At 41.9% G+C, this 144,179-nt stretch overlaps 2 protein-coding genes across 4 annotated transcripts; one reads left to right on the forward strand and one right to left on the reverse strand.

Annotated features, from left to right (window-relative positions):
* Positions 1–26,155: 26,155 nt before the first annotated feature.
* pi4kab (phosphatidylinositol 4-kinase, catalytic, alpha b) lies at positions 26,156–96,870 on the forward strand. Of its 2 annotated transcripts, XM_034170733.1 has the most exons (55): positions 26,156–26,355; positions 32,225–32,341; positions 32,676–32,769; positions 33,095–33,183; positions 33,302–33,374; positions 33,755–34,017; positions 34,176–34,242; positions 36,214–36,362; positions 36,453–36,518; positions 36,642–36,738; positions 36,864–37,055; positions 37,170–37,270; positions 40,666–40,795; positions 42,451–42,580; positions 42,676–42,771; positions 44,189–44,372; positions 47,456–47,559; positions 48,250–48,418; positions 48,505–48,555; positions 56,678–56,786; positions 60,541–60,677; positions 60,882–61,015; positions 61,156–61,238; positions 61,346–61,416; positions 61,641–61,765; positions 61,858–61,939; positions 62,594–62,677; positions 62,971–63,060; positions 70,582–70,701; positions 73,262–73,276; positions 73,427–73,519; positions 73,797–73,953; positions 74,068–74,195; positions 76,546–76,704; positions 78,551–78,702; positions 78,816–78,923; positions 79,042–79,169; positions 80,541–80,699; positions 82,377–82,456; positions 82,965–83,164; positions 84,123–84,213; positions 84,974–85,141; positions 88,036–88,089; positions 88,201–88,321; positions 88,415–88,544; positions 91,022–91,165; positions 92,601–92,671; positions 92,805–92,911; positions 93,030–93,134; positions 93,752–93,877; positions 93,999–94,119; positions 95,203–95,362; positions 95,442–95,531; positions 95,617–95,700; positions 95,810–96,870. In XM_034170733.1, the coding sequence occupies exons 1-55, from the start codon at positions 26,242–26,244 to the stop codon at positions 95,859–95,861; spliced, it is 6,324 nt and encodes a 2,107-aa protein (XP_034026624.1). In that variant the 5' UTR covers positions 26,156–26,241; the 3' UTR covers positions 95,862–96,870. The 2 variants fall into 2 exon arrangements, with proteins under 2 accessions (XP_034026624.1, XP_034026625.1); XM_034170734.1 differs by lacking the exon at positions 73,262–73,276 and having other exon boundaries at positions 26,157–26,355.
* On the reverse strand, positions 49,224–56,383 carry serpind1 (serpin peptidase inhibitor, clade D (heparin cofactor), member 1). 2 transcript variants are annotated; one of them, XM_034170736.1, is made up of 7 exons: positions 56,301–56,383; positions 55,817–56,080; positions 54,859–55,502; positions 54,596–54,744; positions 54,308–54,432; positions 49,660–49,804; positions 49,224–49,502 (listed from the first exon to the last, which is right to left on the reverse strand). In XM_034170736.1, the coding sequence occupies exons 2-7, from the start codon at positions 56,077–56,079 to the stop codon at positions 49,311–49,313; spliced, it is 1,518 nt and encodes a 505-aa protein (XP_034026627.1). In that variant the 5' UTR covers position 56,080; positions 56,301–56,383; the 3' UTR covers positions 49,224–49,310. The 2 variants fall into 2 exon arrangements, with proteins under 2 accessions (XP_034026627.1, XP_034026626.1); XM_034170735.1 differs by lacking the exon at positions 56,301–56,383 and having other exon boundaries at positions 55,817–56,181.
* Positions 96,871–144,179: the final 47,309 nt, after the last annotated feature.

The following is a 144,179-nucleotide window of genomic DNA, read 5'->3' on the forward strand; positions in this document are numbered from 1 at the left end:
TGCCCTGTCTTTTCCACTCATCAGATGCCAGAAACTCACTTTACCTGCAGGGTACCTGGTGTCCATTCATATTCCTCTGTTCCTTCGACTCCTAGCCTGGACTAACTGTTTTTTTCTTGTTGTTCCTCAGATCACCTGCCGACTGTCAGCTTTGTCGTGGCCGTCGGTTCCTGTCCATAGCAAAACAATTGTTCAATTGTTCATGGGTTCTATGCTACAAACTCTCTGGCGCTCTTTACGTCCTGGACTGCAATCCAGCTCTGAGCTTCAGTTGTGCCTCTGCTCTCCAGTGCCTGCTTCAGCGACTACCACCATTTCACTATAATTATTTACAAAAAATTATTCCTTTTATTTCAGTCTGTCTCACTCTGGGTTTTCAATCATAACACATTTCGTGTCATCCACACTATCTGCACAATGTGCAAATTGAAAAATGTCCATATGGGGCCAATTATCCTCCTGATGTGTTTTTAAATCTCTCTCTCTCTATGGGAAGTGAATGTCATGGGCCTGAGGTCATTCGGGAAGAGTAGGGTCAGATTTCTTTTTCTCAGAAAATTGAAGCATGCACATTTACAAACAAATGGTGTTGGGTAGGGTTGTGGAGTTCAGCAACTTAGGTTTTTGTTACTTTAGAAGATGAGTGAGATGTCAACCTGTCATGTCTAGCTTGGTGATTATCCTGGATCAAGACAGAAGCAGGCCATCAATGACTTCCTGGACCCATTCATAAAAATGTATCTTTTTATTTTGTGAAAATGTCAAACTTGTTGAAAGACTCACTGATCTTAACAGTAATGTCCATGTCCATGAAGAGTATATGAACACACAAGTAGAGCATGGCTGATGTGGATTTTTGGGGGCCAATACCAATAATAGGGAATAAAAAAAAATTATAATACCCCAAATTCTTTTTTTTTTTGTTGCAAAAATCTAAAAAACAACAACAACTAAGAAATCAAATGTAGTATTCATAGCTTTTGACATGAAGCTCAAAATCAAGCTCAGGTGCATTCTGTTTCCACTGATCATCCTTGAGATGTTTCTACCAGCTTAACTGGAGTCCACTTGGGGTAAATCAGTTGATTGGACATGATTTGGAACGATACCTGTCTACATATAAGGTCCAACAGTTGACAGTGCATTTCAGAGCACAGACCAAACATGAAGTCAAAGGAATTGTCTGTAGACCTCTGAGACAGTGAGCACAGTGGCCTCCATCATCTGTAAACTGAAGAAGTTCGGATTCACTAGGACTCTTCCTAAAGCTGGCCACCCATCTAAATTGGGTGATCGAGGGAGAAGGGCCTTAGTCAGGGAGGTGACCAAGAACCCGATGGTCACTCTGTCAGAGCTCCAGCATTCCTCTGTGGAGAGAGGAGAACCTTCCAGAAGGACAACCATTTCTGCAGCAATCCACCAATCAGGCCTGTATAGTAGCGTGGCCAGACGGAATCCACTCCTTAGTAAAAGGCACATGGCAGCCCACCTGGAGTTTGCCAAAAGGCACTTGAAGGAATGTCGGACCATGAGAAGCAAAATTCTCTCATCTGATGAGGCAAAGACTGAACCCTTTGACGTGAATGCCAGATGTTATGTTTGGAGGAAAACCAGGCACCATCATGCCACCAGTGAAGCATGATGGTGGCAGCATCATGCTGTGGGGATGTTCTTCAGCGACAGGAACTGGGAGAGTCAGGATTGAGGGAAAGATGAATGCAGCGATGTACAGAGACATCCTGGATGAAAACCTGCTCCAGAGCGCTCTTGACCTCAGACTGGGGTGACAACTCAGTGAATGTCTTGAGAGGCCCAGCCAGAGCCCAGACCTGATCCGACTGAACATCTCTGGAGAGATCTGAAATTGTCTGTGGCACCGACACTCCCTATCCAACCTGATGGAGCTTGAGAGGTGCTGCAAAGAGAAATGGGCAACAGTGTCCAAAGATAGATGCACCAAGCTTGTGACATCATATTCAAGAAGACTTGAGGCTGTAATTGCTCCCAAAGGTGCATCAACAAAACACTGAGCGAAGGTTGTGAATATTTACGTACATGTGATTTCTTAGTTTGGTACTTTTACGTCCACTAAGAACATAATAAAATCACTGGCGTTAATTTATTTGTCTGTCTGTTTGACTGTTAGCAAGATTACATCAAAACTACTGCACAGATTCTCACCAAATCTGCACCACAGATAGATATTAGGCCAAGGCGCCATTACATTTTGGAGGTGATCCAGTTCCAAATTCTGGATTAAGTTTCACTTTATATAGGCTTTGAAGGATTAAGTCAAAACTACTGCACAGATTCTCACCAAATTTGCACCATAAATAGATATTAGGGCATGGAAGACGCCAATGAATTTTGGAAGTGATCTGGATCCGGATTGGCGGACGTCAGAAATTTCTGATTGCTTTTGTTTTTTCTATTTCTGCTGCATGTTGTTTTTATTCTGTCACATGAAAACAGTTTGAACGAATAACTGAAAGTCTGTGTTGCCATGATGACAGTCATGTTCATGATGACTGTATGCAAACTTCTGATCATATGAGCTACACAACTGCTTATGGTCCCTTGATGGAACGTTTGTTACAGTGGGGCAAAAGCCAGAGGTGCCCAAGTTCGGTCCTCGAGATCTACCTTCCTGACCCTCTTGGTTGTCTCCCTGCTCCATCACACTTGAATCCAATGAAAGACTTGTTAGCAGGTTTTATATGAGCCTTTCATTGGATTGAGGTGTGTTGGAGCAGGGAGACAACCAAGAGGGTCAGGAAGGTAGATCTCGAGGACCGAACTTGGGCACCCCTAAATTTTAGTCAGTACCTGATTGTGCAAGTTCACCTACTTAGAAAGTTGAGAGAAGTCTGTAATTTTCATCATAGGTACACTTCAACAGGGAGAGACAAAATGAGAAAAAAAAAAATCCAGGAAATCACATTGTAGGATTTTTTAAGAATTTGTAAATTATGGTGGAAAATAAGTATTTGGTCAAAAACAAAAATTCAACTCAATACTTTGTAACATAATCTTTGTTGGCAATGACAGAGGTCAAACGTTTCCTGTAAATCTTCACCAGGTTTCCACACACTGTAGCTGGTATTTTGGCCCATTCCTCCATGTGGATCTCCTCTAGAGCAGTGATGTTTTGGGGCTGTCGCTGGGCAGCATGGACTTTCAACTCCCTCAACAAATTTTCTATGGGGTTGGATGTCTGGAGACTGGCTTGGCCACTCCAGGACCTTGAAATGCTTTTTACAGAGCCACTCCTTCATTGCCCGAGCGGTGTGTTTGGGATCATTGCCATGCTGGAAGACCCAGCCACATTGCATCTTCAATGCTCTCACTGATGGAAGGAGGTTTTGGTTTAAAATTTCACGATACACGGCCACATTCTTTCTTCCCTTAACATGGATCAGTCGTCCTGTCCCCTTTGCAGAAAAACAGCCCCAAAGCATGATGTTTCCACCCCCATGCTTCACAGTAGGTATGGTGTTCTTAGGATGCAACTCAGCATTCTTCTTCCTCCAAACATGACGAGCTGAGTTTTTACCAAAATGTTCTATTTTGGTTTCATCTGACCACATGATATTCTCTCAGTCCTCTTCTGGATCATCCATATGCTCTCTGGCAAACTTCAGATGGGCCTGGACATGTACGGGCTTAAGCAGGGGGACACGCCTGGCACTGCAGTATTTGAGTCCCTCTCTGTATAGTGTGTAGCCTTTGTTACTTTGGTCCCAGCTCTCTGCAGGTCATTCATCAGGTCCCTCCGTGTAGTTCTGGGATTTCTGTTCACTGTTCTCATGATCATTTTGACCCCATGGGATGACATCTTGTGTGGCGCCCCAGATCGAGGGAGATTATCAATGGTCTTGTATGTCTTCCATTTTCTTACAGTTGCTACCACAGCTGATTTATTCACACCAACCTGCTTGCCTATTGTAGATTCACTCTTACCAGCATGGTGCAGGTCTACAATTTTCTTCCTGGTGTCCTTCAACAGCTCTTTGGGCTTGGCCATGATTGAGCTGGGAATCTGACTGTTTGAGGCTGTGAAAAGGTAACAGGTGGAGGACAGAAGAGCTTCTTAAAGAAGAAGTTACAGGTCTGTGAGAGACAGAAATCTTGCTTGTTTGTGGGTGACTAAATACTTATTTTCCACCATAATTTATAAATAAATTCTTTAAAAATCCTACAATGTGATTTTCTGGATTTTTTTTTTTCCTCATTTTGTCTCTTATAGATGAAGTGTACCTATGTTGAAAATTACAGGCCTCTCTTATCTTTCTAAGTAGGAGAACTTGCACAATCAGGGGCTGACTAAATACTTTTTGGCCCCACTGTACATGTGTAATATATGATGTTAGGGAGAAAACTGGCACATGTTCTGCCGTAGCTCATAGTTTAAGCTTAGTGTGTGATGAACAGTAACGCGTTACTCTAATCTGACCACTTTTTTTAGTAACGAGTAATCTAACGCGTTAATCTTTCCAAATCAGTAATCAGATTAAAATTACTTCTCCATGTCACTGTGCGTTACTATTATTTTCCGTTGTGGGTCGATAGCAGCATTAAACTTGGTCTGTGGGCAGGGGGTCGGGGTTCGACTGAACTGCCCACTTTCAGTGAGCTGTGAGCTTTTCAATCCACGGGTTTTTTTTTTGCAGCTGCTCGACTCGTCCTCAACTCTTAAAGCGCGGTGATCAGCACACCTGCACTGAGCTTTACAAAGACATTTTTATATTTTTTTCCCTCCTTTATTTAGAATTCTGAGCTGAGCCGCTCCGTATCGTCTCGTTAAAAACAGCTGATCCTCCGCGACGCGTCAACAACTAACACTATTTTCCACTCAAATGCACCTAAACTCTCTTTCTGAGGACCACATGATGTGAAAACGCAATAAAACTTTCTTACCTGTAAATCTGGTCATGTTTTCTGCATAAATAAATGTTATCCATTATTTGTGCTCAAACGCCAAAGCAGGGGCGAATCCAGATGGAATGGGGGCGTGGGGCAAGGATGTGCCCCCCACAACACCCCTAGATTAAAGGTCCAGTTTTGAAGCCGTTTTTTACTACAACTACAAATATTGCTTAAAATAATAATTTCGACAAGTAAAATGTTTAGAGAGAATTTAAATGTTAGAAAAATGTTAGAATTTAATAGTTACATTTATAAACAATGTAGGTTTGAAATTGCAAGTTTTACTGTTACAGTGCTGTCAACAGTTAAATATGAGGTCAAGAAAGAGGTCTTTATTTTACTTTTTATAAAACAAGTATTTATTTTCATTGAAATCAAGAAAGGGTGACTATAAAGTGAGTTTTGGCAAAACAGGTATCATTGTCATGTTGACGTGGGTTGTTGTTGGCAGCTGGGGAAAGTAACTAAAAAAGTAACTAGTAATCTAACTTAGTTACTTTTACAACTGAGTAATCAGTAAAGTAACTAAGTTACTTTTTCAAGGAGTAATCAGTAATCAGTAATTGGATTACTTTTTCAAAGTAACTGTGGCAACACTGGTGACAAAACCTTAAAGACATTTTCTGCTTTGCACTTTGCTTGCAATTCTTCAACAGTCATTCATAATAGTATCATTTCCTCCTTTGCAGCTACAGGCCTTCACCATCTGCTGGAGAAGGCATCAGTAGTTTGAGCTTTTTAACCTCTTGACACCAATGACCTTGACTTTGTCATTTGACACACAAAAAAATCTCCCCACTTGTTACATTTTGTTGGGAAGGTGTCGTAGCACGGACCCACAACAGGGGGCACAAATGAACGGACAATGAGTAAGCCAAAAAGTAACAATTTAATGTTGTGATAATACACAACTAAATTTACAGAAATTTGCACAGTCAATAAACACCAGGTGACGTGTGGGCAGGCTCGAAGATAGAAGACCCCCGACGAGAAAGAAGCCGCGTCCCACACGGCTTCCACCACCAACGGTCTGAAGAACACCGGAGCCGCCAAGTCCCGAGTCCCCAGGTGGCCTCTGTCTTCGGCTGTCGACCCTGGTACTGCTGGCAGAAAGCAGAGATAAGATGTATGAGTGTGAGTCCGCACACTCAGTAATCCACAGTCCATACACAGTTAGGAGGGAGCACCTCCACCTCCAATCACACACACTCGTGCAGCTCCTGGTCAACCACTTATCTGGGTTGGGGTGTGAGGCGAAGCCGTCGCTGTCACACCAAACGCCAATCCTCCAGACAAGGCAACACTCCAGGAAAACGGCTGCAATAGAAGTTCAGGTTATTACACACAAAGTGTTAGTCAGCAGAGAAATTACCTTTTCAATGGTAGTCGATTTCTCGGCGAGGAGGTGGAGTTGCAGTCCGGCCTTTATGGTGATGATGATGAGTGACAGCTGGTGCGATGAGTGACAGCTGTCACTTCTTCTGGGTCTGGCGCCCTCTCGCACTCCAAGCAGGGCGCCCTCTGGTGGTGGTGGGCCAGCAGTACCTCCTCTTCAGCGGCCCACATAACACATTTGCTGACTTTGATCAGGTGGAAAGCACATTTCCCAGTGGGAACTGTTTGGTATTTTATATTTTATTATTTTTTATTATTTTATTATTTTATTAAGAAAAGAAACTGGAATGTGGCATCATAGTCTGTCAGGAGAACAACATGCAGATGAGGAAAAATCTAAAGAACTGAATGAACATTTACTGTTTAAAAATACAAGCAGCAGCTATAAATCCAGCAGAAAAGATGCCAATGCTGCTGTAGATAAATCCACGGACCAGTCGAGCTTGTTCCTTCTGGAAGCTCTCCTCCTTCTCCTTAACTTTCTGCTTATGAAGTTCTTTTTGAGCTTCCAGCTCTTCTTTGGCCTGATCAGCTTGGGCCACCAGCAGCTTCTTGGTCATCTGTTTTTGGGCTTCCAGCATTTTCTGATAATCCTCCTCCTGGGCTGCCAGCATTCTGGTGTAATGCTCCTCCTGAGCATCCATATTCTTCCTGCACTTTTCCTCAAATTGTGCCATACTCCTCTGGTAAGCCGCCTTGATTTCATCCACCTCTTCCCTCATCCTCTGCATCCCAGCTTCCATGTCTGCGAGCTGCATTTGGTCTGTTTGAGGATTCAGACCACATGACTCAAAGGAAGATGTCTGAAAGAGATAAATAACAGAAAATTACATGGTTAATTGTTTACCTTCAAATTTACCTGCAGGTTTTGTTAAAAAAAAAAGATATTTCAACAACATATTTTCAACACAGTCAGAACTGTAACATTTATTAATCCATGGATTGAAAGACTCAGAGATTCTGCTTCCACACAGCACTCACAGGACCTTTACATTTTGGTCAATGCTTGACAGAAAATACAGTCCAGGATAAACATAATGGAGAACAAAATGAGCAAAAACTTACCATTCTGTCCTTAGATGTTTTAAATATGCAGTGATGCTCTTTCAGTATTTGTTGTAGGTGGAAAATTAATTTTGTTGTTGTCTGCTCGCTGCTGTGGTCACAGTGATGCTGTCAACTGTACAAACACTTGTAAAGTGCATTTATGTCCTTTGTGATGGGTTAAAGGTCACAGGACTTTATGACATATGACCCTTTGTTCTCATGGGCTTTGTGACATCATCAGGTGATGTCATCTAATCTGTATCACTAATGATGATGGTGAAGATCTTAAAAAACCCCAAATAAATCAATGTTTTAAAAGTTTGAGATGTTTCCCTCATTAAATGATTGATCTTTATTGAAATGGTTATTTTTATGTTCAACAATTTTGCTTTAGATGTGAAATCTGTTGTAGATTGGTGTAATAAAAATGATTAAGTACTGGATAAATGTGGACTGTTGTCAGCACAAAAATGTGATAGTGGGGTGGAATAGTGAACCTTTTGTTCATTTTGTCATAAAAGCACCAAATTTGTCACAAACATTCAAATTGACAGTGTGCGCAGCAGGTGTAGTTCACTTTGTCTCCACTGGGGTTAAAAAGTTTGACTTTTCTCTTCCAGAAACGGTTCCTGTTTTAGAATTTAAATCCTCACAAGTTTTTCGCAGCAGTCTGTGTCTGTAGTTTAATGCAGCGTCTTTTAAACAGTCATGGAAGCTTTATTCCTAGTTAGTTAAACTTACTGACATGGAGTTTGTATTTTCCTTTACGGGTTTTATTGTCAAAGCTGTCAGGGACTCGATCTCTCACAAACTGTGGCCTGAATCCGGACTGAAAACGAACCCACTTCAGGTCCAGACAGACAACCCGGGTCAACAATGGACAACGACGTCTTGAGGTCCAGAACAGGTCGGTGTGACTTTAAGTAAGACTGGAGAAAGCTGGAAACAGCAACAGTTTTATGAATCTATCCAACCGTACAGCGCAGTGCCAAACTCCTTTAAGGAAATATGTTAAATTTAAGTTTCTCACATAAATTACTTAAAGTGTAGAAACAGTTTGATCTCTATCAATAAACGCGAGTCAGCCTATTATTCTGCTTTGCCCTTTACACTGTAATCATGAGAATGTGAAAATTATTAGCATGAAAACAAACTATTTGATGAAGCCTTTAGCGGTGACGTCACGTGTTGTTTGTTTTGGGTCGATTTAAAAAAACAAATGTGTCAAATAGAGTTCTCAATCATATACAGAGCAATCCAGTTATTGACTGTGCAAAGATCACAGCATCGTCGTTCAGTCTTTCCTCACCAACAAAACACCTAAAGTGCTGGTTTCCAGAACCCGACCACCCTGAGGAACACCAGAATTCAATGTGAAAGACTCAGAGATTCTGCTTCCATACAGCACTCACAGGACCTTTACATTTTACAGAAAATACAGTCCAGGATAAACATAATGGAGAACAAAATGAGCAAAAACTTACCATTCTGTCCTTAGATGTTTTAAATATGCAGTGATGCTCTTTCAGCATTTGTTGTAGGTGGAAAATTAATTTTGTTGTTGTCTGCTCGCTGCTGTGGTCACAGTGATGCTGTCAACTGTACAAACACTTGTAAAGTGAATTTATGTCCTTTGTGATGGATTAAAGGTCACATGACTTTATGACATATGATCCTTTGTTCTCATGGGCTTTGTGACATCATCAGGTGACATCATCTAGTATCACTAATGATGATGGTGAAGATCTTAAAAACCCCAAATAAATGAAAGTGTTAAAAGTTTGAGATGTTTCCCTCATTAAATGATTGCTCTTTATTAAAATGGTAATTTTTATGTTAAACAATTTTCCTTTAGATGTGAAATTTGTTGTAGATTGGTGTAATAAAAGTGATTAAGTACTGGATAAATTTGAACTGTTGTCAGCACTAAAATGTGATAGTGGGGTGGAATAGAGAATCTTTTGTTCATTTTTTAGCACTGTTGTCGTGTGTTACCTGTGCTGCTCCACAGCCTGTTCAGTGGATTTTTTTTTTTTTTTTAGCACTGTTGTCATGTGTTACCTGTGCTGCTCCACAGCCTGTTCAGTGGATTTTTATTTTATTTTTTAGCACTGTTGTTGTGTGTTACCTGTGCTGCTCCACAGCCTGTTCAGTGGATTTTTATTTTATTTTTTAGCACTGTTGTCGTGTGTTACCTGTGCTGCTCCACAGCCTGTTCAGTGGATTTTTATTTTATTTTAGCGCTGTTGTCGTGCATTGCCTGTGCTGCTCCACAGCCTGTTCAGTGGATTTTTATTTTATTTTTAGCACTGTTGTCGTGCGTTACCTGTGCTGCTCCACAGCCTGTTCAGTGGATTTTTATTTTATTTTTAGCACTGTTGTCGTGCGTTACCTGTGCTGTTCCACAGCCTGTCCAGTGGATTTTTATTTTATTTTTTACCACTGTTGTCGTGTGTTACCTGTGCTGCTCCACAGCCTGTCCAGTGGATTTTTATTTTATTTTTTGGCACTGTTGTCGTGTGTTACCTGTGCTGCTCCACAGCCTGTTCAGTGGATTTTTGTTTTGTTTTTTGGCACTGTTGTCGTGCGTTACCTGTGCTGCTCCACAGCCTGTTCAGTGGATTTTTGTTTTGTTTTTAGCACTGTTGTCGTGCGTTACCTGTGCTGCTCCACAGCCTGTTCAGTGGATTTTTATTTTATTTTTTAGCACTGTTGTCGTGCGTTACCTGTGCTGTTCCACAGCCTGTCCAGTGGATTTTTATTTTATTTTTTACCACTGTTGTCGTGTGTTACCTGTGCTGCTCCACAGCCTGTCCAGTGGATTTTTATTTTATTTTTTGGCACTGTTGTCGTGTGTTACCTGTGCTGCTCCACAGCCTGTTCAGTGGATTTTTGTTTTGTTTTTTGGCACTGTTGTCGTGCGTTACCTGTGCTGCTCCACAGCCTGTCCAGTGGATTTTTAGTTATTTTTTGGCACTGTTGTCGTGCGTTACCTGTGCTGCTCCACAGCCTGTCCAGTGGATTTTGATTTTGATTTTATTTTTTTTAGCACTGTTGTCGTGTGTTACCTGTGCTGCTCCACAGCTTGTCTAGTGGATTTTTATTTTATTTTTTACCACTGTTGTCGTGTGTTACCTGTGCTGCTCCGCAGCCTGTCCAGTGGATTTTTATTTTATTATTATTATTATTATTATTTTTTTTTAGCACTGTTGTCGTGCGTTACCTGTGCTGCTCCACAGCCTGTCCAGTGGATTTTTATTTTATTTTTTACCACTGTTGTCGTGCGTTACCTGTGCTGCTCCACAGCCTGTCCAGTGGATTTTTATTTTATTTTTTACCACTGTTGTCGTGCGTTACCTGTGCTGCTCCACAGCCTGTCCAGTGGATTTTGATTTTGATTTTATTTTTTTTTGGCGCTGTTGTCGTGCGTTACCTGTGCTGCTCCACAGCCTGTCCAGTGGATTTTTATTTAGCGCTGTTGTCGTGCGTTACCTGTGCTGCGCCACAGCCTGTCTAGTGGATTTTTATTTTGTTTTAGCACTGTTGTCGTGCGTTGCCTGTGCTGCTCCACAGCCTGTCCAGTGGATTTTTATTTTTATTTTATTTTATTTTTTAGCACTGTTGTTGTGCGTTACCTGTGCTGCTCCACAGCCTGTCTAGTGGATTTTTATTTTGTTTTAGCACTGTTGTCGTGCGTTACCTGTGCTGCTCCACAGCCTGTCCAGTGGATTTTGATTTAGCACTGTTGTCGTGCGTTACCTGTGCTGCTCCACAGCCTGTCCAGTGGATTTTTATTTTGTTTTAGCACTGTTGTCGTGCGTTGCCTGTGCTGCTCCACAGCCTGTCCAGTGGATTTTTATTTTTATTTTATTTTTTAGCACTGTTGTCGTGCGTTACCTGTGCTGCTCCACAGCCTGTCTAGTGGATTTTTATTTTATTTTTTAGCACTGTTGTCGTGCGTTACCTGTGCTGCTCCACAGCCTGTCTAGTGGATTTTTATTTTATTTTAGCACTGTTGTCGTGCGTTGCCTGTGCTGCTCCACAGCCTGTCTAGTGTCGGATTCCCTGTTTGGGAATCCGCTAGCTTAGCGTAGCTACTAGCTCTTAGCCGTTTTAGCATGGCGGCTTCTCCTGTCTCTCCCGTACTTTTCTGCTCTGGGTGTGAAATGTTTAGTTATTCCTCGGCCTCTTTTAGCAGTAACGGTACTTGTAATAAGTGCAGCTTATTCGTAGCTTTGGAGGCCAGGCTGGGCGAATTGGAGGCTCGGCTCCGCACCGTGGAAAATTCTACAGCTAGCCAGGCCCCTGTAGTCGGTGCGGACCAAGGTAGCTTAGCCGCTGTTAGTTCCCCCCTGGCAGACCCCGTGCAGTCGGGAAGGCAGGCTGACTGGGTGACTGTGAGGAGGAAGCGTAGCCCTAAACAGAAGCCCCGTGTACACCGTCAACCCGTTCACATCTCTAACCGTTTTTCCCCACTCGACGATACACTCGCCGAGGATCAAACTCTGGTTATTGGCGACTCTGTTTTGAGAAATGTGAAGTTAGCGACACCAGCAACCATTGTCAATTGTCTTCCGGGGGCCAGAGCAGGCGACATCGAAGGACATTTGAAATTGCTGGCTAAGGCTAAGCGTAAATTTGGTAAGATTGTAATTCACGTCGGCAGTAATGACACTCGGTTACGCCAATCGGAGGTCACTAAAATTAACATTGAATCGGTGTGTAACTTTGCAAAAACAATGTCGGACTCTGTTGTTTTCTCTGGGCCCCTCCCCAATCAGACCGGGAGTGACATGTTTAGCCGCATGTTCTCCTTGAATTGCTGGCTGTCTGAGTGGTGTCCAAAAAATGAGGTGGGCTTCATTGATAATTGGCAAAGCTTCTGGGGAAAACCTGGTCTTGTTAGGAGAGACGGCATCCATCCCACTTTAGAGGGAGCAGCTCTCATTTCTAGAAATCTGGCCAATTTTTTGGGATCCTCCAAACTGTGACTGTCTAGCGTTGGGACCAGGAGGCAGAGCTGTGGTCTTATACACCTCTCTGCAGCTTCTCTCCCCCTGCCATCCCCCTATTACCCCATCCCCGTAGAGACGGTGCCTGCTCCCAGACCACCAATAACTAGCAAAAATCTATTTAAGCATAAAAATTCAAAAAGAAAAAATAATATAGCACCTTCAATTGCACCACAGACTAAAACAGTTAAATGTGGTCTATTAAACATTAGGTCTCTTTCTTCTAAGTCCCTGTTGGTAAATGATATAATAATTGATCAACGTATTGATTTATTCTGCCTAACAGAAACTTGGTTACAGCAGGATGAATATGTTAGTTTAAATGAGTCAACACCCCCGAGTCACACTAACTGTCAGAATGCTCGTAGCACGGGCCGGGGCGGAGGATTAGCAGCAATCTTCCATTCCAGCTTATTAATTAATCAAAAACCTAGACAGAGCTTTAATTCATTTGAAAGCTTGTCTCTTAGTCTTGTCCATCCAAATTGGAAGTCCCAAAAACCAGTTTTATTTGTTATTATCTATCGTCCACCTGGTCGTTACTGTGAGTTTCTCTGTGAATTTTCAGACCTTTTGTCTGACTTAGTGCTTAGCTCAGATAAGATAATTATAGTGGGCGATTTTAACATCCACACAGATGCTGAGAATGACAGCCTCAACACTGCATTTAATCTATTATTAGACTCTATCGGCTTTGCTCAAAAAGTAAATGAGTCCACCCACCACTTTAATCATATTTTAGATCTTGTTCTGACTTATGGTATGGAAATAGAAGACTTAACAGTATTCCCTGAAAACTCCCTTTTGTCTGATCATTTTTTAATAACATTTACATTTACCCTGATGGACTACCCTGCAGTGGGGAATAAGTTTCATTACACTAGAAGTCTTTCAGAAAGCGCTGTAACTAGGTTTAAGGATATGATTCCTTCTTTATGTTCTCTAATGTCATATACCAACACAGAGCAGAGTAGCTACCTAAACTCTGTAAGGGAGTTAGAGTATCTTGTCAATAGTTTTACATCCTCATTGAAGACAACTTTGGATGCTGTAGCTCCTCTGAAAAAGAGAGCTTTAAATCAGAAGTGTCTGACTCCGTGGTATAACTCACAAACTCGTAGCTTAAAGCAGATAACCCGTAAGTTGGAGAGGAAATGGCGTCTCACTAATTTAGAAGATCTTCACTTAGCCTGGAAAAAGAGTTTGTTGCTCTATAAGAAAGCCCTTCGTGAAGCTAGGACATCTTTCTACTCATCACTAATTGAAGAAAATAAGAACAACCCCAGGTTTCTTTTCAGCACTGTAGCCAGGCTGACAAAGAGTCAGAGCTCTATTGAGCTGAGTATTCCATTAACTTTAACTAGTAATGACTTCATGACTTTCTTTGCTAACAAAATTTTGACTATTAGAGAAAAAATTACTCATAACCATCCCAAAGATGTATCGTTATCTTTGGCTGCTTTCAGTGATGCCGGTATTTGGTTAGACTCTTTCTCTCCGATTGTTCTGTCTGAGTTATTTTCATTAGTTACTTCATCCAAACCATCAACATGCTTATTAGACCCCATTCCTGCCAGGCTGCTCAAGGAAGTCCTACCATTATTTAATGCTTCAATCTTAAATATGATCAATCTATCTTTGTTAGTTGGTTATGTACCACAGGCCTTTAAGGTGGCAGTAATTAAACCATTACTTAAAAAGCCATCACTTGACCCAGCTATCTTAGCTAATTATAGGCCAATCTCCAACCTTCCTTTTCTCTCAAAGATTCTTGAGAGGGTAGTTGTAAAACAGCTAACTGATCACCTGCAGAGGAATGGTCTATTTGAAGAGTTTCAGTCAGGTTTTAGAATTCATCATAGTACAGAAACAGCGTTAGTGAAGGTTACAAATGATCTTCTTATGGCTTCGGACAGTGGACTTATCTCTGTGCTTGTTCTGTTGGACCTCAGTGCTGCTTTTGATACTGTTGACCATAAAATTTTATTACAGAGATTAGAGCATGTCATAGGTATTAAAGGCATTGTGCTGCGGTGGTTTGAATCATATTTGTCTAATAGATTACAGTTTGTTCATGTAAATGGGGAATCTTCTTCACAGACTAAAGTTAATTATGGAGTTCCACAAGGTTCTGTGCTAGGACCAATTTTATTCACTTTATACATGCTTCCCTTGGGCAGTATTATTAGACGGTATTGCTTAAATTTTCATTGTTACGCAGATGATACCCAGCTTTATCTATCCATGAAGCCAGAGGATACGCACCAATTAGCTAAACTGCAGGATTGTCTTACAGACATAAAGACATGGATGACCTCTAATTTCCTGCTTTTAAACTCAGATAAAACTGAAGTTATTGTACTTGGCCCCACAAATCTTAGAAGCATGGTGTCTAACCAGATCGTTACTCTGGATGGCATTTCCCTGATCTCTAGTAATACTGTGAGAAATCTTGGAGTTATTTTTGATCAGGATATGTCATTCAAAGCGCATATTAAACAAATATGTAGGACTGCCTTTTTGCATTTACGCAATATCTCTAAAATCAGAAAGGTCTTGTCTCAGAGTGATGCTGAAAAACTAATTCATGCATTTATTTCCTCTAGGCTGGACTATTGTAATTCATTATTATCAGGTTGTCCTAAAAGTTCCCTAAAAAGCCTTCAGTTGGTTCAGAATGCTGCAGCTAGAGTACTGACGGGGACTAGCAGGAGAGAGCATATCTCACCTGTGTTGGCCTCCCTTCATTGGCTTCCTGTTAATGCTAGAATAGAATTTAAAATTCTTCTTCTTACTTATAAGGTTTTGAATAATCAGGTCCCATCTTATCTTAGGGACCTCGTAGTACCATATTACCCCATTAGAGCGCTTCGCTCTCAGACTGCGGGCTTACTTGTAGTTCCTAGGGTTTGTAAGAGTAGAATGGGAGGCAGAGCCTTCAGCTTTCAGGCTCCTCTCCTGTGGAACCAGCTCCCAATTCAGATCAGGGAGACAGATACCCTCTCTACTTTTAAGATTAGGCTTAAAACTTTCCTTTTCGCTAAGGCTTATAGTTAGGGCTGGATCGGGTGACCCTGGACCATCCCTTGGTTATGTTGCTTTAGACGTAGACTGTGGGGGGGTTCCCATGATGCACTGTTTCTTTCTCTTTTTGCTTCGTATGCATCACTCTGCATTTAATCATTAGTGATCGATCTCTTTTTCCTGGTTCTTTCCCTCAGCCCCAACCAGTCTCAGCAGAAGACTGCCCCTCCCTGAGCCTGGTTCTGCTGGAGGTTTCTTCCTGTTAAAAGGGAGTTTTTCCTTCCCACTGTGGCCAAGTGCTTGCTCATAGGGGGTCGTTTTGACCGTTGGGGTTTTTCATAATTATTGTATGGCCTTGCCTTGCAATGTGGAGCGCCTTGGGGCAACTGTTTGTTGTGATTTGGCGCTATATAAGAAACAAGTTGATTGATTGATTGATTGCAGTGTAGAAGTTCACCATTGATTTTGGCAGGTTGAACTCCCTCAGCTGCCGCAGAAAGTACATCCTCTGTTGTGCTCTCTTGATGACAGAGCTGACAATCAGCTCCCACTTGCGTCTCTGCGTATGTCTGTGTTTGTCTGCTTGCAACTGTGTGTCTCTGGGTCTGCATGTGTCTGTTTGTCTGCGTGTGTATGTGTGTGACTGCTTGCAACTGTGTATGTCTCTGTCTGTCTGTGTGTCTGTCAGGGTCTGTGTGTCTGTGTGTGTCTCTGTGTCTGCTTCCAACTGTGTGTGTCTATATGTGTCTGTGTGTGTCTCTGTGTCTGCTTCCAACTGTGTGTGTCTATATGTGTCTGTGTGTGTCTCTGTGTCTGCTTCCAACTGTGTGTGTCTGTGTGTGTCTGTTAGGGTCTGTGTGTGTCTCTGTGCGTCTGTGTGTTTGTGTGTCTGTCAGGGTCTCTGTGTCTATGTGTGTCTGTGTGTGTCAGGGTTTGTGTGTCTATGTGTGTCTGTGTGTCTGCGCGTGTGTCAGGGTCTGTGTGTCTACGTGTGTGTATGCAAGTGTCCGTATGTCTGTGTGTCTCTGTGTCTGTGTGTGTCTGCATGTGTTTGCGTGTGTCTGTGTGTCTGTGTTTGTCTGCTTGCAACTGTGTGTCTGTGTGTCTCTGTGTCTGCGTGTCTGTGTGTGTCTGCGTGTGTCTGCTTGCAACTGTGTGTGTCTGTCAGGGTTTGTGTGTCTGTGTGTATGCAAGTGTCCGTATGTCTGTGTGTCTCTGTGTCTGTGTGTGTCTGCATGTGTTTGCGTGTGTCTGTGTGTCTGTGTTTGTCTGCTTGCAACTGTGTGTCTGTGTGTCTGTGTTTGTCTGCGTGTGTCTGTGTGTCTGTGTTTGTCTGCGTGTGTCTGTGTGTCTGTGTTTGTCTGCTTGCAACTGTGTGTCTGTGTGTCTCTGTGTCTGCATGTCTGTGTGTGTCTGCGTGTGTCTGCTTGCAACTGTGTGTGTCTGTGTGTCTGTCAGGGTTTGTGTGTCTATGTGTGTCTGCGTGTCTGCGCATGTGTCAGGGTCTGTGTGTCTATGTGTGTGTATGCAAGTGTCCGTATGTCTGTGTGTCTGTGTGTGTCTGCATGTGTTTGTGTGTGTCTGTGTGTCTGTGTTTGTCTGCTTGCAACTGTGTGTCTGTGTGTCTCTGTGTCTGCGTGCCTATGTGTGTCTGTGTGTGTCTCGGTGTCTGTTGGGGTCTGTGTGTGTCTGCTTGCAACTGTGTGTGTCTATGTGTCCTTGTGTGTCTGTGTGTCTCTCAGGGTCTGTGTGTCTATGTGTGTCTGTCAGGATCAGTGTGTTTAATGTGTGCGTATGCATGTGTCCATATGTCTGTGTGTCTGCATGTGTCTGTGTGTCTGCTTGCAACTGTGTGTGTCTAGGTCTGTCTGCGTGTCTGTCAGTGTCTGTACGTCTATGTGTGTCTGTGTGCATTTGTGTCTGTCAGGGTCTGTATGTCTATGTGTGTCTGTGTGTATTTGTGTCTGTCAGGGTCTGTGTGTCTCTGTGTGTCTCTGTGTCTGCTTGCAACTGTGTGTGACTGTATGTCTGTGTGTCTGTCAGGGTCTGTGTGTGTCTGCATGTGTTTGTGTGTGTCTGTGTGTGTCTGCGTGTCTTTCAGGGTCTGTGTGTCTGCGTGTGTCTGTGTTTGTCTGCTTGCAACTATGTGTGTCTCTGTGTCTGTGTGTCTCTGTGTCTGCGTGTCTGTCAGGGTCTGTGTGTCTGCATGTGTCTGCGTGTGTATGTGTGTGTCTGCATGTGTCTGCGTGTGTATGTGTGTGTCTGCTTGCAACTGTGTGTGTCTGTCTGTCTGCGTGTCTGTCAGGATCTGTGTGTCTGCGTGTGTATATGTGTGTCTGCTTGCAACTGTGTGTGTCTGTCTGTGTGCGTGTCTGTCAGGATCTGTGTGTCTGTGTGTGTCTCTGTGTCTGCTTGCAACTGTGTGTGTCTGCATGTCTGTCAAGGTCTGTGTGTTTCTGTGTTTGTCTGCTTGCAACTGTGTGTGTCTGCGTGTGTCTGTATGTGTTTGTGTGTGTCAGTGTGTGTCTGCGTGTGTCTGTATGTGTTTGTGTGTGTCAGTGTGTGTCTCCGTGTGGCTGTATGTGTTTGTGTGTGTCAGTGTGTGTCTGCGTGTGTCTGTATGTGTTTGTGTGTGTCAGTGTGTGTCTCCGTGTGGCTGTATGTGTTTGTGTGTGTCAGTGTGTGTCTCCGTGTGGCTGTATGTGTTTGTGTGTGTCTGCGTGTGTCGACATGTGCCAGCGTGTACCTGCATGTGCCTGTACGTGTCTGTGTGTGTCTGCATGTCTGTCACGGTCTGTATGTCTATGTGTGTCTGCGTGACTGTCAGGGTCTGTGCATCTGCGTGTGTCTGCATGTGTTTGTGTGTGTCTGTGTGTCTGCATCTCTCTGTGTGCGTGTCTGCTTGCAACTGTGTGTCTGCATGTCTTCAGGGTCTGTGTGTGTCTGCGTATCTGTCGGGGTCTGTGTGTCTATGTGTGTCTCTGTGTCTGCATGTCTGTCAGTGTCTGTGTTTCTGCGTGTGTATGTGTGTATCTGCTTGCAACTGTGTGTGTCTCTGTGTCTGTGTGTGTCTGCGTTTGTCGGTGTGTGTCTGCATGTGTTTGTGTGTCTGTGTTTGTCGGTGTGTGTCTGCATGTGTCTGTGTGTCTTTGTGTGTCTGCATGTGTCTGTGTGTGTCTTTGTGTGTCTGTGTGTCTGCATGTGTCTGTGTGTGTCTTTGTGTGTCTGTGTGTCTGTCAGAGTCTGTGTGTCTGCATGTGTCTGTGTGTGTCTCTGTGTCTGCTTGCAACTGTGTGTCTGTGTGTCTGTCAGGGTCTGTGTGTATTTGCGTGTCAGGGTCTGTGTGTCTGTGTGTTTCTGTGTTTGTCTGCTTGCAACTGTGTGTGTCAGTGTATTTGTCAGGGTCTGTGTATTTGTCAGGGTCTGTGTGTATTTGTGTGTCTGTCAGGGTCTGTGTGTGTCTGCATGTGTTTGTGTGTGTCTGCCTGTGCCTGTGTGTGTCTGCATGTGTTTGTGTGTGTCTGCCTGTGCCTGTGTGTGTCTGCATGTGTTTGTGTGTGTCTGCCTGTGCCTGTGTGTGTCTGCATGTGTTTGTCTGCATGTGTTTGTGTGTGTCTGCCTGTGCCTGTGTGTGTCTGCATGTGTGTGTCTGCATGTGTTTGTGTGTGTCTGCCTGTGCCTGTTTGTCTGCATGTGTTTGTGTGTGTCTGCCTGTGCCTGTGTGTGTCTGCATGTGTTTGTGTGTGTCTGCCTGTGCCTGTGTGTGTCTGCATGTGTTTGTGTGTGTCTGCCTGTGCCTGTGTGTGTCTGCGTGTATCTGTGTGTGTCTGCATGTGTTTGTGTGTGTCTGCCTGTGCCTGTGTGTGTCTGCGTGTATCTGTGTGTGTCGGCATGTGTTTGTGTGTGTCTGCTTGCAACTATGTGTGTCTCTGTGTCTGTGTGTCTGCATGTGTCTGTGTCTGCGTGTCTGTCAGGGTCTGTGTGTCTGCATGTGTATGTGTGTCTATGTCTGTCTGCGTGTCTGTTATGGTCTGTGTGTCTGTGTGTGTCTCTGTGTCTGCTTGCAACTGTCTGTGTCTGTGTGTCTATGTCTGTCTGCGTGTCTGTTATGGTCTGTGTGTGTCTCTGTGTCTGCTTGCAACTGTCTGTGTCTGTGTGTCTATGTCTGTCTGCGTGTCTGTTATGGTCTGTGTGTGTCTCTGTGTCTGCTTGCAACTGTCTGTGTCTGTGTGTCTATGTCTGTCTGCGTGTCTGTTATGGTGTGTGTGTCTCTGTGTCTGCTTGCAACTGTCTGTGTGTCTATGTCTGTCTGCGTGTCTGTTATGGTCTGTGTGTGTCTCTGTGTCTGCTTGCAACTGTCTGTGTCTGTGTGTCTATGTCTGTCTGCGTGTCTGTTATGGTCTGTGTGTGTCTCTGTGTCTGCTTGCAACTGTCTGTGTCTGTGTGTCTATGTCTGTCTGCGTGTCTGTTATGGTCTGTGTGTGTCTCTGTGTCTGTGTGTCTATGTCTGTCTGCGTGTCTGTCAGGGTCTGTGTGTTTGTGTGTGTCTGTGTTTGTCTGCTTGCAACTGTGTGTGTCTGTGTATTTGTCAGGGTCTGTGTGTATTTGTGTGTCTGTCAGGGTCTGTATGTCTATGTGTGTCTGCGTGTCTGTATCTGTCAGTGTCTGTGTGTGTCTTTGTGTCTGTCAGGGTCTGTGTGTCTATGCAAGTGTCCGCATGTCTGTGTGTGTCTCTGTGTCTGCGTGTCTGTCAGTCTGTGTGTCTGCATGTGTCTGTGTGTGTCTGCTTGCAAATGTGTGTGTCTGTATGTCTGCATGTGTGAGTATGCATGTGTCCCTATGTCTGTGTGTGTCTCTGTGTCTGTCAGGGTTTGTGTGTCTCCTTGCAACTGTGTGTGGCTGTGTGTGTTTGTGTGTCTGTCAGGGTCTGTGTGTCTGTCAGGGTTTGTGTGTCTGTGTGTCTGTGTGTGTGTCAGGGTCTGTGTGTCTATGTATTTTCTGCGTGTGTCTGCATGTGTCTGTGTGTCTGCTTGTAACTGTGTGTGTCTGCATGTGTGAGTATGCATGTGTCCCTGTGTCTGTGTGTGTCTCTCTGTGTCTGTCAGAGTTTGTGTGTCTACTTGCAACTTTGTGTGTCTGTGCATCTTTGTGTGTTTGTGTGTCTGCGTGTGTCTATGTGTGTCTGTCAGGGTCTGTGTGTCTGCATGTGTCTCTGTGTCTGCTTGCAAGTGTGTGTGTCTGTGTGTCTTTGTGTTTCTGCATGTGTCTGTGTTTGTCTGCTTGCAACTGTGTGTGTCTGTCAGGGTCTGTGTGCATTTGTGTGTCTGTCAGGGTCTGTATGTCTATGTGTGTCTGCGTGTCTGTGTATCTGTCAGGGTCTGTGTGCATTTGTGTGTCTGTCAGGGTCTGTGTGCATTTGTGTGTCTGTCAGGGTCTGTATGTCTATGTGTGTCTGCGTGTCTGTGTATCTGTCAGGGTCTGTGTGTGTCTGTGTGTCTTTGTGTCTGTCAGGGTCTGTGTTTGTCTGCTTGTGCCTGTGTTTGTGTGTGTCTGCGTGTATCTGTATGTGTCGACATGTGTTTGTGTGTGTCTGTGTGTGTCTTCTTGTGCCCATGTGTATCTGCATGTCTGCGTATGTCTGTGTTTGTCTGCTTGCAACTATGTGTGTCTCTGTGTCTGCGTGTCTGTCAGGGTCTGTGTGTGTCTCTGTTTCTGCTTGCAACTGTGTGTGTCTGTGTGTCTATGTGTGCTTGTGTGTCTGTCAGGGTCTGTGTGTTTATGTGTGTCTGTCAGGGTCTGTGTGTTTAATGTGTGTGTATGTATGTGTCCATATGTCTGTGGGTCTGTGTGTTTAATGTGTGTGTATGTATGTGTCCATATGTCTGTGGGTCTGTGTGTTTAATGTGTGTGTATGTATGTGTCCATATGTCTGTGGGTCTGTGTGTTTAATGTGTGTGTATGCATGTGTCCATATGTCTGTGGGTCTGTGTGTCTGCATGTCTCTCAGGGTCTGTGTGTATTTGTGTGTCTGTCATGGTCTGTATGTCTATTTGTGTCTGCGCGTCTGTGTATCTGTCAGGGTCTGTGTGTCTATGTGTGTGTATGCAAGTGTCCGCATATCTATGTGTGTCTGTGTGTCTGTCAGGGTTTGTGTGTCTGTGTGTGTCTGCATGTGTTTGTGTGTGTCTGTGTGTGTCTGCTTGCAACTGTGTGTGTCTGTATGTCTGCATGTGTGAGTATGCATGTGTCCTTGTGTCTGTGTGTGTCTATGTGTGTCTGTCAGGATATGTGTGTCTATGTGTGTCTGTCAGGGTTTGTGTGTCTGTGTGTGTATACAAGTGTCCGTATGTCTGTGTGTGTCTCTGTGTCTGCGTGTCTGTCAGGGTCTGTGTGTGTCTGCTTGCAACTGTGTATGTTTGTTTGTTTGTCAGAGTCTGTGTATCTATGTGTGAGTATCCATGTGTGCCTATGTCTGTGTGTCTGTGTGTGTCTGCATGTGTTTGTGTGTGTCTGTGTATGTCTGCATGTGTCAGGGTCTGTGTGTTTAATGTGTGTGTATGCATGTGTCCATATGTCTGTGTGTGTCTCTGTGTCTGCGTGTGTCGGCAAGTGTTTGTTTTTGTCGGTGTGTGTCTGCATGTGTCTGGGTGTGTCATTGTCTTTCTGTGTGTGTCGGTCTGTGTGTGTATGTGTGTTTCTCTTTGTGTATGTTTGTGTGTTTCTGTGTATGTCTATGTGAGTCTGTGTGTGCTTGTGTGTCTGTGTATGTCTGTGTGTCTACATGTCTCTACATGTGACTATGTCTGTGTATGTCTGTGTGTCTACATGTCTCTACATGTGACTATGTCTATGTATGTGTCCGTGTGCCTATGTGTCTGTGTATGTCTGCGTGTGTATTTTTCTTTGTGTCTGTGTTTCTTGTGTGTCTACGTGTTTTTGTGTGTCTGTCTGTGGCTCTGTGTCTGTGTGACTGCGTATGTCTGTCAGTGTCTGTGCGTATCTGTGTGTCTCTGTGTGTCTGTGTTTCTGTCTGTGTGTGTCTGTGGGTCTACGTGATTTTGTGTGTCTGTATGTGTCTCTGTGTCTGTGTCTCTACGTGTGTCTATGTGTTTCTGTCTGTGTGTGTCTGTGGGTCTGTGCCTCTATGTGTTTCTGTGTGTGTCTGTGTGTCTATATGTCTGTGTGCGTGCATCTGATTGTCTGTGTCTTTGTGTGTCTGTTTGACTATCCATGTGTCTGTGTGTGCATCTGATTATGTCTGTGTCTTTGTGTGTCTGTTTGACTATCCATGTGTCTGTGTGTGCATCTGATTATGTCTGTGTCTTTGTGTGTCTGTTTGACTATCCATGTGTCTATGTGTCTGTGTGTGTGCATCTGATTATGTCTGTGTGTCTGTTTGACTATCCATGTGTCTATGTGTCTGTGTGTGTGCATCTGATTATGTCTGTGTGTCTGTTTGACTATCCATGTGTCTATGTGTCTGTGTGTGTTTAACTGTGACTGTGTGTCTCTGTGTGTCTGTTTGACTATCCATGTGTCTATGTGTCTGTGTGTGTTTAACTGTGACTGTGTGTCTCTGTGTGTCTGTTTGACTATCCATGTGTCTATGTGTCTGTGTGTGTTTAACTGTGACTGTGTGTCTCTGTGTGTGTCTGCCTGCGTCTGTGTGTCTCTGTGTCTGCGTCTCTGTCACAGTCTGTGTGTGCATGTGTCTATGTGTGTGTGTTTGTCTGTGTGTCTCTGCATGTGTTTGTGTGTCTGTGTGTATGTGTGCAAGATGGCGGCACACACGGGTGCAGCGGCTTTTAGCTCTCCAATTTGGTGCTTGTTTTTCTTACTTTTGCGCGTATATTCTTTGAGTTTTGTAAAGCGACCCACAGCTACAGAGCCAGAACCTTATCGACCTCCTTTTTATTCAAAGATTTTTTCCAGTCATAACAAGGTATTTTATGTTTGTGTTCAGTGTCTAACGTGGGTAAATGTGTGTAATGTTCTGCAACAACTGTGTTGAAGAACTGCAAGCAAAGCAGTTTTTGCCAACTGCTTCCACCCAAAAAGCGAATGCTTAGACTAAAACTTCAAATCAAAAACTTCTTGTAACTATTGTTCTCGGCATGTCTTTTTCCTGGTTCTTTCCCTCAGCCCCAACCAGTCTCAGCAGAAGACTGCCCCTCCCTGAGCCTGGTTCTGCTGGAGGTTTCTTCCTGTTAAAAGGGAGTTTTTCCTTCCCACTGTGGCCAAGTGCTTGCTCATAGGGGGTCGTTTTGACCGTTGGGGTTTTTCATAATTATTGTATGGCCTTGCCTTACAATATGGAGCGCCTTGGGGCAACTGTTTGTTGTGATTTGGCGCTATATAAGAAAAAAGTTGATTGATTGATTTAAAACACAATGTGACTGATGAATGTGTGTTATTCATGAGAGGTATCAGACATTTTTTGTCCTCTGTCACCGGTCACTTAAAGTAAATAGACATAATGGGCTTCATAGAGAAAGTTGCTATGCAGTGTGTCTCACTGTCTCTGTGCCACCTCCATGCTAGTGGGGCAGCATAGCAAAACAATTGTTCATTTTGTGATAAAAGTATGGAATTTGGCACACATATGCTAAATTCACTAATGTTTATTTTCAGATATGGAGCCATCCTGGAGCTGACCTCTAATGAGCTACAGGGGTCAATAAAGAATTACACAAGGATCAAAATTTAAAAATGCCCCAATCATGTTGAAGACTACACCACATTATTTCTCTGATCATAATGATTCCAAAAGGTATAGTTTGGACAGACTATGACTGAATGTTCTGGAGTTATGGGCTAAAAACAGCAAAAATTGTGACAAAGATCAGTTTCCTTGTGGATTGGCATATATTGGCCAAACAAAACGTCAACTTAAATTACGGTTAGCTGAACATAAAACATCAATCCGTACCCAGAATCGAACTTATGCCATGGCGAGGCATTATACACAGGCCAGTCATGGCTCTCCAGCATCTTTAAAATTCTGGGGGATTGAGAAAATTACAGTTCCACCCAGAGGAGGTGACATAATTAAAAAACTTTTATGTAGAGAAGCATTTTGGATTTATACTTTGGGCACTTTGGAACCATTTGGTTTAAATGAAGAATTGAAATTTACTTGTTTTCTTTAATATTAATATTTGTTTTTATTCTGGGTTTTGTCATGTTGTTTGTTTTTTGGGACAGTGTGTCTTTAATTATGAACTGATTACAAATTGAGTGAGTGCCTTGAATGACAGATGGTCATGCCCCCTTTAAGCATTATGACACCTGGCTCCTGTTAGTATTTAGGCTGTACCGTCCACGTCTTTTCAGGACTCTGATGAATATGTGATTTCCACATCGAAACGTTAGCCTTTTTTGTGTGTGTGTTTTCAGCACCTTAATAAATTTTTCAGCACCTACTTCTGTGTTGCACCAGCTGCTTTTCTCTAAGATCAGTTTCAGTTTGTACAGGGGTCAAAAGTTAAAGTTGTTCCAATTTTGGTAAAAAGTGATGCAAATCATTGGTTGAAATAAAAGGATTAATAAATGTAATAGTTTTGACTGTGCTAAATGTTTGGTCTCCAAAGTAAAGGTCAAACAAGGTCGATGTCCATTGGATTCTATGACGTATATGACATATGTTACCCCCTAACATGATAACTAAGCATGACAGATGGTGCAAACTATTCCTTTTTTTTATAATGCTATTAACTCAACCAATAATTTTGCATCATTTTTTTTTTTTTTTTACAAAATTGGAGCAACTTTAACTTTTGACCCCTATACAAACTGATACTGACCTTTGTCACCATGTTTGCTGTTTATATCCCATAACTCCAGAACATTCAGTCATAGATCGTCCAAGCTATACCTTTTGGAATCATTATGATCAGAGAAATAATGTGGTATAGTTTTAACCATGATTGGAGCATTTTTAAATTTTGACCCCTTTGTATTTCTTTATTGACCCCTATAGCTCATTAGACGTCAGCTCCAGGATGGCTCCATATCTGAAAATAAACATTAGTTCATTTAGAATATATGTGCCAAATTCCATGCTTTTATCACAAAATGAACAATTTTTATGGAAAGGTTAGCTCAGCTGCTAGCTCTCAAATAGAAAAAACACAGGCACAGTGTGTAAAATGGCAACTTTTATTTAAAGTAGAGGTGGGCAGATCGATCCTAATATCGATAATATCGATACCAGCGCTGGTATTGATTTTGAACGATCCTCATGTAAAAAGATCAATACTCAAGCTTTTTCTCTCCCGCACGCACTGACTACTGCGAACGCAGATTCATCAAAGTCTACTCTCCGTCTGTAAGAGCAGCGCTGCGTTGTGTCACACAACACGGAGCAGCGCATCCTTGTATTGTGGTTTGTCAGCCCTCTACCTTAGGAGATTGAGTGCTATTTTTTTAAACAAAAATGTTGATTGTGATAATAAAGTATTCTGTTGTCGTATGTTTGGCGAAATTATAGCTTACATATGAAAAAGTATCGGTATTGATATCGGTGATACTGGGCCTGTATTTACTTGGTATCGGATTAAAGCCGTTCAGTCTGAGCAGTTAAAAAAAGTTGTTACAAACAACTCGCCAGAGACTTAGCGCACGCGCTGATAGTCTTCACGGCAGTCTGTGGTTTTCTCACAGTAGGTGTCACAGCAGCGGACTGTTTAGATGTTTTTTTTTTATTTTATTGTATTGTTGCATTTAATCAAATATTGAGCTAAAAAAATGTTATAAAAAGTTGGTTGTTATTATGTGGTTAAATTTGTCCTAGCTTTGTTGCCGTATTTGGTCGTGGTTACCGCAAGTCGTCAGTTTGATGTCGGAGGGGAACATGTCTGTAACTGGAGGTGGTAAAAGAGGATTTTATTTCAACACAGTTCTGTCGCTGGCCCGCTCGTTAGCCGTCCATTGTCCTGCACCACTCGAAAAGGTGAGGAAATAGAAAGAGCGGTGAGCTGTAAGACGTTATTTCTGAAGGTTAGCTAACGTACTGAGCAACAGGATGTAGCTTCGCTTCCGCACTGGAGGTATTTTTATTCTCTTTAGGGACGTGACGGCAGAAGTTAACGTAGCTGCTTTCTTCTCGTATGTGTGGTACAGAAATACAGTAATTCTATGCAGAAGTGGCGTCGTTGTCTGCGAGCCGCTGGCTGCACCATGTCTTACTGCAGTCAGAGCTACAGTCAGGTCCATAAGTATTTAGACACTGACACTTTTAGCTATAATTTGCCTGGCTCTGTACGCCACCACAATGGAGCTGAAATGACGCAGTCAAGATGTGACTTTAATTTAAAGGCTTCAAAAAACAAAACATTACCTTAAGCAATTTTTATGCACAGCCCCTTCATTTTCGGATCCCAGTACTTAATAAATGAATGTAAGAATTATAATGAATAAAATTAATCACGTTTACAGCCAACAGGCTTTACACAAGAAAAGGGATGGATACAGGACCATTTCAGAGTCACTGAATATGTCTGACTTCTTAATTGTTTAAAAAAATAAATACAAACATTACTATATGGTAAATCTGTGTCTGGAGTAGTGCTCACCCAAGGAGACTAATGAGGGAAGACACCGCTGACAACCCTAAAATAGTTATTACTCACTCACTCATCTTCAACCGCTTGTTTGGGATCAGGTCATGGGGGCAACAGCTCCAGCAGGGGACCCCAGTCTTTCCTGGGCCACATTGACCACATCCAACTGGGGGATCCCATGGCATTCCCAGGCCACCGTGGAGATATAATCTTTCCACCTAGTCCTGGGTCTTCCCCGTGGTCTCCTCCCAGATGAATGTGCCAGGAACACCTCCCTAGGGAGTCGCCCAGGGGGCATCCTGACCAGATGCACGAACCACCTCAGCTGGCTCCTTTCAACTCGAAGGCGCAGCGGCTTTAGTCCGAGCGCCCCACCGATGACCAGGCTTCTCACCTTATCTCTAAGGGAGACACCAGTCACCCTCCTAAGGAAGCCCATTTTGGTCGCTTGGCTTGTACCCACGTTATTATTAGTTTAGTAATTTAGGTGTGTGAATTAATGTGAAATTTGAATCAGTGTAAAATGTGTGGGGTCCCTGCTGTAAAGGGCGTGATAATGAAATTACAATGACAGCAAAATCTGGTCTGATTGTATCTTTGTTACTGTAGAATTGCTCTAAATTGACTCTGTGTCCAGGGATGAGATTTTTCCACAGATCCGCGGATTTGACAGTCCCGGGGGTCGATTTTGTGAAACGTCCAAAGTCATTGAGAAAATTTTAGGAGGGGGGGGGGTAAGAATGCAAAAAAAAAAAAGAATGCCAGGAGTACCTTTGTTTAATAAAATTGTCGTCTATTCAGAACACTGAGTGGTCTTTATTTGTTATCGCCGACGCAGCAAGTTCAATCAGTCCGTCAGTCAGCCGAACGCGGAAGTAACGCTGTGCTGATCAGTGACCAGTATGAAGTAGGTGCACAATGAGCATGTAGTGTAAGGGAGGTAACTGTGTAGTCTTTCAACTTCCAATATTCAGTAGTTTTCCCTCCAACAAATCATAAAAACCGAGACGGTATCGAAGCGCAGTCGAAGCTATTACTTGCGCACATTTTCATTGGTTATTACAAAGCTTATGACCAATCAGCGCAAAGGTTATATATGCGTTTCTCCCGCCCTTACATGTATGTTTGTTGAGAAGTGTGCCATGCTGAAAGTGGAGAATGCTGAAAATCAAGTAAGTCTAGTTATGAAAAAATATTTTGGTCACAAAAATACACATGTACAGTAGATGGTCTTAGTAAGGGTTTACAGTTTGAATTATAGATATGAACACCTGGCATTTATAGTAGTTTTTAATATCATTTTAGTGCAATTTACATGTTTTAAAACAGCAAAAATGCTTTGGCTCCGCCCTGGACCCTACCTTATTTTCATCTGAAAATCGAATTTGCCAATCTCATCCCTGTGTGTCTATTTCTTGTGTATTTATACTGTGATTATTAAGGTTGCAACAATAAACAACCACAGTATTTTTCATGTGCCAATCTATGGGCAGTATACCTTTTAAAAAAAAAAAAAAAAAAAAAAAAGTCAGCTTCGACTGTGAATTATGTTGTCATGTTCAGAAGTTGCTTTTTGATGTGAATACACAAAATGCAAAGTCAAAACTTCAGGCTGTGTTTTCAACATGTTGAAACTGTAGATCCTTAAGCCAACTGATGAACATTTCAAGTGTGTCCATATTTTTAAGTCTTTTAGTCTGGAGCTGTATGAGGTGCTGGAACTTTAAAACCGTGACGCATCATATTCTCCTGTGAGCTGCTCAGTGGATGAGCTTCTCAGTGTAGACTTACTGTTACATAAAAGAAAATAATGAAACACAACAGATTATCACATTTTAGAAAATCCAACTAAAATATCTCATGTTATTCTGAATAATGGCTTAAAGGGAAGGTCCCAGATCCAAATTTAAGGCAAGAGTGCTGTCCCACTATTGCACTAGAGTGGAGCGGTTTGGAAACTGTTGATATGCTGAAGTAGATTTAAATCATTGTTGCAAAATGGTCTTAATGGTTTTAATTGTTTTACTCTTGTGTGAAATTGTGTTTGATTGTTGTCTTGTCTCATCGCTGTAACAATGTTTTGGCTGCTGTCTTGGCCAGGTCACTCTTGGAAAAGAGATATCAATCTCAATGAGTTATTTACCTGGGTAAATAAAGGAAATGAAAATGTGCGAACATAAGGGGACTATTAAAATTGGCTAGATATTTTCATCAATTGCTAGTTAATTTACACTAGCACTGTTTGTAAACAAGGCTATAATAGAAGTGGCATAATTGTATAGTTATGATCACTGGACAACTACACACAAAGCTGGTCCCCCCCCCCCCCCCCCCAACACCAGTGATGCCGGTAACGCGTTACTTAGTACTTAGAGTAATCTAACGCGTTAATCTTTCCAAAACAGTAATCAGATTAAAGTTACTTCTCCATGTCACTGTGCGTTACTATTATTTTTCATTGTGGGTCGATAGCAGCATTAAACTTGGTCTGTGGGCAGGAGGTCGGGGTTCGACTGAACTGCCCACTTTAAGCAGAGCTGTGAGCTTTTCATCCACGGTTTTTTGCAGCTGCTCGACTCGTCCTCACATCTTAAAGCGCGGTGATCAGCACACCTGCACTGAGCTTTACAAAGACATTTTTATACTTTTTTCCATCCTTTATTTAGAATTCTGAGCTGAGCTGCTCTGTATCGTCTCATTAAAAACAGGTGATCCTCCGCGACGCGTCAACAACTAACACTATTTTCCACTCAAATGCACCTAAACTCTCTTTCTGAGGACCACATGATGTGAAAACGCAATAAAACTTTCTTACCTGTAAATCTGGTCCTGTTTTCTGCATAAATAAATGTTATCCATTCTTTGTGCTCAAACGCCAAAGCAGGGGCGAATCCAGATGGAATGGGGGCGTGGGGCAAGGATGTGCCCCCTCACAACACCCCTAGATTAAAGGTCCAGTTTTGAAGCCGTTTTTTACTACAACTACTAATATTGCTTAAAATAATAATTTCGACAAGTAAAATGTTTAGAGAGAATTTAAATGTTAGAAAAATGTTAGAATTTAATAGTTACGAGGGCTGTCCATAAAGTATAGGTCCTTTTTTTCAAAAACTATATGGATTTCATATGTTTTTACATCAGACATGCTTGAACCCTCGTGCGCATGCGTGAGTTTTTCCACACCTGTCGGTGACGTCATTCACCTGTGAGCACTCCTTGTGGGAGGAGTCGTCCAGCCCCTCGTCGGAATTCCTTTGTCTGAGAAGTTGCTGAGAGACTGGCGCTTTGTTTGATCAAAATTTTTTCTAAACCTGTGAGACACATCGAAGTGGACATGGTTCGAAAAATTAAGCTGGTTTTCAGTGAAAATTTTAACGGCTGATGAGAGATTTTGAGGTGACACTGTCGCTTAAGGACTTCCCACGGTGCGAGACGTCGCGCTGCGCTCTCAGGCGGCGTCATCAGCCTGTTTCAAGCTGAAAACCTCCACATTTCAGGCTCTATTGATCCAGGACGTCGTGAGAGAACAGAGAAGTTTCAGAAGAAGTCGGTTTCAGCATTTTATCCGGATATTCCATTGTTAAAGGAGATTTTTTTAATGAAAGACGTGCGGACGGGTCCGCGCGTCGGGACGCAGCCAGCGCGGAGCGGCGGCACAGGAAAAACACCTCCGTGTTGATAACCATTTGTAAAATCCAGGCGGCTTTTGATGGCTTTCAGTGGAGTGAGTATATGAGAAATTGTTTAACAGCTGGACATGTTCCAACTTGTCCTTAAGGCTTCCAACAGAGGTGTTTTTCCTGTGGTGGAGCGTTGCGGCGGCTGCGAGCCGACGCGCGGACCCGTCCGCACGTCTTTCATTAAAAAAAATCTCCTTTAACAGTGGAATATCCGGATAAAATGCTGAAACCGACTTCTTCTGAAACTTCTCTGTTCTCCCACGACGTCCTGGATCAATAGAGCCTGAAATGTGGAGGTTTTCAGCTTGAAACAGGCTGATGACGCCGCCTGAGAGCGCTGCGCGACGTCTCGCACTGTGGGAAGTCCTTAAAGCGACAGTGTCACCTCAAAATCTCTCATCAGACGTTAAAATTTTCACTGAAAACCAGCTTAATTTTTCGAACCATGTCCACTTCGATGTGTCTCACAGGTTTAGAAAAAATTTTGATCAAACAAAGCGCCAGTCTCTCAGCAACTTCTCAGACAAAGGAATTCCGACGAGGGGCTGGACGACTCCTCCCACAAGGAGTGCTCACAGGCGAATGACATCACCGACAGGCATGGAAAAACTCACGCATGCGCACGAGGGTTCAAGCATGTCTGACGTAAAAACATATGAATGAAATCCATATAGTTTTTGAAAAAAATAAAAAGGACCTATACTTTATGGACAGACCTCGTACATTTATAAAAAATGTAGGTTTGAAATTGCAAGTTTTACTGTTACAGTGCTGTCAACAGTTAAATATGAGGTCAAGAAAGAGGTCTTTATTTTACTTTTTATAAAACAAGTATTTATTTTCATTGAAGTCAAGAAAGGGTGACTATAAAGTGAGTTTTGGCAAAACAGGTATCATTGTCATGTTGACGTGGGTTGTTGTCGGCAGCTGGGGAAAGTAACTAAAAAAGTAACTAGTAATCTAACTTAGTTACTTTTACAATTGAGTAATCAGTAAAGTAACTAAGTTACTTTTTCAAGGAGTAATCAGTAATCAGTAATTGGATTACTTTTTCAAAGTAACTGTGGCAACACTGCCCAACACACACACACACACACACACACAAACAATTATTGTGATAAACGCTTGAATTGTTTCTGAGATACACTCAGCCTGTAAAAATAAAAACATACTTATCAAAAGAGTTAAATATTTTACTAGTGAACAGTCTGCACCATTGTGATTATAGGTAAAAGCTTATTATCAAAATGAACATGATAGCTGTGTGAGCTTTTCTGTGTCACTTGATAACAGTCAGCATATTACTAACATGATATGAAAGGGCAAGTTAATGTCAGTACAACAGAAAACTCAAGATTGAATGTTGCCATCATTTTCAAATATATATATATACTGTATTTCAGTATAACACTCAACAGCATTTTAAATCCAAGGGTTTAAATATAGTAAAAAAAAAAAAAAAAAGTAACTGTGAGAGATGATTATTGTTCAGTGATTGCTAATTATTTGGTCTGTAACAGTCTCTGTGTCCAACCATTTGGTCCACATCTTTCTTAAGAGTATCTTTGTGCTCTTTCAGGTCCAAAAGCTACAATGTATGTGTCCAGTGGAGGTGCGGGGTGTGTTCAGTTTAGATGTGCGTCGCAGAGATGCTGTTATTGCACTGGCTGTGTTTCTAGTGGAGTCTGGCTTACAGGTGGGTGGTAGTAGGTTTTTAGAGGTACACCAGTGAGATATTCAGTTTTGAGTGTTATGTATTGAAACTGCGGCTAATAGGGGTTTATGTTATTCGCTTATTATATTTCACCATTGTATGATTTGTATGTATCATTTGATAATTCAGTTAATGTCATGCTCAGAATTGAATCCATAAGTCCTGGACCTTATCATGTTGCTTTGTTTGTATAGCATCCCTGTCTATATTCAGCTTTTCCTATATTCCTTGATATGTTTCCCTCAAAAGCTTTTTGATTTAGCCTTTGGATATATAAAGTATTTGTGTGTGCTGCACTCTGTGTTTATTCGGGCAGCACAAAGACATGCTTGTTTCCTATTTGCTGAGCCTTTTGCGAGGGTTACCACGAGTACAATGGATCGAGGAAAGCTTGGGAAAGAAAGGAAAGGGTAAGGACAATCCTTTTATTGTGACAATTTTTGTTTTATAATGCTCTGTAATAATTGGTCTTTTGTTGCTGTAACAGATTTGTATATGAACAAAATATTCGTATACAAAATGTTTTCTCAAATGTATTGCAGCTCTGATTATTTTGACCAGATAAGATGCTTTCTGTCTTTGTGAACCATTAGTCAGCTGCATTTGTTAGTCCTCTGTTGCACGTGCTTCTTGATTAGATTTATTATTGATGGATCTACTTCTATATTTCTTGTTTGTATTCTTATTGAATGAAACTCTGTTTATTTCATTTTTAATCATATTTCTGTTTATCAGAATTTCTCCCAGTTGCAGAAAACTTCAGCTTCTGTTTAGTGACTCTTTTAGCAGATGTGGCCCAACAAGACCAGGACTCCCGGCTAGAGGTCAGTTTAAGAAGAGGATTCCCTATTTTAGTCTTGTATTGATGAACAAAGTTTCTTGGTTCATTTGTATTTCATTTTATGCCAAGTTATTGTCTTCCTCTGTTTTTTTTCTTTTCAGATCTTGAGCACTATATTGGATGTTATGCAGAGTCTGCATGACATGTGCCAAACCCCTGATAACCATGACAAAGGTAGACACTATGGCCTCAACTAATGGTTATTTTTATTCTCAATTAATCCATTAGTTGTTTGGTCCATAAAATGGTGAAACATGTTTACCAGTGTTTGCCAAAGCCCATGATGACATCCTCAAATGTCTTGTTTTGTCCTCAACCCTAAGATAGTCAGTTTATTAACAGACAAGTGTAAAGAAACCAAAAAGTATTTACATTTAAGAAGCTAAAATCAGATCATTTGGACATTTAAACAAAAGAATAAAAATGGTTATTCGATTATCACAGTAGTTGGTGATTCATTTAATTATTGCATCTCTCATAGACACACAAACAGCGTGTTCCTTAATGTCATTTTGTCAAATGGGAAGCCTTATTGGATGCTTTCTCGCTTCCAGTTTACCTGTGCAGGTATGTTGTACCCAGCCTGCTTGGCATGACTCGAGCTTTTGGTCGCTATAGCAACACAGAGGAGGCGCTCTTGTCTAAGTTGTTTCCCAGAGATTTGCCTCAGGCCCTGTGTGTCACAGAGGAATCAGAAGGTGTTCGACGCAGATCGTTCAACGATTTCCGTTCCATTCTGCCATCGTCACTGATCACAGTGTGCCAGGGTGACACCCTGCGCAGACGCCCGGGCACCAACCTAGATTCATCTGCACAGGTTTGTATGTTTATACTGAGATAGTGGTGTTAGGAAGCAGCATTTGTCTTTTCAGAATTATTCCATTTGACTCATTATTTCTGATCATGCTATATTTAACTGAATTATAAAACTGGTATTTGTTTTAGTGGTTAAGTAATAAAGTTACTGGTTCACAGGTTTGTACAGAGTCAGGAGGCCACTCACCATGCTCTCCCACAATCCCGGGGCCACATTACTTTGAAGGTAAATATCAAGAACATGCTGAAACAGTCATTTTTATATGCCAACTGCCAGCCTTGTCTGTCAACTTGTTATATCTTATAATTATATGTAATCAGCATTTTGCCAACTATGTACATGGATATAGTTTATGTGCTTGTCTTTGTGATGAAAGACATGTGAGTATGAAGCATTGTGCTGTGTTTCAAGAGACCTTTAGAGTACTGTAAAACTCGCCTAAACCGTCATTGTATAAACAGGATACTTACCTGACAAATCAAAAGTCCCAGTGCTTTTGTATGGATTTCCATGTAATAAACACCATATATAACAGATTTTGTAATAATGGATTTTCGCTCATATCGGACAAAACGTCCTGTCCGATCACAATGCATTACCATTAAAAACCCCTCACAAAACAGTCTGGACACGCCCAGCCACACCAGAGGTAGGAAGTTCAGTACTCAAACTCACCGATTCAACAAAAGTGGGTACTGTATTTCCTTGATTAAAAGCCTGGCCGTTAATTTTTTTTTTTTTCCAAACTGAGCTCAGACTGGCAACTAAATGAGGCAGGACTTAATTCAAGGCCAGTGATTATTAACAAAATGCTGCTTGCTGTCTGCATTGTAATATGGTGTTAAGTTTCACACATAGCCCTAGGTGTGATGAAACAAACCGCTTTAGATCAGACAGAGGTGGGACGAAGTCACTGTCAAGTCATTCTCAAGTCATCAATCTGCAAGTCCCAAGTCAGGTCTCAAGTCAGCTTGCAAACAGTTGGTGGTCATTATGACTTGAGATTTGACTTGGGACTTGCTGATTCATGACTTGAGAATGACTTAATGGTGACTTCGTCCCACCTCTGAGATCAGAGCCCTCTGCGTTGCTGCAAACCCTCCCTGCATCCTGACGTGCCCCTGTTTTTTTTTTCGGATCCCGGTTGAGAAGAAAAGGTGAGGAGGTGGGAGACATTGTGTAGGTAAGTGTGCCTACACAGCTAACCAGAGTAGCTCCCTTCTCTCGCCTGCAAAACTGCCTCGACACATTTGTGCTTCGGATCATAAATAAACCACAACACATGTCCACTTTCCCACTGCATCGTCACTTTTTCTTTGCATTTTCACTTTGTTTGCGTGTAATTTGCCCAAAAAGCCATTGAAAATGTCATGGTTTGTACCCCGGAAGTAGAGAAATTAAGCCATATGTCATATTTTACCGCTTTAGCGCATGCCCCCAAACAAGACTGCGCTGCCCTATTATGCAAACAGTGTACATTTGTTTACCAAGTAAGCATACTCCTGGTGGTTAACATGCAGTGAGTTGCAGCATTGTTTGCAGTGTGCTTGACGTGATCATTCAAATTTAATTCCCAAATAATCATTACAGAAATATCTATAGCTAAAGCTTATGATTATCCATATTGGGATTACTGCCTCCCAATCACAACAGTTCCTGTAAACCATTAGTACTATAATTCCATTGTTGAACTGGCTGCTATGCTCTGTCTGATGCCAGCAATGTTGATCGTTATGGTCCATGCATAGCCAATCCATCTTTTTACTTGCTGTTTATCTAGGCTAGTGTTGTTTCAAAAGGCTTATAGCAGAGCAGCCAGATATAGAACACACACAAATCATGTGACGTGATGAAAGTCACAATACGCCAAATATAACAGAACCTTTTCCAGCACACCTTCAATTTGTGAGACAAACAGTGTGTAAGGATTTCTAAAACAGTAAGTACCAGTGAAGTGTGTGTGTGTGTGTGTGTGAGAGAGAGAGATACAGTCTCAGAATAAAAAAACAAGTTTTTTTTTTTTTCTTGACAGCTAAACCAAGTTCACTCTCGAAGAGACAAATGTTAATTTCATTTTCTTTGACTGCACTAGTATGTGGTATTCTAGAATAGGGCAGCAGTCAGGTCAGACCTGCTTAATGTTATCAGTTGCAAATTATCTGACTCTCTTTTGTCCTCTTGTCCTTTCCATTTCAGGTGCCTACTTTCCTGACAGCAGTGCAGTAGACCCAGATTACTATTTCTCAACAGTCAGCTCCAGTTTCTCTCTGTCTCCTCTCTTCATTGGGGCAGGAGAAAGTGAGGTTGAAGTGCCTGTTGATCTGCTCAGGCAGCTCCATGGCTTGGTAGAGTAACCATTTCTGCAAACACACAATGTCTGATGTCTGCCAGTTTTTAGATCTTCACCTGTGGTTCTATGTGTTGTCCACATGCAGGTGCAGAAGTTTGTTTCAGACTCCTTCTTGAAAACCCTGGATGCTACATTGACTGAAGTTGCAGAGGTAAAAATATATGTATAATAAATGTCTGAACACTAAATATGTAGTTATTTTCGAAGTAAAATTGATTGCATTATCTGTTGACAAATTGTTTAATATCTTATCATTGTCCCTGTTTGTATCAAGTCCAATCCTGGAGTCAACCTCTACTACAAAACTGTCAGTGATCCTCTCTATGTGTGTGTGTTCAAAATGCTGAGGGACACACTGTACTACATGAAAGGTGAAACATAATTGAAAGTTTATTCATTCTATATTTAAGTCACACAGTCTTGTCATTGGTCTACTTTGGGGACTATTAAATGGATTAGTTCAATAAATCTGCAACACTCTCTTTCCATTTCTCAGCCTTACAGCCATCATTTGTGCGTGAAGTGCATGACTTTGTGCTGGAACAGTTTAGCAGCAGTCAGTCAGAACTGCAGAGGGTACTTCATGACACAGGTGGTTTGCCAGGGGAACAGAGTCCCCTCAAGCTTCGTTGCCAAGCCAATGCTGCCTGTGTGGATCTAATGGTGTGGGCAGTGAAAGATGAGCAAGGTAATAATTGTAGCATTGACTGAGTAAAGCTACATTTCCATAATTTGAAAAATACTGTATGTGTTTATTTGCATGTTGTATGATGATTTCTTCCTGTTGCCTTTTCTCTTTAAGGAGCAGAAAATTTGTGCACCAAACTGTCAGAGAAGCTACAGTCGAAAACCTCTAGTAAAATCATCATCGCTCACATGCCACTGCTCATCTGCTGTCTGCAGGTAAAGTGCTATAAGGAGAATGAGTATTCTGACATTCTGCTCAGTTTATCTGTCTGAAACTACTTACACATATGAATTAAATTGGTTTGCCTTGTGAAGAAATGTTCTTTGAATAACTCATTGTCATGCAGTTGTAGAATAGTGGTCATTATAGCTGTGGTTTCACTTAATCCTCAAATTCCTGGTCAGACAAGGTATATGAACTGTCACAGGAGTATGAAGAAGACTCTTGTGTTATTCTTTTGGGTCTTTTTTCCAATGGTAAAGAAAACAGTGTTTGTATTGTAGGTTACAGTATGTGACAATCAAGAAAATGGTTGCATAAGAAACTAGCCCCAAGGTGTTTAACAGGAGTAAAATCTAAATTTGGCATGCTAAATGTCACTCAGATATTTAGTGCTTTTTTGAATCCCGACAGTCTGTTGTACAAGCTTCAAGGATTCATTTTTGTTTACAGTCAGTACTAAATGGTGTACTAATTTTGCTCCTTAATTGCACTATTATTTTATTTTATTTTATTTTTGTTTCACCTGCCAAGGTGATTACATCCACTCCTCTCCTATTTAGAATCTATATATTAATAACCAAGTGGCCTCTGTGTATGGGTGTGTGTATATTCACAGTTGTGAATCTTGCACCATCTCGCGGTCCGTGACTAACGCGAGAGGTCGGTTTCAGCAGAGTTCCCAGTTAGGGCACAGTGTAAACACTCGTGAAGTATGGACAACAAGACAACATCAGAGCACAGCAGATGTTCATCACAGGTGCTACATCTCCTCTAGATAACCCTCTCAACTTGGGAGAATGTGTCATCATCATTATCGCTTGTGAACTCGCTGAATCAATGCCATCCACATCCTTGCTACCCACTGTTTACATGGCTTTGAAATGGCGGAACTCTGCTGGCACCGCGGTGCATTCTGGGAAGTGTAGGGGGATTATGGGAAATGTTAAAATATAGAATACATGCCTGCATGCGTGTGTATGGCTTTGATCACGGAGGAACTGGGGACAACTGATATTTGCTGTTTGGTATACTTATGTATTTTGGGTCAAGGATGAATGCCACGAAAACAGAAAGTTGATAGAAGTAATATTTTTTGGAGAAATTGGGGTTATTAGCTAACAACAGTGAACAACGGACACTGATAATTTAATTCTGGATTTGTGCCATTCCAGCAGGGGGCAGTAAATCATCTTTTTTTTTTTTTTTTTTTTTTTTTTTTTTTTTTTTTTGCCAGCTTGCACTCGACCGAGACGGACGCACTTTTCTCTTCTCCCTCCCTCCTTATCTTTCCTGCTTTTGTGGCGTGTTGTCTGTGAGGCTGCAGCGTTGCTCTTCTGGAAACGACAAAAATGGATCTGTTAAAGTGGTCTCTGAACGCAATTGACACTATTTTTTCTACAAGATCTTCGGGAGCGGAGGACCCGACCTGTCCTGCTGGGACGCATGTGATGGGTTCCGTGATGGACTCGTGGAGGAGATGGCAGGTCATGTGCCTTTACATGCTTTCTGTGGAGGACGTTGAAGATGTGTACATATTCGGCTTGGTGGTGACCGGCTTTCTGATGTGTGGAGCGGGGCACTTGCTGGTTTACCGGAAAATCAAGAAAGTGGAAGCAGCTTTGATTGGTCATTCCAAGCTGCCCTATATGATTGATTCGATTGGGAAGGCAGTGGCTGCGCAGTCGGCGGGGGTTAACCGCGCATTGGATGACATCTCTGGAAGATTGCAGCCCTGGAAACCCGCTTTGACCGTCTGTGAAGACCACATTCTACATTTCTACATTTCAACATTTCAGATGCATTGGGAGCCACTCTGTTCTCAGAACTGTGGAATCTTTCAGGCGTCTGTTAATCTGGCTATTCATTTGGCTTCCCCAATACAGCTGCACTTCAAGGTCGCTGTGATAAGATACCTCCTCAGAAGAACAACACTCTAATGCCTCGCTCCCTGGTCTTCCCCCCTCCCCTCAGCTTCTCCAGCCCTGACGTGAACTGTGGACTGTCCAGGACTTTCTCAGCCTGCGCAGGGCTGTTCCCCTTCCTCCCCCCCCCAGACTGTCGAACAAGGCCGTCGACGGCGCCGAAACTGGCTGCCTTCCAGAGTGTTCTGATAAACTGGTCCTTTCAAATCTCGGTTGTCGTCCTGTGTCCTTGTTTTGTCTCTGTGATTATTGTTTTTTTGTGCTGATGGGATTTTTTTTTTTTCCTCATTGCCGCTGTGTAATGCAGCAGCTATGAGGGTTTTTTTTTCTTCTCCTTTTCCCTCGTGTTTTGCTTCATATATATGTTTTATGTACCGGGCCGGCCTATGTGTTGTGTGTTATGTGTGTTGTTTGTTATGGGTCGGTGTTGGTTTGCTCAGCCCTGCTGTTGACCAAGGCAGGGATGTACATCTGGAGCTGGTCCCCGGGCGCCTAATGGCGACCTCTGCTCCTACTGGCAAATAGGATGGGTTAAATGCAGTAGCCACATTTCATTGTGCAGGAAAGTTCTTCTGTTCTGTGCATATGACAATAACATTTCCTTGATCCTCCTTGATCCTTGATCTATAAATAGTCAAGTGGCCTCTGTGCATGTATGCATGGACGAGTGCTTGTGTATGACTTCTGTCACGGAGAAACTGGGGAGAGCTGACATTTGCAGTTTGGTATGCTTTATGCATTTTGGGTCACGGATGAACGTCGCCAAAACAGAACATTGATAGGACTAATATTTTTGGATAAACTATAGATATTAGCTAACAACACTGAACAATGGACATTGATAATTACTGACACACCATTCCAGCAGGGGGTGGTAAATCATCTATTTATTGAAAGCGAAGTGGCATCTGTGTACGTGTGTGATTTTATTTATTAAGTTCAATGTAAGTGCATAATATAATTGTAAATACACGGGTTACATAAGAAAATGTAAACACTTATTTCCATTGTGGTCCAATTTATTAAAAAAAAAAAAAAGACTAAATGGAAGTAAAAATAATAATAGTAGTGTGTATATGATAACAAGAACCTAAACAAATTATAAATACATTCAGACATTAAATTAACATTAAAAAATTATGTAATTAACAGAAAATAAAAGGGCTGAGTTCTTCTTCTAAAAGCTGTTGAGGTCTAATTTTCTAAAAACATTCTGGACTCGCATGCCATTCCGGCTCATTATAGAAACTTTGCATAATTTATTACCACCCTTGAAAAATGTCAGCTGTCCATTTTATAAACACTATCCAATCTAGAGCCCATGGATCCCCACTGGCAACCTGCTAGTAGGTATTATAATTGTGCATTTTAGGGAGTTTATAATTCAAAATGTGGTTTGTCATGAATTGTAGTGAATGTAGATTTTCACATGAGAAAGTGTCAAGATCTTTAAATGTCTGTTGCAGGGTCTGGGCCGTCTGTGTGAGAGGTTTCCAGTAGTGGCTCACTCTACCACAGCCTCTCTCAGGGATTTCCTGGTGGTTCCTTCCCCTGTTCTTATAAAACTCTACAAATATCACAGCCAGTATAGCACAGGTACAAGTACTCCTAATTATTTCTCATCTTAAAAAATACAGCATCTCTTTGGCTCATCACATGGATGTTGTTCATCATCGTGGTTTATGCTAATAAATGTAGTTTAGTTAAAAGTTAAATTACAATAAGTTAATTTGATGACCCATTTCCCAAAGCAAGAATTATGTCAGCTGCTATATAGCATGGCTGAAATACTGCTGTCTGTGAACAAGATACAATTTGTTTGCACAGTTTGATTAATTACATCCCACATTTAATTAATTTGTGTGCTATAGCAAGTTAAGCATGCACAGAGCATGCTAAATTGAGTGACACTGAATGACAGACATTACTGTCGTGTTTATGTAGATAAGGGAGAATATGGAAATACATTTGTTGAACGCAAAATACAGTTTCTGTGCTCAGAGAATGCATGAAAATTCAGTAAGGTATATCTTATATATTATATTCCAATTCTAAGGTGGAACTATGCCTGTATACAAAGGTATATCTAAAAAGGAAGAGTAAAATAGGAGAGTAGAAAAGAGTAGAGTAGAGCCACTTAGAGGTGCCTGGTCTTGAGAACCAGGGATGGTAGGTATGTGCAGGTGTAGGAATGAATGTCCATATGCACTGCAAAATACATTAATTTCTTGTGCGCATGAATTAATCAACTGTATTAATAACTTAAATATCATGTGCACACAAAACATTCTGAGCGGTATGCAGTTGTGTGCATACACCCCCCCCCCCCCCCCCATCTCTCTCTGTATTTTTTTACTCTCTGTGGCCACTCTGGGACTCTGGGTGTGGATGCCTTCATGTTCGTACCTTGGATGTTGAGTCCTTCTAAGAAGGACTCGACAGTGAAAAGTGCAAATTTGCATGTCCACCTCACAGTTTTTTAAATGAAACTCTGGTGGGTTTTGGCAAGGCTGACTGTGTCATTATATGTGTATCACATGTAGTGTGTACATGCCTGTATAGCCCAAGTGCCTTCCTGCCTGTAATTACATGGATGTGACACCATGCAATACAGCAGCTTTCACGTCGCTGAAGGTTTGAACATGCTTGACTGCTACCTTGCAATCTCATCTCAACAACACATGTGATCCCATTACAGTTACTCCATATACAAACAATACAGTGTTTCTGTATGATCTTTGTATCAGGCAGACTTGTATTGTGGAGAGTGTATGGCTGTTGTTGATGGCATAACCAGGGAAATGGGCTATTTTCTTCTCCCATCCATAATTAAATATTTTTCTCATCTAATATTTATTTTGGAGATAATTTGGGTGTAACGGTAAAGAACAGAGCCTAAATTGAATGTGGCGTAAGGTGTGTGTGTGTGTGTGTGTGTGTGTTGGCTCATGAAGACATATAAACTCTGCATCAGCAACAGTGTTGCATTTGCCTCTCATCTACTGTTGATTTGCAAAATTGGAAATTGAATGTGGGTTGTTGATTTTTCTGTTACCTCCACAGTCTGTTCCTCTCATAGATTTAAAACAAGCTAGAAAATAATAGTGCATACCCACTTGATGAAATCTGTGCACTGCACATGGCAGTATTGAGCTCTGTACATTATTCCATTTTGCCCAGTGTTGTATATGGTTTTGAAAACAATGACATTGAATTCTCTTGGATCTTCCTACTGACATTGCTCTTTATAGGCACAGGGGACATCAGGATCAATGTCACCAATGAGCATTCGCAATCCACTTTTAATGTCCTGCCAAATAGGAAAGACCAGCCGTCCATGTACGAGCAGCTCAGAGACATTTCTATTGACAACATCTGCAGGTCAGACATGAACTCCCACCACAGCTACAGTTAACGAGTAGTGTTTTATGGATTTTTAAATCTATATTTCATTTTTGTATGCGCTTCTCTCTCAGATGTTTAAAAGCTGGTCTAAACATGGACCCTGTGATAGTGGATGCCTTTCTGGCTAGCCTGTCTAATCGACTGTACATTTCACAGGAGAATGAAAAGTAAGAAAAATATTTAGTTGATAAATGCTGCATTATGCCTTGTAGCATATCATGAACATACGAGGGCTGTCAGTATAAAATATAGGTCCTTTTTTTCAAAAACTATATGGATTTCATTCATATGTTTTTACGTCAGACATGCTTGAACCCTCGTGCGCATGCGTGAGTTTTTCCACGCCTGTCGGTGACGTCATTCGCCTGTGAGCACTCCTTGTGGGAGGAGTCATCCAGCCCCTCGTCGGAATTCCTTTGTCTGAGAAGTTGCTGAGAGACTGGCGCTTTGTTTGATCAAAATTTTTTCTAAACCTGTGAGACACATTGAAGTGGACACGGTTCGAAAAATTAAGCTGGTTTTCAGTGAAAATTTTAACGGCTGATGAGAGATTTTGAGGTGATACTGTTGCTTTAAGGACTTCCCACGGAGCGGGACGTTGCGCAGCGCCGTCGTCAGCCTGTTTCAAGCTGAAAACCTCCACATTTCAGACTCTATTGATCCAGGACGTCGTGAGAGAACAGAGAAGTTTCAGAAGAAGTCGGTTTCAGCATTTTATCCGGATATTCCACTGTTAAAGGAGATTTTTTTAATGAAAGACGTGCGGACGGATTGCAGCGTTGGCTCGCAGCCGCCGCGACGCTCTGCCACAGGAAAACACCTCCGTGTTATAACCATTTGTAAAATCCAGGCGGCTTTTGATGGCTTTCAGTGGAGTGAGTATCTGAGAAATTGTTTAACAGCTAGGCATGTTCCAACTTGTCCTTAAGGCTTCCAACAGAGGTGTTTTTCCTGTGGTGGAGCATCGCGGTGGCTGCGAGCCGACGCTGCAATCCGTCCGCACATCTTTCATTAAAAAAATGTCCTTTAACAGTGGAATATCCGGATAAGATGCTGAAACCGACTTCTTCTGAAACTTCACTGTTATCTCACGACGTCCTGGATCAATAGAGCCTGAAATGTGGAGGTTTTCAGCTTGAAACAGGCTGACGACGGCGCCTGGAAGCGCTGTGTGACGTCCCGCTCCGTGGGAAGTCCTTAAAGCGACAGTATCACCTCAAAATCTCTCATCAGCCGTTAAAATTTTCACCGAAAACCAGCTTAATTTTTCGAACCGTGTCCACTTCGATGTGCCTCACAGGTTTAGAAAAAATTTTGATCAAACAAAGCACCAGTCTCTCAGCAACTTCTCAGACAATGGAATTCCGACGAGGGGCTGGACGACTCCTCCCACAAGGAGTACTCACAGGCGAATGACGTCACCGACAGGCGTTCAAGCATGTCTGACGTAAAAACATATGAATGAAATCCATATAGTTTTTGAAAAAAATAAAAAGGACCTATACTTTATGGACAGACCTCGTATAGTTCTGATACTTCTGAAGTGGTGTTCTCAGTGTTTAAAGAATTGTCTTTTTTCCCCAGGGATGCCCATCTTATCCCAGATCACACCATTCGAGCACTGGGGCACATTGCAGTGGCTCTGAGAGATACCCCAAAAGTGATGGAACACATCCTACAAATCCTTCAACAAAAATTCTGTCAGCCCCCTTCGCAGCTTGATGTACTCATCATAGATCAGCTTGGTTGCATGGTCATTACAGGAAATGTGAGTTCAAACATTTTTGAAGAAGCTCTTGCCTCCATTATTTGATGCATTTTTGGTTGAAAATGAATGCTTGATGGAACATAATGAACAGGATAGTATTCCAAAGTGTGAATCAGTGGGACGTTAATTTTAGAGGAAGTGCGGATTAAAGTAATCATTGTGATAGTTCAGAAAACAGTGCAATATACAACAGAAGTGCATATGGCCCAGTGCAGGGTCACTTTAAAAGTGATTGAAAATTACATCAATTCTCAGAATGGCTGCATTATGTCTACTGATGTAAACATAATTACTAGATACTGCCAAACCTTTCTTTATTAAAGAGGTAATGTTTTCAGTGCAGTTTGTCTGTATGCCTTTGAGTTTGAGTAACTTCTAGGAAGTAGTGTTAATTTTGTCTTAGTCTTGTATCAAATGTCCTTATTAGTTTTAGTCGTTCACATACCATTTTTATTTAATCGTGTTTTAGTTGACTAAAGGTCTGTTAATTTTAGTCTAGTTTTAGTCAAAAGAGAACTGAATGTATTTTAGTCTCATTTCAGTTGAGACATTTGAGTCTTTTTGATAAAAAACACGGTAGATTATTTCTGATTACCAGTTCAGTCAACTACTGAATGTTATCATTACCTGACAAAATTTACTTGAGTTATTGAAGGTTTATGGTGTTTTTCCCTGATATTTTAAATCTGCAGGGCTTCCAGTCAGATATAATTGGACATTTGGGTTTCTTGTAAACCCATGGCACTGTAGGGGTGCAGGTCTTTCAGGTCAAACATTTGTGGGATCTAGTTATTCTGTTTGCACATTTGGAATTGGCTGGAAATTTGTTAGAGCAAAGCAGAATAAAATAAAATAAATAATTCAGGATTTATAATGTTTTTACCCAAGGCCAACATATGGCCATTGGCTATTGCAAAGACCTGGCGTCCATCCGTCCGTCCACCGTCCGTCTGTCTGTGTATAGCATAAGTCCAGTTCTATTACTGTCACAGTCTTCAAATTCACAGGGAACATTCTTGGGACATAGACCTGGTACAAGTTCGAAGATGGCTATCCTTGACCTAGTTTAAGAGGTATTTTAAGATATTAAAATGTCACATTCTGTACCTAATTTTATGGCATGATCTTGCGGACATTAGTGAGCGAGCGTGGTGACGTCGCTTCCTGCTATCGCTAGGTGCTAACTTTGCTTCATTTTTTGGCTAGAATTAACACCTTTCTCATATACGAGGGTAGGCTGAAAAGTTCTAAGGCTCCCCATGAAGGAGTAATGCATTAACTGCATTATAGTGAGCCTTAGAACTTTTCAGCCTACCCTCGTATTATGTGAAAGCTAGTGAGAAATAAACACTTCTAAAACTGAAAATGTTGTGTTTGTAACCTGATAACACCTCTGGAAGGATTTACAAACATTTAGCGGCTGTTAGTGTGGTGACGTCACAGGTTGGTAGCAAAACTGTGTGTAAATATGTCCTCTTTGTCATATGTTATGTAAAAGCAAGTGAGAAATAAACACTTCTAAAACTGAAAATGCTGTTTTTAGAACCTAATAATACCGCTGAAGTAATTTAAAAGACATTTCGCAGACATCAGCATTGTTTTGTTTTTGAGTGGCGGGGGTGACAGCCCATCAGAGTAGGGCTGCACCATGACATCACAGTCTGGTTGCTAGCCTCAAACTCAGTTTTTGGGACCTAATAATTACTTAAACAACTGCAAATTATACAGACCACAAGGCTCATACGGCAGAGGGTATTTTAGCATTGCATTATTTTTATCTATTAAGAGCCAGATCTTGAGCCAATTTAATTTAAATGTGATACACACTTCATATTCCATTATTGGTTTTATGTTTTCATGTCATTTGTTATATGTTAGTCATAAATAATGTTGCAAACAAAATGTTGGATGGATATAACGTTTGCTGCTGTGTTAAATAATCTTTAACATACTTTAACACCGTGAGACAGAGTGTAAATATAAACTATTTATTCATTAAATGTTTGTCATTGGCATCCATGGATTTTTTTGACTAGTCACTTGATGTAATAATTAATTATCCCAAAAAGTGTAATAAATGTCATTGTCTTTTTAAGCGCACAGTCATTAAACACAAACCTTTTTGGCTTCATGTTCCTCGTTTGTACGAAAAATGTAAGTTAACTGTCTGCAGGTTGATGTCCACTCTAGTGGCGTTTACAGATCTATGCTCAAACACACATCAGGATGAGGCCCCCCCCCCCATCACTGACAGCAACGAGGAGCATTAAACAAAACAGAGGCAATGTTATTTTACCCATCCCGCACATTCTCAAATTAAATACATTTTATATATTGCGTCCAGCCTTGATGATTTTGGATCAGGGCGGTGTCAGTACAATCTCTGCTGAATGTGACACATTTTGAAAACGGAAGAGCTTGTAGATGAAAATGGGGAGGCCTTTTATTTAGGGTTTTATTTCATGCAAAACATTGTAGTCTCATCTTTTTTCGTCAACAGTAATACATGAAATTTTGTATTGGTGAAAAACAAGGGAGCTGACAAAGGGACTTACATTTACTGTTTGCATCACCATGCAACAGGATGGAACTAGTCAAGTATATAAATACGTTTTGGGGATGTGATGGTCTAGTGGTTAAGGCGTTGGGCTTGAGACCAGAAGATCCTCGGTTCAAATTCCTGCCTTACTGGAAAATCACTAAGAGCCTTTGGGCAAGGTCTTTAATCCTTGTATGCGCCTTGTATGGCAGCACCCAGACATTGGGGTGAATGTGAGGCATTATTTGTAAAGAGCTTTGAGCGTCTGATGCAGATGGAAAAGCGCTATATAAATGCTGTCCAGTTACCATTTTTTGGGCAAGTGGTGCTCCCTGAGTGAATTGGATTTCAATTTTCTCTCTCTGTCTCTCACAAACATGTATGTATATGTGTGTGTGTGTGTGTGTGTATAATTGATACAAATGTTTCATTTTTTAGTTTTGTAATGTCTTTAGTCATGGGATTCCACTATGAGAGGTGGATAACAATGTGGAATAACACTTTGGAGTTAGTCATGTTTTCTTTTTGTGTGCTCATCTTGTAGCAATATATCTATCAGGAGGTGTGGAATCTGTTCCAGCAGATTAGTGTGAAGGCCAGCTCTGTGGTGTACTCGGCAACCAAAGACTACAGAGATCATGGCTACAGGTTAGTGTCTGATGCTAAAGGTGCTGTCACACTATGGATAAGTTACATATTTAACTCTTTTGTCTGGTGGCAAAATTGTGTAACCCATTGGTCTCCTGTGGATGTGAGGCTCTGATGGATAAATGAGAGCCACATTCAACAGAATGATTTTCCTCGTTTCAACACGTATTTGCACTCTGGACGGAGCCGGATATGATTGGGATGGGCAGAGGTCTGAACGCAAATGTGGATAGAATCCAACTCACTCTGAGATCATAACTTTATATTTCCTAACTGTGTTCGTGCACTGACAGTGTCTTCTCACTGTGTCGGCATTCAGTGCGGCTGCATTGGTGAGGACATCAAACAACTCTGTGGTGCTTTCTCACCAAGACACTCTACTGGATACTCTGATGTCCATATAAAAATGAATAAAAAGCAGCTGCGCTGTTTTGCTCTTCAGTTAAGTCTGCTGTGCTGCATGTTGCAGTGTCAGGTCCTCTTTGTGCTTGTGCAGCATTCACACCCTGCGCAAGAACTTTGGCCAATCAGAAGCCCATGGCCATTTCTCAGGTTTTGTATAAATCTGAAGGAAGACATTGTTATGAGATCAGTAACATTAGAAAAAACTAAAGCAGTTATGGTTTTGTTTTGTGATTATGTATGTCAATATTGAGTATTGTTTCTGTGCTCTCCATCTTTCCATCCAAGGCATTGCTCTTTGGCAGTGATCAATGCTTTGGCCAACATTGCAGCCAACCTGCAGGGGGAGCAGCTTGTAGATGAACTGATGGTGAACCTTTTAGAATTGTTTGTCCAACTGGGCCTGGAAGGAAAGAGAGCCAGTGAGAGGGCCTCAGACAAGGGACCAGCGCTTAAGGTTCCTGGTTGGCTTTGTAAACATCTAAACAATATAGGAATTTGATAATATTTGTATATTTTTAATTGCTCCTTATTTTCTGTCAGGCATCAAGTAGTGCTGGAAATCTTGGCGTCCTCATTCCAGTGATTGCTGTTGTGAGTATCAGGAGTCTGTACACACTGTTGTTACATTTTTTTTAACAATTCACTTTCAAAATTTGAGATCAAATGCCAATATGGAGCGCACTTAAATATACTACACAAGTATTTTATTTCTTTGGGGTGAATCTGAGCTGTTAGTTAGTTAGTATTTAACTCTCATAACAAATATTTACCCTGTTGACTGCAGTACAGACATCAGTATCATCAAATTGCTGCTCAGTATTTAACTTTTTTCCTGAAAGGCTGTTTTAATCAAATATTCTGTTGTCTTTGGTAGTTAATATTGAAATATTGATCACTTAATTGATCTGGTAATTTATTAGTAATCAGTTGAGAAATAATTTTCATAAAATGTTTCCCCTTTTTTTCCTCCAGTTTTTTTTTTTTTTTTTTTTTTTTTTTTAATTGCAATTTTTTGTGAAATCGCAGAACAGAATTAAAGCTGGGATTTCTGTGTTAAGTCATTTTAAGCATACTGCTCCACTATCCTCACAAGATGAAACATTAACCGGCAGCCAGTCATAAACAGTGAATTATTTACTGCTGCTGACAGACTGACAGCAGTTTGAGGATCAGTGTTCAACAACAGCCCACAGGACAAGTAAAAGCTCATTACTAGGAATTCAGCGTTAGTATGATGTTTTAGCAAATCAAACTAGTAAGACATGGAACTTGTTGGATTGTTGTTTGAATTTATTTATTTATTTTTGTAAAGTTAATTCGCACATATTTTTAGTCCTTACTTAAGTTTAGTTCTGTGAAGGATTGATCACCCGACCCATGAACACAAGGCAGTCTGTACGGTGCTCGTAGATGAGGAAGAGGAAGGGATGATCCACAGTGAAACGGATCTGAGAGGAGAGGGGCATGAAGCCCACCTGAGTCAGAGCTGCTGCCTCTGTCCCCTCTTCATTCACAGTGATGGTTCCTTGGTGCTTTAGCTAGTAAGGAAGAACATTGTGAAAGGATATTTGTTCAGATTGATTACATCAGAGGTACATGTTAGGATATTGACGTGACTCTTGACTTTATTTTAATTAGTTTTTTCCATTTAGGATTTGTTTGGCAGTCTTTTTTTAAATGGTGACGGTTACTCACCCAGTTAACGACAATCTTTTCAGTGGTCATTCCACTGAAATCTCCATTATCCTGAAACAAGTGTGTGAGGCCCATCTCCTTCAAATTGTTAATCAAGTCGTAGTTCTGCTCCAGTTTAAATCGAGGTAACACCACCTCACGCGTCCTGTGGGAATGAAGAAAAGCAGTTCCAAAATTGATGTTTTCTGTACCATGGTGATTTCCCCAATCTTTCTGAGTTCTGTGCTCTCAAAACATGCCACTTGCCAAGCTGAGCTGAAGTACATTCTATCACACAAGCATCCATGATTTCCACGTCAGATACAGTTATGATAAAACAGGAGCTGCATAGTTATGTATGTCTACTGTGTGTCATCAAAACAAGTTGCGAATGTAACTAAGGTTCTGTGAATTTTAGTTGGTACAGTGCATCTGGAAAGCAGTGGTGGGCACAGATAACCAAAAAATTAACTTCGATAACAGATAATCAGATAACTGAAAAGTTATATTCGATAAAGATAAAACAATAAACCACCCAAAAATGTATCAGAAGTTACAGATAACCGATAATAGATAATTTCCAATATTGTCTCTGGTACATTTACAACTACTAATACAACCAATTTAAGTTTTAATGCCACAATAGCTTCTACTAATATTAAAAGTAACACAACAGACCCAGACAATGAGACCACACTTTTTTCTTTGAACATTCTGCCCCTGCTGGAAGCTCTTGTTTACTACAGAGCTCCCAGCACAGAGGCACTCTGAGAGCAGCCATAAAGCCAGCTTTCTATCAGTCTCAATGCTCCGGTCAGGCGGAGGTCTTGAAAAATAAAGTCATACTGACTTATGGTTTTGATTTGTAAATAACATTAATACCGATAGAATAACTCCATTAATGACAATTCTGTCATTTGTACAAAGTTAAAATATAGCATATATTTTTTAATGTTGAATAATGCACTAATTCTGAGGTTTTGTAACAAATACAGGCAAAGGATTCTGGTTAAAAGTGCCTCTGCTAAACACTGATTGGTTCAGTCATTCATTATGTAAACCAACATGTTAATGTGACGTCTGTCGTGTGTTGTTGTTTACAGATAAATGTTCTTTTGTAAAATATTCCATTTTTTTATTTGTAAAAACAGGCATTTTTACGGAGCCCTGGAAGTGTCATCGCAAAATGTTTTGCATGTGGAGAGAATGTGCACACGTTTTATGATGTTGTAAACCATCATAAAACCATCATTTTGGAACCAGTTTCAGGTTAATCGCGCGTCCTGCATCGTGTAGTGTACATGGAGTAACAAGCTGCGTTTAACATCTCAGGACCACCTCCTGATCGCCGATCGTATGGTCCAATGAAAATCAAACCTGTTTGATATTATTCTGGTCGGCCGTCGTGAGGGTATCCTGCTGCTGAAAAGCTACAAGCATCAAACCGCTCGCACTGTGCCTGTGCAAACACTGCAGAGCTGTCTTGTAATGTTATTCTATTTTATTTTTTTCCGTTGTTTTGTTTTGTTTTTAAACTTCATTTGTAAAAAAAAAAAAAAGAAGCCATTTGCAAAGCCAAAAAGTTGATTTGACAATCATCTGATATAACCGGACGCTTAGTACTTAGGGCGAATACTGCCATGAACACTACTGGCCAGTAGATGGCAGTAGAGGCCTTGAAAACAAAATTCCAGATAATCCCTGTCTGCTACATTTAAAATGCGTGGAATTTAACAAACGCAAATACAATAACAACGTCTATAAACCCAGAGAATATATTCACAAGAGTTTTAGGCACTAGAGTTTAATGATGTTATCCGTGGAGCCTGAACAGAGTGTCTGAAATGCATTTGTCCTGTCGTGAATGTACTGAGATTACATCATCCTACCCATAATGCACTGGGCACAGCATGTGCTCACAAAACCTTAAAAATTAGCACATTACTTTAAAACTAAAACATATATCTGATATTTTCACTTTATAAAACTTCAGACATGACAGTAATTTTAAATAACTTGTCCAAAATTAGTTTGGTTAAAATTTGAACCATAAGTTAAAAATGTATGCCTCTGGATGACTTAGGTGATATTGCCAGCATATCGGTATGGTGTTAAAGGAAATTATTATTTTTTTTTTATTTGGCCATTTCTCCTTTGTCTACAGAGGATAGAGATGCTTTTCATACAACCCCTGGCAAAAATTATGGAATCACCGGCCTCGGAGGATGTTCATTCAGATGTTTAATTTTGTAGAAAAAAAGCAGATCACAGACATGACACAAAACTAAAGTCATTTCAAATGGCAACTTTCTGGCTTTAAGAAACACTATAAGAAATCAAGAAATAAAATTGTGGCAGTCAGTAACGGTTACTTTTTGAAACCAAGCAGACGGAAAAAAATATGGACTCACTCAATTCTGAGGAATAAATTATGGAATCACCCTGTAAATTTTCATCCCCAAAACTAGCACCTGCATCAAATCAGATCTGCTTGTTAGTCTGCATCTAAAAGGAGTGATCACACCTTGGAGAGCTGTTGCACCAAGTGGACTTACATGAATCATGGCTCCAACACGAGAGATGTCAATTGAACCAAAGGAGAGGATTATCAAACTCTTAAAAGGGGGTAAATCATCACGCAATGTTGCAAAAGATGTTGGTTGTTCACAGTCAGCTGTGTCTAAACTCTGGACCAAATACAAACAACATGGGAAGGTTGTTAAAGGCAAACATACTGGTAGACCAAGGAAGACATCAAAGCGTCAAGACAGAAAACTTAAAGCAGTATGTCTCAAAAATCGAAAATGCACAACAAAACAAATGAGGAACGAATGGGAGGAAACTGGAGTCAACGTCTGTGAACGAACTGTAAGAAACCGCCTAAAGGAAATGGGATTTACATACAGAAAAGCTAAACGAAAGCCATCATTAACACCTAAACAGAAAAAAACAAGGTTACAATGGGCTAAGGAAAAGCAATCGTGGACTATGGATGACTGGATGAAAGTCATATTCAGTGATGAATCTCGAATTTGCATTGGGCAAGGTGATGCTGGAACTTTTGTTTGGTGCCGTTCCAATGAGACTTATAAAGATGACTGCCTGAAGAGAACATGTACATTTCCACAGTCATTGATGATATGGGTCTGCATGTCAGGTAAAGGCACTGGGGAGATGGCTGTCATTACATCATCAATAAATGCACAAGTTTACGTTGATATTTTGGACACTTTTCTTATCCCATCAATTGAAAGGATGTTTGGGGATGATGAAATCATTTTTCAAGATGATAATGCATCTTGCCATAGAGCAAAATCTGTGAAAACATTCCTTGCAAAAAGACACATAGGGTCAATGTCATGGCCTACAAATAGTCCCGATCTTAATCCAGTTGAAAATCTTTGGTGGAAGTTGAAGAAAATGGTCCATGACAAGGCTCCAACCTGCAAAGCTGATCTGGCAACAGCAATCAGAGAAAGTTGGAGCCAGATTGATGAAGAGTACTGTTTATCACTCATTAAATCCATGCCTCAGAGACTGCAAGCTGTTATAAAAGCCAGAGGTGGTGCAACAAAATACGGATTCAGGTCTGGGCTCTGGCTGGGGCACTCAAGGACATTGGACAGTTGCACACAGAGTATCAAAATAGAAGTAAGAAACACTTTGTGAAAACTAAATACAAATATGAATACCAGGACTACTGGCTTAGTGGCAACAATTGCTCTTTCCCGTCCTCTGTGAGTGACCATCGGGTTCTTGGTCACCTCCCTGACTCAGGCCCTTCTCCCCCGATCACTCAGTTTAGCCGGGCGGCCAGCTTTAGGAAGAGTCCTGGTGGATCTGAACTTCTTCCGTTTCCAGAAAATGGAAGCCACTGTGCTCATTGAGACCTTCAAAACAGCAGAAATATTTTTGTACCCTTCCCCAGATTTGTGCCTTGAGACAATCCTGTCTCAGAGGTCAACAGACAATTCCTCTGACTTCATGCTTGGGCTGTGCTCTGACATGCACTGTCAACTGTGTGACCTTATATGTAGATAGGTGTGTGTCTTTACCAATTCCAGTTCATGTACAATCAACTGAATTTACCCCAGGTGGACTCCAATTAAGCTGGGGAAACATCTCAAGGATGATATGTGAAAACAAGATGCACCTGAGCTCAATTTTCAGCTTCATGGCAAAGGCTGTGAATACTTGTGTACATGTAATTTCTGACTCTTTTACTTTTAATGTATTTGCAAAAGGCTGTAACATAAAAATGTGGAAAAAGTGAAGCGCTGTGAATAGTTTCAGGATGTACCGTATTTCATGCCAACTCTGGCAGTCAGAATGAAAAAAATATTTTATTATTAGATTATTTATAGATCCAAAAGTAATGTTCCAAATTAAATTCAAAGAGGACTGTTGTATATTTGTTTGGAAACAATGATTATCACATTTTTAAAAATGTATTTATTCATTTTGCTTGTATGCTTTTTGATATCTTTGAAAATGTCTCACATACTCCCTGGGAACAATCCATGTGCTGAATACATGTACCGCTTATTGGGGAAATACTGTTCCCACATCTCACTTTCTGAAAAGCATTCCATGGTCAACCATGAAGCAGCTTCTTTTTGACCTGTAGATTATGTGCTGTGTAGTGTTGAGTCATGAAAATGCTGCTGACCTGTTTGTCATGTTTTTGAGCCACTTATTGACAACAGTGGAGCAGAGCTCCTGCTCCAGATTTCTCATGCCAGAGATCTTCCTCGGCAAGGCAATGAGCATGCTTATGTTTCCTGTGTAAGGGAGCTGCAAACAAGACGGTTATTTTTTTGTAGTAGTTTAATTAAAATGGATTAATATGAGCATTCAAAATGATCTTAATAGTCTTATGAAACATAAATGTTCATTCGGATGTTTAAAGACATCAGATACAAATGTCTGTTATACTGGTCGCTATTAGTCCACTTACCTGTAGGATGTCACACTCCAATTCATGATCAGCGGCAGCCAGGTAGTTCCCCTTGTTGGTCATCATCGGCACACGAACGTTTGTCTTTTCATCAATACGGAAGTTTCTGTAATGCGTCATTTCTTTCGGAAATTTCTGTTCCCACGTACCTATTGACATAAACAAAAAATTCAGTCATTTGTCTACTTTGTGATCTAAACAGTCAAGGATGGCGTGCTCACTGCATTCTTTGAAAAAAGGAGTTGGTCTCTATATGCACTCACCTTTGAAGTACAGATAGTTGAGGAGCATCAGCACCATATTTGGATCCACAGACTTGAGTGGATCTTTGATCAGTCCTTTGGTCAGCTTTAGGATGCGACGGTTGGCCTTCTCCAGAAAGGTGGAGTCTCTGAAGTCCACTGACTGTGGCTCTGCAAAATAATAAGCCTTTGTCGCTGTTCGGAAAGCATCTTTTACAGAGACATCCTTCTTTACGTAGAGATCATTGACAGAGCGCAGGGTATAGCCAAAGTTCCTGCGGAAGAGTCTGTGTGTCAGCTTCCTGAAGAGCTTGTGCACTGTTGTGGTGTTATAGTGATGACTGGCATTTACAAATTCAGCAAATCCCAGAGCTTTGTAGAGCTGGTCATGGGTTCCACCTTCTGCCCCTAAAGAGATCATACCCATGGCAATGGAGATTCCAGCTGGTGCAACTAGGATATTGTCACTCTGGTTGACGTGGTTGCGAAGACTTCGATAGAGATTAAAACCAAAATCGGCATTGACAATATTGAGTCGTTGGAGGCGTGAGCGGCCATGGAATAGCCGAAGGAGTCTTGCACGGCGAGTCTTTGGATCAGATGGCTCGGCAAAGATGTCGATGCCTGGGGCTGGTGTGGCAATGTCATCTATCTCGTCCCCTTCACTGAAAAGCATTAGCATGCCATTATCAAACTTGTCACCCAAGTTAGTTTTTTTGTTGTTGTTTTACTTGAAGGTTTTTGATGAAGCAGTGTATAATGTGTATTATTTTGTATCTCCTGTCAGTTGTAAGGCTGGAAGGGTTTAACAAATGCATCTAAAAAATGTGAATATTGTGAAAGTTTATTTTTTGTCAGTTATTTGAGAAAGTGAAAATTTGATATATAATAGAATCATTACATATAAACTAAAATGTTTGAAGCTTTTTGTTGTGAGATTTTTTGTTTGTTTGTTTTTTGGAAAACAATGGATACTCACATGTAATCATCACTGCCTGCAGCCAGGATCTTATCAAAATCTATATAATCTTCTTCCTCAAAGCCATCGAAAATGAGGTCACTAGTGACTGTATTTTCTTTATGGAAATCCACAGGAATGGCATCCACATCCACTGCAGCCCCTTGGCCAAAGCCTTTGGGCTTAGGGCTGGGGTCAGTGAAATGAGAGTTGAGGTCTTTGATGCCAGCCGAGGATAGGTTGGCCAGTAAACAGGCAACAGAGATGACTGTGATGAACCTCATCCTGAACAGACAGGAGAGACAAATGTTAAAACAGCCTGACACAAAGTAAACAGACATGTAGTATAATTTAGAGATCTGATCAATAGTTAACAGATTTGAGTGATTTTTTTTTTTTTTTTCTCATTAAAACTTTTCAGAGAAAAAGTGCATGTGTTCATTCAGATCTGTAACCATTTCTATTTCCAACTCTGTTAATAGTATCAAATTCTAAAATTGCTTACCTCTTCCAGCACCCAGTGTTAACAGGAATTGCTGTTTTGCTTCAGTATGTTGGACCAAGAGCAAAAAATTGAACACCAAACCTGAACTTTGATGTGAGCTCCTCTTGAACAAATAGACCAGATCAAACAAACCAAAAGTGCTGTGACTGACTAAAACCTTTAGGTTTTCACAATTTTCCTTCTCTTTAAAACAAAATTTATACCAATACTAATGTTAATAATGTCAAAAATAATATAATTTGTCAAAAAGGGAAAAGATTTATGCTGTTTACTTTCACATTCCATTAAAATTACATTATCACCATTCTGGACATACAATGTCATTAACCTTTTTGTGCAGTTTCAATGATTTTTCTGTGCATTTTTTTTCCCCACAGTTGACCAGACGACTTCCACCAATCAAAGAGGCCAAGCCACGGCTCCAGAAGCTATTCCGGGACTTCTGGTTGTATTCTGTGGTCATGGGTTTTGCTGTGGAAGGATCAGGTGAATAAGGGATAAGAATCATGCATATTTCTCATATATATATATATATATATATATATATATATATATATATATATATATATATATATATATATATATATATATATATATATATATATATATATATATATATATATATATTGTGAAGCACAAGTTGTATCTTTTTTTTTTTTTGTATTATCAGCTCTTTAATTTGGGATTTTATGCATTGTTGCAGTATACTTTTTATTATTAGTATCCATTCTTTCATTGTTTTGTGCTTTTATTCCTGGATAAGCTCTATATAAATTGTTATTATTGTTATTACTGTTATTAATATGCATGTCGCGGACATGAATGAGCAAAGCTTGTCAGCATCTCACCATGTCATTTAGGTCCTTCAGACTTTATTTTGAGTAAATGCTTCAGGGGAGCATTAGCATGGCAGAAACCTCTCAGCTTCTGGGGGGGGCTCTGTCCCATACCCCCCGCCTTTTTAAGCATTTTTCTTTATTTGCCTCTCGCATGCCTGGAAAAGCTCCTCGCCATCTAGCCATGTCCCTTAGGTCCTTCAGACTTTTTCAGTAGAATGGTTCTTGGGAGCATGAGCATGAATAAAACCTTTCAGCTTCTGGGGGGGCTGCCTTTTGAAGCATTTTCCTTATTTTGCCTTTCAGCTTCTGGAGGGGCTCTGCTCCCCATACTCCCCACCTTTTTAAGCATTTTTCTTTTTTTGCTTTTCAGCTGACTCCCCAGTTATAGCCCTCTTAACCCCCTGCCACTTTAAGCATTTTTTTAATGTAGATGTAAATTAATATTCAAAGTTTTCAGCTAGTTGACAGTAGGGCTGCACAATATGGCCAAATTATCATATTTCAATATTGTCATATAAATTGTCGCTTAGGCGGGTAGGGAGAGTTCCCATGGGATAAAAAAGCTTTTCAACCTACCATCCCTGGTTCTCAAGACCAGGCACCTAAGTGCCTCAACTCTTATTTTTTTTAAAGATATTTAGGTGTACCTTAGTAAACACTAGTAGAGTTCTACCTTAGATTTGGAATGTATAATAGAAGATATAACTTACTGAATTGTCATATCAAAATGATATACAATATGACTATAATTTAACACAAAGTGCAGCAACAGTGAAAAATTAAATATTCTTAAACAAAAAGGTAATAATACCACACTCATTTTGCACTCACCATAAGGTTAGGATACTGTGCCCTCCAAAAGTATTGGAACACTTGTAATTTCACACACTTTAATTTGTTTCTGCCATTTTAAATACAAGAAATACAAAAAATAAAGAATAAAAATTTCTAAAATGATCTTACTCAAACTGAAAGCAAATCTCTAAAACTTGATAAAACCTGTAAATAATAATCAGTTTTATTGCCAGTTTTCTATAGACAAGTCAGGGGATGGAAACATGAACATTTCCAAGTCACTGAATATGTCTTGGACTTTATTTACATCAATTATGAAGAAATACAAAAGTTTCTTTCACCAAAACATCAAATCTAGGCTTTCATTTCAAATGTACTTTCTGTCAAATTATAGCTGAACTTTCAGGTCTTCTTTTTAAGAAAATCCTCTTCTACAACACTTCATCAAGAAGCTGGATTGTATATTTTTAATTAATTTATATCAAGTTCTAGAGATTTGCTTTCAGTTTGAGTGAAGGAAGATAATTTTAGAAAAAAAATGTATTTGAAATGGAATAAAAAAATTAAAATGTGTGGAATACCACGGTCAGTTTCAGTTTGTACAGGGGTCAAAAGTTAAAGTCGCTCCATTAATTTTACTCCAGCTGTATTTGTGCTGAATTTGATGCTTGTATCACCATTTGAAGGATTGTTTATCTGCTGCAGTAATAAGCCAACAGAGCATGAACCAGCTGTTAGCTTAAAAATGTGTATATAAGGCAACCCAAATTAAAAGAGAAATGCTGTTTTTAACAACCTGGACCTCATTTCTGGCATAAAATATGGTAATTTACTCACCAGTATAAGTCTGGTGTGATTAGAAGTCTATAGTTCAAATGACGTGTTCAGTTCAAATCTGAAGCAAACATTTTTCTTCTAGTAAGTTGAATTAGAACTTTTTGTGGTACACAGCACCAACAACTGGACAGGAGGAACCTAGCAGTCAATGTGACTCACCGATTTGAAAATGTAGGTCTTTCAACTAGACGTGTGGTGCCGTGACATGTCAATCATCTGTGTCCAATCAGATTTCAGGGGAGTCCAGTGAAACCCCAGCCTCCGCTCTAGCTCCACCCGTGCCAGGAAGTGTTCAACAATGGATATTTCCTGTTTCACTGTGACTGAGAATTCGGCACTTCCTCTTTGAGTGTGAGCTTGCCACTGAGTTCCCGTGAGATTCCATGGGATCTCGTCTGTCAATCCAAGAAGTGTTTGACATTTGAACAGTTCCTGTTTCACTGTGGATTTGAATTTTGGCACTTCCTGTTTAGGACGCCCTGTACCATGAGTGAGCTGCACAACGCTTTGCTCATATTATCATTTTTAGACATGTGATTTTTCAGTATTTAAGTTGCACCATACTGTACCTATGCTGATGTTTATTGATGTGAAGTCTTAATATGATCTTTGTGCATGCTTGTTGCTTTGTTTTTGTCTTTGTTTTGTAAATTGAATTTTTTTTCAGCACTTTGATGCGTTTTGAAAGCGTTACATTCATTGCATCCAGAAAGTATTCACAGCGTTTCACTTTTTCCACATTTTATATTACGTTACAGCCTTATTCCAAAATGAAGTAAATACTTTTTCCCCCCTCAAAATTCTACTCACCCCATAATGACATGAAAAACGTTTTTTTCTGCAAATTCATTGAAAATAAAAAATTAAGAAATCACATATATTCACACCCTTTGCTCAATACTTTGTTGATGCATCTTTGGCAGCAATAACAGCTTCAAGTCTTCTTGAATATGATGCCACAAGCTTGGTGCACCAAGGTTGTGCCATCTTTGCAGAACAGGTGGTCAGCTCTAGGAAGAGTCCTGGTGGATCTGAACTTCTTCCATTTAAGGATGATGGAGGCCACTGTGCTCATTGGGACCTTCAAAGCAGCAGAACTGTTTCTGTACCCTTCCCCAGATTTGTGGTTCACAGACAATCCTGTCTGAGGTCTACAGACTGTTCCTTTGACTTAATGCTTGGTTTGTGCTCTGACATGCGCTGTCAACTGTGAGACCTTATATGTAGTCTTTCCAAATCATGTCCAGTCAAATGAATTTACCTCAGGTGGACTCCAGGTAAGCTGTAGAAATGTCTCAAGGATGATTAGTGAGCATGTGAGCTCAATTGAGCTTCATGGCAAAAGATGTGACTGCTTACTTTATGTACATGTGATTTCTTTGGGGTTTTTTTTTTTTTTTTTTTTAATAAATTTTCAAAAATCCCCCCCCCAAAAAAACTTTTTTCACATTGTCATTATGGGATATTGTGTGTAGAATTTTTTGGAAAATAAAAGAACTCCATTCAGTTTGGAATAAGGCTGTAACATAACAAAATGTGGAAAAAGCGAAGCGCTGTGAATACTTTCTGGATGTACTTCGGCTGCGCCCCTTTTTGTTCAGAGTCACCACAGCAGAACCGAGGTGGCTCTGCTTGTTGATTTGGCACAGGTTTTATGCTGGATGGCCTTCCTGACGCAACTCCACATTACATGGAGAAAGCACTGAAAGCACTATATAAAATGTATTTTTATTTGAGCATTTTCTTCACCTTGTACTGAATCCTTTCAGGTCTTTGGCCAGAGGAATGGTATGAAGGTGTGTGTGAAATTGCCACCAAGTCTCCTCTTCTTACCTTTCCCAGTGGGGAACCGCTTCGCTCTGAACTACAGTACAACTCCGCTCTCAAAAATGACACAGTTACACCAGTACAGTATCCCACTCTTATTTTGTTGCATTAAATCAGGAGAAATATTTCTTGGGGGAAAAAAATAACCCTGCATCTGTTATTTGAAATCATGTTATTAACAAAGTCCCTGTAAGAAGAGCAGTCAGGGCAGAGTTTTATATGGCAAAAGAAATACTAACACTTAGAAGGATTAAAAATAATCTTCTGAATTTTTATCCCCAAGGCGGAATTGAACGAGCTACGCTCAACTATAATCAATCTCCTTGACCCATCACCTGAAGGCACTGTGCTCATCAATAAGTTAGACTTTGCCATGTCCACATACTTGCTTTCGGTCTACAGATTAGAATACATGAGGTCAGCATCATTACACTTACAGATTTTTTGTGTATATTTTTCCATTGCCTCTTTATTTCTTGAAGGTTTACAAGTCAGGCTATCTAATTTTGTATTGTCTGTGTTTCCTCTTGTATTTTGTGTTCATATCTTTGTTTTAGGATGCTGCGGTCCAATGATCCTGATAGGTTTCAGGTCATGTTTCGATACTTTGAAGACAAAGCCATCCAGAAAGACAAATCTGGTGAGCCCTTTATGCTTGTACAAAAAATATGGATACACTGCTCTTCAGGCTTTATTTTGTTTGTTGTTTTGTCCCCCTGAAAAATACCCTTTTTCAAATCATTTCAGGTATGATGCAGTGCATTATTTGTGTTGGTGATAAGGTGTTTGATGTTTTCCTCCAGATGATGGCTGAGAAGGTGAGTACATGGAATTAAATTCAGGTTGTGCTTTGTTTAGGTCAACTTTTTTTTTTTTGACAGTATACAAGAATAAACCAGCGAGCTCCTTTTCAACTGCGGTACCTGGACAAGACATTCCTAAAAATCATTGTCATGTCAGATAGTATAGAGAAAGTTGTACATTGTATGTGTTACTCTCCTTTACCTTGGGTAAAACACAATTATATTTCTGATGCTTTTAGCCGAAGACCAAAGAACATGAAGAGGAATTGGAGAGACATGCCCAGTTTTTATTGGTCAACTTTAACCACACCCACAAGCGGATCCGCAGAGTGGCTGACAAATACCTGTCTGGACTGGCTGAGACGTCAGTATTAATCATCTAATTACTTGATTTGTCTTTATTTTTTCTGTCCTTTTACATATGACTCCTGTTTTCATGTCCACTCACGTCTACAGTTTCCCCCAACTGCTTTGGAGTGGTCGTGTGCTGAAAACCATGTTGGATATCCTGCAGACACTGTCCCTGTCACTCAGTGCTGTAAGTGTCATGAGTTGACTGGGACCACAACACAGTGAAAGGTTGTTGCTTTGAAACCCTTTAGAGAAAAATGAAGAGTCACAAGTTTTATATTGTTGCTTTTGCATGTAGTGAAGGATCATGATTAATGCTGCTGCTCAGTGAAATTAGCCTGATTAAAAAAAAAAACCTGTAAGTTCTTATGGTATGGTTAATTTAGGAATTAAAGCAGAGTGCCTACGTGTGATGCACGGGGCAACCCGTAACCCTCGAGCACCTGTGGGTTGAGTAGCGGGTCGAGCGGATGCGGATAAGCTTTAATTGATAATTTACAATTTATTTAATGATTTCACATAAATATTAGAACAGCTTCTTTCTCTCCTGTGTCACCCTCACACACGTGCACACCAGAGGTTCAGAGGATATGCCCCCCTTCTCTTGGATTTGGTCAGGTTTGGACTGTTAGTGAGGGCATTTTTGTGCAGGTTGGGCGGTGCAGATTGGCTCTCATGACTCATTGGGTGGGTGTGCGTGCTAAAAAATCATGACCCCGTGCATCACCAGTGCTTCCCATTATTAACTGAAGTGATAATCTGTCTATACCAGAAGTGTCTTTAAATGGGTTCACAGTATTTTAGCCTGCATCATAAATATGAAATATCTACTCCACTTCAGGACATTCACAAAGATCAGCCGTATTATGACATTCCTGACACACCCTACAGGATCACTGCTCCTGATACATATGAAGCTCGAGAGGTGGGTTTGACCAGTAATTACAATTTACACCATGAGAGGGCAGTATAGTAATAATTTAAAACAGTAATAATGTCTCCATTACTCAGTTGTTTTTTTCCAGATTGTGGACTGTATATTAGCCTTATGGTATTTATTGCTTTTATATTACATGGCTTTTTTTTTTTATTAAGAAAGGTTTGTAGTTACATTGTGGTAAATATGTCTAAAAAGACTTGTTTAATTCCATTATTTTGTGGAATTCTGCATATAATATGCACAGTTTTTCCTGTCTTAATGTCTTTATCTTCTCTCAGAGCATAGTGAAGGACTTTGCTGCTCGCTGTGGTGAGATTCTGAAGGAGGCAATGAAGTGGGCTCCGTCTGTCACAAAATCCCACCTTCAGGTCAGTGTAATCTATATTATAATAGCCAAGTGGCCTCTGTCTGTGGGCATCTGTAAGGCTTCGATCACAGGGAAACTAGGAAATGCTAGCACTTACTGTTTGGTATGCTTATGTATTTTGGATCAAGGATGAACGCTGCAAAAACAAAGTTGATAGGACTAATATTTTTGAGAAATTGGCGATATTAGCTAACAACAAAATGCAGAAAAGATAAGCTTTGCATGTGTAGCAAGATGAAGTCTGAATGGAAAAGACGTTCCCGCTATCTTGGCTAATGGGGAATTCCCCTTTGGCTGACCTGGTAGAGTTCTGGTCTTTAGTGCGAATAGTCCAGGGTTCGATCCCACCGCCGTCCCGGCCACAAAGGTCCTATGGTCACACATGCATGCGTATAACTTCGATGACACACAAACTGGGGGGAGCTGACATTCACTGTTTGGTATGCTTACGTATTTTGCATCATGGATGAACACCGCCAAAACAGAACAACTAATACAACCCCAATTCCAATGAAGTTGGGACGTTGTGTGAAATATAAATAAAAACAGAATACAATGATTTGCAAATCCTCTTCAACCTATATTCAATTGGATACACCACAAAGACAAGATATTTAATGTTCAAACTGATAAACTTTATTGTTTTTGTGCAAATATTTGCTCATTTTGAAATGGATGCCTGCAACACGTTTCAAAAAAGGGATAGTGGTATGTTTACCACTGTGTTACATCACCTTTCCTTCTAACAACACTCAATACGCATTTGGGAACTGAGGACACTAATTGTGAGTGTCATGATTGGGTATAAAAGGAGCATCCCCCAAAAGTCTCAGCTGTTCACAAGCAAAGATGGGGTGAGGATCACCACTTTGTGAACAACTGCCTGAAAAAATAGTCCAACAGATTAAGACAAGTGTTTTGCAATGTTCAGTTGCAAGGAATTTAGGGATTCCATCATCTATAGTCCGTAATATAATCAGAAGATTCAGAGAATCTGGAGATCTTCCTACACGTAAGCAGCAAGGCCAAAAACCAACATTGAATGTCTGGGATCTTCGATCCCTCAGGCGGCACTGCATTAAAAACCGACATCATTGTGTAACGGATCTTACCGTGTGGGCTCAGGAACATTTCAGAAAGCCATTGTCAGTTAACACAGTTCGTCGCGACATCTACAAGTGCAAGTTAAAATTCTACCATGCACAGTGAAAGCCATACATCAACAGCATCCAGAAACAGTGCCGTCTTCTCTGGGCCCAAACTCATTTGAAATGGACAGATGCCAACTGGAAAAGTGTGCTGTGGTCTGATGAATCGACATGTCAAATTGTTTTTGGAAATCATTTCTGTGAAGGCTCTCAGTTGTCCAGGTAGTTTCCATAGTAGAACGACTTTGGAAATAATGGACGACGTGTCCTGCAGACAAAAGAGGAAATAGACCATCCGGTTTTTTACCAGCGCAGAGTTCAAAAGCCAGCGTATTAGCTAGCAACACTGAACAATGGACATGGCTAATTACATTCTTGACTTGTATGCCATTTCAGCAGGGGACAGTAAATCATCTTTATATTAAAAGTGTGCATGTGTGCGTGATTTTATTTAGTAAGTTCAATGTAAGTACCAGTGGTGGGCATAGTTTCGCTAACCGCTAAGTAGCGAATCTGACTTTTTTGTTAGCGGATTAGCTTTTCAGCTAACTTCAGAAACCATCAGCGGACCAATTAGCATCCGATAGATTTAGTTCCGATAACTTTTAGACCGCAAACATTTTTTTACATAGTAACAGTGAAAAACATTTTTAAACCCTGTTGGCTTCTGTCTGCTATGTATTTTACAGCAGTGAGGCAGCTGAGAGGAGCTGAGCTCAACTCTACCCCAGCAGAAGGGGCCTGGCTGCCAGGCTGCCACAAAAGAAAAATAAAAGTCATTATCCTTAACAGCATATAGCAGTCCAGCTGTGAGGCAGACATCTTGAAAATGTGCCATACCCGACTCAGTAAATGGGTCAAAATGCATAGAACACTGCCATCTACTGGCGCCCGGTTATATCACACAGTTGTTGAATCACAACTTAACAGACTTTGCACGTTTTGCAAATGCCTTTTTTTTTTTTTACTTTTACAAATGAAAAATGACATTTTACAAAAGCACCTTTATTTGTAAACACCAACACACACGTTACATTAACTTGTATTGGTTTTTACATAGAATGAATGAAACCAGTGTGAGCAGAGGCTCAGTTTACCCATAATCCCTTTGGGCATCTGTGTGTGTTATGTTCAAAACTTCAGAATTAGTGCATTAATTTAAAATTAAAAGATATGTGTTATATTTTCAATTTGTAGAAATGACAGATATGACATTACTGTAGTGATTCTATCCGGATTAATTTGATTTATAAATCAAAATCATAAGTCAAACCTACTTTTCTTTTCAAGACGTCTTCCTCACGTCTAGACCACTGTATGCTGTGAAGGATAATGACTCTTCCTTAGAGCAGGGGCAAGGCACACAAAGACAGAAGCGCTGACTTATTGGCTGTGTTTGGCTTTGTGATCGCCTTTGATTCAATCAGAAGTGTTGGCAGTGTTAAAACTGAAAATGGGCTTGTTAGTAGCTGAGAGAGAACCGGAGACAATACTTATAGTTATCGGATAGCGCTTAAGCCTGGTTCACGCGACGAGATTTTAAAATTATCTTTAGGTTTCCAAAACCTGAGAGACCACACACACGTGAAGATAAAAAAAAATAAATCATAGATCTAACAGGTTTGGTCCTACAGTGTGTGGTATTTAGCCACACAATAAGGACAACAACACCACATGCGAACAGATTTCACACACGAACATTCCCAGGTCAGACAGGAAATCTCACAAAATCTCTCGAGAATAAACGTGACTTCAGCGTAAACAAACGGAGATACTTTGTGGACTATTTAAAACAGAGGGAAAAAATAGAAAAAGAAAAGGCGTTCTTTAAAGGAGTGGAGACAGCATGACCACCAGACTTTCTGGTAAGTCAGAACAACTGTTTTGATTTTATTTTCCGCTCCGTACGTCCGTCACATCACTTTCTGATTGGCTGCATGTCACATTCAGCAGGCTGCGTGCTCGTTTGTGGTCGGAGGACACCACACATGCTGCGATATCGGGCCAAAACAATCCAACATCTTGAATATCCCAGATTTCCGATCGGAGCGCCCCTGACGTCCTTCTGAGCAGATTAGACCGCTCTTAACACACCATACACGGCAGGAATATCTAATAAGATTATCTTTATCACACTAATAATAGTGTGTATATGATAACAAGAACCTAAACAATTTCTGAATACATTAAGACAGTAAATTAACATGAAAACATTGCATAATTAACAGAAAATTAAAGGGTTGAGTTCTTCTAAAAATTGTTGAGGTCTAAGGTTATAAAAACATTCTGGACTCACGCCATGCCAACTCATTATAGAAAATTTGCATAATTTATTACCATCCTTGAAAAATGTCAGCTACCCAATCTAGAGCCTATGAATCTCCACAGGCAACATGCTAGTATGTTTTATTTTATGTTGCTTTAGTTCAGTTAAATGTATTTTATTTATATAGCACCAAATCATAACAAAGCTGCCTCACGGCACTTCACATGAGTAAGGTCTAACCTTGCCAACTCCTAGAGCAAGCACACAGGCGACAGTGGTAAGGAAAAACTCCTTATGATGATGTTGAGGAAGAAACCGCAAGCAGACCAGACTCAGAGGGGTGACCCACTGCTTTGGCCACTCTAACAGTTACAAGGTTTTTACAAAGCTGAAGAAACAGGAAACAGAACACCAAAGTAACATCAAAAACAAATTGCATTATTGAGATGACCATGCAAGCATTTGCACCACAGGCAGGGAGTCATCCAGCACCCTGGGGTACAGAGCCAGCTTCCATCCATCATGCCATCAGTGGGCCTGTCACAGTGGCAGAGTTTATTCTGAACATATTGTGCTCCGTCAGCCAGGGCATCTTGTGGTCATTCCAGTCCCCTGTGCTGTGTAGCTGTCAGCCTTGTGAGATGTCATCAGTACCTCAGGAAGAGAGAAAAAGAGCAGAATCAGTCGGCCGGAAAAACTGCACCTACGGTATAGTTCACCAGCAGTTCATATGCAGTAGTTGACATCTCTTACTGAAAAAGACAAATACCAACAGAAAGAAGGCTTTAAAAAAGTCAGCATTGTTTTTCTGTCAGTCTCATCTATCCATGGCTTGTTGTGGGTAGGTGTGGATACTGGGTGACTTGTGATCTTTGCTGGGCTTTTTGGGAACAGAATTGTCGTCTGACTATGACGACCCCAATTCTCGGGAGTCCAGTAATCCACTTGTTTGGACTACTGGTCACAAAGGCAATGGAACTTTATAAGTACCTTGATGCTTAGTTCCATCATCTTTGTTTTGCATGAAATTTTTTGTTGTGATTTGTTTATTTGAGTTTTGTTATTGTTGTTAGTATGGCAAAGGCAGATGTCACATCTGTGATTGTGGTCGGCTAAACGTTTCTTCCTGCAATCAAAATAATGCCTGAGGGAGCTTTTCTTTACCAATGTTGCCAATGTGCTTGCTCAAGGGGTTTGGAAAGGGTAGAGCTTTGCCTCGCAAAGTGCCATCAGGTGACTTATGTTGTGATTTGGCGCTATATACAGTGAGGAAAATAAGTATTTGAAGAACCTGTGATTTTGCAAGTTCTCCCACTTAGAAATCATGGAGGGGTCTGAAATTTTCATCTTAGGTGCATGTCCACTGTGAGAGACATAATCTAAAAAAAAAATCCAGAAATCACAGTGTAGGATTTTTTTAAATAATTTATTTGTATGTTACTGCTGCAAATAAGTATTTCTACACCTGTGAAAATCAATGTTAATATTTACAGAGGTCAAACGTTTCCTGTAGTTTTTTACCAGGTTTGCACACACTGCAGCAGGGATTTTGGTCCACTCCTCCATACAGATCTTCTCTAGATCTTTCAGGTTTGGAGTTTCAGCTCCCTCAAAAGATTTTCTATTGAATTCAGGTCTGGAGACTGGCCAGGCCACTCCAGGACCTTGAAATGCTTCTTACAGAGTCCCTCCTTCAGGGCTCGAAATAGTACGTGCATGTGCTAGTTTGTGCACGTATTATTTGAGCGGTGCACGTAATTTGATACTCCACTAACACTGGTGCAAGTAACTTTATCCAAGTTTTATCAACTATAAGCACCAGTAGAATGAACCAATAAAGAATAAATAAGGAAAAAAACTATTTCCAGTGTGTTGTCTTCGTCTTCCCTGCATTTTATGACTCTCACACACGGAGTGAGTTGCTGTGCTCTATTTCTTGTGGAAAGCTGACAAATGTCGCCAGCGGCGCGCACATGTGGAAAAAAAAAAAACTGGCTGCCACTGCGATTCCTTTACGGAACCCAGGAGAGGTCACTTAAAGTGATATTTTTTTCTGGCCGTGGTAATTCGTGCACACGTTTTCCTTTAATTGAGCCCACAAATTAATAAAACGTGCGCACGTTTTCCTTTCGTTCAAAATGAACTCCATAATATGACCTAAATTGTCATCCTCACGACTGGGAGACACTTCGCCCTCAGCATCCTTTTTAATGTGCTTAAACTCCAGATGATGCCATGCTGGGCAAATGGAGTTCTCTGTATGTCCTTGTGCGCCCAAACCATGATGATATACGCTGACCACATCCATTTCTAATGGGGAAATGTATTGACTAATAGTCAACATTTATGTGTCAAGACAATATTGAGAAATTGAGTGCATGTTTTACAAATTGTGGCCATGTTTAAGTAGATCGTGCGCTTGTTTTACTCAAACGATGCTTAAAACGTGCGCACAATGTAATAAAACATGCGCCTAATGAGCGCACAATATAATCAAATGAGTGCACAATATAATAACGTGCGCACAATATAACAAAATGAGCGCACAATATAATAAAACGTGCTCACATTCTCTCCACATGCAAAACATTTTGCGATGACACTTTCAGGGCTCCATAGTTCCTCGCTGTCTCTCCCTTCAAACTCTGTCATAATTGTGTTGTAAACCAGTCACCATTTGTTTTTATTATACATCTGTGTAGTTAATAAATAATCTTCAAGGAGGATTCGTTCGCGCGCGCATGTGTAAGCTGCCACTGCTGCTCTTCCCTCAAACTCTCCAAAGAGAGGAAGAGACTGACACATCAGAGGAGTTTTAAGGTTGATATAAGACTGACTTTTGGTTGTGCAAGTAACTTTTTTTGGTGCAAGAAATTTTTTGTTACTAGCACCAGTGCAAGTAGGTTAAAAAAAATGTATTTCGACCCCTGTCCTTAGTTGCCCATCCTTAGTACCCCATCCATCCTCCCTTCATTACGGTACAGCCGTCCTGTCCCCCTTGCAGAAGAGCACCCCCAGAGTATGATGTTTCCACCCCCATGCTTCACGGTTGGGATGGTTTTCTTGGGGTTGTTCTCATCCTCTAAACATGGTAACTGGAGTTGATTCCAAAAAGCTCTATTCTGGTCTCATCTGACCACATGACCTTCTCCCATGCCTCCTCCGGATCATCCAGATGGTCACTGGTGAACTTCAAACGGGCCTGGACATGTGCTGGCTTGAGCAGGGGGACCTTGCTGCCCTGCAGAATTTTAAACCATGACAGCATCATGTGTTACTAATGTAATCTTTGTGACTGTGGTCCCAGCTCTCTTCAGGTCATTGACCAGGTCCTCCTGTGTAGTTCTGAGCTTTCTCAGAATCATCCTTACCCCACAAAGTGAGATCTTGCATGGAATCCCAGACCGAGGTAGATTGACAGTCATTTTGTGTTTCTTTCCGCTTTCTAATAAATAATCATAACAGGTGTTGTCTTCTACCAAGCTGCTTACCTGTTGTCCTGTAGTCCATCCCAGCCTTGTGCAGGTCTACAGTTTTGTCCCTGGTGTCCTTAGACAGCTCTTTGGTCTTGGCTATGGTGGACAGGTTGGAGTGTGATTGATTGTGTGAACAGGTGTCTTTTATACAGGTAACAAGTTCAAACAGGTGCAATTAATACAGGTAAAGAGTGCAGAATAAGAGGGCTTCTTAAAGAAAAATTAACAGGTCTGTGTGAGCCAGAATTCTTGCTGGTTGGTAGGGGATCAAATACTTATTTGCAGCAGTAACATACAAATAAATTATTTAAAAATCATACATTGTGATTTCCGGATATATATCTATATTTTTTAGATTATGTCTCTCACAGTGGACATGCACCTAAGATGATTTCTAAGTGGGAGAACTTGCAAAATCGCAGGGTGTTCAAATACTTATTTTTCTCACTGTAAATTAATTGAATTGAAGCTAATTCACATATTGTGCATGTATGAGTGTATCACTGCTGCTCTCTTTTCCTCCCTGTCTAATATAAACATTGTTGTGTGTGTGTGTGTGTGTGTGTGTGTGTGTGTGTGTGTGTGTGTGTGTGTGTGTGTGTGTGTGTGTGTGTGTGTGTGTGTGTGTACAGGAGTACTTGAACAAGCACCAGATTTGGGTGTCAGGACTGTCTCAACACACAGGCCTGGCAATGGCCACAGAGAGCATACTTGACTTTGCAGGCTACAACAGACAGAGTACTACACTAGGCGTAAGTTACACTCACATCCGCACACATGTACAAACAAATGATATCTACTGTGATTATGTTTTCATCATCACCACTCCATTATGATAATTACTGAAAAAACATTTTCCAAAATTAATGTGGATTTAAAAGATTTAATGTCTTAAACTCTAATACCAATAGCATTTTAATTGACATAAAGACAGTAGAACAGCCTGTCACTTTAGCTGAATTATTAATCAGATTACAAAACCCATGGTTTGAATTTGGGGAGGGCTGGAGCTGACCTCATACCCCCGTCACAGATAGCCAGAATCACGCATAATGGCGTCAGAATGACGAATCGGTGCACATCCAAAAAGTGTCGGGTTTCAGTTCTAAAACACTGTGACAGCCATCTGTGAGAGTCCACATAGTTGGTCAAAATTGCCCAAGTGTGATGCACATGTTCAAAACCCTCCGGGCGCTGTCGAGTTGGGACACCTATCCAATGGTGGTCTGACTGCAATTTCCATATTCTGAAGGTGACATAAACAGGATCCAAAATGATTTGAGTGCGTATGACGGAACCTCGAGATGGATCTGGCATGGCAAAGCCTGCCGGCATGATCTGCACATGCCACTTATCCACTTATAATGTCCACCACCACTGTTGACGCGCTGATCAGGCTGCACTTAAACCGCTGCACACAGACAACAGCATTAACATTGCAACATAAAACTCTGTATATTGTGCCTAAAACTCTCTTTGATATATTAACTGGGTTTTTAGACGTTGTTATTGCGTTTGTTTTATGTAAAAATGCCAGAAGCTCAGGCTGTTTTCAATGGGAGTTACTGTGAGCTGTGATCGCTTCCTGTTCATGTCATTTGGGGGAAAGTGAAGTTTGCACTTTAACGTCCTGTTTATTGTCCTTTACAACACTGTTTGTCCTCTTTGTTCCAGAGTAATATATATAAGATGTCTGAAATTCGATTTGCGTTTATTAAATCCCAAGCAGGTTAAACGTAGCAGACACGGATCATTTGGAATATTTGTTTTAGCAAGTTTTCAGGGTCTCATGGATGCAGTCTCTTATTAACGTAATGAAAAGCATAAAAAATTACATTTTAGTAGTACAGTGGAATCTTGATTTACGAGTTTAATTTCTTCTGTGACAAGCTCAAAGCCAATCTGCTCATACTTCAAACAAGTTTCTCCCATTGAAAATAACTGAAATAATTTTAAACCGTTCCAGCCTTGTAAAACATCCCCAAATCCCTCTAAATTATGAAAAAAAAAATTAACAGACTTGTATATTTTACCTGTGCATAATAAAATATATAAAGTAAAAGAAAAAAGTTTTATTAAGTGTTCTTACTTTAGAAACACATGAATGCTGTTAACGGAGGTGGAGGCGCAGAAGGGAGTGATGGAGGTTTGCACACACTGTAAACACAAACTAAACTTAAACTGTAGATCCTAAAAAGGATCATACAGACATAACTTTTATTGTAAACTTGCAGGTCTTTGGACCCGGAAACAGATTTATCACGTGATGCGTTACGTCAGAGTTTAACAACTGGCTACTCTGGTATGACTTGTTTATGGATTTTTCCTCTTCAAGAAGCAGTTTTTTTAGCAGGTGGAACTTATACTCCAGTGCGACTTGTACTCCAAAAATACAGTAAAAAATGATCAGTCTCCAGCAGACCAACTTCAAAGTGCTTTTTTTGGATTTTGTTTTTTATGACTAGCTGTCCAAAGCCCAATGATGTTTAAAATACAGTGACGTAACACAGTAAAAAGCAACAAATTCTCATTTGATATGTGGAATGACTTTGATTTTGGAAATTTTCTTTCACTTACAACCATTTAATTCATTTATCAAAATAGTAATTATTTATCTGTCAAATAATTGATTAATTCTCAAGTAATTTCAGCTCACATGCTGTCACATTATTTATTTGTAAAATATATGAATATCAACAATAGTAAGGACAGGCTGTCTCGATAGTATCTCATGAAGTGACTAGTACCTTGGAATTTTTAACAGTTAAAGTGACACTTTTTTAACGGTCTCAGCATACTGGACATTTAGAAAACCATATTTTAACTAAAGTTGGCCTTACAGTTGTGATTGTTTGAGCCTTTGACATTTAATGCTGATTAACATTTGTAGCTTTTTAACATCACAGATGTGCTGTTTAGTTGCTTTGTCAAAGCTTTGCAGTTAACCCTGAGCTTAAATGTCCTGTATCCTGTGTTCACATAAGTATGTTTATCTTCTGTGTGTTATATTGCTCATTAAACACAAGGAGTGTGGTTGTCTGAGTTTTACAATAGTGTATGCCCATGTGTGCATGTATAATGGTCAGTGTGACATTATGTTGCTTGGTAATTCTTTTTTGTGTTCCCTGGCTTGCATTTTGCTATAGCTGTCTTTTCATTTGCTTCATTTGTTGTATTTTGTCTTTATTAAACTGCACCGAACTGCCTACCTCGTGCTTGGCTGGTTTACGGATTTGCTACCTGGTTACTTACCTGCAATGGACTGGTGGGTTGGCTGGCTGGTTACCCATTTGGCTAACTGGTCAACCGTAGGCTGCTTTCCCACAGGTTGGTCTGAACATTGAATACAGAGAGACAGATCTCAGGCACAATACATTTTGTTATAGCTCAGAACACTTTTGCAGGACAGCTATGAGTCTGTTCATTTTTTTTGTGACTATATGGTCCTGTAACCCACAACCTGTTTTTTTTTTTTAGACCACCCAGCTGACTGGGAGGCCAGCGTGTGTAAAGAAGGACTACTCCAACTTCATGGCATCTCTCAATTTGCGTAACCGTTACACTGGCGAGGTAAAGTCTATTACTGTATATTGATGAAACCTTTTTATTTACACAAAGCCTAATCTGTCCTATTTTAAGAAAAAAATAGTTAAAATTATCACTAAGTGGTTGGTAGGCACAAAAATAAACTGCTTTGTTGTCGTTAATGCCTTTTGAGTGATTCACAGCATTAGTTTTGAATTGCTCATATAGATTCCAATAAAAATACAGTAGGTGTAGATGTAGTATGATATATAATACATTTCTGCAGCCATGGTATATATCCTTATGCTCATGTGTTGTCTAGGTGGCTGGTATGATCCAGTTCTCTGAGGCGACCCATAGTCAGTCAGACCTTAGTAAGATGATGATTAATCAGATGACCATTGCTCTGGACAAAAAAGACCCAGAGGCTTTCACCCAGGCCATGTTCAAGATGGCTGCACTGCTTATAACTACCAAAAGTGAGATGTTTTCTTGTTTAACTACAGACTAGAACTGAAAACTGTGAGTTGTGTCTCTGTCATAATTCAGCATTCAATAATTATTTGTGCATCTGCCCATTTCCCGTTTATTAGATTGTGACCCGCAGCTGCTGCACAATCTATGCTGGTCCCCTCTGAAGATGTTTACCGAACACGGTATGGAGACAGCTATTGCCTGCTGGGAATGGCTCCTGGCCGCACACAACAGGGTGGAAGTGCCAGTATGTACAGACCATCATGAACCCATATGAATATTTGATTTGACTGATTGGCCAATGTTTGACTGAGAGGCGGTATTGTTGTGCACACTGCCATCTGCCTTATGTCCTCCTGCATGTCCTTGGATTGCATTTGTAAACTATGCAACCAAAGTACATATATGATTGTTCTGGTTTGAATACTTTATCGAGGAAAAAAAAGCCAACCTGTTGAAGCTGAAGGTCATACTTTTGTTTAGGACCTACTTATCACCAGATTCAAGGTAACAAGAAATGGTATTACCGCTCACCATTTTCAGCTGACTGCTTTTAAACTTTTTTTTTTCTCTTCTTTTTTTTTTTTTTTTTTTGTTTTGTTTTGTCTTTCGTTTTTTGTTTTTTTGTAAAATACTGCCTATTAATGTGCAATCTTTCAAAATGTTTCCAACCTCACAAACATTGGTCAGTGCTGACACACTGAAACAGAGAAGAAACAAATCAGGACCACTGTTTAATTGCTGAAGTTTTAGTATTACAAAATTACTAGTGTGTTGCCTATGGGGATCCACGTGCTCTAGATTGGGTAGTGTTTATAAAATAGGTAGCTGACATTTTTCAAGGGTGGTAATAAATTATGCAAAATTTCTATAATGAATTGAAATGGCGTGTGAGTCCACAATGTTTTTAGAACCTTAGACCTCAACATTTTTTAGATGAGGAACTCAGCCATTTTATTTCCTGTTAATTACGTAATTTTTAATGTTAATTTACTGTCTTAATGTATTTATGAATTGTTTAGGTTCTTGTTATTATATACACATTATTATTATTATTATTATTATTACTACTATTATTTTATTATTACTTTTATGTTGTCATTTGATTTTTAAATCTACCACAATGGAAATAAGTTTTTTTTTTTTTTCCCACTTTTTGTCATCCATGTATTTTTATTTTTATTATAATTATTATAATTTTTATTATATTTTGTACTTAAGTTAAACTTACTAAATAAAATAATGCACACTGTGCTTTTAATACAAAGATGATTTACCACCCCCTGCTGGAATGGCATGTAAGTCCAGAATGTAATTTCCAACATCCATTATTCAGTGTTGTTAGCTAATATCCATATAGCCCGACAATCGGCCCTGAATTGGGCCAGATACTGGCCTCTCTCTCCTAGCCTGTGATTAGTTGGTGGCCGAGACGTTGACATCAGCCCATGCGTCAGCTTCACGTTGATGTGGCGTGAGCGTGGCTCTCCTACTGGTTGTTTAGGAGAGGGAATTCGAGCGCTGCTCTCCTGTTGTTCGTTTCGGAGTGGGAAATCTCTCTCCAAAATGGAGGCTAGTATCTGGCCCAATTCATAGCCGGGCCGGTTGTTGGGCTAATATCCATAGTGTCTCCAGAAATATTAGTCTTATTAACATTCCATTTTGTCACTATTCATCCTTGTCCCAAAATACATAACCATGCTAAACAGCAAATGTCAGCTCTCACCAGTTTGTCCATAATCAAAGTTATATGCATGCATGCATACACACACAGTTTTTGTCTTTTCTGCGTTCTGCCGCAAGCAGGTGCTTTTCATTTTAATCCACAAACAGACGGTGGCGAAAGATATCAAACACAGTACAGTTGTCACTCATGATAATGACAACATGACACTTAAGCAAACTGACTAAGCCAATTGAACTACAAAAACACAATGACTCAGTAACACTAACAACACTGTTAAACTAACATGAACCACAATAACAACATTTGAAACCCTGAACTCCTATGGTGCATTGCAGCACAGTGGCCATTGTTCACTGTTATTAGCTAATATCGCTAATTTCTCCAAAAATATTAGTCCTACCAACTTTGTTTTCGCAGCGTTCATCCTTGACCCAAAATACATAAGCATACCAAATGGCAAATGTCAGCATTTCCCAGTTTCTCCATGATCGAAGCCAAGCACTTGGCTGTTATAATATAGATACGATATGTAGTAGTAGTTGAGTGGCTTAGTAGTAACACTGCAGTCTTGGGAAAAGCTTCCCAAAACTTTGGAATACATTTACCACATATCATCCTAACATGAATGTAGAGAAAGGAGATGACAATAATTACACTATGATTTGACGGGTACATGCATAAATCATATATGGCATGATCTTTATGGGTTGTATGGTTTTGCTTTTTTCCAGTGTAACTTAATGCCATTTTTTCAACAAGCATGCATTACATCTGTTGTTCACAAGCTAGAATGTCCCCCACCCTGCAATGCTGAGCAGTATTACATCATTGTCACTATGTATATCACTATATTTAACATTTGTGTGATTTTACCATCTTTCATTTCTGTATTGTGTTTTCCTTTGCATAGTTCATGCGTGAGATGGCAGGGGCTTGGCAGATGTCAGTAGAGCTGAAGATGGGTTTGTTTTCCGAGGCCAAAGTAGAGACTGGGCCACTGGCTGTCTCAGAAGAGAGCCAGCCTGCACCCTGTCCACCAGATGTCACCCCGCACTTCCTCTGGATAGAGGTCTGTAACACTGGAACATAAACTACTGCATCCCATTTGAATTCTTCCCATTAGAAGCTTTTTATGTTTGCTTACATCTTTAGTGTTGGTAAATGCCATAAAAGGTGCACAGATTTAGTTGTGATTACTTGACAACTGCATTGAATGTTTTGTATTATTAAGACAAACTCATGAATTACTTTTCTGTTCAGTTATGGTAAAAATATTGGAGAGTGCTGCTTTAGATTCCAGTTTGTTACATCTTTTGTGTGTAAAATAGATGGATGCCAATTTTTTATTATTAAGCATTTTACAAAGATTTACCAGTTTGTCCTATAAGCCAGTTTGTTTGTTTATTTGATAGGGACAGATGCAGTATACATGGAGAAGTGTGCGGCAGTAATCCAATGTCATGCATCACAGTGTAGTGTTCTTAGTATGTGATGCTTTCCAGTGGAATGGCCATTAAAATGCCAAATATAAAACAACACAATTAAACCATATTGTGCATTTTTAACTATGTGAATACACATTTACATATACACACAAATACATGCCCATGCAGTGGCTTGCAAAAGTATTCAGCCCCTTTGTATTTCACACATTTTAATTTGTTTATGGCGTTTCAAATACAAAAAGTATATCAGGCTTCTCAGTATAAAACTTTCTAAAATGATCTTCCTTAGACTCAAACTGAAAGTAAATCTCTACAACTTGATATAAATTAATTAAAAATATAAAAGCCAAGATGATGGGTTGCATAAGTAATCAGCCCCTTTGGTATAATACCCGTAAATAATCAGTTTGCCAGTTTTCTTCAGACAAGTCAGGGGATGGATACATGAACATTTCCAAGTCACTGCATATGTCTTGAACTTCATTTACATCACTTATGAAGAAATACAAACAGTATGGCACTCTATGGTAAATCTATCTGGAGGAGACAGTTCTCAAAAACGGAGTGACTGTGCAAGAAGGAGAAGAGTGAGCAAAGCAACCAAGACATCCAGACAACTCAAAAGAAGTTATAGGCTTCTTTGCCTGTGATTGGAGAAATTGTTACATAGTGCATGTTTTGCATTTTGTATCACCAGTTACACAGCTCCATGATGAAGTGGTATAGAGGAGGATTTTATTAAAAATAAGACCTGAAACTTCAGCTATACAATTTGCCTGAAGGCACATCTGAGATGTAAGCCTAGATTTGATGTTTTGGTAAAAGAAAACCCTCCTCTGTCCCACTTCATCATGAAGCTGTATAACTGGGGATGTAAATAAAGTTCAAGACATATTCAGTGATGTGGAAATGTTCATGTATCCATCTTCTGACTTGTCTGAAGAAAACTGGCAATTAAACTGATTATTTACAGGTATTATACCAAAGGGGATGATTACTTACGCAGCCCATTATCTTGGCTTTTATATTTTTGCTTAATTTATATCAACTTGTAGAGATTTACTTTCAGTTTGAGTCTAAGGAAGATATTTTGATTTTTTTTTTTTTTTTTTTTTTTTTTTATATTGAGAAGCCTGATTTACTTTTTGTATCTGAAATGCCATAAACAAATTAAAATGTGTGAAATACCAAGGGGCTGAATACTTTTGCAAGCCACTGTTTACACAGCATGCATATGTCATCTGTATACATGCATACACACACCTGCCCTCCCCTCACACCCCGTGACTCACTTCACATCCACATTGATTAGATTTTTTTGTAGTACGTATTTCAGTATTTTTGTGCATACTGTAATTTTGCTTTCGAATTTTATTTTTCTTTGTGTAGTCTTGATGTAGATTTCATAGATGGTTGTGTTGATGAAATGGAAACTTCCATTTATTCCTTGTTTTTCTTTTCTTCTTCCAGTTTCTAGTGCAGAGGTTTGAGATAGCTAAGTACAGCAGCGTTGATCAGGTGGAGATTTTCACCACCATCCTTCAGAGGTCTTTGTCTTTGAATGTTGGAGGAGCCACAAGCAGCCTCAATAGGCATGTTGCTGCCATCGGACCACGATTTAGGTATCTTTTAACGACAAATAAGCTGTTAAATGTTAGGTGGTGTAACAGTGGAACATATGGTGCCTTTAATTGATGAGACCATTATCAATACCCTTTTTTATTCTATATTCCAGGCTGTTGACCTTGGGTCTGACTCTTCTACATGCTGACGTTGTAACGAATGCCACCATCAGAAATGTGTTGCGAGAGAAGATCTACTCCACAGCGTTTGACTACTTTAGGTAGGAATAATATAATTGTGCCTTTGACAAACAACATTCTCTATCAGCACGAATAAAAAATAAGTGTTTATGTTCATCTGCCCTCTAAAACCTTTGTGATCTATCTGCCTTTCTGTAGTGTCACTCCCAAATTTCCCACTCAGACAGATAAGAGGTTGAGAGAAGACATCTCTCTAATGATAAAGTTCTATGCCAACCTGCTGTCTGACAAGAAGTATCTGGCTGCCAGCCACCTGGTTCCCCCAGGTACAGAAATCCTTCAGGAATGACAATTGAATTTCCAAGTTTGTACATATTGAGGATTAACATTTTATATGCAGATAACTATTCCTTTTTTTATTAATTATCATGGGTAATTTTTATTTATTTATTTATCTTTTGTAATGTGAGCTTAATTTAGGGCAAAATCTGTAAATGAAGATGGCTAAAATATTCTAGACACTCAAATGTGTAATACACGTTATGTTGGTTTTAGCAAGGGCGGCATGGTGGATCAGTGGTTAGCACTGTTGCCTCACAGCAAGATGTTTGTGGGGTCACTTCCCACCTTGTCTTTTCTGTGTGGAGTTTGTATGTTCTCCTCATGATTGCATTGGTTTCCTCCAGGTGCTCCGGCTTCCTCCCACTGTCAAAGACATGCAAATTGGCCACAGGAAGTGCATATATTGGAAGTTAAATTAAGGTTAGGTTAAATTGTCACAAGATCAGATTAGATCAAGGTTCAGTCAGTTGCTATTAGCGTCACTAGTCTTAATGAACTACACCAAGACCTGGAGAAACTGCATTTCGTTATGCCTGTAAGGGTCGAGTGACAATAAAGTGAGTCTGAGTCTGAAATTAGGTGAATTGTAAACTTTAATTTAACCGTAGGTGTATTTGTCTGTCTGTGGCCCTAACCATGGTGTACCCTGTCTCTCGCCCTATGACCGCTGGGATAGGCTCCAGCTCCCCCATAATCACTTAAGCAGTTTTTCAGGAAGAATGTTGTTTCCAGCTTCTCTGACATGTACATTTGTTTCTGTCTTTCCTTTTTTGTTTTTTGGGGTTTGGGTTGTTGGTAAAACAAAACAGTTTCTTTATTGTGAAATTGAGTAAAGAAATGCTAACTGCAGTCCTACTCAGGTTACAGTTCAAGTCAGTCTACAGTGTAGGACTTGCTTGTCACCACATTTGGAATATTTTGGAGCTGGTCATTCATGATGACCAGGGTAACTTTTTTTGGTGCAGTAGTCGTTCATGTTCTAGGCCCTCCAGCTAGGAGAGAGTTGTACACTGCAGTATCACATTGTTTTCTAGTCCAATTGTTTTTAGTAATTTATTTTACTTTTACAATGCACTTTTACCACCCTGCCTCTCCTGGTGCTGCAGTCAATAATGGTAGTGTAGTTTAAAATTCTGCACACGGGCGAGGCTGTTAGTGTTTTGTCGGAGGTTTCAGAATTTTTTATTTTTAATCTTTCATCATAACTTTTATTGTGTGGTTTTTATTTTAGATATGAAGGTAATCTATCTTTGTGATATGGAGTCATAATGTATAAATGTTAGCAAAGAAGCACACAAGCTAAAGCTCAGTAGCTGTGATTACTGCTCACATTGCTGAGCGTTGTGTTTGTGTAGATCCTCAGGACATGTCAATGAACAGCCTGTCTGTAGTGGCAGTGACAGACAGCCGCAGCAGTCTTGATGCTGCAGTGGGCCAGAGGCAGCAGGTGGCTCAGGGGTGGATCAACACTTACCCCCTGTCCTCTGGCATGTCCACAATATCCAAGAAATCAGGTAAAACACATGCAGTGTGTTCAAGTTAAATTCTATTCTATTAAATGCTACATACAGTAGTGTTCAGAATAATAGTAGTGCTATGTAACTAAAAGGATTAATCCAGGTTTTGAGTATATTTCTTATTGTTACATGGGAAACAAGGTACCAGTAGATTCAGTAGATTCTCACAAATCCAACAAGACCAAGCATTCATGATATGCACACTCTTAAGGCTATGAAATTGGGCTATTAGTAAAAAAAAAAAAAAAAGTAGAAAAGGGGGTGTTCACAATAATAGTAGCATCTGCTGTTGATGCTACAAACTCAAAACTGTTGTGTTCAAACTGCTTTTTTTAGCAATCCTGTGAATCACTAAACTAGTATTTAGTTGTATAACCACAGTTTTTCATGATTTCTTCACATCTACGAGGCATTAATTTTGCTGGTTTGGAACCAAGATTTTGCTCGTTTACTAGTGTGCTTGGGGTCATTGTCTTGTTGAAACACCCATTGCAAGGGCATGTCCTCTTCAGCATAAGGCAACATGACCTCTTCAAGTATTCTGACATATCCAAACTGATCCATGATACCTGGTATGCGATATATAGGCCCAACACCATACTAGGAGAAACATGCCCATATCATGATGCTTGCACCACCATGCTTCACTGTCTTCACTGTGAACTGTGGCTTGAATTCAGAATTCGGGGGTCATCTCACAAACTGTCTGCAGCCCTTGGACCCAAAAAGAACAGTTTTACTCTCATCAGTCCACAAAATATTCCTCCATTTGTCTTTAGGCCAGTTGATGTGTTCTTTGGCAAATTGTAACCTCTTCTGCACGTCTTTAATTTAACAGAGGGACTTTGCGGGGGATTCTTGCACATAAATTAGCTTCACTCAGGCATATTCTAACTGTCACAGCACTTACAGGTAACTCCAGACTGTCTTTGATCATCCTGGAGCTGATCAATGGGTGAGCCTTTGCCATTGTGGTTATTCTTCTATCCATTTTGATGGTTGTTTTCCGTTTTCTTCCACGCGTCTCTGTTTTTTTTTTTTTTTTTTGTCCATTTTAAAGCATTGGAGATCATTGTAGATGAACAGCCTATAATTTTTTGCACCTGCGTATGTTTTCCCCTCTCCAATCAACTTTTTAATCAAACTACGCTGTTCTTCTGAACAATGTCTTGAATGTCCCATTTTCCTCAGGCTTTCAAAGAGAAAAGCATGTTCAACAGGTGCTGGCTTCATCCTTAAATAGGAGACACCTGATTCACACCTGTTTGTTCCACAAAATTGACGAACTCACTGACTGAATGCCACACTACTATTATTGTGAACACCCCCTTTTCTACTTTTTTTTTTTTACTAACAGCCCAATTTCATAGCCTTAAGAGTGTGCATATCATGAATGCTTGGTCTTGTTGGATTTGTGAGAATCTACTGAATCTACTGGTACCTTGTTTACCATGTAACAATAAGAAATATACTCAAAACCTGGATTAATCTTTTTAGTCACATAGCACTGCTATTATTCTGAACACTACTGTACATGTGAACCCACAATGTGCTTTGCGGTCAAATAAAACCTGTTTGTTTTTTTTTTTATGCAGTGATGAGGTAGACCTTCAGTTTGAATGCGTTTGCTCTGCCATGATTTTTTGCTCACATAATGCTGGTGTGTCATTTCAGGACTATCAAAAAAAAGCAACAGAGGCTCTCAGTTACACAAGTACTACATGAAGCGCAGGACTCTATTACTGGCTTTATTGGTACTTCATTTTTTTCACAAATATATACATATTCAGAGATGTCATGTGAAAGAAATATATCCATCAGATATTAATGGACAGGTAGCAGTGGCACCTTTTTGGGCAGCTATGATGGACATCAGTATCCAAATACTGTGGTTCTCAGTCCTGATCCTCACAGACCTCTAACCTGCACATTTTTCATCACGCCCTTCTGTGCCCAAAGTGTGCCCAAGGTGTGCTCAACCAATCGCTGACAGACACACCTGGTTTAGACATTTGGCTATAAAGGCAGAGATAGAAAATGTGCAGTTGAGGGTCCCTGAGGATCAGGATCAAGGACCACTGAAGTAGATAGCCCAGAAATGCTGTAATGGTGTTGTTGCTAAATGGTCTTTCTGAAGTTTATTATTTTTGATATTTAATTATGTTTGACTATTCACATGACTACAAATTTTCTCCCCATATCACCACTTTAAGAGGCGCATACATGCATGCTTCTAAAACATACTCTTTTTGTCTCCACTAGGCGAGTGAAATTGAGCGGCTGACAACATGGTATAATCCACTATCCACTCAGGAACTTACTATTGCCACTGAGCAGTCAGTCGAGACCAGCATTAACAACTGGAGATCCAAATACATCAGTCTGACTGAGAAACAATGGAAAGACAATGTCAATCTGGCATGGAGCATCGCACCTTACCTAGCCCTGCAGCTGCCAGCCAGGTACACAGAGGCTAGCCTGAAGACAAGGTCACTTCAGTTGAGGCCAAATTTATTATGACACCAGATTTGCAAGAAATAAATGTACCTTCCACTGTAGACAGTACAGGCATACATTATGCCAGTAATAACCTGCACTAGAATATAATTTTCCTGCATGGAAAATGGACATAGGTAATCTTGAATTGGGAGCCTTCTGTTTTGGAATCAAATGGAGATTTGAGAGAACTTAAAAAAAATTATATACCCCCTGCCATACAAGTGATTTGCATGTATTATGTATCTGTCATAGTAAATATTTAGTGATGAAATGCTTGATTTAACAAACTAGTAACACAACAAACCCAGTTATCTCTCCTTGAAGACAGCGGACTGGAATTATTCTCCTGTTTGCACAACTTCATACGCCGTGCTACCGTCTTTTGCCTTTCTATTGAAATCCACCACCACCGTTTAAGAAAGTTGTGCTTGTTGACAGACAGACGGGCAGGCAGGATGATTCCTATATACCAGAGGTGGGATGAAGTCACCATCAAGTCACTCTCAAGTCCTGAATCAGCAAATCTCAAGCCAAGTCTCAAGTCATAATGACCAACAGTTGTTTGCAAGCTGACTTGAGACTTGACTTGGGACTTGCAGATTGATGACTTGACAGTGACTTTGTGCTACCTCTGCTATATACCCCATGAAATTTTGTTTCGGGGGGGTGGTATAATTATATCTCTTCAGCTAGTTAGCACAAGTTTTTGTGTTTCTACACATTTTACAATTGACACTCATATACATAAACATGGGTGGTAATAATCCTATTTGACAAATTGTTTCCTTTTCATTATTAAAAAAGGTAAGCACTTGGCTTGCCTCATATCTAGCACCTTTATTTAAAGTAGAATGTATCTTAACATCTAAATAATTCACTCATGCATGTTGTACCACGCTCTGATTTTTGTTTCTCTTTCAGATTCAAAAATACAGAAGCTATTGTTTTAGAAGTGACTCGCCTTGTGCGTATGGATCCAGCCGCTGTATGTAACGTTCCTGAAGCAGTCAAGGTAAAGTCCTACCCTCACTTCAGTTGTCAGTCTATATTTAGTCATGCTATTGAGGAGTCCTACTTTATTCTTTATTTTTTTTGAAACAGCAGATTCCTATTCAATTTATTTATGTAAAATCAAATCAGTGTTAAGTCCTCTCAAATCACTGGCCCAGGGTGCTTACAATTTGAAGTCTGCATCAATAAAAAGCCCAATTTTTCTTTTTTTTTTTCTTTTTTTTTAACTTCAGCAGTTTCAGCAGTTACCTTGGATAAGCAGTTGAAGGTGTGTGTTTCAGCAGTTTAATATTTTGTGGCATAACGTTAAAAGTAATTTGTCACATAGCTTTTAAAGTTTCAGAGGTTTGTCACTTCAGTGTTTTAACTAATGGTGGTGTTGTTGAAGTTATCTCTCCCATCAGTGTTCTGCAGTCCTCCTCATTTAGTTCCAGCCCACTGAACTCTTAATGAGCCTCATGATGAGGCACAAACAGTGGACCCAGAGCTGATCTTTCCCCAAAGGCCATAATGGTTTAGCTGATGATTGTCCTTGACGTATCATTTGTTTATTCCAGTCACTTTAGTAACTAATGGGCCTCTGGAGGCAAGTTAGAACAGTGTATGGCAGGGGGTCAAAATCATTAGTCAGAATACAGTAATATTTGATTCATAAATATACATCCTGGATGTGTGTACTGTTAAATACTAATCCAAATGTTGAGAAGTTAATTGTCATTCATTCTTTACATTTTCTCTCATTCACTTTTCCTTTTTCTCAGTTCTTGGTAACGTGGCACACAATTGATGCTGACTCTCCAGAGCTGAGTCATATCTTATGCTGGGCACCGGCTGATCCCCCCACTGGGCTGTCGTACTTCTCCTCCCTGTACCCTCCACACCCCCTCACTGCTCAGTATGGTGTCAAAGTTCTCCGCTCTTTTCCTCCTGTATGTGATTATATAATTTCTTCAGATTTTGCTGAAACTTATTCAAGTTGTGTGTGTGTGTGTGTGTGTGTGTGTGTGTGTGTGTGTGTGTGTGTGTGTGTGTGTGTGTGTGTGTGTGTGTGTGTGTGTGTGTGTGTGTGTGTGTGTGTGTGTGTGTGTGTGTGTGTGTGTGTGTGTGTGTGTGTGTGTGTGTGTGTGTGTGTGTTTTAAGCTGTACCATCAGGTCCAGACATATTTGGACAGTGACACAGGTTTTTTTTTTTTTTATGTTGTCTATATATATCACCACAGTAGATTTAACTATGTATATATGTAAACATATATAAAATGAATAATTGATGTAATAGTTTTGTTAAACTTCTTGAATTACAGTTAAAAGTCTGTATTTCAATTGTACCATGATTGCTTAATTGCATATCTGCCGTGGTGGTATACAGAAACAAAAAAATTGTGTTACTATTAAACGGTATGTAGCCAACTATGCATCTGTTGAACCATAATGAAAGAATAATCCATACTGGAAGAGTAATTCTTACTGTGACCCATTGTTCTGGTGCTTAGCTCTAGTTTCTGTAACCTGAAGTGGATCAGATACCAGGCTGGTTAAATGCTAGCTGAAGCTGATTCTCACTTGAAGCTGGGTTGAGTGGGACACTGCAGATGAAATGCCTTGTCCAACGATGCGCACAGGCAGGCTGGGCACACTAGAACTGTTAGTCTGCTAGTTGCTATGCTGGTCTGTTAGTTGCTATGCCACAGAAGCACCTGCTCTGCGGTGATGCATCTTAGCCAAAATTTAATCCAGTTTTAATTTGGAGTTGATACCTCAGTCTGGTCACCACAGGTAAAATTTAAATTTATACCTTGAATGCGTGTGGATGTTGTCAGTAACTGGCCCAAGGAAGCAGAGATTAATTGTATGTGGGGAGGTGATTGTCTAGTGTTGTGCTTAGTGGCCCAGTCACACGGCATACGACGATTCCTGAACGAAGGGAAAAAAGTAAAAAAAAAAAAAACAAAGATCACAATTCGTTGAGAAAAGGTGGACGAGCGAGCTTTATCACTGAATAGCCTGCGAATCAAGAGCGCAAAAGGGACGAAAGAGGAACAAAACGAAACCTAAAACGAAACCAAAGCTAACGTTGATCTCGACGCTTTAAACAAAACGCGCCTGGAGCCACTGCTGGAGCAGTGTGTGTTTGCTACTCTGCGTTCCAGGACTCAGCGCTGGGACGGAGCTCAGCTGCAAACAGAAGTGCATGATCCAACCCACTGTGGAGATCTGTGCGCACATTGGTGGATCCACCGCCTGCTCTGGTCCTCGTCCACAACAAAAGAGGGATCATCTCCTTCATCACCAGAATCCTCACCATCTGGTTGAGACTCTGACATCATGATGCGTGCTCCGTCTTGCTCCAATTAAAAACAAAAAAATCTGAAGTGTTTGTTCAACATTCATATGATGCCTCATTTTTAGAAAAACACACACACACACACACACACACACACGCTAAATACGGCACCAAAATTATACACACTGCAAACATGCCAATATTTCTCAAATCTTTCAAGTAACAAAACTCTAATCGCTGTCTGTACACCCGAAATGCGAGCATACGAGACAGAGAGAGAGAGAGAGACAGACAGACGCTGTCTCTCTCTTTGATGGCTCAAAGTCACGCTTCTCTAAACTACTTATAACGAGATGTTAAATCTCTCATAAACATAATTTTACAACTCCACACAAGGACAGAACATGCAACTGTTTTACCAAGCCATGACAATGTAAACATGACAAATAATTACCTTTTTAGACGGCTCCAAATGCTTTCTCCAGCACACGCGAACAGCTCCGGGTGGTGCTCTCCTCTGTGATTCAGGAAGATTAGAGCCGTTTTCAGCAGAAAACTTGCAGAGAAAATGATTAATCCTCCATGAAATAATTATTTTATATAAGCAGCATCCAGCACAGAGCGCGTGGCTGCAGGTGGCGCACAGCACGGCGCCCAGCTGGGAACACGGTGGGATCGTCACGACAAAGTGCATGAAAGTGCGCAGATCAAAGTCATGTAATACGCAGTGATCACGGATCACTTCCTCAAAACTTTTGACCTGTCAGATGCTGAAAGGGGCAGCAGGCTCTTCTGTCTGCGGAGGCTGGAGGACAACAAGCCTAGTAGTGGCAGAAGCCCCACACCGCATACACAGCAGCACCGGCGAGGAGGAGCTGCAGCTCCTCCACAAAAGCGCTCAAACACCAACTTTTGTACTGTGAAAACATTCAGCTGGTTGAATGAAGTCAAACGAAAGGCTAACATTGCAAAAACTAAGCAAATGATAAGAAACCGTCAAGAACAACAGCAAAATGAAATGCAGACGAATTGAGGTTTTCGTTGCCCTTCATTCAAATTTAAAAATTCAGAGTTTAAAAATTCTGACGACGCGACTGCTGCAGGAATGAAGCTGAGCGAAGGTTAAACGATGCCAGTGAAAGTCGATGAAAGTCCACATTTCTTGTTTTGTTAGGGCTTTGTGCCCTTCCTTAAGTGCTGTGTGACTGGGCCTTAAGACCAGAGGATACTGTGTTCAAATCCTCATCAGGTGGAAAAATCACTAAGGGGCCTTGGACAAGGTCCTTAATCACCATGTTGCTCCCGGTGTGTGGTGAGTGCCTTGTACGGCAGCACCCTGACATCAGTGTGTGTGTGTGTGTGGGTGAATGTGAGGCATCATTGTAAAGTTCTTTGAGCTTCTGATTCAAATGGAAAACTGCTATGTAAATGCAGTCCATTTACATGGTAGTGTATAAATTGTTTGTAATTTCACATTTGTGGTATTTTTTTGTTGTTGTTTTTTGTAAATTATTCTAGTAAAATGTTTTCATCTCTGTCTAGGATGCCATTTTGTTTTACATCCCTCAAATAGTCCAAGCACTTCGTTATGACAAGGTAAATGCTTCATAATCTTACTTCATCTTACTTTTTTAAATCCTTGTTATCTTCAGATCATTTTTGCACTTTTTCCCCGTCTTTGTCCTTAACTGTCATGTTCTTTTGTAGATGGGCTATGTGAGAGCGTACATTTTGTGGGCAGCTCAGAAGTCTCAGTTGCTGGCCCATCAGTTCATCTGGAACATGAAGACCAACATCTACCTGGATGAAGAAGGCCATCAGAAAGACCGTGAGCTATATCACCATCTCAATATCTCCAGCACAGTGATAGAGCCGCAGTTATTTGCCCATTTAAAGGTCTGATTCTCTTGTGTACTTGCAGCTGACATAGGTGAGCTGTTGGAACAGATGGTGGAGGAGATCACCGGATCACTTTCTGGGCCAGCCAAGGACTTTTACCAAAGAGAATTTGACTTTTTCAACAAGATCACAAACGTGTCTGCGATTATCAAGTATGAACACTCTTTGATTCAGACACACTATACGGATCTGTATTTGGACATTAATTACATGTTCGACTTAAATATAATTCCCTAAGATTAGTTGTAGAGCAGGTAGCTCAGTGGATAAGAGCTCTCCTGTCAATATGTAGACCTGGGTTCAAATTCTGCTCATGCTACCCATCTGTCCTGGGACAGACAATTAGGGCCTGATTTACTGAGATCCCATATAACTAGTGCTAAATTGAATTTAAATTTATTTAATTTCATATAGCACCAAATCACAACAAAGTTGCCTCAAGGCGCTTCACACAAAAGCATAGTAACATACTATGCCAGTGTGATAGCCATACGAAAGGGAAAATAAGTGTGTCTTAAGTCTGGACTTGAAAGTCTCTACAGAATCTGACTGTTTTATTGATGCAAGGAGATCATTCCACAGAACAGGGACACGATAAGAGAAAGCTCTGTGATCCGCAGATTTTTTATTTATCATTGGGACACAAAGTAGTCCTGCACCCTGAGAAGGCAGAGCCCGGGTCGGTACGTAGGGTTTAATTAGGTCAGCTAAGTAGGGAGATGCCAGTCCGTGAACAGTTTTATAGGCTAGTAGCAGAACCTTAAAATCTGATCTCACAGGGACAGGAAGCCAGTGAAGAGATGCCAAAATGGGTGTAATGTGGTCAAACTTTCTGCTTCCTGCCAAAAGTCTGGCTGCAGCATTTTGAACCAATTGGAGACCCCTAATGCTAGACTGCGGTAAACCAGAAAATAGAACATTGCAGTAGTCCAATCTAGAAGAGACAAACGCGTGAATCAGGGTCTCAGCATCAGCCATAGACAGGATGGGACGAATCTTTGTCGCAGGTGGAAGAAAGCAGTCCTCGTAATATTTCTAATGTGGACATCAAAGGACAACGTTGGATCAAAAATTACCCCAAGGTTCCTCACTTTGTCAGTGTGATGAATGGTTGAAAAATGTTTTTTGAGGGTGATTTGCAAAGAATAAAGTGCACGTGCACAACAGACGGTAATGTGATATTGACAGCAATATGCAAATGAAAACTTTGCATGTGTTGAAAGCAAGTGCAAAATGATATTCAGTCAGCCACTTCCAGCTATGAGCATTGTGCTCTGTTATGCACAAACTCTGCCACATAACTGAGCACATTCACATTTTGGCAATTTAAAAAACAAAAAAACAAAAAAAAGACTATTTCAGACATTTAATTATTGTTCAGTCTACGGTATTTAAGAAAACTGGTGAATTATTATGGTGCGTTCTGCTGGTGGAATACACAGATGATTGTTCTTTGTACTTCATAGATGGGGAAAGAATCACATCACATCAGCCTGGATCATCTAGATGTGTGTGCCTTTTTGTGTTTGAGGCAAAACATGACACACAAAATTAATTAGCCGGAATTTTATCGTGGGTTTCTTTGTTCCACGCACCACAAAGCTACATGAAAGTGATTTAAAGTACCGCACTGACAGTAATGATCAGGAGTTGCACTAAAATTTGTGTTTAGCACACAAAAGCATAGAACTATGGGTGTCATGGTTTCTATAAAATTTACTACGTTATTTCTGCAATTAGCCAGCATCCATAGAATTAATGGAGTTGAGTGAGTGGGTCCGGAAAGGTTATCAGTAAATCTGCTAAAAACTACTACATAGGCTGAACAATGTTCAGAATGCAAAACTGAAAGTGTCTGTGGGGAGAACTGAAAGCCAGGTGGTCTGAATGTGGGTTGCTTCAGAATTTGTTTGGATTGTGCACATCAATTTGAAAGGTTGAAAAAGACCCAGTGCAAACACACAGATTACAAACTTTGTTGAAGGCCTCAAAGTATCACAAAGTTCAGTTTGTTTGTTGATTCAACAGCAAATCATGCTACAAGCTGTTTATGCAGTGACAGACACCCCTCCCAAGACTATATGTGTTTTCTTTTGGGCTCTTTGAGCTGCTGGTCATTCATTCCCTAAATCCCTGTTGTTCATTTATTTGACTCCTGTTTACCTTAATGTCTTTCTGATTATGCACTGGTCTGGAAGACAGTTGTCTGCTGTGCGTGTCTCTCTCTCTCTCTCTCTCTCTCTCTCTCTCTCTCTCTCTCTCTCTCTGTCCCTGGCAGCCTGTACACCAGTGAATACGCTCTGCCACAGAGGAGTGGCAGTATGATGGGTCCTGTTATTGCAGGATGTTGCAGAGCGTTTTGTTAGACTGCTATTGGATGAATAAATTCCCTTCAGCTCTCATTAGGAAACTAATTGCAACTACCCAGAGAAGGCTCATGTGCTGTCCCCTGGCTTCTTCTCTCTATTATACTTTACTCCAGTGACCTCCCTTTGTGAATAACAGCAGAGCCCATCTGTCACTTGTGGCCTTAAAGCATTCAATGAGATATCCATGTGTGTGCTCTTCTCAATAGTTCAAATTTGATGTGGAAAGATGCAGATAAAACTGTTGTTTTTGTTTTTACCAGACCTTTTCCCAAAGGAGAGGAGAGGAAGCGGGCCTGCCTACAAGCCATGTCAGAGATTAAAGTCCAACCTGGCTGTTATCTTCCCAGTAACCCAGAGGCTATAGTTTTAGATATCGACTACAAGTCTGGGACCCCAATGCAGAGGTGTGTCTGAAAATGACTCGGTGCTCAGTGGTTACAGATCAAATACAAGAGCTGTGACAGAGTTTAGACACTCTATCCTGATCAGTTTCCATACTGCAAAAGATTTCTGAAGTAAAACTAGCTATACATATGATATAGTGTCATATCAATGCAACACATATTGCAGAAAAACCAAAGAACACAGTATACACATTGCAGTGTGTGAAAGAGGAGTACAAGCTGTGCAGAGTTGCAGTTTGCCCCATTCACGGTCAATGCAGAGCTCAGGAATGCAGAAAAAGTAATATGTAATGAGGCCGTTCGCTATTGAGCACTCAAAATGCTACTCTGTGTGCACAAAATACAGTTATTTCCTATGTTTAATTACTCTGTGTGCACATAAGTGTTTGAGGTGTGCCAAGTTGCCAAGCATGCAGAGAGAGCTGAGATACAAAATAATACCCTACATGAGAAACATTATTAGTATTATTATTATTGGGTGTTTATGTGAATAATAACGTGGAAATACATCTATTGAGCACAGATTTTGTTTGGACATAGGGAATGGCGCATGTCGGGCAACACGTCACCTTTTCCATAGACATGGCTGCATGTACTGCCAAAAGTACTTATGTCATGCATGCAAATTAATCAAACAAAGTGAACAAATTGTCATGTGCATGCAAGGGCATTTTGAGTGCTGTACTTTTTTTTTTTTTTTTTTCTTCGATTTTCTTTTGCCCTCTCTGTGGCCACTCTAAGGCTCCGTAGGTGTGGAAACCTTCATGCACGCTTCTTGGAAATAGTAACTGTCAGTCTTTCCTGATAGTTATTATTTACATAATATATTGGTCTTCCACTTGCACAACAGCTGTACATTTAAATAATTTCCTTTAGTCTTTCATTTCAGTAAGTGCCCCATCCTTAAAAGTAAACTTTTGGCAGTGACCCATTTTTTTTCTTCTTCTAAGAAACAACAAAAAAACAGACTTATAGCTACTGTGTAATGGCACTATAAGATGGAATGGAAAATTTAGGTAGGAAACTGGGAAATAAGAAGCCAAGTTACAATTTTAATAAGTCTATTAAAAACATTATTCAACGATTTAACTCAGAATCATCTGATCTTGGAAGATGACTTTGAAATGTGATACCACTACCTGGTGTCAAATCTCATGTTAACGGTATGTTCAAAATGTCAACAAGTCCAGGTCATCATCCAAGTTACATGACATGGATCTAGTCCCAAACCCTACTTGTGTGAAATTAAATAAATCAAACATTGTCCATAATCTGTTACAGTATGTTGTCTATAGGCAAGTTCATCCATGTTTTAACGATCAAACACATACGTCTTCCCCAGTATTTGAGTGTTGCTAAATATGGTTTTGTCAATTAACTCTTTGAATAACTTTTTTTTTTTTTTTTTTTCTATCATTTTTTTCCCCCCATCTAGTGCTGCCAAAGCTCCTTACTTGGCCAAATTTAAAGTCCAGAGGTGTGGCGTGAGTGAGCTGGAAAAAGAAGGTACTGTCAATATGTTAAAGGCTCATACATTAGATAAGTGTAACTCAGATCTGTATGCACACAAACAGCTGTAATAAATGATATTAAAGAGCATTTTCTAAACTGAAATGACAAACACTGACGTCATCCTCAGGTCTGCGTTGCCGCTCAGATTCTCTGGATGAGTCAAAGAGTGAAGAGGAGGCAAAGAGAATCTGCTGGCAGGCAGCCATCTTTAAAGTGGGAGACGACTGTCGACAGGTCTTAATTTTACACTCATCACCTTTTTATTACAGCACCATTTTGTTTGACTTCTGTGTGAGCAGATCATTTTATTATTGCTTTCTTTAGCTTTTTTCTCCCCCTTGTGTGTTGACAGGACATGCTGGCTCTTCAGATCATCAGCTTATTTAAAAACATCTTCCAGCTCGTGGGCTTGGATCTCTATGTGTTCCCCTACCGGGTGGTTGCCACAGCTCCGGGAGTAAGTACTTCATAACAGAGGGTGTCATATGTCCCAGAACATATACTGTAATTTGAGAAATATTTGTTTGTTCCACAAATCCTTTGAGGTGCTTTGGCCAATTTCCACCAAAGTTGCTGTGTTCATGAAGGTTGACCCCAGAGTTGTCCTGAAAGGGTTTGTTTTGGTAAAGGTCAGGGTCATTAGGGGTCAAAAGCCAAAATTATGTGACACACATGTAGGTAGGCTCTGGACTTGCCAAGGTAACATCAAATTGGCCAATGATCAATCATTGGGTCAAGGTCATTGGCTGAAAGGTCAAAATTACAGTTCTTTCTGATTTGGATCAAACTTGACAACATATGGTTGTAGGTTCCGCAATTTCCCAGCAAAGACATATTTGCTAAAGCTCAGTCATTGAGATCAAGGTCATGCCTGTTTGTTGGCCGACTCCTCCCGCGTCCTTTTGCTGATGTCTGCCACACTTGGTATGTCGGTGAACGTTGACCCTAAAGTTGCAGTTTTACAAAAATAATTTTGGCAATGGTCAAGGAATTTGATCTAAAACCTGATACAGACCAAATGTGGTGCACTGTTAGTTTCTGTTATTTGAACTAATGTAATTATTTATGTACTAGTGTGGAGTCATTGAATGCATCCCAGACTGTAAGTCTCGTGACCAGCTGGGACGGCAGACAGACTTTGGGATGTACGACTACTTCAGGAACCAGTATGGGGATGAATCCACGCTGGCATTCCAGAAGGTAAACTTAACATCTCACAAGTTTCATTCAGGTTTTTTTCATTCTTTGATGAGTCATTACATCCAAGCTGTATATATTAAGATTTAATGTGACATAGTTTCCATCACTCTTGTCCTTATAGGCACGATACAACTTCATCCGCAGTATGGCAGCGTACAGTTTACTGCTCTTCCTGCTGCAGATAAAAGACAGACACAACGGCAACATCATGTTGGACAGCCAGGGCCACATCATCCACATCGGTGCGTGTGCGTGCACACATATTTGTCTGAATAGATTACAAAGTGGTGACCTAAAGGCTAGTGTTTCAGACTAGTGACCAGAAGGTGGTATGTTCATTCCCCCAACCGGACTATGTGGGTGGTTTAGGTAACGGCAAAGCATGTTTTCTCTCTCATTACTAACTCTAAATTCCCAAGTTTCTCCTGGTGTGAAATGGTAAAGTGCTTTGAGCGTTTGCCTTGTATTTAATTTTAATTTAACCTTTATTTAACCAAGTTAGTTGAGATTTCTTTTACAAGGCAGACCTGGACAATTATAAAGTTTTCAGTTCACCTATTCACCGATTCACCTATTGAAAGGCTTATGGTCACACGTTTCCATATAGTCTTCATGGATATAAATGACATGGCAGTACTGCAGGGTTTAATTTAGAGTTGTGAGTCCTATTGTCATTTGATGGAATCCCCATTTACTCAATCAATTTTTATGTTCAAATCTGATTTGAAATTAAATGTGACCCATTTACCTTTGCTGCATGGTATGCACAGCTTGTTATTATTAATTGGTTTTACTTTTAATTTTTATAGTAAACTGCTACAGTTTCTTGGTATTTTATGATGATGTGCCAGCTTTCAAAAGGTTGCAATACAAGTTTGATGATGCAAAATAACTACAATCATCAATATTATTTTTGTATATCACATTAAAAGTTTAAAGGGAAGTTGTTCCAGTGAGACATGTTATTGAAAACTATTTTTGATACATTTGTACCCCCATTTATTTATTTTTTTACTCCCAATATCAGTATCGTTATCGACACTTGGCAAATCTTATTGGTTCAGCTCTACTGCACACATACTCGGCTTGCAGAGCACACCACTGAAGGAAGAAACTTTTGTTGCCATATGTCTGTGGTTTTTTTTTGTGTGTGTGTGTTTTACAGCTGAACCACAAACATACAGAAAATGTTTGACAGTTTTGTTTAAGTGAAGACAGTCGTGTTCTCTGACTGCTGCACTCTGTCTGCGTCATCACTTTTTTCCTCAGTGAAGTGTTCATAAACCACTAATCCATTGGGTTTGTGCATGCGTGTGTATTACCAGATTTTGGGTTCATGTTTGAAAGTTCTCCTGGTGGAAACCTTGGCTGGGAGCCAGATATCAAGCTAACCGATGAGATGGTGATGATAATGGGCGGCAAGATGGAGGCGACACCCTTCAAATGGTTCATGGAGATGTGTGTGAGAGGATACCTGGCTGTCAGGTGAGTAGCAGCAAAGCAAGAGTTACAGACTGAAGATGGGTCACATGTAATATTGAGAAAAGTTCTTCTGGGTTACTAGGCCCTACATGGAAGGAGTGGTTTCCTTGGTAACCCTCATGCTGGATACTGGTCTTCCCTGCTTCAGGGGACAGACGATCAAACTGCTCAAGTGAGTTGGGCGTGTGCATGAATAGAAAGAACCACTCTGCCTACAATGTGCTGCTGTTCATCATCATCTTTACTTCTATATCTAGGCAGAGATTCAATCCAGGTTTGAGCGAAAAAGAGGCAGCTTCCTTCATCATCAAAGTCATCCAAAACTGCTTCCTGAGCAACAGGTCTGTTCAAAATCTTGTCCACTTTAAAAGCTGATATTTTCTTGTTAATATCTTTTTCCAGAAAGCATTATCCACATTGCATCTGTGTGTTCTTTCTGGTTTTTTGCAGGAGTCGAACGTATGACATGATCCAGTATTACCAAAATCAGATCCCATACTAAATGTTTGTGCTTCGGCAAGTGCGTATATTGGCTGGTTTTTGTGAGCGCGAGTTAAAATGTTCAATGTTGAACACCGTGGCTCCTTGTTATTGCCGACTGTTGGGAATTGCCCATCATTTCCTCTCAGCTATTCATTTCCTTTGTTGGATATTGATTGTTGATGTTATATTTATTTCATTATATTGGAACCAACATTGATATCTTCTTGCACTAGCATCTTCATTTGTGTGCACACAGCTGTTGGTGATCTGCACGTTCACTGAATAAATATTTTGTGGGATTTTGTGCCAATTTCTAAATGACTTGCAGTTTCTGTGAATGTGCGTTTTTAAAGTTGTTGATTTTAGATGGGGGTTGTAACGTAATTAGACACTTGATGTAGCTAACGTATATTGAAGTCCGTTCTGACCGCCGTGGCCTATGCTGTCACTTTGTACCGAGTACTTGAGTCCAGTATTGTGCTACTTACTTAAACGGAGCGGTCTTTGCTCTGTGGCATGGTACGCGTTATCTGCTTGTATCGTCAAGACTGATTGTGTCCATGTGGACTACACTGTCTTGTTTTGGTTTTGTGGGTTTCTGTGTTCGGAGATACCACAAATGAAACAATAGACACAAACTCTGGAACAGACTGGGGTGAAGTTTTGTATATTTAGCATTGCCAAAGGGGAGGGAGGGGGGACATTGCAGATGAAGAAAACCATTTTTTTTTAAATATTTTTTGAAGATGAAGGTAAGATGCAGCTTGAGCGTTGGACACTTGCATGAAGTTAGATTTCACTACCATATAGCCTTTATCAAATGTGGCTTTTTGTGAAAGTTATTTCAGTAATCCCAAGTACTGTGCATCATGTTCATATGGGTAAAATATTGTACCATTAATGTGTAAAGCTTTTACCTCTCTTTGTATATTTATATCATGATCCATTTCTGTCTCCTTTTCTACCAGAATGCCTTTTGAATGAGAATGCACAGGATATAAAATCAAATAAAGATCTATTAATTTAAACATTTATGGCTCTGTTCTCTGCTTTAAGATGACTGCAGGGTTAAATTTGGGGGTGCATAAAGTTAGAACAATTCACCCGTCATACATTAAAGGGAGACGTCTTCGGAATTGTTCAAGTGCAAAGCGCCACCTGGAAATTGTAGCCGTCAGCAAAATTACTTTATTTATTTATTTTTTTTAATAAAGAGTGAATGTTTTCAAAAACATTTTCTGAAAATAGTAGGTGGGGTTTTTGTCAAAGAATTGGCTAAAACTTGAAAGTCTTAATGCAGTTAGTGTCTGGCCATTTTGTATCATACATTACTTGTTCCATATATGACATATTGTGTTGAGGTTTGAGGAAATACATATAGAATTAATACTAATCCAATATTTCTGTTGTAAAAGAAGCTATAAGAATTATCAGTAATAAACCATATCGTGAGCCAACAAATCCATTATTTGCTTGTTTACAATTTTTTAAATTCTGGGACTTGGTTGATTACGTCACAATACAAATTATGTATAAAGTCAAAATAAACTTTTGCCTCAACATGTCCAGGATCTGTTTAAAATGTTTCCATTAAAGGTGTTAATATTTGGAATAATTGTCCTGATAATAGTAAATTACTTGGTTGGTACCTTAGTTGGCTTTAAAAGGCTTTACAAAAAGAATATACTTACCCGTTACAGTTTGAAGAATTAGGTTTACCATTTTGTTGTACTTGGGTTTGTGCACTGTTGCTTTTTGTGTTTTGAAATTCTGGTGCACTGACTGAGTTGTTTGTGCACATTTCTTTTGTATTGTTGTTATGAGTATATATATTTATATATGTATACATTCCTTATTTTTTATGTTATAAGGGGAGAGTATCTACTGTATAAGCTTTGCTTCTGCCTTCGCCCTTTTGGCTACACAGGTTCATTGTACATTGTTCTTTTTATGAGTTTTGTTATTGTCTGTGTTGTTATTCTGTGTGCTGAATAAATAAATTCATTAATTCATTCAAGTATCTGAATTATGTATGTAGGACAGAATTAGTTTACATAAGACCATGTGAGCAAGATGGGTAAGCCCCAACTTTTCTTTTATATGATGTTAATCTGCATGCAGTTTGTGGTTTACAACCTTGAGAAACTTGGTGAGAGGATTAATAGTGAGATTACTGTTGAGGGGGTTCCCAGCTTCCCACCGCCCCACCGCAAGGTACATATTTGTAGAGCAGCTCCTTATCCACTCATGCTACCTGTCTGTATCCTTGGACCAAACAGTCGACATTGACTCAGTCCACCCAGCTGTAAATGGGCACTGGCCTTGGCTCTGGAAGTAACCTGTGTTGGACTGGCGTCCCATCCAGGGGGAGTCGTAGACTCTCATCCACTTGATGCTATGGAATTTGAAGATAAGCACCGACACCAACGTGCTTCAGGACTTAAATAGGACTTACAGTAGTGTTCAGAATAATAGTAGTGCTATGTGACTAAAAACATTAATCCAGGTTTTGAGTATATTTCTTATTGTTACATGGGAAACAAGGTACCAGTAGATTCAGTAGATTCTCACAAATCCAACAAGACCAAGCATTCATGATATGCACTCTTAAGGCTATGAAATTGGGCTATTAGTAAAAAAAAAAAAAAGTAGCATGGGGGTGTTCACAATAATAGTAGTGTGGCATTTAGTCAGTGAGTTCGTCAATTTTGTGGAACAAACAGGTGTGAATCAGGTGTCCCCTATTTAAGGATGAAGCCAGCACCTGTTGAACATGCTTTTCTCTTTGAAAGCCTGAGGAAAATGGGACGTTCAAGACATTGTTCAGAAGAACAGCGTACTTTGATTAAAAAGTTGATTGGAGAGGGGAAAACTTAAATTATAGGCTGTTCATCTACAATGATCTCCAATGCTTTAAAATGGACCAAAAAAAAAAAAAAGACGCGTGGAAGAAAACAGGAAAACAACCATCAAAATGGATAGAGGAATAACCAGAATGGCAAAGGCTCACCCATTGTTCAGCTCCAGGATGATCAAAGACAGTCTGGAGTTACCTGTAAGTGCTGTGACAGAAGACGCCTGTGTGAAGCTAATTTATTTGCAAGAATCCCCTGCAAAGTCCCTCTGTTAAATAAAAGACATGCAGAAGAGGTTACTATTTGCCAAAGAACACATCAACTGGCCTAAAGAGGAATGGAGGAATATTTTGTGGACTGATGAGAGTAAAATTGTTCTTTTTGGGTCCAAGACAACCCCCAAACTCTGAATTCAAGCCACAGTTCACAGTGAAGACAGTGAAGCATGGTGGTGCAAGCATCATGATATGGGCATGGTTCTCCTACTATGGTGTTGGGCCTATATATCGCATACCAGGTATCATGGATCAGTGTGGATGTGTCAAAATAATTGAAGATGTCATGTTGCCTTATGCTGAAGAGGACATGCCCTTGAAATGGGTGTTTCAACAAGACAATGACCCCAAGCACACTAGTAAATGAGCAAAATCTTGGTTCCAAACCAACAAAATTAATGCCTCGCAGATGTGAAATCATGAAAAACTGTGGTTATACAACTAAATACTAATTTAGTGATTCACAGGATTGCTAAAAAAGCAGTTTGAACATAATAGTTTTGAGTTTGTAGCGTCAACAGCAGATGCTACTATTATTGTGAACACCCCCTTTTCTACTTTTTTTTTTTACTAATAGCCCAATTTCATAGCCTTAAGAGTGTGCATATCATGAATGCTTGGTCTTGTTGGATTTGTGAGAATCTACTGAATCTACTGGTACCTTGTTTCCCATGTAACAATAAGAAATTTACTCAAAACCTGGATTAATCTTTTTAGTCACATAGCACTACTATTATTCTGAACACTACTGTATGTCAACCACCAGGTCAAAGCTGCTGGGGTGCTGTGTCATCAGGGATACAGCAACATCCAACTGTGCTACGTTAAAAACAAAAATGAGTCCTGTGAACTTGTGGTGTGACCATCCTGCTCTCCAGAATTGGGATATGACCTTTTTCACCTCCACTTGAGATCAGTACTGGCAAATCCCATCCTGCAGGGTGCCAGCACAACATCCCACAGCTGGACGTGGGGGTAGGCCCTCTCTTGTTTTAAGAACTATTTTTATGCCTCTCAGTTAACCCCTTTTTATATTGGTGTAACGATAATATAAGGAAAGATGGAAGGAAATTGAGTCAATGATCAGCACATCAGCTTCCCTCTAGGCCATAATTGCTGGTACAGAACTCAAGTTTGATTGGGAGACGAGCAAAGCCTCTGGATAAACTGAAAATATGGAAGAATGTGATTAATTAAATTAAGATAAGCGGAATCACAATAATGCTCAAAATATTGAACTGGTGTGAGTCTGGAGCTCAGCAGTCTCAACCATTCACTGTACTTTATACCCTTAACTTGTCGTTTAAATGTTTATACTTCTTCTGTGATTAAAAATGAATAAGATTATGTCGAAGAGTTTCGCCGTGTATTTGTAAACATGTTCCGCAGGACTCGGAGGAAAACAAACTTTGGTCACACCGCTGGTTTGGCTCGAGTTTCTGCCTGCTCCTCGTTTCCATTCCAGCGCGCTTTCTCCACTAGATGGCGATGTTTACAGCAAAATCCATTCTGCACACTGCAAACTGCTGAATTTCTCACTGGATTCCAACTCTCGGACGTACCCACCAACAAAATAAGCCCAACCATGAAAATTTATGCTGGAAAATCGACGAAAATGATTAACAATTAGATTTGAAAGTGTGCTACCAGGCTCTTCACAGTTTCACAGATAGTAAACTATGTGAGGAATAACGTCATTGTTTTATTGCTTCTGATTACATGTTAATTAGCACAAACAAAATATTTTGAGGTTATTTTACACTTGATTACAAAACTAAATTTGTGTTATATATATATATCTTTCAACCCAAGTGGTCTCTATATGTGTGTGTGTGTACTTTCGATCACGGAGAAAATGGGGAGACCTGACATTTGTCGTTTGGTATGTTTAAGGATTCTGGGTCAAGGCTGAACGCTGTCAAAAATGGAAAGTTGATAGGACTAATATTTTTGGAGATATTAAGTTAACAGTGAACAATGGACGTTGATATCACCATTAATCCGTCCCTGGTAACTACACAAGCTCTGAACAAAGGAAATACGAGGGCTGTCAATAAAGTTATGGTCCTTTTTATTTTTTTCAAAAACTATATGGATTTCATTCATATGTTTTTACGTCAGACATGCTTGAACCCTCGTGCGCATGCGTGAGTTTTTCCACGCCTGTCGGTGACGTCATTCGCCTGTGAGCACTCCTTGTGGGAGGAGTCGTCCAGCCCCTCGTCGGAATTCCTTTGTCTGAGAAGTTGCTGAGAGACTGGCGCGTTGTTTGATCAAAATTTTTTCTAAACCTGTGAGACACATCGAAGTGGACACGGTTCGAAAATTAAGCTGGTTTTCAGTGAAAATTTTAACGGCTGATGAGAGATTTTGAGGTGATTCTGTCGCTTTAAGGACTTTTCACGGTGCGAGACGTCGCGCTGCGCTCTCAGGCGGCGTCGTCAGCCTGTTCAAGCTGAAAACCTCCACATTTCAGGCTCTATTGATCCAGGACGTCGTGAGAGAACAGAGAAGTTTCAGAAGAAGTCGGTTTCAGCATTTTATCCGGATATTCCACTGTTAAAGGAGATTTTTTTAATGAAAGACGTGCGGACGGGTCCGCGCGTCGGGACGCAGCCGCCGCGACGCTCCGCCACAGGAAAAACACCTCTGTTGAAAGCCTTAAGGACAAGTTGGAACATGTCCTGCCTGTTAAACAATTTCTCATATACTCACTCCACTGAAAGCCATCAAAAGCCGCCTGGATTTTACAAATGGTTATCAACACGGAGGTGTTTTTCCTGTGCCGCCGCACCGCGTCGGCTGCGTCCCGACGCGCGGACCCGTCCGCACGTCTTTCATTAAAAAAATCTCCTTTAACAGTGGAATATCCGGATAAAATGCTGAAACCGACTTCTTCTGAAACTTCTCTGTTCTCTCACGACGTCCTGGATCAATAGAGCCTGAAATGTGGAGGTTTTCAGCTTGAACAGGCTGATGACGCCACCTGAGAGCGCTGCGCGACGTCTCACACCGTGAAAAGTCCTTAAAGCGACAGAATCACCTCAAAATCTCTCATCAGCTGTTAAAATTTTCACTGAAAACCAGCTTAATTTTTCGAACCGTGTCCACTTCGATGTGTCTCACAGGTTTAGAAAAAATTCTGATCAAACAACGCGCCAGTCTCTCAGCAACTTCTCAGACAAAGGAATTCCGACGAGGGGCTGGACGACTCCTCCCACAAGGAGTGCTCACAGGTGAATGACGTCACCGACAGGCGTGGAAAAACTCACGCATGCGCACGAGGGTTCAAGCATGTCTGATGTAAAAACATATGAATGAAATCCATATAGTTTTTGAAAAAAATAAAAAGGACCGTAACTTTATTGACAGCCCTCGTATTTTAACCTTGCCAACTAAATGTCTAAGTGCCTATTTTTTTTATATAGAAACTTTAGATAAGTTATTACTACCCTTGAAAAATACCTCTCTCTCTCTCTCTCTCTCTCCCTCTCTCTCTCTCTCTAATAATGATAATAATTAATTGCAGTGTGTTTACGGTGCAGTAGGAAAGTATTAACAGCACTTCACTTTTTCTCCACATTTTGTTATGTTACAGCCTTATTCCAAAATAGAGTAAATTTATTTTTCCCTCTCAAAATTCTACTCACAACACCCTGAAATGGCATCATGAAAAAGATTTTTGAACTTTTTGCAAATTTATTAAAAATAAAAAACTAAGAAATCACATTTACACAAGTATTTACACCCTTTGCTCAATACTTTGTTGATGTGCCTTTGGCATCAATTACAGCCTCAAGTCTTCTTGAATATAATTCCACAAGCCTGATGCACCTATCTTCGGGCAGTTTTGGCCATTTCTCTTTGCAGCACCTCTCAAGCTCCATCAGGTTGGATGGGGAGTGACGGTGCACAGCCATTTTCAGATCTCTCCAGAGATGTTCAATTGGATTCAGGTCTGAGCTCTGGCTGGGCCACTCAAGGATATTCACAGAGTTGTCCTGAAGCCACTCCTTTGATATCTTGGCTGTGTGTTTAGGATCATTTTCCTGCTGAAAGATGAACCGTTGTCCCAGTCTAAGGACAAAAGCGCTCTGGAGCAGGTTTTCATCCAGGATGTCTCTGTACATTGCTGCATTCATCTGTCCCTCAATCCTGACTAGTCTCCTAGTTCCTGCCACTGAAAAACACTCACTGAGCATGATGCTGCCCCCGCCATGCTTCACTGTAGGGATGGTCCATGGTTTCCTCTAAACGATGCCTGGCATTCATTCCAAAGAGTTCAGTCATTTTCTCATCAGACCAGAGAATTTTGTTTCTCATGGTCTGAGAGTCCTTCAGGTGCCTTTTGGCAAACTCCAGGCGGGTTGCCATGTGCCTTTTACTAAGGAGTGGTTTCTGTCTGGCCACTCTACTATACAGGCTTGATTGGTGGATTGCTGTAGAGATGACTGTCCTTCTGGAAGGTTCTCCTCTCTCCACAGAGGAATGCTGAAGCTCTGACAGAGTGACCATCAACTCAGTTTAGACGGGTGGCCAGCTCTAGGAAGAGTCCTGGTGCATCTGAACTTATTCCTTTTATGGATGATGGAGGCCACTGTGCTCATTGGGACCTTCAAAGTAGCAGAAATGTTTCTGTATCCTTCCCCAGATTTGTGCCTTGAGACAATCCTGTCTCAGGAGTCTACAGACAGTTCATTTAACTTCATGCTTGGTTTGTGCTCTGACATGCGCCCTCAACTGTGGGACCTTATATGTAGACAGGTGTATGTCTTTCCAAATCATGTCCAATGTACTGAATTTACTCCAGGTGGACTCCAGTTAAGCTGTAGAAACATCTCAAGGATGATCAATGGAAACAGGATGCACCTGATCTTAGCTTTGAGCTTCATGGCAAAGGCTGTGAATACTTATGTATGTGTGATGTCATATTTTTTTTATTTTTCAATAAATTTGCAAAAACTAAAACAAACAAACAAACAAAAACATTTTTTCATATTGTCATTATGGGTTATCACTATGGTATGTAGAAATTTGAGGGGGGAAAAAAGAATTTCATCCGTTTTTGAAGGCTGCAACAACAAAATGTGGACAAAATGAAGTACTGTGAATACTTTCTGGATGCACTGTAAAAAGTGAGTAAAGCTTAAAATCCTCATAATAGCTTTTATTTCCACACACCCAAATGCATTGGGAACATTGCGCATTCTGTTCCAAATCAAAACATCAATCAATCAATCAATTTTTTTATATAGCACCAAATCACAACAAACAGTTGCCCCAAGGCGCTTTATATTGTAAGGCAAGGCCATACAATAATTACGTAAAACCCCAACGGTCAAAACGACCCCCTGTGAGCAAGCACTTGGCTACAGTGGGAAGGAAAAACTCCCTTTTAACAGGAAGAAACCTCCAGCAGAACCAGGCTCAGGGAGGGGCAGTCTTCTGCTGGGACTGGTTGGGGCTGAGGGAGAGAACCAGGAAAAAGACATGCTGTGGAGGGGAGCAGAGATCGATCACTAATGATTAAATGCAGAGTGGTGCATACAGAGCAAAAAGAGAAAGAAACAGTGCATCATGGGAACCCCCCAGCAGTCTACGTCTATAGCAGCATAACTAAGGGATGGTTCAGGGTCACCTGATCCAGCCCTAACTATAAGCTTTAGCAAAAAGGAAAGTTTTAAGCCTAATCTTAAAAGTAGAGAGGGTGTCTGTCTCCCTGATCTGAATTGGGAGCTCCACAGGAGAGGAGCCTGAAAGCTGAAGGCTCTGCCTCCCATTCTACTCTTACAAACCCTAGGAACTACAAGTAAGCCTGCAGTCTGAGAGCGAAGCGCTCTATTGGGGTGATATGGTACTACGAGGTCCCTAAGATAAGATGGGACCTGATTATTCAAAACCTTATAAGTAAGAAGAAGAATTTTAAATTCTATTCTAGAATTAACAGGAAGCCAATGAAGAGAGGCCAATATGGGTGAGATATGCTCTCTCCTTCTAGTCCCCGTCAGTACTCTAGCTGCAGCATTTTGAATTAACTGAAGGCTTTTTAGGGAACTTTTAGGACAACCTGATAATAATGAATTACAATAGTCCAGCCTAGAGGAAATAAATGCATGAATTAGTTTTTCAGCATCACTCTGAGACAAGACCTTTCTGATTTTAGAGATATTGCGTAAATGCAAAAAAGCAGTCCTACATATTTGTTTAATATGCGCTTTGAATTACATATCCTGATCAAAAATGACTCCAAGATTTCTCACAGTATTACTAGAGGTCAGGGTAATGCCATCCAGAGTAAGGATCTGGTTAGACACCATGTTTCTAAGATTTGTGGGGCCAAGTACAATAACTTCAGTTTTATCTGAGTTTAAAAGCAGGAAATTAGAGGTCATCCATGTCTTTATGTCTGTAAGACAATCCTGCAGTTTAGCTAATTGGTGTGTGTCCTCTGGCTTCATGGATAGATAAAGCTGGGTATCATCTGCGTAACAATGAAAATTTAAGCAATACCGTCTAATAATACTGCCTAAGGGAAGCATGTATAAAGTGAATAAAATTGGTCCTAGCACAGAACCTTGTGGAACTCCATAATTAACTTTAGTCTGTGAAGAAGATTCCCCATTTACATGAACAAATTGTAATCTATTAGACAAATATGATTCAAACCACCGCAGCGCAGTGCCTTTAATACCTATGGCATGCTCTATTCTCTGTAATAAAATTTTATGGTCAACAGTATCAAAAGCAGCACTGAGGTCTAACAGAACAAGCACAGAGATGAGTCCACTGTCCGAGGCCATAAGAAGATCATTTGTAACCTTCACTAATGCTGTTTCTGTACTATGATGAATTCTAAAACCTGACTGAAACTCTTCAAATAGACCATTCCTCTGCAGATGATCAGTTAGCTGTTTTACAACTACCCTTTCAAGAATTTTTGAGAGAAAAGGAAGGTTGGAGATTGGCCTATAATTAGCTAAGATAGCTGGGTCAAGTGATGGCTTTTTAAGTAATGGTTTAATTACTGCCACCTTAAAAGCCTGTGGTACATAGCCAACTAACAAAGATAGATTGATCATATTTAAGATCGAAGCATTAAATAATGGTAGGGCTTTCTTGAGCAGCCTGGTAGGAATGGGGTCTAATAAACATGTTGATGGTTTGGATGAAGTAACTAATGAAAATAACTCAGACAGAACAATCGGAGAGAAAGAGTCTAACCAAATACCGGCATCACTGAAAGCAGCCAAAGATAACGATATGTCTTTGGGATGGTTATGAGTAATTTTTTCTCTAATAGTTAAAATTTTGTTAGCAAAGAAAGTCATGAAGTCATTACTAGTTAAAGTTAATGGAATACTCGGCTCAATAGAGCTCTGACTCTTTGTCAGCCTGGCTACAGTGCTGAAAAGAAACCTGGGGTTGTTCTTATTTTCTTCAATTAGTGATGAGTAGAAAGATGTCCTAGCTTTACGGAGGGCTTTTTTATAGAGCAACAGACTCTTTTTCCAGGCTAAGTGAAGATCTTCTAAATTAGTGAGACGCCATTTCCTCTCCAACTTACGGGTTATCTGCTTTAAGCTACGAGTTTGTGAGTTATACCACGGAGTCAGACACTTCTGATTTAAAGCTCTCTTTTTCAGAGGAGCTACAGCATCCAAAGTTGTCTTCAATGAGGATGTAAAACTATTGATGAGATACTCTATCTCCCTTACAGAGTTTAGGTAGCTACTCTGCACTGTGTTGGTATATGGCATTAGAGAACATAAAGAAGGAATCATATCCTTAAACCTAGTTACAGCGCTTTCTGAAAGACTTCTAGTGTAATGAAACTTATTCCCCACTGCTGGGTAGTCCATCAGAGTAAATGTAAATGTTATTAAGAAATGATCAGACAGAAGGGAGTTTTCAGGGAATACTGTTAAGTCTTCTATTTCCATACCATAAGTCAGAACAAGATCTAAGATATGATTAAAGTGGTGGGTGGACTCATTTACTTTTTGAGCAAAGCCAATAGAGTCTAATAATAGATTAAATGCAGTGTTGAGGCTGTCATTCTCAGCATCTGTGTGGATGTTAAAATCGCCCACTATAATTATCTTATCTGAGCTAAGCACTAAGTCAGACAAAAGGTCTGAAATTCACAGAGAAACTCACAGTAACGACCAGGTGGACGATAGATAATAACAAATAAAACTGGTTTTTGGGACTTCCAATTTGGATGGACAAGACTAAGAGACAAGCTTTCAAATGAATTAAAGCTCTGTCTGGGTTTTTGATTAATTAATAAGCTGGAATGGAAGATTGCTGCTAATCCTCCGCCCCGGCCCGTGCTACGAGCATTCTGACAGTTAGTGTGACTCGGGGGTGTTGACTCATTTAAACTAACATATTCATCCTGCTGTAACCAGGTTTCTGTTAGGCAGAATAAATCAATATGTTGATCAATTATTATATCATTTACCAACAGGGACTTAGAAGAGAGAGACCTAATGTTTAATAGACCACATTTAACTGTTTTAGTCTGTGGTGCAGTTGAAGGTGCTATATTATTTTTTCTTTTGAATTTTTATGCTTAAATAGATTTTTGCTGGTTATTGGTGGTCTGGGAGCAGGCACCGTCTCTACGGGGATGGGGTAATGCGGGGATGGCAGGGGGAGAGAAGCTGCAGAGAGGTGTGTAAGACTACAACTCTGCTTCCTGGTCCCAACCCTGGATAGTCACGGTTTGGAGGATTTAAGAAAACTGGCCAGATTTCTAGAAATGAGAGCTGCTCCATCCAAAGTGGGATGGATGCCGTCTCTCCTAACAAGACCAGGTTTTCCCCAGAAGCTTTGCCAATTATCTATGAAGCCCACCTCATTTTTTGGACACCACTCAGACAGCCAGCAATTCAAGGAGAACATGCAACTAAACATGTCACCCCCGGTCCGACTGGGGAGGGGCCCAGAGAAAACTACAGAGTCCGACATTGTTTTTGCAAAGTTACACACCGATTTAATGTTAATTTTAGTGACCTCCGATTGGCGTAACCGTGTGTCATTACTGCCGACGTGAATTACAATCTTACCAAATTTACGCTTAGCCTTAGCCAGCAGTTTCAAATTTCCTTCAATGTCGCCTGCTCTGGCCCCCGGAAGACAATTGACTATGGTTGCTGGTGTCGCTAACTTCACATTTCTCAAAACAGAGTCGCCAATAACCAGAGTTTGATCCTCGGCGGGTGTGTCGTCGAGTGGGGAAAAACGGTTAGAGATGTGAACGGGTTGGCGGTGTACACGGGGCTTCTGTTTAGGGCTACGCTTCCTCCTCACAGTCACCCAGTCGGCCTGCTTTCCCGGCTGCTCGGGATCTGCCAGGGGGGAACTAACGGCGGCTAAGCTACCTTGGTCCGCACCGACTACAGGGGCCTGGCTAGCTGTAGAATTTTCCACGGTGCGGAGCCGAGTCTCCAATTCGCCCAGCCTGGCCTCCAAAGCTACGAATAAGCTACACTTATTACAAGTACCGTTACTGCGAAAGGAGGCCGAGGAATAACTAAACATTTCACACCCAGAGCAGAAAAGTGCGGGAGAGACAGGAGAAGCCGCCATGCTAAATCGGCTAAGAGCTAGTAGCTACGCTAACCTAGTGGATTCCTAAAAACACGCAAAGTGAATAATGTGTAAATAATTTAGAGGTGATTCAGCAGAAGGAGTGCTTTAGTTAAGGCACGTAAAGATTACACTGGGAAACAAATCGTAATCTAGATAACTAGATCAATCTAACTGCGCAGATTAAACAGCTAACAGATACAGAAAAACACCGCTGTGCTCCGGAACAGGAAGTGATACAATACCGCAGTGAGAGCCAACCACCAGTAGAGGGATTAAGGGCCAGGGATTGGGCTGGCCACTCCATAACTTTAATCTTGTTGGTCTTGAACCAAGATGCTGCTCTCTGATTCTTTCCTGGCCCATGGTGCCTACACCAACGTTAACAAAAACTATAGTTCTTCTGTAATCATCTTAAAAACAAATGGAGTCCCACCTTGGACCACCCACAATGGGTGGTCTCAAGTGTGTGTGTGTTTGTGTGTGTGTGTGTGTGGGGGGGGGGGGTCTGCATTCCTCATGGTTGCTTTTTGCCTCCAGGTGGTGCAGGTTAATGGTCCTTTCTCTGTTTATGGCCTCCTCCAAGGGGGTGAGTTGCTACGTGTGAACAAAATAACAAAACAAAACTGGTTAGATGGATTTTCACGAAACTTCATGGCGATATTACTTGGGTTCGTGTTTCCACCTGATTAAATTTTGGGAAAGATTGGCTCAAGGTCAAGCAACCCCCCCCCCCCCCCCCCCCCAAAAAAAACAAAAAAACAAAAAAAAACATTTAGCACGATCTCTCCCCTGCCAGTGTGGATACAGACTTAATCAAAACCTCAAATTGATTATTAAAATGGTAGCATGGAGTGGTACCTGTTTGTCCAGATGGTCCAACTCTTTCAAGGTGGCACATCAATATGTGCCATTGCCAAAGGGTCTACTGTGTCCCTCAGCACAGTGTCAGGAGAATAGAGTAGATTTCAGGAGACAGGCAGTTACTCTAAGAGAGCTGGACAGGGCTGTAGAGGGCCCTTAACTAATCAGCTTTGTGCAAGGAAGATCAGGATGGGCACTGCCAGAGCCCTACAAAATGACCTCCAGCAGGCCACTGGTGTGAATGTCTCTGGCCAAACAATCGCAAACAGATATTACAAGGGTGGCCTGAGGGCCCAACATCCTGTAGTGGACTCTGTGCTCACTGACCGACACCATGAAGCTCGATTGGCATTTGCCATAGAACACCAGAATTGGCAGGTCCAGCAGAGGAGAATCCTCTGCTGGGTCCCTTGTTAAGACCGATCACTCATATGGCTGACCTAGAGCCTGTTAACGACCAACCCTGTTGCCAGCTGCTTAATTGTGCCCTTTTGTGTGGACAATAAACCTGCTTTTACCTTCCATTGTCGTTGTCGTTCTCTGCACTGGGGTTCATTGCCAAACCATTATAAGTTATGAGAACCTCGAAACGCTAATCTGATCTTGACCTAAAAGAAATATCTTTACTATGTGGGAAACGTTTCAGAGATCACATTTCTGGAGGATTTTTTTTTTATGCTTATACATCAATTTTGGGTCACCTTATCATTTAAAAAAAAAATCTGATTTTGCTGTTTTAAAGTTGAAATTCAAGTTCATCAATCAAACTTTCCCTAAAAAAATCCCCCATTTCCTCACAAAGGAAATGTAAAGTAAAGCTGTCTTTGGTCTACTTCCCAATAATGGTTTTTAAACTGAACTTTAAAGCAACATGCACATGACGTAAAGCATGTGGTGGAAGAGAGGGCGCAGGACTCAAGCAATGACATGAAAAAACCAAATGATAAGTGAGAGAAGGACAGCGACCCCATGACACCAGGTAAACCTACAGATTCAGTTTAAACAGTCTGAATCTATTTGTGTGTGGATTATATCACAAATCTACATTTAGTTAATATTTCATTGCGTACAGATGGCATTGTGGTGGGATGGATTATCTCAGCAAAGACGTGCTCTCTAACAGATTTAGACAGATCTGTGGACAATATTTGAGAGATAAACTGGGCTTTTGTGTATATAGAAAATGTTTTAGATCTTTGAGTTCAGCTCATGAAAAATGGGAGCAAAAACAAAAGTCTTGCCTTTATATTTTTGTTCAGTGTAGAAACAAACTGGGCTTTACCACACCCCCTCTGCTTCCAAGAAAGGGACACACATCTCTCCATGTGTCTTCCACAGATGTCTCACAAAAAGGAGTTTACAATCTAACATCAGTGGTATATGTCAGAAAATATTAAAGGTCCCCTTTCAGGACTAAATTCATCTATCTCTAACAATGGAGTGTGTACATGCCCAGTCAGAGAATTGTGGGGCTTTGGGGATATTTTATATGAAATCCCACTAAAACAAAACTGTAAGAATTTAATAAACAAAACAGTTTTATGCAATAAAAATCTTTTAATGAGCATAACCAATTGCATCTATCCATCCATCCAGCTGAGCCAATCCCAGCAGTCACTGGGTAAGAGGCGGGGTGCAGTCTGCACAAGCCCCAGCAACAAAGTGACTACAGTAAATAAAAACAGCTAAAAGAAAAGAAGACATGCAAAAAAACAAACAAACAAACAAACAAAAAAACAAACCCTAAGTCTTCCATAAATACAGCCATACTCTATACGCATGGATATAATTCTGATCATTAAAGATAATACTTTCAGTCATTAATTTTCTGCTGCTTATCCAGAACTGGATTGTGGTAGCAATAGATGAAGCAGCTCCTCCCATACTTCCATATCCTTGGCCAAGTCCCCTAACTCTTCCTAGGTGTTCTCGAGGCTCTCAAAAACCAGCTGGGAATTCTCTCCTGTGTGTCCTGGGTCTTGCCTGAGGTAGGGCTGGACTGGGACAAAAATCTGTTCCTGGACTTTTTGGTCCAGACTGGCCCACCACTACAATCCGCATGCAGATACTGTGCCAGCGCACCCCCTGTTGAAGTACCTATAAACACACTACTATACGGAACAATATCCTTTTTTATTCTGGAGCCTTGAATAAAATAAATCACAAAAATTGTGAAAATAGCAGATCTACAGTAATGTTCAGAATAATAGTAGTGCTATGTGACTAAAAAGATTAATCTAGGTTTTGAGTATATTTCTTATTGTTACATGGGAAACAAGGTACCAGTAGATTCTCACAAATCCAACAAGACCAAGCATTCATGATATGCACACTCTTAAGGCTATGAAACTGGGCTATTAGTAAAAAAAAAAAAAAGTAGAAAAGGGGGTGTTCACAATAATAGTAGCATCTGCTGTTGATGCTACAAACTCAAAACTATTATGTTCAAAGTGCTTTTTTAGCAATCCTGTGAATCACTAAACTAGTATTTAGTTGTATAACCACAGTTTTTCATGATTTCTTCACATCTGTGAGGCATTAATTTTGTTGGTTTGGAACCAAGATTTTGCTCATTTAATAGTGTGCTTGGGGTCATTGTCTTGTTGAAACACCCATTTCAAGGGCATGTCCTCTTCAGCTGATCAATGGGTGAACCTTTGCCATTCTGGTTATTCTTCTATCCATTTTGATGGTTGTTTTCCTGTTTTCTTCCACGCGTCTCTGTTTTTTTTTTGTCCATTTTAAAGTATTGGAGATCATTGTAGATGAACAGCCTATAATTTAAGTTTTCCCCTCTCCAATCAACTTTTTAATCAAACTACGCTGTTCTTCTGAACAATGTCTTGAACGTCCCATTTTCCTCAGGCTTTCAAAGAGAAAAGCATGTTCAACAGGTGCTGGCTTCATCCTTAAATAGGGGACACCTGATTCACACCTGTTTGTTCCACAAAATTGACAAACTCACTGACTGAATGCCACACTACTATTATTGTGAACACTCCTTCTACTTTTTTTTTTTTAACTAATAGCCCAATTTCATAGCCTTAAGAGTGTGCATATCATGAATACTTGGTCTTGTTGGATTTGTGAGAATCTACTGAATCTACTGGTACCTTGTTTCCATGTAACAATAAGAAATATACTCAAAACCTGGATTAATCTTTTTAGTCACATAGCACTACTATTATTCTGAACACTACTGTACGTGCTCAAACCACATCACATTGCAACATGTGAGATGTAAACTTGTAGATCTGCAATTATGTGTGGAATCCTTTGATGAAAGTATAAAATAGTGGTTATTAATAAAAAGCAACTAATCAATCATGATATGAGCATTGTTTTCCAATGCTTTAGATAACTAGATTTAGTTGTAACACACCACACTGCAGTTTGCTATGATGTGAGTATATTACGTTTGATTTGAACGTTTATAGAGATGTAAATCTCAGACCCATAGGTGCAACCAGAAAAGGCTAAGCATTTATATGAATTAGTGTTTATCCGCACCATGCTGGCAGACCTGCTATGACTGCTACCATCATGAATCTCATCCTGTTCCTGTACCACCTCCATGGCAGCGGGAGCCTCACTGTCACTGCCTGACTCCAACACACCTGCTGCTGCTGAGAGGGACCCACGGGTGCCCTTGCCAAGCCGGCCCCCGCAGCAAACATCCCTGAATTTTTTCTGCTCTTAGCAGTATCAGTCATGAGAGGTTTTTTTCCCCTTTTCTCTCAGTTTTTCTGCACCGTCTTTCTGTTTTTTCTCCATTTTCTGACTCAGTTTGTTTTTCATGTTCTGCTGTGTTGTTTCTCTCTCACTCATATTTGTTAGTTTGCCTCTTTTGTTGCACTTTTTACAACTTTTGTTTTTACAGCCCTCCTGTGTTTTCTTGGCATTTGTATTCTTTTACTCTCTCTCTCTCTCTCTGTCTCACTCTCTCACATCATGATTGCTCATCAATAAAGGTGATTGGACAAGAGGGGTCTAGGAGTCCCACTCATATGCATGGGTGGGACTCCTGGTCCTCTGTAGCCTATCATAGGGCCACACTTGGGACAGGTATTCCTTTGACAGACAAGCCACTGGGCTAATGTTGTGTCTGCAAACTGCTGTGCTCTGTGGGCCGGCACATGTCTCTCCCCATTAGCCGGGAGAGTTAACATGGCAAGGTGCAGCAAAAAAAAAAAAAGGGCAGCCATCAGCCCATCATTAAAAATCCCAGTACTCCCAATGGTTAATCCACCCTTGCCCTTTGGCCGAGTCACAATTTGAAATGCCTGGAAGACCTCCCTGGGGAGGTAAACAGGGGGCATCCCCACCAGATGCCCGAATTACTTCAGCTGGCTCCTTTCTATGAGAAGAAGCAGTGGCTCTACTCTGAGTCCCTGCCAAGTATTCAAACTTCTCGCCCTGTCCATGAGTTTAAGCCCAGACGCCTGCCGGAGAAATCTCATTTCCACCACTTGTTTCCACAACCTTGTTGTTTCTGCCATTACCCAAAGTTTATGACCATAGATGTGGAATTGACTTTTAAATCGAGAAATCAACTGTTAAATCGAGAAATCAACTGGTAAATCGAGGGTCTCACCTTCTGGCTTGGCTTTTTCTTCACCACGACAGTCTGGTACAGTGTCCGCAGAATATCAGATGCTACCCCAATCCATCTGTCAATCTCACGCTTCACATACCACCACCTGTGAACAAGACCTTAAGATATTTGAACTCCTCCACAACTCTCCCATGATCCAGAGGGAACAATCCACTGTTTTCCAACAGAGGACCATGTTCTCAGATTTGGAGGTGCTGATCTTCATTCCAGTCCCTTCACACTCTGCCTCAAACCCACCCAGTGCATATTGGAGGTCATCATCTGATGAAACCACTACACCATCCACTAAAAGCAGAGATGTAATTCTGAGGTCACCAAACTGGATACTCTCCTGTTCCTGACCACACCTTGAAATGTTGTCCATGAACATCATGAACAGGATTGGTGACAAGGGGCAGCCTTGGTGAGGTCCAACACCCACCAGAAATAGGTCCGATGTATGTTGTATGATGCACCTAATTTGGTTGTATGTGTTGAAGCAGTTTCGGTGCCCCATACTCCCACACCACCCCCACAGAACAGTCATATGCCTTTTCCAAGTTCACAAAACACATGTGGACTGGTTGGTCATATTCCTAGGTCCCTTTTAATATAGCCTTGCGAGGGTAAAGAGCCGATCCATCATTCCATGACCAGGAAATATAATATACCTATATTAATTTCAAAATCATGATTCTATAACTTTTAGATGTGTAAAGACCAAGGGTGACCTTTGAAAAATCTGAGAACTGAATGCATGTGGATCAGTTTTACACTTCCTTGTGTATTTTCATGCAGCGGCATGTCTCTATCGTTGCGTGGTGTTTGTGGTAGGTCAGTTATGGTCCTGCAGAAACTGTTTCTGAAACTGTCAGCATATGAGTGGTTATCCTCCATGTTTTTATTTGTTTGAGCTCATGCATGAATGGTATTTAAGAACAAAAGTTTTCACCTTCTAACATATCTTCTTCTTGCTCGTCATCATATGTGTTAAACTCCGGGGTGTCTTGTGACACAGTCCTGCTCTGTGATCTAGTGCAGTTGCAAAGCTCTATGCCAGCCATGTGCCATGAAATAATTAACTTGTCTCCAAGCTGTTCCTGTCATTAAGTTGATAAGGACTGAAGTGTGAGTAGAAAGGAGTATTTGTCCAAAGGCCAGCAGAGAGTCAGGCCTATTCAAAGAGATGCTGCACTTAATCAGGAGTTGAGGCCACCGTGCTCGGAACAGCAGCGCTGCTGTGTGTTTTTGTGTAAAAAAAAACTAAACCACTGCTACAAAAAAAAGTCAGGCTGTCACACTCATTACCGCTGCCACAGTGAAGGTGGTTCTACATTAATAGAACATCCAGTAATTCTGTGGCTTAGTAGCTGACTTTGTACTTTGTAGTGATCGGTAATATCTGAATTGGCCTGACTGCAACTCTTCAGAAGCTGAATGAGGAGTCACAGTGTATGAGTTTGAGACGGTTCTGGATCGAGATTAAGATCCAAGCTTTCAATGACTTCCTGAACTCAGCCATAAGAAGCGTCAGGGCCATAAGTATTTGGACAGCAGCAATATGTGCTTGGACAACACAGTCTCACACTCAAGTTATCACATCTGGACGTAAATGGCTTTTTGACCAAAGGTCAATCTGTGAGGAGTCAGGTACCCCCGCTGTGTCCCTGTGTGATGTCCAGGGAAATGCTAACACTAATCCTAACCCTAACGCATCGTGATGGAAAAGGGCACAAGCTAAACATAAAAATGTGATGAGCTGGATGGGAAAATGTGTAGGCTTGGCGTGTAGACTTTCAGCTTTCACTTGAGGGGTCAAATAAGAACATTGCATTAATCATTAAGGAATTACAGCCATTTGTGTACACAGTGACTCTATATAGGTTACCAGACAACTTAAATATTAGTATTGTATTGTCATGTCATGCTGTGTCATGTCTGACTGGAAATATTCTTACATTGAGATTAGTGCGGGCAGCATGGTGGCTTAGTGGTTAGCACTGTTGCCTCACAGCTAAAAGGTCATGGGTTCAATTCCTGCCTGTGGCCTTTCTGTGTGGAGTTTGCATGTTCTCCCCGTGTTTGCGTGGGTTTCCTCCGGGTGCTCCAGTTTTCTCCCACATCCAAAAACATGCGGGTTAGGGGGATTGGAATATTTAAATTGTCCATAGGTGTGTATGTGTTTGTTTGTCTGTCAGTGGCCCTGTGACAGACTGGCGTCCTGTCCTGGGTGTACCTGCCCCCTGCAATAGTTAATTGGACTAAGCAGTTGAAGATGAGTGTGTGTGAGTGTGTGAGATTAGTGCAGTTTATAGTGGAACTTTTTAATTCAAGAAGTTACTTGATGGGATGTGGGGTATTTTGTGGGAAGATTCAGGTGAGATGTGCATAATGTCCTATTTCAGTGACTGATCTGAAAAAGCCATAAACAATTTTAGCTGTAGTTTTACAGAAGGCACATGAAGGACTTGAGTCTAGATTTAGAGAGAAGTGAGGGAGAGAGAAATGGTTTTTGATCATTTACGATTTCCTTCATACGAGGTCTATTAGAAAAGTATCCGACCTTATTATTTTTTCAAAAACCATATGGATTTGAATCACGTGTGATTACATCAGACATGCTTGAACCCTCGTGGGCATGCAAGAGTTTTTTCACGCCTGTCGGTTACGTCATTTGCCTGTGGGCAGTCTTTGAGTGAGGAGTGGCCCACCCTCTCGTCCATTTTTTCATTGTTTAGGAATGGCTCAGAGACTGCTGCTTTGTTTGATCAAATTTTTTTCAAAACTGTAAGGCACAACTGAGTGGACACCATTCGATAAATTCAGCTGGTTTTCGGTAAAAATTTTAACGGCTGGTAGTGTCGCCGTAAGGACGGCCCACGGCGCCTGACGGCGATCTGCGCTTCAAGGCGGCAGCGTCTCGCCGTTTCAAGTTGAAAACTTCCACATTTCAGGCTCTGTTGACCCAGGAAGTCGTCAGAGAACAGAGAACTTTCAGAAGAAGTCGGCATGAGGAGTTTATTCGGACATTCCATTGTTAACGGACATTTTGTAATGAAAGAACATGCGGGCAGAGTCGCATGTCGGGCCGGACCCGACAGCGGGGGATCGCGACAGGAAAAACACCTCCGTTGGAAACCTTAACGGGCAAGTTGGAACATGCCCAAGCTGTTAAACAATTTCTCAGTTACTCACTTGTTGAAAGCCATCAAAAGCCGCCTCAATTTTACAAATGGTTTTCAACACGGAGGTGTTTTTCCTGTCGCGGCACACACAGATTTGCCGAGTCGTCACGGAAACGACTCGGCGAATTTGCGCGCACGTCTTTCATTACAAAATGTCCTTAAACAGTGGAATGTCCGCATAAAGTCCTCATGCCGGCCTCTTCTGAATCTTCTCTGTTCTCTCACGACATCCTGGGTGAATTAAGCCTTAAATTAGGATGTTTTCAGGTCAAAACAGGCCGACGACGGCGCCTGGAAGCGCTGCACGACGTCCCGCTGCGTGGGAAGTCCTTACACCGACAGAAACACCCCATAATCTCTCATCAGCCATTAACCTTTTCACCGAAAACCAGCTTAATTTCTCGAATAGTGTCCACTCGGATATTCCTCACAGGTCCAGAAAAAATTTTGATAAAGCAACGCACGCCGTCTCGAGCAGCGTGTGAAACAAAGGAATTCAGCCGAGAGGGCGGGACCACATCTCACTGAAGGCCTGCCCACAGGGAAATGACGTCACCGACACGTGTGAAAAACTCACGCATGCGCACGAGGGTTCAAGTATGATTGGTGTAATCACACGTCATTCAAATCCATATAGTTAAAAAAAAATAAAAGGATCGGTTTATTATCTAATAGACCTCGTATACTTCAGGAACAATGGAACACAGCAGGAATCAGAATTTGGCATTGGATATCATTGTATTGTGAGGGTTTGACTTCCAGTCACATTGAGTACCATCGCGTTGCTCTGACTTGTGCTGAAACCACTTAATTTCTGCGTCAAGCACAGTATGCAGAAAAAATTAAACATGTTTAATTTTTGGCATCCGACTCGCTTCGTCCTTTGCGTCCCTCAGGCTGTTGTGTCATTGAGCTACATCGTCTCGGCACTGGGTTGCTTCCACGTGGCATCGTCATGACGCCACACGACACAACTCGAAGTGGGCCCGGTGTGAAAAGGGCTTTACCGGCAATATCAGCCAAGTCATCCAGAGGCATACAATTTTAACTTATGGTTAAAATTATAACCAAACTAATTTTGGACATGTGACAATTAATGTCACTTCTGAAGTTTTATAAAGTGAAAACATCAGCTATATGTTTTAGTTTTAAAGTACTGCACTAATTTTGAAGGTTTTAGTGTGGACATGCTGTGTCCAGGTGCATTATGGGTAATCTCAGTACAGTCACGATTTGCATTTTGAGACGCTCTGACCAGGCTCCACACGGACAACAGCATTAAACTCTTGCGCCTAAAACTCTTGTGAATATATTCTCAGGGTTTATAGACATTGTCATTGTGTTTGTTTTATGTAAAAATGTCAGAAGAAGCTCAGGTTGCTTCTCCACGCAGATTAACCGTAGCACACGGATTATTTGTATTATTTGTTTTGTCAAATTTTCACGGTTTCTACTGCCATTTACTGGCCAGTAGTGTTCAAAGGCAGTATTCCCTAAGTATTGAGATATCCCATAATCCTTTGTGCTCCTGAGAGTTGTTGTAGCCTCTTGTAGCAGCTAAAGAAATAAAAATGTACATTTTGGTTGTATAATTGTTGGGAAAGTGTAGTGACACGGACCCACAACAAGGGGCGTAAATGAGCGGACAATAGATGAGCCAAAAATACAACACTTTACTGTTGTGAAAAACGCACAACGAGAATACAGACAAATGCAGAATTTGGATTACAATCAAACTGTAGAAGGTGATGTGTGGGTAGGCTCGAGGACAGAAGACGTCTGTCCCGAGAAGAACCGGATCCCACACAATTTCCACTGCCACCGAACCCGAAGGATACTGGAGCCGCCAAGTCCCGAGTCCCCAGGTGGTCACTGTCTCCGACTGTCGGATCTGGTACTGCTGGCAGAAGAACAGATGTGATGAGTGTGTGACAATACACTCAGTAAACAGTCAGCAATCCGATATTCCAGGTGGGAAACAACACCTCCACCTTTAACACAGAACACAGGTAAGCAGAGCCAAAGAGCTACTTAGCATTTTGGCGTGAGGGTGAAGAATGTTACTTTCACGGAACCACAAAACGCTGCACCCAGCAGACAGCAGCTACAGCAACTCCTACAAACACTCAGAAAGGAATTATGTGCGTAACAGCACAGTCAAAACGGCTGAGAATTTACTATAGCGGTAGACGATATCTCGGCGACGAGGTGGAGATGTCATCCGGTTTTTGTGTGCATGGTTGAAGACCTGGTGATTGGTGACAGCTGTCATAGTTGATGAGTGACAGCTGTCACCCCGGCTGTTCCTGTGAGGCGGCAGCGCCCTCTCGTGCCTGAAGCCCGCACTTCAGGCAGGGCGCCCTTTGGTAGTGGGCCAGCAGTACCTCCTCTTCAGCGGCCCACACAACAGGACCCCCCCCCCCCCCCTCATTGGGCGCCTCCTGGCGCCCGACCCGGCTTGTCGGGATGGCGATGGTAGAAATCGGCCAGGAGGGCCGGATCCAGGATGAAGCTCCTCTTCACCCAGGAGAGTTCTTCGGGTCCATAACCCTCCCAGTCCACCAAGTACTGGAAACCCCGGCCCTTCCAGCGGATGTCCAGGAGCCGACGCGCAGTCCAAGCCGGCTCCCCGTCGAAGATCCGGGCAGGAGGCAGCGCCGGTCCGGGAGCACAGAGGGGTGAGGTGTGATAGGGTTTCAACCTGGAGACATTGAAGCTGGGAGCTGTAGCTTCACTGCGGCAGGACTGATGACCTTGAGGATCTTAAATGGTCCAATGTATCTGTCTTTCAGTTTCGGGGAGTCCACTAGTAGCGGGACGTCCTTTGTGGAAAGCCATACCTCCTGCCCGGGCTGGTATGCAGGGGCCGGGGAACGCCGGCAATCTGCATGGGCTTTGGCCCTCATCCGGGCTTTCAACAAGGCAGAACGGGCGGTGCGCCACACCCGACGGCACCTCCGCAGATGGGCCTGGACCGAGGGCATACCGACCTCTCCCTCCACAATGGGAAACAATGGGGGCTGGTACCCCAGACACACCTCAAATGGGGAGAGGCCGGTGGCAGAGGACACCTGGCTGTTATGCGCATACTTGATCCAGGCCAGATGTTCACTCCAGGCCGTCGGGTGTGCAGACGTCACACAGTGCAGGGCTTGCTCCAGTTCTTGGTTGGCCCGTTCTGCCTGTCCGTTGGTCTGCGGGTGATACCCGGACGAGAGGCTCACGGTGGCCCCCAGTTCTCGTCAGAAACTCCTCCAGACTTGAGAGGAGAACTGGGGACCACGATCTGAGACAATGTCTGTTGGTATCCCATGCAGACGCACGACGTGGTGGACCAGGAGGTCTGCTGTCTCCTGGGCTGTAGGGAGCTTCAGGAGGGCCACAAAGTGGGCCGCCTTGGAGAATCGGTCCACTATCGTGAGGATGGTAGTCATGTCCCGGGACGGCGGGAGGCCCGTGACGAAGTCCAGGCTGATGTGGGAACAGGGGCGATGGGGCACAGGTAATGGTTGGAGGAGTCCCTGTGCCCGTTGGTGATCAGCTTTTCCCCTGGCGCAGGTGGTGCAGGCCTGGACATAGTCCCGGATGTCGGCTTCCATGGACGCCCACCAGAAGCGCTGCCGGACCACTGCCACGGTCCTCCGCACCCCCGGATGGCAGGAGAGTTTAGAACCGTGACAGAAGTCCAGGACGGCAGCTCTGGCTTCTGGTGGGACGTAGAGGCGGTTCTTCGGTCCTTTACCTGGGTCCGGGTTCCATGCCAGGGCCTCCCGGACGGTCTTCTCCACGTCCCAGGTGAGGGTGGCCATGATAGTGGACTCAGGTAGAATGGATTCCGGCGGATCCGACAGCTCAGTTTTGACTTCGACTTCGTGAACCCGGGACAGAGCATCCGATCTTTGGTTCTTGGTCCCGGGGCGGTAGGTGATCCGGAAGTCAAAACGCCCGAAGAACAATGACCAGCGGGCTTGCCTGGGGTTCAGCAGCTTGGCGGTCCTGATATACTCCAGGTTCCGGTGGTCTGTGAAAACCCGTAAATGGTACCATGCCTCCCTCCCTCTAACGAATGTCTCCACTCCTCAAGAGCCTCCTTCACCGCGAGGAGTTCCCGATTGCCCACGTCATAGTTCCGCTCAGCTGGGGTCAACCTGCGTGAGAAATAGGCACAAGGATGGAGAATCTGATCGGACTCCCCGCTCTGGGACAGCACGGCTTCTATCCCTGAGTCCGAGGCGTCCACTTCTACCACAAACTGGCGGCTAGGATCGGGCTGCACCAGAACTGGTGCAGTCGAAAACCGGCGTTTCAACTCCCTAAACGCGGCCTCGCACCGATCCGACCAAGTAAATGGTACTTTGGAGGAGGTCAGAGCTGTCAGGGGGCTAACTACCTGACTGTAGCCCTTTATGAACCTCCTGTAGAAATTCGCAAAGCTGAGGAACTGTTGCAGCTTCCTACGGCTTGTCGGTTGGGGCCAGTCTCTCACCGCCGCGACCTTGGCCGGATCAGGGGCGATGGAGTTGGAGGAGATTATGAACCCCAGGAAGGACAAGGAAGTGCGGTGGAACTCACAATTTTCGCCCTTCACAAACAGCCGGTTCTCCAACAACCGCTGCAGGACCTGACGTACATGCTGGACATGGGTCTCAGGATCCGGGGAAAAATGAGAATATCGTCTAGGTATACGAAGACGAATCGGTGCAGGAAGTCCCACAAGACGTCATTTACCAAAGCCTGAAATGTCGCGGGGGCATTGGTGAGGCCAAACGGCATGACCAGGTACTCAAAGTGACCTAATGGGGTGTTGAATGCTGTCTTCCACTCGTCTCCCTTCCGGATCCGAACCAGGTGGTACGCGTTCCTAAGATCGAGTTTTGTGAATATTTGGGCTCCATGCAGGGGCATGAACACCGAATCTAACAGGGGTCGAGGGTACCGGTTGTGGACCATGATCTCGTTCAGTCCCCTGTAGTCAATGCATGGACGGAGGCCGCCGTCTTTCTTGCCCACAAAAAAGAAACCTGCACCCATTGGGGAGGCGGAGTTCCGGATCAACCCGGCAGCTAACGAGTCCCGGATGTAGGTCTCCATTGATTCGCGCTCAGGACGTGAGAGGTTGTACAGCCTGCTGGACGGATACTCAGTGCCTGGGATCAAATCAATGGCGCAATCGTACGGACGGTGTGGGGGAAGAGTGAGTGCCAGATCTTTGCTGAAGACGTCAACGAGATCGTGGTACTCCTCAGGCACCGCTGCAAGATTGGGGGGGACTTTAACCTCCTCGTTAGCGGTTAAACCAGGTGGAACCGAGGATCCTAGACATTCCCGGTGACAGGTTTCGCTCCACTGAGCCACAACCCCAGACAGCCAATCAATCCGGGGGTTGTGTTTGATCATCCAAGGGAAGCCCAAAATCACGCGGGAGGTAGAAGGAGTCACATAAAACTCGATCTCCTCCCGATGATTCCCAGACACTACCAAAGTTACTGGCAGTGTCTTGTGTGTGATTAAAGGGAGAAGGGTGCCATCTAGTGCCCGCACCTTCAGTGGTGAAGGAAGCGCCACCACTCATAATCATATGACCAGATCAATAAGCCCATCTAAATCCCGCGGCTCATCCTTAGCCACCAGATGCTCCTTCAGGACTGACGACACTCCGTTTACGAAGGCGGCGCGGAGTGCAGCGGTATTCCATCCAGACCTCGCAGCCGCGATGTGGAAGTCGAACGCATACTCTGCTGCACTCCGACGCCCCTGTCTCATTGACAGCAGCGCTGTTGAAGCAGTCTCGCCTCTGTTTGGGTGATCAAATACTGTTCTGAACTCCCTCACAAACCCAGTATAAGAGGTAAGGAGCTGTGAATTCTGCTCCCAGAGTGCCGTAGCCCAGGCGCGTGCCTCACCTCGAAGCAGATTAATCACATAAGCCACCCTACTGGCGTCGGACGCGTACATCACGGGACGCTGTGAAAAGACGAGCAAACACTGCATTAAAAAGTCTGCGCACGTCTCCACACAACCTCCGTACGGCTCTGGCGGACTTATGTATGCTTCAGGGGATGGTGGGGGGGTTCGTTGAATGACCAGTGGAATGTCTATATTCAGCACCGGGTCAGCAGGAGGAGCTGCAGCAGCGCCCTGAGCACGCGCTTCCACCTGCGAGGTGAGAGCCTCCATCCGGCGATTGAGGATGACGTTCTGCTCGGTCATTAGATCCAACCGAGCAGTAAAGGTGGTGAGGATTTGCTGCAACTCACCTAACACGCCTCCTGCAGATGCCTGTGCACCTTGCTCTTCCATTGGCTGTTTAACAGGTGGTTGACGCCCCTCGGGATCCATGACGATGGCCGAGATATCCTGTTGGGAAAGTGTAGTGACACGGACCCACAACAGGGGGCGTAAATGAGCGGACAATAGATGAGCCAAAAATACAACACTTTACTGTTGTGAAAAACACACAACGAGAATACAGACAAATGCAGAATTTGGATTACAATCAAACTGTACAAGGTGATGTGTGGGTAGGCTCGAGGATAGAAGACGTCTGTCCCGAGAAGAACTGGATCCCACACGATTTCCACTGCCACCAAACCCGAAGGATACTGGAGCCGCCAAGTCCCGAGTCCCCAGGTGGTCACCGTCTCTGACTGTCGGATCTGGTACTGCTGGCAGAAGAACAGATGTGATGAGTGTGTGACAATACACTCAGTAAACAGTCAGCAATCCGATATTCCAGGTGGAAAACAACACCTCCACCTTTAACACAGAACACAGGTAAGCAGAGCCAAAGAGCTACTTAGCATTTTGGCGTGAGGGTGAAGAACGTCACTTTCACGGAACCACAAAACGCTGCACCCAGCAGACAACAGCTACAGCAACTCCTGCAAACACTCAGAAAGGAATTATGTGCGTAACGGCACAGTCAAAATGGCTGAGAATTTATCATAGAGGTAGACGATATCTCGGCGACGAGGTGGAGATGTCGTCCGGTTTTTGTGTGTGTGGTTGAAGACCTGGTGATTGGTGACAGCTGTCATAGTTGATGAGTGACAGCTGTCACCCCAGCTGTTCCTGTGAGGCGGCAGCGCCCTCTCGTGCCTGAAGCCCGCACTTCAGGCAGGGCGCCCTTTGGTAGTGGGCCAGCAGTACCTCCTCTTCAGCGGCCCACACAACAATAATGTTAATTTACAATTGTCGTAGTGGATTCTGCTGTTTAAACCGCAGCAACTCTCTGACTTGTGAAAAAACTAAAACTGGTACGCACAGGATTATGGGTAAGGATCTGAGCATCTGGGCACCAGTAGATGGCAGTGTTCTATGCATTTTGACCTCAGTTATATCAGATAGTCGTATAATCACAACTTGACTTTTGGCTTTTGCAAATGGCTTTTTTAAACATATAAATAAAATGACATATTTTACAAAAGCACATTTATATGTAAATACCAACACACACGTCACGTCACATTAACGCTGAGGAATAATGGATTGTTTTGTGTGTGTGTGTGTGTGTGTGTGTGTGTGTGTGGTGGAGTTGAGATTAGCTCCTCTCAACTGCTACACTGCTGCAAAATATGTAGTAAACAGGAGCTTCCAGGTGGGCAGGGTGCACCAGAAGCGATCGTGGTGTTAAAACTCAAAATCAGCTTGTTAGTAGTTGTTGAAAGTATACCGGAGACAATACTGGAAGTTATCAATTATCGGTTAGCTGTAGCTTCCGATAATCTCCCCTCCCCCTCGAACTGCCACCTTATCGTGGTGGGGGAGTTTGCATACCCGGATGATCCTAGGAGCTATGTTGTCGGGGCTTCGTGCCCCTGGTAGGGTCTCCCATGGCAAACAGGTCCTAGGGGACGGGTCAGACTAAGGGCAGTTCAGAAGCTCCCATGACCAATATAATATCAAGGACCGAGACGTCACCCGGTACGACAGAGCCAGGGCACCACTCTGGAGCCAGGTCTGCGGTTGGGGCTTGCGAGCGAGCCCCTTGTGGTTGGGTCTTAGCCCAAACTTTTACATATCACTGTATTTGTATCAGCCCGAGTCCTTCGGTATGAATCATGTAGAACAAATAACACAGGTAAATCATGTAGATATGTAAATTATGGAATGTTCTTATGTCTCTCTATTAAGTCATGAGTGTTCTCTTCACTAACTTCTTGGTGTTTCACAGCTTCAGTATGAGACTCAAGTTGTAGAATTCTCCCTGGTAGGGAGGCTAAAACTCTCTCACCTTGATCAGACATCTTGGTTGGATGAAATGATCTGGATCTTGTATCGGGATCCTGCACTTGTCACCAGGGTAACACAAAATGGGTGTGTGTCATTGGTGGGACTGAGAAATGGGGGCTCCTGATTGTATGAAAAGCAGGGCAATACAAAGCCTTGTATTTTCAATGTCTTTTTTTTTGTATCGCCCTGCTTTAAGATTTGCATCGCCCTGGTTTTATTGCCACAGTTTCCAGGGCAGTAAAATTGATAGGACAAGTATGTGATTTATCAGCCATATTTTGTCTTGTATCTCATGAGGGCTGGTTTACGAGTGTAGGGTGTTGGGAAAGTGTCAGTACACGGACCCACAACAGGGGGCGCAAATGAACGGACAATGGAGAAAGTCAAATAACAAGGCTTTACTGTTGTGAACGTGCACAACGAATACAACCAATCATGGAAATGGACAACAGTCAATTCACAAAAGTGTTGTGTGGGCAGGCTCGAAGATAGGAGACGCCTCTCCAAGGTAAGACCGGAACCACACGGCTTCCTCCGCCACAGGACCCCGGGAATACTGGAGCCGCCAAGTCCCGAACTCCCAGGTGGCCACTGCCTCCGCGTGTCGGACCTGGTACTGCTGGCGAGGAACAAAGAACAGATGGGGGCGCGTTTGCACCCAAGACTCCGAACAGCAGGGAAGTTACCTCCACCTCTCGTTGGAACAGTAATCCACAATCTAAGCACTAATCCAAAAGGATACACTCCATCAGCTTTGATACGTTACCTTTCAGGTAGAAACGATATCTCGGCAATGAGGTGGAGATGCTGTCCTGCTGATATACCCCACTGATGATTGCTGTCAGCTGTCTCAGGTGATGGGTGACAGCTGTCACCTTGGCTGCTCCTGTGAGACGGCGGCGCCCTCTGGTGCCTGGAGCCCGCACTCCAGGCAGGGCGCCCACTGGTGGTGGTGGGCCAGCAGTACCTCCTCTTCAGCGGTCCACACAACAGGGCGCAGTCCCGGAGCCTTGCGATGGTCGGCCTTGCCCCTGGCGCAGGTGGTACAGGCCTGGATATAGTCCCGGACGTCGGCCTCCAGGGATGCCCACCAGAAGCGCTGCCGGACAACTGCCACGGTTCTTTGCACCCCTGGATGACAGGAGAGCTTAGAGCCGTGACAGAAGTCCAGGACTGCAGCCCGTGCCTCTGGTGGGATGTAAAGTCTGTTCTTTGGTCCAGTCCCGGGGTCCGGGCTTCGTGCCAGGGCCTCCCGGACAGTTCTCTCTACGTCCCAGGTGAGGGTGGCCACGATAGTGGACTCCGGGATGATGGGTTCCGGTGGATCCGACAACTCCGTTTTGACCTCGTCTTCGTGTACCCGGGACAAGGCATCCGATTTCTGGTTCTTGGTCCCGGGCCGGTAGGTGATGCGGAAGTCAAAACGGCCGAAGAACAGTGACCAGCGGGCTTGCCTGGGATTCAGCCGCTTGGCGGTCCTGATATATTCCAGGTTCTGGTGGTCAGTGAAAACCGTGAATGGCACGGACGTTCCCTCCAACAGGTGTCTCCACTCTTCAAGAGCCTCTTTCACCGCAAGGAGCTCTCGATTGCCGACGTCATAGTTCCGTTCGGCTGGGGTCAACCTGCGGGAAAAATAGGCACACGGGTGAAGGACCTTATCGGTCTTCCCACTCTGGGACAGCACGGCTCCTATCCCTGAGTCCGAGGCATCCACTTCAACCACTAACTGGCGACTAGGATCGGGCTGCACCAGAACAGGTGCAGACGAGAAGCGCCGTTTCAACTCCTTGAATGCGGCATCGCACCGATCCGACCAGGTGAAGGGGACTTTTGGTGAGGTCAGGGCTGTCAGGGGGCTAACTACCTGACTGTAGCCCTTAATGAACCTCCTGTAGAAATGAGCAAAGCCTAGGAACTGTTCAATCAATCAATCAACTTTTTTCTTGTATAGCGCCAAATCACAACAAACAGTTGCCCCAAGGCGCTCCACATTGCAAGGCAAGGCCATACAATAATTATGAAACACAGTCTACGTCTAAAGCAACATAACCAAGGGATGGTCCAGGGTCACCCGATCCAGCCCTAACTATAAGCCTTAGCGAAAAGGAAAGTTTTAAGCCTAATCTTAAAAGTAGAGAGGGTATCTGTCTCCCTGATCTGAATTGGGAGCTGGTTCCACAGGAGAGGAGCCTGAAAGCTGAAGGCTCTGCCTCCCATTCTACTCTTACAAACCCTAGGAACTACAAGTAAGCCCGCAGTCTGAGAGCGAAGCGCTCTAATGGGGTAATATGGTACTACGAGGTCCCTAAGATAAGATGGGACCTGATTATTCAAAACCTTATAAGTAAGAAGAAGAATTTTAAATTCTATTCTAGCATTAACAGGAAGCCAATGAAGGGAGGCCAACACGGGTGAGATATGCTCTCTCCTGCTAGTCCCCGTCAGTACTCTAGCTGCAGCATTCTGAACCAACTGAAGGCTTTTTAGGGAACTTTTAGGACAACCTGATAATAATGAATTACAATAGTCCAGCCTAGAGGAAATAAATGCATGAATTAGTTTTTTCAGCATCACTCTGAGACAAGACCTTTCTGATTTTAGAGATATTGCGTAAATGCAAAAAGGCAGTCCTACATATTTGTTTAATATGCGCTTTGAATGACATATCCTGATCAAAAATAACTCCAAGATTTCTCACAGTATTACTAGAGATCAGGGAAATGCCATCCAGAGTAACGATCTGGTTAGACACCATGCTTCTAAGATTTGTGGGGCCAAGTACAATAACTTCAGTTTTATCTGAGTTTAAAAGCAGGAAATTAGAGGTCATCCATGTCTTTATGTCTGTAAGACAATCCTGCAGTTTAGCTAATTGGTGCGTATCCTCTGGCTTCATGGATAGATAAAGCTGGGTATCATCTGCGTAACAATGAAAATTTAAGCAATACCGTCTAATAATACTGCCCAAGGGAAGCATGTATAAAGTGAATAAAATTGGTCCTAGCACAGAACCTTGTGGAACTCCATAATTAACTTTAGTCTGTGAAGAAGATTCCCCATTTACATGAACAAATTGTAATCTATTAGACAAATATGATTCAAACCACCGCAGCGCAATGCCTTTAATACCTATGACATGCTCTAATCTCTGTAATAAAATTTTATGGTCAACAGTATCAAAAGCAGCACTGAGGTCCAACAGAACAAGCACAGAGATAAGTCCACTGTCCGAAGCCATAAGAAGATCATTTGTAACCTTCACTAATGCTGTTTCTGTACTATGATGAATTCTAAAACCTGACTGAAACTCTTCAAATAGACCATTCCTCTGCAGGTGATCAGTTAGCTGTTTTACAACTACCCTCTCAAGAATCTTTGAGAGAAAAGGAAGGTTGGAGATTGGCCTATAATTAGCTAAGATAGCTGGGTCAAGTGATGGCTTTTTAAGTAATGGTTTAATTACTGCCACCTTAAAGGCCTGTGGTACATAACCAACTAACAAAGATAGATTGATCATATTTAAGATTGAAGCATTAAATAATGGTAGGACTTCCTTGAGCAGCCTGGCAGGAATGGGGTCTAATAAGCATGTTGATGGTTTGGATGAAGTAACTAATGAAAATAACTCAGACAGAACAATCGGAGAGAAAGAGTCTAACCAAATACCGGCATCACTGAAAGCAGCCAAAGATAACGATACATCTTTGGGATGGTTATGAGTAATTTTTTCTCTAATAGTCAAAATTTTGTTAGCAAAGAAAGTCATGAAGTCATTACTAGTTAAAGTTAATGGAATACTCAGCTCAATAGAGCTCTGACTCTTTGTCAGCCTGGCTACAGTGCTGAAAAGAAACCTGGGGTTGTTCTTATTTTCTTCAATTAGTGATGAGTAGAAAGATGTCCTAGCTTCACGAAGGGCTTTCTTATAGAGCAACAAACTCTTTTTCCAGGCTAAGTGAAGATCTTCTAAATTAGTGAGACGCCATTTCCTCTCCAACTTACGGGTTATCTGCTTTAAGCTACGAGTTTGTGAGTTATACCACGGAGTCAGACACTTCTGATTTAAAGCTCTCTTCTTCAGAGGAGCTACAGCATCCAAAGTTGTCTTCAATGAGGATGTAAAACTATTGACAAGATACTCTAACTCCCTTACAGAGTTTAGGTAGCTACTCTGCTCTGTGTTGGTATATGACATTAGAGAACATAAAGAAGGAATCATATCCTTAAACCTAGTTACAGCGCTTTCTGAAAGACTTCTAGTGTAATGAAACTTATTCCCCACTGCAGGGTAGTCCATCAGGGTAAATGTAAATGTTATTAAAAATGATCAGACAAAAGGGAGTTTTCAGGGAATACTGTTAAGTCTTCTATTTCCATACCATAAGTCAGAACAAGATCTAAAATATGATTAAAGTGGTGGGTGGACTCATTTACTTTTTGAGCAAAGCCGATAGAGTCTAATAATAGATTAAATGCAGTGTTGAGGCTGTCATTCTCAGCATCTGTGTGGATGTTAAAATCGCCCACTATAATTATCTTATCTGAGCTAAGCACTAAGTCAGACAAAAGGTCTGAAAATTCACAGAGAAACTCACAGTAACGACCAGGTGGACGATAGATAATAACAAATAAAACTGGTTTTTGGGACTTCCAATTTGGATGGACAAGACTAAGAGACAAGCTTTCAAATGAATTAAAGCTCTGTCTAGGTTTTTGATTAATTAATAAGCTGGAATGGAAGATTGCTGCTAATCCTCCGCCCCGGCCCGTGCTACGAGCATTCTGACAGTTAGTGTGACTCGGGGGTGTTGACTCATTTAAACTAACATATTCATCCTGCTGTAACCAAGTTTCTGTTAGGCAGAATAAATCAATACGTTGATCAATATTATATCATTTACCAACAGGGACTTAGAAGAAAGAGACCTAATGTTTAATAGACCACATTTAACTGTTTTAGTCTGTGGTGCAATTGAAGGTGCTATATTATTTTTTCTTTTTGAATTTTATGCTTAAATAGATTTTTGCTAGTTATTGGTGGTCTGGGAGCAGGCACCGTCTCTACGGGGATGGGGTAATAGGGGGATGGCAGGGGGAGAGAAGCTGCAGAGAGGTGTATAAGACCACAGCTCTGCCTCCTGGTCCCAACGCTAGACAGTCACAGTTTGGAGGATCCCAAAAATTGGCCAGATTTCTAGAAATGAGAGCTGCTCCCTCTAAAGTGGGATGGATGCCGTCTCTCCTAACAAGACCAGGTTTTCCCCAGAAGCTTTGCCAATTATCAATGAAGCCCACCTCATTTTTTGGACACCACTCAGACAGCCAGCAATTCAAGGAGAACATGCGGCTAAACATGTCACTCCCGGTCTGATTGGGGAGGGGCCCAGAGAAAACAACAGAGTCCGACATTGTTTTTGCAAAGTTACACACCGATTCAATGTTAATTTTAGTGACCTCCGATTGGCGTAACCGAGTGTCATTACTGCCGACGTGAATTACAATCTTACCAAATTTACGCTTAGCCTTAGCCAGCAATTTCAAATGTCCTTCGATGTCGCCTGCTCTGGCCCCCGGAAGACAATTGACAATGGTTGCTGGTGTCGCTAACTTCACATTTCTCAAAACAGAGTCGCCAATAACCAGAGTTTGATCCTCGGCGAGTGTATCGTCGAGTGGGGAAAAACGGTTAGAGATGTGAACGGGTTGACGGTGTACACAGGGCTTCTGTTTAGGGCTACGCTTCCTCCTCACAGTCACCCAGTCAGCCTGCCTTCCCGACTGCACGGGGTCTGCCAGGGGGGAACTAACGGCGGCTAAGCTACCTTGGTCCGCACCGACTACAGGGGCCTGGCTAGCTGTAGAATTTTCCACGGTGCGGAGCCGAGCCTCCAATTCGCCCAGCCTGGCCTCCAAAGCTACGAATAAGCTGCACTTATTACAAGTACCGTTACTGCTAAAAGAGGCCGAGGAATAACTAAACATTTCACACCCAGAGCAGAAAAGTACGGGAGAGACAGGAGAAGCCGCCATGCTAAAACGGCTAAGAGCTAGTAGCTACGCTAAGCTAGCGGATTCCCAAACAGGGAATCCGACACTAGACAGGCTGTGGAGCAGCACAGGCAACGCACGACAACAGTGCTAAAATAAAATAAAAATCCACTGTTGCAACTTCCTACGGCTTGTGGGTTGGGGCCAGTCTCTCACCGCCGCAACCTTGACTGGATCAGGAGCGACGGAGTTGGAGGAGATGATGAACCCCAGGAAGGACAAAGAGGTGCGGTGGAACTCACACTTCTCGCCCTTCACAAACAGCCGGTTCTCCAACAACCGCTGCAGGACCTGACGTACATGCCGGACATGAGTCTCAGGATCCGGAGAAAAGATGAGTATATCGTCTAGATAGACGAAGACGAACCGGTGCAGGAAATCCCGCAAGACATCATTAACTAATGCTTGGAACGTCGCGGGGGCGTTTGTGAGGCCGAACGGCATGACCAGGTACTCAAAGTGACCTAAGGGGGTGTTAAATGCCGTTTTCCACTCGTCTCCCTTCCGGATCCGAACCAGATGACACGCATTTCTAAGATCGAGCTTGGTGAAGATTTGGGCTCCATGCAGGGGTGTGAACACCGAATCCAACAGGGGCAACGGGTATCGGTTGCGAACCGTGATCTCGTTCAGCCCCCTATAATCAATGCATGGACGAAGTCCGCCGTCTTTTTTGCCCACAAAAAAGAAACCTGCGCCCATCGGGGAGGTGGAATTCCGGATCAACCCGGCGGCTAATGAGTCCCGGATGTAGGTCTCCATTGATTCGCGCTCAGGCCGGGAGAGGTTGTACAGCCTGCTGGACGGAAACTCACTGCCTGGAACCAAATCAATGGCACAATCATACGGACGGTGGGGGGGAAGTGTGAGCGCCAGATCCTTGCTGAACACGTCAACAAGGTCGTGGTACTCCACCGGCACCGTCCCCAGATTGGGCGGGACTCTGACCTCCTCCTTAGCTTGGGAGCCGGGAGGAACCGAGGAACCTAGACACACCCGATGGCAGGTCTCGCTCCACTGAACCACTACCCCGGACGGCCAATCAATCCGGGGATTGTGCTTCAACATCCAGGGAAATCCTAAAACCACACGGGAGGTGGCCTGAGTCACAAAAAACTCGATCACCTCCCGGTGATTTCCTGACACCACCAGAGTTACAGGTGGTGTCTTATGTGTGATTGGAGGGAGTAGGGAGCCATCTAGTGCTCGAACCTGCACAGGCGAGGTAAGCGCCACCAGAGGGAGCCCTATCTCCCTGGCCCATCTGCTGTCCAGCAGATTCCCCTCAGAGCCCGTGTCCACCAGTGCTGGGGCCTTCAGGGTTGAGTCCTCATACAGGATCGTAACTGGGAGTCGTGTGGCAATGTGGGTGTGTCCCACGTGAATGTCTCGGCCCACCCCTAGCCCAGTTTCTAGGGGCGGGCGTTGGAGTTTAACCGCTCGGGGCAGTCTCTCATATGGTGCTCTATTGCACCACAAACAAAACAAGCTCCGTGGGCCCGTCTCCTCTGTGCATCTGGTGCCCTAAATGTTGCCCTACTCATGTCCATAGCTTCGTCAGCAGGGGGAACTGTGGCCCCACGGAGCGCAGGGGCCGTGGAGCGTGGGGAAGGCGGAGCGCGGTCGGAACCGGAAGGGAGAGGGACGGCGCGTGCCCGGCCACGCCCTTCGTCTCGTTCCCGCCGACGTTCTTCTAACCGGTTGTCTAACCGTATGACAAGATCGATGAGCCCATCTAAATCCCGCGGTTCGTCCTTAGCCACCAGGTGCTCCTTAAGAACCAAAGACAGTCCGTTTACAAAGGCGGCGCGGAGGGCAGTGCTATTCCAGCCTCGCAGCCGCAATGCGGAAGTCGACTGCATAGGCAGCTGCGCTCCGACGCCCCTGTCTCATTGACAGCAGCATGGTTGAAGCGGTTTCGCCTCTATTAGGGTGATCGAACACGGTTCTGAGCTCCCTTACAAACCCATCGTATGTCAGAAGGATTCTGCTCCCAGAGCGCTGTAGCCCAAGCGCGTGCCTCACTGCGAAGCAGGTTTATTACATAAGCTACTTTACTAGCATCGGTCGCGTACATGACGGGACGCTGTGCGAAGACGAGCGAGCACTGCATGAGAAAATCCGCGCACGTCTCCACACAGCCTCCGTACGGCTCTGGGGGGCTTATGTATGCTTCCGGGGAAGGTGGGAGAGGTCGTTGAACAACCAGTGGAACGTCTATGTTACGCACAGGATCTACGGGAGGGAGAGCCGCAGCGGCGCCCGGAGGGTGCGCTTCCACCTGCGTGGCGAGAGCCTCCACCCTGCGGTTCAGGAGGATGTTCTGCTCGGTCATCAAATCTAACCGAGTCGTGAAAGCGGTGAGGATCCGCTGCAACTCACCAATTACCCCTCCTGCGGACGCCTGCGCGTCCTGTTCTTCCATTGGCCGTTCAACAGCCGGTTGACGCCCCTTGGGATCCATGACGTTGGCCGAGATATCCTGTTGGGAAAGTGTCAGTACACGGACCCACAACAGGGGGCGCAAATGAACGGACAATGGAGAAAGTCAAATAACAAGGCTTTACTGTTGTGAACGTGCACAACGAATACAACCAATCATGGAAATGGACAACAGTCAATTCACAAAAGTGTCGTGTGGGCAGGCTCGAAGATAGGAGACGCCTCTCCAAGGTAAGACCGGAACCACACGGCTTCCTCCGCCACAGGACCCTGGGAATACTGGAGCCGCCAAGTCCCGAACTCCCAGGTGGCCACTGCCTCCGCGTGTCGGACCTGGTACTGCTGGCGAGGAACAAAGAACAGTTAGATGGGGGCGCGTTTGCACCCAAGACTCCGAACAGCAGGGAAGTTACCTCCACCTCTCGTTGGAACAGTAATCCACAATCTAAGCACTAATCCAAAAGGATACACTCCGTCAGCTTTGATACGTTACCTTTCAGGTAGAAACGATATCTCGGCAATGAGGTGGAGATGCTGTCCTGCTGATATACCCCACTGATGATTGCTGTCAGCTGTCTCAGGTGATGGGTGACAGCTGTCACCTTGGCTGCTCCTGTGAGGCGGCGGCGCCCTCTGGTGCCTGGAGCCCGCACTCCAGGCAGGGCGCCCACTGGTGGTGGTGAGCCAGCAGTACCTCCTCTTCAGCGGCCCACACAACATAGGGCAGATTTTTGTTGTAATATGTGATAATATATTATCCAGTCAGATTGTATGTATCATACACCCCAATTAGCAAACTTTTAAAAATTGCATATTGTTCCTTAGCCTTGGGGGCAATTTGTAGCATTATAGCTGGCCATAGCCAGCCAGTCTTCATGGACATCAGAATTTTGAAATTCACTGGAGGAACATCATTGTAACATGATTTACGCATCTTCAACTGCCACAAACTGGCGTCCTGTCCAGGATGTCTTGGTAACATCTGATTTAATATTCTGTGCTGATATTTTTTAATGTCCTTGCTTTACTTTAAGATACTTTAGGATGCTCATAGTCCAGGTCCTCTTGGTCCTCTATGTCCACATCTTGCTTCCTGTTTGAATTTGAATGTGACCCCATCAAGTTTAAAGATGTCTTATAGTTGTAGACCACCTTTTGAGTCCCCCAGTTTTTATCCAGCCTTTTATTGAAAGAGTTAAACTTGGTTCATCTATAGTGTCTCCAGATAGACTATTCCATGGGTTCACTATGTGGAAGGGAGCAGGTTGACTCTGTCTTACATATTTCCTGGCATGTGTTTTATAAAGTTTGTACTATGGTGGCTGCTGCTGGACTTGGAAATTGAATCTGTTGCCCTTCGGACGGTTGGTGCAACTTGACTCACGCAGATTCCATGAATTATCTTTTATGTTTCAACCATGTCTCCCCTTCTTTGCCTATAAATCGGAGTTGTTAATCTATGTTTCCGAAGTCTGTTTGCATAGCTCACATTCTTAAGGGCTCCTTCACACATAGTGTGAAGTTTGGATGGCGTTTGGACAAAAATGGCGAAACAGCGTGAAACAGTTCGAAATTAGCGCACCATGAAACATTGTGCCAACAGGCAGGTGTGCATGAACACAGTGTGAGAGTTCGTACACGCGCCGGTGTCTTTCGGGCAGGAACACACAGTGTCAGGTGCAGCACATTGTGCTGCTTATGTAGAGGAAATATTAAAAAAAAAACACAGCCGATACCTGTGGGACCACATTGCGCCGTTTATGTGGAAGAAAAAAAGAAAAAATACACGACCCACTGGATGTGAACTCGCAGACTTTACCACTGAGCTACAGAGCTGTTTTTTGAAAGCTGTGGGAATCTGCCTCATATCAGGAAGGACATGGAAGTATTACAAAAAAAAAAAAATTAAAATCACACAGCATATAAAAACACTGCATTTATCAAGCGAGCAATACGAGTATGATCTGTCTGTTCCTCTGTAGATGACTCATGGTCACAGACATACAGTCATGAAATGACATTAATGAGAAGCAGTTCACTTGTCTCATTCATATCCATATCTGCTGGCGCGCCTCCAACCGGCCACGTGCGCGTCGTCCACAGGACACCACATCATGTGGAACAGAACTCAAGTGGGTGACGTGACAGTGAGATCGCGTGCTGCCTGTTCTGATCTGCAGTCCGTTTCAACCTGGAAGCAGTCTGTCCATGTGCGCGCCGTGCGCGTGCTCGCTGCAGCACATCGCCACAGTGATATAGGTTTTTATTTATGTCCAATTGATAACAGCAAACAGACACACATGCGTAACAGTGGGCAGCTGTTTGTCCGTGTCCGTCCAAACACAGTACGTGGTGTCCAGCTGAGATGTCCAGATCCACAGATTTCCACAGCCGCTTCAGTGGGAGGACACACCTCCTGCCATCTCAGCGCACAGACCAAAGCCACACTCGTGTGGAACTTAGACAAATTTCTCTGTGAGTACGAAAGTGATTGACTGCAGTCTGTTGTCGTTCCAAGAGTGCGACTGGCCACACATTTTCTAAGTGTCATGTGACCGGTGTTAGATATTTGTGCGTGTCACCTGGAATTTGGCTGGCACCTGCCGCGAGACGGTGCGATGGGTTCGCACAGCGCACACTTTGTCTTTCAGGCATTTGTATGCGCAAATAGTTGTAGCAAAAGATGCACAAGGCATTGGAGGCAGGGATGACATTACACGGTTTGCACATGATTCCTTGTGTAATGCACACTAAGAGTGCACTTTGTCCAAACTTCACACTATGTGTGAAGGGGCCCTAAATACTGGTAAGTATCTTGTTGCTCTCCTTTGTTTGGATTTGATGGCTTCTATATATTCTTGTTTTTGTTGGGTCCCCACACATATAATGGGGTAAATGTTTCTTGACTCCGGTATTTGTTTGCTCTTCTTATAACTGCAGTTGCCTTTTTTTAATCTTCTCATTTATATTATTCTCAAATGATAGTTTTGAGTCAGGGTAGCACAGTGGCTTAGTGGTTGGCACTGTTGTCTCACAGCAAGAAGGTCATACAGTAGGATCAGTTCTCATTTTTGTATATTATATTATTCTGCTTTAATAAGTTGTGTTTTTCATTCGCAACATGGTCAAATGCAACTTAGACAAAAGTGATAATCATAGAAATGACAGTTGCTAAATACATATGTGAATTTGTCAGTGTCAGGTTCCCCTCATGCCATTAGCGTTGTTGTGTAATTGCTTTCACCAACAGTCACTTCTCGACAATGTTCAAAAAAATTACTGATGGTAGAAATCTTGTCTCTTCTTTGCATCTGAAAATACTTTCCCCTTTTCTCCATGAAGACACTAAAATACACCTACTGTGGTGAGTGAAAAGCTTTAGTTTGTCAAAGATAATTTGGACTTCAGTCACTGGCAGAAACACAATGACTGATCAGTTTTTCTGTACTATTAGGGAGCATAATGTAGGGCCACACCTTCAGCCAAATTGCCCTTTAGTGTATGTAGATATGCTGCTTGCACGCACAAGGCTCCAACAAACTGGGAGGTGCCCGTCAGTTTACTCTCTCCTTTTTGCACTGAGCTCTGACACAGTTTCCATTTTGTGATTGCAATGCATGCAAAGCCAAAAGAAGCATGAATAATGCATGTTTATATGGATGTTTGTGGGTTAACATTAAACATCCTGAAAATACTAAATTCTATCACTGCAGATGTAGAATTTGGAAAATTTAGGCGTGAAGCAGCTGAACCAGTCCATGAGTCCCCACCCACTGCTTGTGATTTGTCTTTTTCAAATTTGGGCTGTAGCCTCCTCGGATTTGTTTCTTCACTTTCTGATGCAGCAATATGCCTCTAGTTGTGATCCAATCAGATTTGAGGAAAGTGAAAGAAATCTGCGACAGTTAAAGAGGTTTGTGAATAGATGACTAAGCGTGGGAATTCACAGGTGTGTTCTCGAAACGGAAAATTTCTGGCATGAACTATAACTTTAAAAAAATTCAGTGGAGTGGGTCTTTAAAGCTACAGTGTGTAGGATTTAGCATCATCTAGTGTTGAGGTTGCAGATAGCATTATGCCACCATCTGTCATGAGTTTGTTTCCATTCTCATTTTTACTTTTTTCTTTAATCTCTCAAAAGCTCATACATGTGCACATCCACATCTTCTTGCAAACGGCGTTAAAAATAAAATAAAATATTTGTTACAGAATTCCCTCCAGATAAATATGTTTTCTTCATTAATAGTGCAGCAGATAAGCAAAGGAACACTTCAGTTAATGATGCAAGCAAGAAATTTTGCACAATAGCTCAGTAGAACCTTCTCTTTCAAAACGTTTGGGTACCCAAAAAAAATTTCAAGATGGCTGCCATTTTTCAAGACGGCCGTCGGCTATACTACACTCAACAAAAATATAAACGCAACACTTTTGGTTTTGCTCCCATTTTGTATGAGATGAACTCAAAGATCTAAAACTTTTTCCACATACACAATATCACCATTTCCCTCAAATATTGTTCACAAACCAGTCTAAATCTGTGATAGTGAGCACTTCTCCTTTGCTGATGTAACCCAAGTTAGCAATGTCAACTTTAAAGTAAAAGCTTGTTAATAAAACATCAATAAATACATTGAAAAAAAAAAGATAATAACTATGTCAGTATGGTTATTTTGGTTTAAAATGTCTTTAGGCTTTTATTTTGAAATGCACCTTGCTGCGTGACCCGTGTAACTTGCAGCAACCAATCGGATTGTTCTAGAGTCTTCCCTGCTAGATGAGGGAGATACGCACATAGCAGACGCGGGCTGCAGGAGAGGAGAGAAAGAAGGAAGGAAAATAGAAGTCTAAAGATGTTAAAAATATATTTTTTTTAAGAAAAACGGTACAGAGAAGAGTAATTTTTGTTTTTTCAACCTGTCGTGTGTAGGAGACGAATTGTACATTGGAGAAACAGTTCTTGGCCATTCAGAGTTGGGTTGGGGAAATAGCCAACTTAAGTCATCTTTGAGCACGAGGTTGAAACAAGATGGCGAGCCGCCCTTTGACCTTCTGATCTGTGCATCCTTCTGAGAGTTAACGCCCTCTGCTGGACTGTACATATATTCCTTCTGAACTGGTAGGATTTACCCAAACTTCTGCAAGCTGCCGTGGACACTGAACTGCAAACTCCACTGAAAGCCATCAAAAGCCGCCTGGATTTTAGAAATGGATATCAACACGGAGGTGTTTTTCCTGTGCCGCCGCACCGCGCCGGCTGCGTCTGGACGCGCGGACCCGTCCGCACGTCTTTCATTTAAAAAATCTCCTTTAACAGTGGAATATCTGAATAAAATGCTGAAACCGACTTCTTCTGAAACTTCTCTGTTCTCTCACGACGTCCTGGATCAATAGAGCCTGAAATGTGGAGGTTTTCAGCTTGAAACAGGCTGACGACGGCGCCTGGGAGTGCTGCACGACATCTCGCTCTGTGGGAAGTCCTTAAAGCGACAGTATCACCTCAAAATCTCTCATCAGCCGTTAATATTTTCACCGAAAACCATCTTAATTTTTCGAACCGTGTCCACTTCGATGTGTCTCAGGTTTAGAAAAAATTTTGATCAAACAAAGCGCCAGTCTCTCAGCAACTTCTCAGACAAAGGAATTCCGACGAGGGGCTGGACGACTCCTCCCACAAGGAGTGCTCACAGGTGAATGACGTCACCGACAGGCGTGGAAAAACTCACGCATGCGCACGAGGGTTCAAGCATGTCTGACGTAAAACCATATGAATGAAATCCATATAGTTTTTGAAAAAAATAAAAAGTGTTGTGAAAGTGTCGTGACACGGACCCACAACAGGGGGCGTTAATGAACGGACAATGGATAAGCCAAAAGTAACAATTTAATGTTGTGAATCGCACAACGACGTACAGACAATAACAATATGGTGGAATGTCAATTATATACCAGGTGACGTGTGGGCAGGCTCGACGATAGAAGACACCTGGCGAGAGAAGAGCCGGATCCCACACAGCTTCCACCACCAATGGAGCTGAAGAACACCGGAGCCGCCAAGCCCTGCGCCCCAGGTGGCCGCTGTCTTCAGCAGTCAGACCCGGTACTGCTGGCAGAGAACAGAGACAGTCCTGATGAGTGTGAGTTCGCACACTCAGTAATCCCACAGTCTGTATACGGACGGTTAGGAGGGAAAACCTCCACCTCCAATCACACACTCGTGCAGCTCCTGTTTAACCACTTATCTGGTTTGGGGTGTGAGGTGAAGCCGTTGCAGTCCACACCAAACGCCAATCCCACAGATAAGGACACACCACAGGAAAATGGCTGCAAAGAAGTTCAGATTACTACTTAATGTAAGTCAGCAGAGAAGTTACCTGAATGGTAGCTGATTTCTCGGCGGGGAAGTGGAGTTGCAGTCCGGCCTTTATGGTGGTGGTGATGAGTAGTGGATGAGTGACAGCTGGTACGGATGATGAGTGACAGCTGTCACTCCCGGTCGCTCCGACGCCCTCTCGTGCTTGAAGCCCTCGTATTTTGACTATTAGCGAATATATTGTAAAGAGATCATTTTTACAATGCAATTACTTTTCTTTGAATAGTGTTAAACAAGGAGTAAATTTTAAAAAGGGTAACTTGAATATTTGAACTTAAAGGTGAACTTCACTGAATTTAAACTAAACAGAGTTAACTCAAAATAAATCTAAAAGTCAACTGAAAATAGAACTAAAGTGAACTAAAACTAACAAAAAGGTTGCAACCTGAAACTAAACTTGAACTAAATCTAGACTTACAACCAATATTAAATCAAACCAAAGGTTTAATTAAAAGTGTTGGATCTTAGCTACCTAAAACAGGAGTTAATGTATTGTAAAATTTATGTTTATTGTTGTCCATTGTCTTTTGTCTGATTTGTAAATAATAAGCTGGCAATTTAAACTTATTCCTTGGTCTGTGGTCTTTCAACACCCTTCCTACGTTCGGTAATCCAACTTTTACTCCAGTAGACGAACTTAGTTGATTGTTTCTGGTCCATAGGATATTGATTAGCACTTTTGCTGGTTATTACCCTGTAATTACCCCTCGTAGGTGTTACAGAATTGGTGAGCCAGAGCCAGGAGTAAATTAAGGCATTACATAACGTGGTTGAAATTTCATTTTGACCCAGACCCTAAAATTAGGCCAAACCCGCCAAAGACATGGACATAGTAAGAAAAGAAAATGTAAAAATCCCAAACTCAGTCATTGTTACTGAGCTTTCTGATGAAACTCTTGATGAAGAGCTAACTGACTTCCTGAATAAGTATGGGCGCATACTGAGAACCCTTAAAATTGATGATCCTGACTCTTCATACCACAATAATGTCATTGCGGAATATGTTTAACATTTAAAAGTCCAAATGCATCTTGCCACATCAAAGCCCTTTCAACTGAGTACACTGAAACTGTCACCAGTAGTGCCACCAACAGTTTGTTTGCTGAACTGCAAGAAGTAGCCAAACTAACAGGCCAGTCTTTTGAAGCTGTTTTGCATGAACACATCACTAAATGCAGTCAGTCAATAACAGGTGCAACTGAGCATAGGGATTCTGAACAAAGTGAAACTGATCAAACTGAACCAAACAGCTACAGTGCTCCCCTAATTTCAAGTGAAACTCAAAGAGAAAATGAGCAAACAAATAAAACAGAACCAATCAAGCAACCCAGACACACTCAAGCTTCTAACATTCCACAAAGCTTCATAACTCATCCGGAGGTGCAAAAAGTCATTGTCGAGCACATAGTCCGAAGTGAGGCTTCTGTATCAAAAGAGTGATATTCTTTACGCTTGAGACAATTTTCAGGTAAATTACCTTGTCCAAGTCATGAGGTAGATTTTGACACATGGCGCACCAGTGTTGAACTTGTTCTTCAGGACCCAGATCTGTCTGACTTGCAGCGCTCCCGTAAGATCTTGGACAGTCTTGTGCCACCTGCAGCGAATGTAGTCAAACCTTTAGGTCCCCAAGCCTTGCCTTCTGCTTACATTGACCTGCTAAATTCAGCTTTTGGCACAGTAGAGGATGGTGATGAGCTTTTTGCTAAGTTTCTTAACACGCTGCAAAACGCTGGTGAAAAGCCCTCCCATTATCTTCACCGCCTACAGACAGCTCTTGCTAAAGCTCAGAAAAGAGGTGGTGTTTCAACCAGTGAGACAGACCGACACTTGTTACGGCAGTTTTGTCGCGGGTGTTGGGATAATGCCCTTCTAGCCGACCTTCAGCTAGAAAGAAAAAAAGATAACCTACCACCCTTCTCAGAACTACTCTTACAGTTGAGAGTGGAAGAAGATAAGCTTACTGTCAAAGAAAGCAGAATGAAAAAGCACTTTGCTGCTACCAGGCCAAAAGTCACTTCACATGCAATAGCTGCAAACACTGATCTTGACCCCTCAATGCAAACTGATTTAACTCAAATGCGAGCACAAATGACTGAGCTTCAGAATCAGCTCTCCAAAATGAAAACTAAAAAGACCGAACCACCAGTTGTTTCCCAAAGCAACTTGGTCAAAGAGCTAAAAGCACAAATCACAGAGCTGCAATCTCATCTTGCCAGACTCAAACCGCCAAGTGTGAACCAGAAGAAAATTAACAGCCCAAAAGCTGACAACAAGGTAAAAACAAAACCCAAAGTGCCGGAACAAAAACAGTCAACAAACCCAGTTCCAAAATGCAGACCAAAGCCCTGGTACTGTTTTCAGTGCGGCGAGGACGGTCATATTGTCTCCAACTGCCCCAACGAACCAAACCCGTCTCTAGTTGCTGAAAAAAAGAGCACAGTTAAAAGAAAAACAGTGGGACAAACAAAACAGTCAAAACCAACCTTTAAACTGAAACCGGCTCTCATTGCGGGACAAATGAGTGCTTCCAATGAAACTAGTCCCAACCAGAAGCCTTCCAAAAAGCGCTTCCACAACAAATCAGCCACTGCAAAACTACCAAAAGGTTTAATCGGAGCCAAGTACACTGCTCATGTGCAAATCAATGGTCAGACCTGCAGTTGTCTCCTCGATACCGGGTCTCAAGTGACCACTGTGTCCCAATCATTCTATGAAAACAATCTCTCAAACCTTGAAATCCATCCCATAAATGAACTGCTTGAAATTGAGGCTGCAAACGGGCAAAACGTCCCTTACTCAGGTTTTGTTGGTGTTGATATTACTTTCCCAAAAAGCTGTTTTGGTACTGAAATCAGTGTGTCCACCTATGCATTAGTCGTCCCTGACACACGCTCAAACATTCAGTCATCTCTTTTAATTGGTACCAACACCCTAGACATTCTTTATGAAAGTTTATCTCAAACCAATGCCAATACCCAAGCTCTACCCTATGGTTACAAAGTAGTACTTAGTGTATTACAGCAAAGGCAGAAGCAGAAAGAAGACAGTAGTCTTGGTCTAGTCAGATTGTTGGGGAGAGAGTCAGAAATCATACCTGCTGGTCAAACTCGAGTCTTAGAGGGGTTAGTCCATGTAAACACTAAAACTCCAGACAAGTGGGTCGTAGTTGAACCACCATCTACTTCCTCCTTACCAGGTGGGGTTCTTGTCACAAACTGTTTACTTACCCTTCCAGACAAACCTTCTCAAAGGTTTCCAGTTGTGCTGCGCAATGAAAGTAAACATGACATCGTCATTCCTGCACGAAGCGTCATTGCTGAAATTCATGCAATTCAGGAAGTTGTGTCAGCCAACCAGATTCAAACAAGAACAAAGTCCAGCGAGCCTCCCCCACTAAATCTGAACTTTGCTGACTCACCTGTCCCAAGTGAATGGAAAGACAGAATCACACAAAAACTCAGTTCAATGCCAGAAATATTTGCACAACATGACACAGATTTTGGGTGTACAAACAAAGTAACGCACCAAATAAAGCTGAGTGATGAGACGCCTTTTAAACACAGGCCCCGTCCAATCAGGCCACATGATCTTGATGCAGTAAGAAGGTACTTACAGGAACTGAGTGAGGCAGGAATAATCCGTGAGTCCGAAAGCCCCTTCTCATCACCCATAGTGGTGGTGAGGAAGAAAAACGGTGATGTACGACTTTGCGTTGATTATCGGAGACTAAACCTCAACACGATCAAAGACGCCTATGCACTCCCTAACTTGGAGGAGGCATTCTCAGCCCTTGCAGGATCAAAGTGGTTCTCGGTCCTGGACCTTAACAGCGGCTACTATCAGATCGAGGTCGCTGAGGAAGACAAGCACAA

This window comes from Thalassophryne amazonica, chromosome 5, assembly GCF_902500255.1.
Source record: "Thalassophryne amazonica chromosome 5, fThaAma1.1, whole genome shotgun sequence".
NCBI lineage: Eukaryota > Metazoa > Chordata > Actinopteri > Batrachoidiformes > Batrachoididae > Thalassophryne > Thalassophryne amazonica.

Coding starts and splice junctions, on each gene's coding strand:
- pi4kab (XM_034170733.1), top strand. CDS start 26,242: ATGTCGGAGGGGAACATGTCTGTAACTGGAGGTGGTAAAAGAGGATTT. Junction 36,519..36,641: donor CATTGACTGAAGTTGCAGAG/GTAAAAATATAT, acceptor GTTTGTATCAAG/TCCAATCCTGGAGTCAACCT. Junction 94,120..95,202: donor GGGCCACATCATCCACATCG/GTGCGTGTGCGT, acceptor GTGTATTACCAG/ATTTTGGGTTCATGTTTGAA.
- serpind1 (XM_034170735.1), bottom strand. CDS start 56,136: ATGTCTGTTTACTTTGTGTCAGGCTGTTTTAACATTTGTCTCTCCTGT. Junction 54,433..54,595: donor TGGAGTGTGACATCCTACAG/GTAAGTGGACTA, acceptor TCTTGTTTGCAG/CTCCCTTACACAGGAAACAT. Junction 49,805..54,307: donor CTCAAAAACATGACAAACAG/GTCAGCAGCATT, acceptor TCATTCCCACAG/GACGCGTGAGGTGGTGTTAC.